The sequence below is a fragment of the Vidua macroura genome, chromosome 9 (assembly GCF_024509145.1).
Source record: "Vidua macroura isolate BioBank_ID:100142 chromosome 9, ASM2450914v1, whole genome shotgun sequence".
NCBI classification, from domain to species: domain Eukaryota; kingdom Metazoa; phylum Chordata; class Aves; order Passeriformes; family Viduidae; genus Vidua; species Vidua macroura.
The window spans coordinates 30852431-30993978 of record NC_071579.1 but is presented as its reverse complement, the minus strand read 5'-3'; the positions used below and the strand labels follow the sequence as shown (position 1 = coordinate 30993978).

At 45.4% G+C, this 141548-nt stretch overlaps 6 protein-coding genes and 1 long non-coding RNA gene across 14 annotated transcripts in view; 2 read left to right on the top strand and 5 right to left on the bottom strand.

Annotated features, from left to right (window-relative positions):
- ROR1 (receptor tyrosine kinase like orphan receptor 1) overlaps positions 1 to 33762 on the bottom strand; it is a 158787-nt gene extending 125025 nt beyond the window's left edge. The window contains exon 1 of the mRNA XM_053985499.1: positions 33601 to 33762. Within this exon, the coding sequence (XP_053841474.1) occupies positions 33601 to 33703 (103 nt within the window). The 5' untranslated portion in view covers positions 33704 to 33762. The remainder of the gene's footprint in view (positions 1 to 33600) is intronic.
- A 185-nt stretch (positions 33763 to 33947) lies between these two features.
- Positions 33948 to 38292, top strand: LOC128811733 (uncharacterized). 4 transcript variants are annotated; one of them, XR_008438447.1, is made up of 3 exons: positions 33948 to 34133; positions 35870 to 36095; positions 37006 to 38081. It is a non-coding gene; the product is annotated as an uncharacterized LOC128811733 (long non-coding RNA). The 4 variants fall into 4 exon arrangements; XR_008438445.1 differs by having other exon boundaries at positions 35670 to 36095; XR_008438448.1 differs by lacking the exon at positions 33948 to 34133 and adding an exon at positions 34223 to 34247.
- A 10199-nt stretch (positions 38293 to 48491) lies between these two features.
- PGM1 (phosphoglucomutase 1) lies at positions 48492 to 72539 on the bottom strand. Its single transcript, XM_053984987.1, has 11 exons — positions 72249 to 72539; positions 59924 to 60086; positions 59011 to 59157; positions 57926 to 58051; positions 57234 to 57424; positions 56744 to 56898; positions 55569 to 55684; positions 52257 to 52392; positions 50606 to 50789; positions 49725 to 49859; positions 48492 to 48740 (listed from the first exon to the last, which is right to left on the bottom strand). The coding sequence occupies exons 1-11, from the start codon at positions 72492 to 72494 to the stop codon at positions 48651 to 48653; spliced, it is 1689 nt and encodes a 562-aa protein (XP_053840962.1). The 5' UTR covers positions 72495 to 72539; the 3' UTR covers positions 48492 to 48650.
- A 730-nt stretch (positions 72540 to 73269) lies between these two features.
- EFCAB7 (EF-hand calcium binding domain 7) lies at positions 73270 to 93803 on the bottom strand. 3 transcript variants are annotated; one of them, XM_053984986.1, is made up of 15 exons: positions 93300 to 93803; positions 90159 to 90328; positions 87332 to 87543; positions 86879 to 86965; positions 86241 to 86430; positions 85393 to 85520; positions 82254 to 82395; positions 81619 to 81728; positions 80926 to 81083; positions 80599 to 80732; positions 79032 to 79180; positions 77102 to 77311; positions 75725 to 75832; positions 73965 to 74014; positions 73270 to 73341 (listed from the first exon to the last, which is right to left on the bottom strand). In XM_053984986.1, exons 2-14 carry the CDS (start codon positions 90325 to 90327, stop codon positions 74006 to 74008), a joined length of 1806 nt encoding a protein of 601 aa, XP_053840961.1. In that variant the 5' UTR covers position 90328; positions 93300 to 93803; the 3' UTR covers positions 73270 to 73341; positions 73965 to 74005. The 3 variants fall into 3 exon arrangements, with proteins under 3 accessions (XP_053840961.1, XP_053840960.1, XP_053840959.1); XM_053984985.1 differs by lacking the exon at positions 73270 to 73341 and having other exon boundaries at positions 73789 to 74014; XM_053984984.1 differs by lacking the exons at positions 73270 to 73341; positions 73965 to 74014 and adding an exon at positions 74021 to 74697.
- ITGB3BP (integrin subunit beta 3 binding protein) lies at positions 93470 to 112665 on the top strand. Of its 3 annotated transcripts, none has more exons than XR_008438327.1 (9): positions 93470 to 93550; positions 97462 to 97504; positions 100226 to 100364; positions 102639 to 102711; positions 103457 to 103535; positions 104227 to 104320; positions 104406 to 104517; positions 105418 to 105477; positions 111490 to 111506. XR_008438327.1 is itself a non-coding variant. In XM_053984989.1 (9 exons), the coding sequence occupies exons 1-8, from the start codon at positions 93546 to 93548 to the stop codon at positions 111600 to 111602; spliced, it is 606 nt and encodes a 201-aa protein (XP_053840964.1). In that variant the 5' UTR covers positions 93470 to 93545; the 3' UTR covers positions 111603 to 111613; positions 112038 to 112665. The 3 variants fall into 3 exon arrangements, 2 of the variants coding, with proteins under 2 accessions (XP_053840964.1, XP_053840965.1); XM_053984989.1 differs by lacking the exon at positions 104406 to 104517 and adding an exon at positions 112038 to 112665 and having other exon boundaries at positions 111490 to 111613; XM_053984990.1 differs by lacking the exon at positions 104406 to 104517 and adding an exon at positions 112038 to 112665 and having other exon boundaries at positions 93471 to 93550; positions 102642 to 102711; positions 111490 to 111613.
- Positions 112666 to 114763: 2098 nt separating this feature from the next.
- ALG6 (ALG6 alpha-1,3-glucosyltransferase) lies at positions 114764 to 132893 on the bottom strand. The gene is made up of 15 exons (XM_053985661.1): positions 132855 to 132893; positions 130355 to 130456; positions 127411 to 127495; positions 125569 to 125658; positions 124830 to 124918; positions 123081 to 123163; positions 122336 to 122400; positions 120254 to 120439; positions 119972 to 120065; positions 117921 to 118006; positions 117467 to 117551; positions 116345 to 116415; positions 115997 to 116065; positions 115392 to 115590; positions 114764 to 115228 (listed from the first exon to the last, which is right to left on the bottom strand). The coding sequence occupies exons 2-15, from the start codon at positions 130434 to 130436 to the stop codon at positions 115034 to 115036; spliced, it is 1479 nt and encodes a 492-aa protein (XP_053841636.1). The 5' UTR covers positions 130437 to 130456; positions 132855 to 132893; the 3' UTR covers positions 114764 to 115033.
- Positions 132894 to 140497: 7604 nt separating this feature from the next.
- Positions 140498 to 141548, bottom strand: part of FOXD3 (forkhead box D3) — a 1721-nt gene continuing 670 nt past the window's right edge. The window contains exon 1 of the mRNA XM_053985019.1: positions 140498 to 141548. This exon is cut by the window's right edge and continues 670 nt beyond it. Coding sequence (XP_053840994.1) covers positions 140988 to 141548 — 561 coding nt within the window. The 3' untranslated portion in view covers positions 140498 to 140987.

Sequence of the window (141548 nt, the reverse complement as noted above, 5' to 3'; positions counted from 1 at the left end):
CCAGCTGTGCACTGGGAGTCACGTAAGGTTATAAACTCTAGTTTTAAACCCAGAAATATTTGAGAGACAATGAAAAAAAAAAAAAATCCAACAACAAAATGCAGAAATATTTTTTTTTAAAAATCCTCCACGACCTCCAAATTTTTCTCTCCTGTACCTTAAAGAAATTCTGCCAAGTTGATGACTGTGAGAATCCTGGCTGTGAGAGCAGGATCAGGGCAGGAAGCGATCACCCAGCTCAAGACAATGAACATCATCACTATTTCAAAACAGCAGAGAGAAGGAAAAAGACATTTTTAGACAGAAACTTCCAACTGAGCTGGAATGTCTCCTGCCTGGCAAAGACAAGCACACAAGTAACACAACATTTAGGTTTATCCTCTTTACACCTCTAAATGACATTAATGGAAACCATGACCTTGACATTTCCATTGCAGTGCTCTTTTAAAAGGCAACACAAAAGCAGTTATTCATCTAGTTTATTTTTAGGAAAACACTTCTTTGCCACCAGTAATAAGATCTCGCCACTGTCTGACCTCTAATGAAACCAAAACAATTATTTCTGCACCATTGTGCAAATGATAAAAAAATCCAGTAGCATTCCTTCCCATCGTGCCTTATTTTCCAATAAGGAGGTACTTTCCTGGCATCAAAAAACCCTCAGTATTTAACACTCCCTTTAAAATATCTCCAGCAAGTCACTCAACCTGAACATAAAAGCTGGGCATTAACCAACTTTAGCCACTTTCCTTTCTCTGTAAATAAATGAAAAGAAACAGCCTCTGAGTGAGGAAAACCCCATGAAGCTGAATTACAAATTCAGATTTTGGGACTGCTGGCTCACACAAAGCTGTGTGTGTTACACAGCCCTTATCTGTATTTAATATCAGCTCTGGATTGGGTTATGCTTATTGACACAAACAGCCTCCAAGCAAACCAGAGGTAATGGTTAATAATTAAATACAAACATCTGGAACCACAAATTGATAGAACAAGATCACATCATTTTACATTGAAAACTCAATTGGAATAATGCAAGGAAAAATCCTCTGTCTGAAAGCATCAAATTAATTTATGCTGAGAAAGAGAGGCATGTCCAAGTCATTCTGTAGATTTCATCATTCTTAAATTTATGAAATTGAAAAAAAAATTAGGAAAAGCACAAGTAGTAACTGTACTACCAACTTCAGTACTATTTGTAGCAACATTAGGGTAAAAGGTTCTAAACAATGTTATTCCTTTAATCAGAAGTATAATTTTAAAATGCTGTCTGTAAAAACTTTCAGATTATTTTTTACCATTGACACAACATCAGCAAAGGCCACAGCGTGTGACATTTAATATCATTTAATTTAATGTCATTTATCTACAAATTCATATAGACATGCAGGGAACTACAGCTTTTCTGTCCCTTAGAAATATCCAGTTCAAGTCCTTTGGAAAAAGCACTGGGAGAATCCCTGAAGAGGCCACATGGTTTGATTTTTATGGAAAGCCATTTGAGTTCCATGTGCTTAGGAGTTCCTTCCACAGCTCTGTGCTCCTGATGGAACAGATCAGCTCAAGGAGGGAATGAATGGAGTTATGAACCAAGTAACAAACAACCACTGTCCCAGTAGCTTCACAGATCTTATCACTGGGAAATAATGCTTGGAATGTGGCTTGCTGGTTTTCAGCCTCCTTCTTCCACCTCTGTGGAGGTCGGGATTGCAGGCACTGCATGGTTCACCTTCAGACTCAGGTGTTTATTATTTCTTACCTATGTTGCAGTCTCTCTGCAGTTCTTCACTCACAAGGCACAAAATGGCCAACTATCTCTTGTTACAAGGTCTTTTAAGGCTAAACTAGCCAATGGAGAAATGACACCTAAATTATTTTCACTTTTAACCCAATAACTGATCGCTCAAAGTCCGTGGTGCAGACTTTTCTGCCCAGTTACAAAATATCACCCAAACCCACAGAAGGAAGAAGAATAACCTGCCACCACCCTAAAACCTCCATGTTGCCCCAGAGGGATTGTAATATCCTACAAGCCCAAACTCTAAGTTTGAACCCAGAACTCCAGCAGTGGCTCATCCCAGTGGATGAGCCCCTGGCTCCCTGCAGAGCTGCCCAGGCAAGCAGGGCTTTGGCCCGGGCACTCACTTGGATAAAATCAGATTTATCCTCAGCAATTACTGGAGCTACTTGCAGCTTTCAGGCAGCAAATAAAGGAAAGCAAATCCATAGGCTGCTGGGGTGAGACTAATGATGATCTATGCCCGACACTGGAAGTGCCAAAACTGGGCTGGTTGGGAAATCGTGCCCTGTGCCTGAGTCTGGGCACTGCCCCTGCAGCCAGGAGCCTCCAGTTGCTGCAGCTGCTGCTCACAATAATTTCTTTTGTTGCCCAGATTTTGTCGTTTGGCCAAGTCCTTGCTCAGCTTCTGCTGTGAAGAGAAGAGGCCAATACTCAGCCACCATTCAGAGGTTGCGTGGGCTTCAATTTCTGTTTGCAACAGGCTTCAAAAACTGCAAGCTCATCAGACAAGCCCTTGGATTTATTGCTCTGACACCAGCACTGCAGTCAGGCAATGAAATGAGCAGAAGAAAAGAACAGATTCCAGGGCTATGACATTTTGCCCAACTTCCCTGACACAAGCACAGCAAAGGAAAAAAATCTCAGTGCTGATGTTCATGTTCTTGTTGGGTGACTATCCACTGCTTTCTTCTGGAAAATAAACAGCAGAGGAAAAAGCTGTGGTGAGCAGACACTACGACACAAACTCTGCTGCACAATTCAGAGGATCACTTCAGTGAGCAGGCAGAGAAATGAGTCTGCAAGCTGAGTGATTTCCCACTCCAAAGAGTGGGAAAAGCCACAGTTATCCTGCAGATATGGTCTCCGACAGCAGATCCAACAAAAAATGAGCAGGACAAACATGGAGAAGAGAATCCTTATCTTTTTGCTGCCTACCTGAATCAAATCACTTGTGTTTTTCTTGATCAAAATGCAATTATTTAAAATATTTAATTTAATTTAAGAACTCAGCACTGAGCAATTGACCCAGCAGATCTTGGGAGAGGAAGTGTGAAATCTCAGAGCTGCTGGATACCTGGGTGCTGTGCACATTCAGTGGCATCCAGATCTCCCCTCCCATGGGCTTACAGCTGTGCAGTGTGTGGATACCAGTCCAGATTCCACATGTTTCAAACAGATTTAGAAGGTAAAATGCCATGTAAGCCAGCAAAAAGAATACAGCTTCTTATTTGCTCTTTTTAACAGTAACTCGAAGGAATTGCATTTTTTACCAAAAGCAGCTGTGGGGAAACAGAACAAAGTGCAGATTTTCTCAGAAAAAAACCCCAAAGGCTTCCACCATGAGGGCTTTCAGTGAGGTGTCTTATCAGAGAACAGGCTGAGCTGGAAGGGACCCATCAGGATCAGAGTCCAGCCCCTGTCCCTGCCCTGGACACCCCAAGAATCCCACCCTGAGCCCATCCATCCCCTGAGCAGAGAACACACCAAATAACAGCACAGAGGAATCACAACTAGAAATCACAAGTCTGCATTAAAGCATTTTCCAAATTAAACATGTATAATTTAAAAAAAAAAAAAAAAAAAAAGGAGGAAAGAGAGTAAGCCCAGAGGCCTGAGCCAATCCACTCTGCAGAGGCCACTGGGATCTGTGCTCCAGTCCCTGAGGTGAGAAGGTGACCTGGCCACTGGGACACCAGTACAAGGAGCAGTCACTCACACAGTGCCAGACTCAAGGAGGCTGCTGGATTTTTGTTTTTATTGTTCCTTTTCAAGCATAACCCAGAGAGCTGGGCACAAAAGCTGCCAGGTCCAACCCATTCCCTGTTCCTGCATTCTCCCTTCCCCATTCACCCCTAACACGTGAAGGGAGAGTGACCTCAGCAGCATCCCATGGCCTTCACTGATCAGCAGCAGCCAGGGGCAGAGCTGCAGCTCCAACTGTTCTAATTACAAGACAAAAAGCCCACCAGCAGCAGAACCACCACGGTACAGCCACACTCTGCTCCCTCCCGGAGCAGCCCCAACAATGGTCCCATTGTTCTGCAGCCTCATCTCTGCCCAGGGCCACCCACATCTTCCCCACTCCAGGGAGAAGTCAGAATCTTCCAGCTCAATACACAGCCAGGGAGAGGAGAAAGCATCTTTACAAGGCTTGTTCATTTTTCTTGGATAAGAGCAGAGCTCAGCCTTTGCCTCCAAGCCAAAGCCCTGAAAGGAAGAGAATGAGTTTGAAGTTTTGAGGATGGACAAGCCTCCGACACTCAGAAATTCTGTATCACACAAGATTGATTTCCTCCAAGTACAAGAGGCCTCGGGTGAAAACGATCCTTCACAACCCCGTGGCCCGGAGCCAGCAGGAGGCTGAAACACAAAGGAGGCATCGTGCTTGCCTCGAGATGTCAGGAGCTTTTGATAAATTCAGATTCATTCTGGTAAATGAAAAATTCCTGGGATCTTTCCTTCATGTTAACATGTGCAGTCATATTTCAAATTTATATAAATTACACTAAAAACAGTTTTAAAAAATGAATCAGTCCTTCCCTCTTCTTTTTTTCTTTTTTTTTTTAAGTTTCAAATGTTCTATTTCTTTTTACCAGGCCTGCTATAAAAAAGGAAAACTAAATGCAACCAGCCCTAAAAATGCTGGAGAGGAAAACAATAGAAATAATGTGTCGTGCCAGATAAAGTCCAAACAAGCTCTGTCCAAAATCTAAGTACACAGCACCAAATATCTGCTGTGAGCAGGGGAGCAGAGCAGATCCGAGGAGGTTTTAAGCCTTTTCAGGGCTCACCTGCAGACCAAAAGAGGTTGTGGAAATAAGATTTGCCAGATGTCCCAGTATAAATCAGGATTTTTAATATTCCTCCTGACGTCCCATTAACCTCACCAAGATTTCCTCACATGCCATGTGGCAAAGTTGTCATAAAACTCAGGCACATGTGGGCAGAGGAGGACAAGGGAGAAGCTGAATTCAGCTCCTTCAGTTTTCCGTGCCTGAAAAGAGGCAGGAGAACAAGGAGCCAAGGAAAACCAGGCTGGATGTAAAATGAAGACAGAAAGAGTGAATGCAGCCCAGATGGGTGAGGCAGCACAGATCCTGCAGGTTGCTCCAGGAGAAAAGCTCAGGACTCTGAGCTTGTCTAGAGGGCAAGGGGATAAAAAGAATATTTTTTTTTTTTTTTAATCATGCTCACTTCAAGATAAACTTTCTGTAGCCTAAAATAAGCCCTCCTGTTGCAGTGCATTCAAATCAATGTTCTGAGAGTGTCATGTGGAAGGGACACAGGCTTGTCCTGGATGTAAGGTCACTGCTATCCAACAAATTAACTTCTCCTTACACTAAAAACAACATCCCCCACTCTCTAATCAGTAAGCACCCGGCCCTCAGAAGAAAGCTGTTTCTTTTATTTCTTTTTTTTCTTTTTAAATGAGAATATTTACAACAGGTAATAAGGAAACTTAATCAGCCCTTGGAAAGCATTTAGGGATAAAGAGGTGCACAGAGTCAGTGCTCTCCCCATTCCCCAGCAGAAATGGGATATTTCTGCAGAGCTGAAAGGGATAGAGTTTATCATGTCCACTGAACACCTGCCTCCACTTAACCCTTTGGGGACTTTCTGCTTCAGCTGCTTTTTTCAATGGGGTGAGTAGCTCAACAAGGCTCTAAATTCTTCAGAAACTGTCTTCCCCCTGCCTCTTTTCAACAATATCTTACCAGACAGTCTTTCAACACAGGGTCTCCATCCTTATGGTTTTCCAAAAGACTCCAGCTGAGGGATCACAGAAAGTCAGGACAAGGCAGTTTTGTTCCTGCCAAGTATTTGAGCTCAGATCCCCCTTGTTCATTGTGTCAATCACTTGTCTGGGCTGGGTCAGGAGTTATTCCCAGGTCCAGATGCAATCCAGGTTTTTGCAGTCTCTGTCTCCTTGTCCATGCTCCACACACTGCTCTGTGTCCAGGCACAAATGTGCAAAATTCTTGCAATATAGAAAGTTATGCAAGTGTATTACCAATATTCATATAATTCGTCCTCATCTCTGCGTGTATGTAAAATTTACAGCAGATTTCTTTGGGTACTTTTGTTTTTAAAAAGTGTTCAAAAGCAATGAGTTTACTGAGAAAAAACAAACAACCAAACAAAAAAAAAAAAAGCAGGAGAAACAGCACAAAAGCAAATGAGCATGTGGGTCCATTAATATGAAAGTCAAATATTTTGTGTTTTATTGGGAGGTTCATGTAAAATACTTGAAGTAAGTGAACAGCAGCAGCGAGAAGCTGACAGCAGAAATCAGGTCCTCTGCCTTTGCTGTTTGCACAGAGCACCACAATACCAGAGGTGCTTTAAAGAGAGATAAAAATGACATTCACCCCAATCAAAACCTCCCTTCCAGAGAAAAGTCGAGATAAGATTATCTCAGCACACAAGTGTTAAGTGTGCCCTATTTATTTACACACTTTATTCTGAAACATATTGAATGCTCTTAGCTGCAAGCAGCAAAGCTCCTTTCCCCCCGCCTTGTTTAAATAATACTGGTATTGTTACAGATTATTTTAATTTTTTAAGCCTAAATGCAGGATAGTTGGAATTGGAAGGATATTTGTCTTTTGGAGCCCAGCGCTACAGCAATCTGCCATCACAAGTACAATAGAAAACAGAGTTTGGTGGGAAGTTCAGCTGCTTCACTACCCTGCTCTGAATAGAGCAGAAAACTTCCATTAATTCCCTGCTGTTCCAGCCAGGGCAGGTCAATTCCCCCAGCACCAGCCTGGAGACTCTTCCAGCAGGGCTGGGATTAACCCTGTTCATGCTGCTCAAAGTCTCCCAGCAGCACTGCCAGCAAGCAACGTGGCTTTCCAAAACTCAGTTCCAAACTCTGCAATATGGACAGGCCAATTATTTGAAAATCTGGGCTAATCTGCAGCTTCTCAGGCCTGAAATCTGGCCACTATCGGTGCAGTTACAGGGACAAAGTGTGGGAGTTTTGTCATAAAAACACAACCTGGATTTCCACTCTGTGCTGGCAGAGTGGGAGCAGCTGAAAACTCCTTGGAAAAATTCATTGCAGAACAAGGCATGTAAAGCACAAGGTGCTCAAAGCAGGGAGAGTTAACCCAAAATACATGAAAAAAAACTGCTTTAAGCACACCCCATGGAAAATTATTTGATAAACACTGAACTCAGGTCTAACATATCATTTCTTGCCATGTCAGATTTAAAAGCTGAATCACAGACCTGGTACTTTAACAACACTCAGGGCAGGTACCTGCTGAAAATACTGCAAAAAATACTGTTGCTGTAAATTCTAGATATGCAACTAAAATCAGATTCTTTATGGAAAAAAAAAAAGGTAATAACTAAGGAAGTGAATGAGAATTTCCTAACAAGAGTTTGAAGCCACCCTGGAAGGCTTGGAAGGGAGTGGGGTCGAGCTCCTTGTGCCTTGCAGAGTTTGGAGGAAGGAGAGAGCAGGAGGAAGAAGTTTCAGCAGGAGGTAAAACCATTCCTTCATCCTCCTGCCCTGCATCCAGCACTCCCCAGGCTGGAAAACCTCTGCTCATTGCTGAGTTCAAGGTGTCATTTCACCTGTCCAGGGATCCATTTCCCAGCTGTGCAAGGGCAATAGCGCTTTTTGCCTGCCTAAGGAAGAATATAACAAGGAAAATGATGTCAATGATCATAAGGTTTTGGGGTATTTACAGTGATGAGAACTGTGAGGACCAGAAAATAGGAGAAAATGGTGGTTTAGCTAAAAATCAATATGGAAACCACTCCACAGTGCTTTGAAGTTCAGCTCAGCAGCAATATTGAATAAAATGGGTGGATACTAAACCAACTTCATCCCTCCTTGTGGTGTCAGCAGCCAAATACCTGCAGAGAGAGACCTGCCCCTGAGCAATGCTCCCCTTCTGGGCTGAAAGTCTGAACAACCCCTCATTTGGCTCATTTGAGTAAAATTATGGCAGCCCAGGGCTCAGAGGTGCAGAGCTTTTGGCTTCCCAAGTGCCAGCCAGGGGGATGCACACAGAACCTCAGGAAAATCTGAAATGAGTCTGCTGTGCCCAGCTAAAATCCTTTCTCCTCAGTGAAGATGACACTCCAAGCACATGTTTAATATCCAAATATGTCTTTCCAATGGAAAAAAAAAAAAAAAAAAAAAAAAAAGACATTTATAAATGCTTAACTGGCTGTGGGAAAGAATTCATGTTCAGGAGAGGATCCAAAAGGGTGGCCACAAATGTGCCCTGTAGATTTTGGGCAAGGCAGAAAGAAGAAGGGTCCAGGCTGTCTCCTTTTCTGTGCAGCTGCCCCTTGCTGTGCAAGGACTGAAAAATCTCTTCCCACTTACCACAGAAAGAAGTAGGAGAGTGTCAACGGTGCCAAAGCTCAGAGGATGACAAAGAAACCAACAAAACCAAAATTAAAAAAAATCAGTTGCTATTTTCCCCAAACAATTCTAGGAACACAAATATGGTTTTATAGATTTAAGTAATTTTTTCTTAATGGAAAAAAAAAAAAAAAAAAAAAAGAGAGAGCTGTAATACCAAAAAGTTATATAAGCTCCAACAAAAGCTGGTTATTAAAAGGAAAGCTTTAACTACCCAAGGACCAGAATTCTATGCCAAGAAGCCAAGTGGCAGGCGGCTGCCACATGCCAGCAGGAGGAATTCATGGATCCAGGAGGAACTTGCTCCATTGTTTAAGCAACTGATTTGCTAAGATCTGGGCACTGGAAAAGCCAAAGGGCCTAAAACTTCCCTCCAGTGCGGTGGCTGCATCCAGGCACAGGCATCCCACCCACTCTTACTCGATTAACTACAGATGGCAGGGAAATGAGAGAGGAAAAACACAATGTGCCACAGCTCTTTCCCACAGAGACTCAGCAATATCAGGGGATGGCACTGCGTTATTTAAATCTGCGAGACTAAAAATACAGCTCTTTATTGCTCTGGAATGTGAAGCCTAAGAGCAGTCCCACAATCTGAGGGGTCTCAAGCTAAGGATGTCCCACAGTTCCTCCCCGTGCCCTGGATTTGGTGTGCATTATGTCACTGCAGACCTTTTCCCCTTAGTAAAACAAACAAACAAACAGGCAAGCACATGCTACTAATTTTATTTACATTACACATTATCGACTAAATCTATATTTGGGGTTCTTCCCAGACCACCAAGGCTCTCGTTACAAGGACTTGCACTATGCAGAGAAACAAAAAAAAAACCCAGAAACATCTTGTAATTTCAGATTAATGAAATAGATGCAGGTTAAGAATATGTTTATGAAAACCTGGGGAGGGGGGGAAGACACATTCCCACCTCCAAAGGGGAATGCCTATTATGCATATATTTAAAAATACCAATGCAGCAGACTCAGGTCATTATACAGTGACAGCAAATTTGGTCCTATCACTCATCCCCTCCTCCAGCTGAGGAAACCTGGAAATCTGCAGTGACATTTAAAGCTGACAGGGATCCCAGAAACAGCAGAGACATCTTCAGTCAGCAAAGGCTGGTCCAGGGCGAGCTCAAAGCCTCCCATTGACTTCCCAAGGGCTGGACCAACCTGTGCACCCAGCCCAGAGCCAGGCAGGACTTGCTGCCAGGAATATAATCCCCCTAGCTCTGCCCTGTCCAATTTAAACATCTCCAGCACTGCAGCTTCAATAACCTCCCTTGCAGGATTATTCACTCCCAGAGATTTTACTCGTAGGAAACTCTGGAATTTAGCTGAGGTTTCCTTGTCTGCATTGGCTCCCTCTATTCACAGTCATGCCTTGCTGTAAATGACACCCCTGTCCCTGCTGGTAGCACAAAGATGTGCAAAAAACATCATCCCCTTCACTGCAACAGGGCTTCATTTCCCCAAAATAAAAACACAGAATTGATTTTGAACTTTTTCCTCCAGGGCTTCAGCCCAGTTTGTTGAAATCTTTTCTAGGATCTTAGAGGTGTGCTCCCAGGACGGTGCAGTGCCAGCCCCTGACCTTGCTGCTCCTGTGTCCCTTCATCTTCACGTTCCTTTCAGCAGAAATCAGGTTTGTGGGATGTTTTTAGGAACAAATATCTATTTATTGCTGCCTAAATCCCTTTTCCTTCCTTTGTGACAGAACCATAGAGAAGGGAAAACAGGCAGAGGTTGGATTGCAAGGCAGAGGTTGGAATAGGTGACCCCAAGTTCCCTGGGGCAGCATTACAAGGATTCCACAATTTATAAAATTCAGGCATTCTGCATCCTGGAAAACAGCAGGATTCTGGCACGACTGACTGACACCATTACACAGGACACAAACCTCCTTACCTAAAGTCTGATTAATAAATATCAAAAGGCTGAGTTTGATCTTTCCAGAACAGCAGCAGACTTCATAAACAGGGTGATGTCAGACAGAGATTACTGGGGCAAAAAAAAAAAAAAAAACCTGCAATGGAAGGAGGAAAAGCTAAACACAGCCTCAGACCCCTGAGATTACAGGTCAGCCCATTTGAATAAAAAATTGAGTATTAAAAAAGGGGTGGGCTGTATGTGTCTCCGTGTATTTTGGGGGGAAGGAGGAAGGAGGAAGGGGAAAGCAATACTCGTTATTTGAGCAGGGCATGCCTTTTTTTCTTGGCAATCTCTGCCTTCTCTTTTCAACAGACACATCCTTTGGGGCCCGAATTGTGAGTTAGACACATGTCCAGAGAGAAACGGGCCTCTGTTTTCTGTAGAACAACAGACTACTTATTTTTCAGTACAGACAACCCCTCCTATCTGGTATTTAACTTAGATGTAAACTAGTCCCAGCAGAGCTACCCCTCTTAATGGCTCACACAACCCTGGAAAACAGATTTTTTCTGCTCTTGGACTGGACTCATCACTGATGCATTAACTCAAAACGACAGTGAACCCAAGTCTATTCAGTTTTGTGGGCTGGTGTCGAGTGAAGAGGCTTCTTGGCAGACTCCAACTACTTGGGAAGGCAGAAGTGAATCAAAGACTATTACACAGATACAGCAAAAACATGAGAGAGATTCTGACATGCTCAACCCTTCCAGAATGTTTGATGTTCTGCTGCTCTCGAGTGACTCATGTGATTAATAAAGTAGATATATTTGTCATCTCCTTGGACAGAACTAGAAATGTACTTTGCTAGGAGCAAAAACAAATAGGCTTTGAGAGAAACACCACAGGTGAGTGAATACCACCCACAGGAGCAGGGATGTGCACTGCAGGAGCTCCCTTTTTTATGGGAATTCCCAGGAGCAAGGACAGAAGAAGGTTTCAGGATCATGGAACACAGTTTAGGTCTCAATCGTGTTGGTTGTCTGTGAGTGCTCATATCAAAAAGAATTTTATACTTCGTCAGGTCTGACAGGAGAAAACTTAGCTATGATACCATGATTGCTTTAATTAAGGAGTATATTTGTAAAGGTCTCAATAAAAAGGTGAGGGAAATATTGACAAAGACTGAATGGAAGCTTTGGTTTCTCTGGGATCTCTTTAGAGTCACCAAGATATCCAGGGTAAAAGAGATGGGGCAGAGTCCTCTGGCCATGCCCCTCCCAAACTGTCCTTACAGATGTAAATCTAATTTCTTGTTAAAACACAGCCCTCACAGCCTCCCGAGCCTATGAAAGGCTTTATTCTCCTCACCCTGGCAAGTTTTCTCTCTCATATCTAAATCAAGCCTATTCTGCTTTAAATTAAGTCAAATATCTTTTGTCTTAGCAATCACTGCCATTGGGAATAAGCTGTTCTCTTCTTCCTTGGAACAGCTAATGTAGTTACAACTCACATTATATCCTGGTTTTACCCTCTTTCCTCTTTTTTGGTGATGCAATCAATATCCTTTTTTTTTTTTCCTTTTTCCTCATTTTTGGTAATGCAATCAATATCTTATTTTTTCTCTCCTTTTTCCTCCTATTTGATGATGCAATTATCCTTTTTCTTCCTTTTTCCTCCTTTTTGGTGATACAATCAATATCCTTTTTTTTTTTCCTTTTCCCTCCTTCTTGGTGATGCAATCAATGTCCTTTTTTTTTCCCTTTTCCCTCCTTTTTGGTGATGCAAACAATATATTTTTTTTTTTTTTTCCCCTTTTCTCCTTTTTGGTGATACAATCAATATCCTTTTTTTTCCCTTTTCCCTCCTTTTTGGTGATGCAATCAATATCCTTTTTCCTCCTTTTTGGTGATACAATCAATATCCTTTTTTTTCCCTTTTCCCTCCTTTTTGGTGATGCAATCAATATCCTTTTTCCTCCTTTTTGGTGATACAATCAATATCCTTTTTTTTTTCCTTTTCCCTCCTTTTTGGTGATACAATCAATATCCTTTTTTTTTCCCTTTTCCCTCCTTTTTGGTGATGCAATCAATATCCTTTTTCCTCCTTTTTGGTGATACAATCAATATCCATTTTTTTTCCCTTTTCCCTCCTTTTTTGTGATGCAATCAATATATTTTTTTTTTTTCCCTTTTCTCCTTTTTGGTGATACAATCAATATCCTTTTTTTTCCCTTTTCCCTCCTTTTTGGTGATGCAATCAATATCCTTTTTCCTCCTTTTTGGTGATACAATCAATATCCTTTTTTTTTTCCTTTTCCCTCCTTCTTGGTGATGCAATCAATATCCTTTTTTTTTTTTCCTTTTCCCTCCTTCTTGGTGATGCAATCAATATCCTTTTTCCTCCTTTTTGGTGATACAATCAATATCCTTTTTTTTCCCCTTTTCCCTCCTTTTTGGTGATGCACTCAAAGCTCCTCCATCCTTATCAGCGAGGTTCCCGGTTCTCCCTGGCCGCTCTCCAGCTGCTCCCTGCCTTTCTCCAGATGCACTTCCCAGGTTTTCCTGCTGCTGAGCTCTGTCCCATGCTGGGCAGAGGGACAGAGACTTCTTGTGCTGCTGCCTGCCCAGCCAAACACAACGTTTGCCTGCTCTGCTGCCTTGGCTCCCTTCCCCTTCCACCACAGCTCCCAAATCCCTTCCCAAGAGCTGCAACCCAATCCTGGGCTGTCATTTACACAGGTGGCTTCTCCTTCAGGAGTTTTACACGTTGCACTTAGTCCACCATCATATTTCTTCTATTTCTCCAGTTTAGCAGTGTTATAGATACACATTATAATACTGGCTTGTCGCAAATATTAGAATGGATTTTATATGTGCGGTGTTAAAGTAACTTTGCTATAAAGATACAGTTTTTATTTCTGTTGCTAATTAAGCTTAGTGGAATAGCTGATATTGGCGTGCTTGTGTTACAATGCCTGCTAGGATGGGATAAAATCCAGTGAACAGGATGAGGACACCTGTGCAGATGTGCCAGCTATCAGCACTCACCATCTGAAGGCAGCGTGGACCAGGGCCCAAACTGGAAGTGATAAGGAGAAGGAGCCAAAACCACAGCCAAAATACACACATGCCCTAAAAAGGCAGACCCGAGGCCATGTAAAATAGCTCCTGGAAAATGTAAACTAATTTATGGACAGCATAAGGGGCTATGAATATGCAACAGGCTGATGTAATTAAAAGGTATTTAAGGGGTACCCCCGAAGATAACAGGTGCCTAGATGCACCCAGCTGTAATCTTTGCTTTACTGCCTTTGTCTCCCACTGTCCTCTCTATTAAACTGTATAAATTTTCACAGGAGTGTGACCCTGTTTCTCAGAGCAAGATCATTTTGAGTTTGAGTCCTCCAGCACAACTGCTGCTCCCATTCCCAGTCTGCTCCCAGAAGAACCAAGCCAGGCCCGAGGCTTTCCAGATCTGTAGAGGTTCTCTGTTTTCCCTGCATGGGAACCACTCCAGTGCTCCACTCACCCCCATGTCTGTCCCTGCCATCACAAGCTTACACCAGCTCCAGACACGTCACCGTGTCCCCCACAGGGCCCGACAAGCTGCTCTCAGGGGAAAGGAGGTTGGTGTGACAGGATTTGGCACTGACAAAACCATTTTAGCTCGCTATTTATCTCCTTGTTATCTCCCAGCTGCGTGCAAATACTTTATCTGCTGTTAAGCAGATTGATGTCGAAATCCTCACACTCATTTTTTGCTTCCTTCCCAATTTTTTAGGGTCTCTCACTCCTCAGCCTGACCCGGGCTGAGCAACTTCCTCAGAGCTTGAAGAGCTGACAGGAGAAATGCTAAAACATCTAATTTATCCCAGCATTCCCTAACAGTTTTCTCTCATTCTAGACTGAGATTGCAGCGCTGATGTCTTTGCATTCCTGGTGTCTGCTGGGTTTTTCAGGGCAGGGTCAAAAGCAGTGCAAAAAAAGAGCATTAAGGATTTCAGCCTTTGGTTTCACTCTCCAGAACATTTCCTGTGCACTGAGTCACAAGTCAGCATTTTCTCCTGGCTTTCTCTTCTCCTGCTCCCCTCATTATCACTTGGAGCTTCAATCCCCTTCTGTGCCTCAGCTTTTCTGACTTTGTTGCTGTGTTTATCCTAAACTTTTGTGCTGATCTCTCTTTAAAATACTTTCCTTTCCTATCCGGGGCCTCTCTCTGTCTTTTATTCACACCCAGCATTCCCAAATCAAAAGTATAATAATGTTCTCCATAAGTAACTGTAGATCCCCTTAAATACTTTGTCTCTTCAGATTTGCTTCCCATAAGATATGAACTTTAGACTAACAAATCACATATTTATCATGTTATCATATTAGGGATGATATAAAAATACCATATTAGCACATGATCATTTTATATCATCCCTATTTCCTAAAAAAATTGAACCCCATCATTCAAAATTGTTCATTAAAATACTTCCCAAAGTCACAATAGCAAATTTATGAGCACTTTGTCATTTTATAATTGAGAAAAGAGTATTTCAACCCCACACTGGGCAATTTCAAGAAATGCCACAAAATGCATTTATTTTATGAAGGTGACAGGTTTTGAAATAATTACCACCTCCAAAAGCAAACTGATAATGATTTCTTCTTATCAACATCCCACTCCCCTCCCCAAATCCACCAAGCTGGGAATGGCAGGATTGGAAAGGACATGGATAGGAGGCAATGGTTGAGAATTTGGGCTCAGGAATAAGGATTCCTGTATGTGAGATGGTTCCATATGTCACATCTAGATAGGTCCCACACTACTTTCAAATAAAGAAATAAATAAAAATGTATTCCCAGACCTGCTATGGGGTTTGTGGTTTTTTTTTTTTTTTTTTTTTTTGGGAGCTCACACAAGATTTAGCTTGTACTCCTCTACAAAAGGAAAAAAAAAAATACATAACCCACAGCAAGCCACAGTAAAAAATTCAAAATTGTTGGTAAACAGTTCTGAGCATCCTTGATCAAAACTACTGTTAAAAAAATCAGTAACTTCTGGATACTATCACCAGAGAAATAAAAACTGAGCGCTCAGTATTTCTTTTTGATGGAACATTGAGAAGATTTGCTTTTTTCTGATGCCTGCCAAGCTGCAATAAGAACCATATTTTCTGCATGAAATTCAACACCCAGAAGAAACTGTAAAGGACCAGAGGGTCTCCTGTCCCTCTACACTTCTTACTGCTGTGAGCTCCATGAGCATATGGCAAGAACACTCTCTGGGTTGCCTGGAGATGATGTAAATACAGATAAGTGCATTCATCTGTTTAAAAATGAGTAAAAAGAAAAGAAAAGCTCCAGATCTTATTAAATAAGTTATCACAAAAATATGAAAGTACATCTTTGCAGTGCATCAGTCCAGGCACATCATTTTTTACATGTTTTATATGTTTTGGGTTTATGTGCCTTTTCCTTTAGCTGCACTTCATGTTTCTCAGGACTCAGGGAAAAGAAAAAAACCAACCTAATATTTCTGACACACAAAATTTATCTTCTTACTTCCCAATGGTACTTCCCATTCTGATTCAACACATACCAATGGCCTAAGCTACACATCAGCCTCGAGAATATCATTCAAGAAACAACACCAAAGCATGACAGGTGATCAAAACCTGCTTTTTATCCTTTTTCTGCTTTCCATCATCCAGCTCTTCCCACTCCAACTCCCCCTAATCCAGGCAAAGTGAGTGCAAATATTGACTCTAATATAGGAATTGTGCTTGTTTCTCCACGAGCAGCTCCTCTTCCATCCCCAGATCCCTGAGAAAAAGCAGCTGCTGCAGCCCAGAGCAGGGGAAATCCAAACAGATTACACTCAAGTACTGCTTTATGGGAGATTTAGGAGAGACCACAATAATCCTAAATCTGATCCCCTGCATGACACATGCCACAATTCCCTGTATCCAGTGGTTCTGCACACATCCCACTGCGCCTGTGAGCACATTGTTCCCCAAGTCAGCCCTGATTTAAAGCCTCCCGAGTGATGAAGAGCCTCCCACATCATTGGACCATTTGTTTTCCACAAATAGCTCCTTTCAAAGTGGAAAACTCACAGAAGAAAATGAAGTTGGCTCCCTTGAGTTCAAGCTGGAGATTTAAGAGTTGGTCCCCGCTGCAAACCGCAGTGAAATGGAGAATTCCAGGAGCAAAGCTGGGAAGCAGGAATGGACCACCAGAAGGTCCACGTGGGGAAAGGGCCTCGCCTGAAGCATCATCAGGTACAGAGAGCCTGTGCCAGACACCCAAAATAAATGATGTGTCTTCACAGCAAACCAGTCTGATTCATTCCTGCTGACTTAAGTCGGGGTATTTAAAACAAACTCTGAACAAAAATGCTTTTTTTGTTTACAAGACTTTGGTTGTGTCTGAAAATGGCATTTTCCAGCCAGCTCAGGCCTCTGAATGCTGAGGGATCCTTTGGGAATGCACCTTCAGGAATTACAGTCGTGTCACTGTCACTATCAGAGCCCCAACCCTGGGCACCCATCCTTCCACAGGGGCTGTGCCATGGATCCCAAGGAAGGTAGCTGCACAGGGAATGGGTTTGTATCCAAAGAGCCAACTCCAGGATTAGCTCTCAGCCTTCATTCTGAGCTGCTTTAGAGGAAAACTACACAGCAAGATTAAATCTGCAGCAAAACCAGGATTAGTCCAGCCCAAGAGTAGGTAAGGAAGGACAAGAGCTGTTCTCATCCCAGAGAACATCCTGTCAGCCCCTTTCCCCTGATCTCCCTGCCTGCCTTTATGAAGTTCAGTCAAAAATTATATTTTGTTATAGCCCAATCTTAACAGTTTGGATGAAACCAAAAGAAATCTCCACTGGGCTGTAGCCTGTTAATGATACCGTGCTCTCCTCTGGCTCCCTGCCAGAGAGTGAACAGTGCCAACATTTGCAGACTTCCAACAGGAAATTAAATAACTGCCCTGTTGGAAATATAAACCCATTTACAGTGGTCAGGCTTGCATTTTCCAAAACAACGATACAGTTTGTGCACGTAAAGCTCGAGGAAAATTTGTCAGAAGATTCAGCCAAGCGAATATGAAACAAAGCCTTATGGAAAGGTGTTTTACACAGGTCTCCAAATTAGAGCTTTGTCAGGTGTATTTCCTGCCCTGAGGCTTCTGTAGGAACAATTCTGGGCCCTTCAGTGAGTGCTGCACGCACACATCCCCCGTGGCTGAAGAGTAACAGAGCTCCTGCTTATTTCATCATTTTCTATATTCTTTCATTTACTTCTCAAGAATTGTTTTGGGGTGCATATATAAAGTGCTGCTGCAGGCTTGGGAGAGCCTGGACTTTATTTTTAACCTGTTTGGTGACTTTTGGTCAAATCTCTGCTCCAGGCTACCCTTCCTCCTCTCTCACATCATCACACAGAATCATAGAATCGTGGAAGAGTTTGGGTTGGGAGGAACCTTAAAGCTCATCCTGTTTCAACCCTGACACCTTCCACTATCCCAGGCTGCCTCAAGCCCCAGTGTCCAGCCTGGCCTTGGACACTCCCAGGGATCCAGGGGCAGCCACAGCTCCTCTGGGCACCCTGTGCCAGGGCCTGCCCACCCTCCCAGCCAAGAATCTATTTCTAATATCCAACCCAAACCTCCTGTCTTTCAGTTTGAAGCCATTCCCCCTTGCTCTGTCACTAAATGTCCTTGTAAAAAGCTCCTCACCATCTTTCTTGAATGTATATTGAAGGGAGGGGCAAACTCCTATTTTAGTCACTGGAGTTTCACCACTGCCATCACGACCCCTGAGATCTGCACTGTGGAAGTTCCAGGGAAAGGAGCTTCCAGTTCCTTCCCAGCAGTTTGAACAGCCTGGACAGTGCCATAAACCTTGTCCAGGCCCCACAGGTACAACACACAATAAATATTATATTCTGGAAGCATTATTGATTAGCAAATTTGACTCTTATCTTCACTCCTCTTCATCATGCAGCTGTTGAAACCTTTTTCCTCTGCTACCTCCCCTTCATCTCCCTGCTGCTGACATTTAGTCAGAAATCACACGGACACACAGTCCAGGAGAGGAAGAGGCAGACAGAATATTTAACATATATATTCAATAACAGGAATATTCAGCAAGAACAGCAGGAGTAGAATTTCCACACTTCAAGGATTAGAAAACCATCCTTCACATTTTTGCCAATACTAAGATAGTGACAACTGTAGTGTTGTTCTCTAATATTATTTCTTTGTCGTTCTTTAACTTTATTTCTTTGCACCCCACATGAGTGCAAACCAGCTACACCTTTTCCTTAGTGAAACCTCCCCTACATTCACTGTAAATAGTCTAAAGTTGCAGGTACAGAATGCCCCCCTCCCCCCAATAGTGCTACCTTGTATTTTTGCACAGTAAGGCCTTTCATTCAAGGATTTGAACTTGCATTACACAGGTGGGTAAACATTATTATCCAGCTCCAGTTGGATTGTTGCAAGCCCATGGCAAATCTGCAGCAGAGTCATTCCCTGAAGGGCAGATTTCCCTGGAGCCAGCACTCAGCCCTCTGGAGTAAAGACAACTTGCAAAAGAAAGGGTTTGTGGGATCAACCCACTAAGGAAGTTCCTCCCACTAATCAAAGTCATATGGAAAGAATTGCTTGAAAAAAATCCCATTTCCTTAAGAAACTCTTCTAAAATGGATGGAAGAGTCACCAAAAGAGATTATCTATGTTTGTATTTTCAAGCCTCACCTCGAGTTTTGTGTGAATGTACATAAAACTGAGAGCTGTGCACGTATTTAACGCCAGTGAAGGAGAAAGACACCTCTATATCACTGCTTTTTTTGCTCCTTCCCTTTCTGCTCTTCCACCTCTCAAGCTGGGTTGAGGCCCTTGGAAAACATGACCAGTGACAGCACTGCCCTGGCATGCAGCGAGTGATTTGCATCTTTCAGATTCCCATTCCGCAGAAGTCATTGGGCTTGGGAGCAGGAAAACAGGAGAGGAAAAAGCAGCACATTTGCAAGCGTCAGGAAAAGCAGCAGCAGCAGGGGCAGAGCCCAAAAAAGCCTCAGTGAGCTCTTGGATGCCCCAGGACACCACTAAGCAGCAGTCAGGTCTCACTTTGAAGCCTCACTCCTGTAAATGAGAAACAACTCCAAGTCTCAGTCTCGCTTAGGCGCTGCTCCAGGAAGGCGCTCGGGCGGGATCTAACGCTAAACACAGAGCTGGGCCCGCTTAAATCAGCTGCACTGTTTACAGTCCCAGCCCATGGCTAAGTGCTCGGCTGGACTGGGGCCTCGAGCAGTGATTGTTGTTGAACACTTTCTTTAAGTTATCCTGCCGGTTCCTGGTGCCTCAGCAAACTTCATCGCTTTCCCATCCGCTGCATCCCCTGTTGCTCCTTGAACAAACACAGATGTGCCCAGTTTGAGCACTGAGATTCTGCCACCACAGCCATCTAGGAACCAGCAGATATTACATGCAAAGGGGATTTTCTAATTTCAAAGATTTTCCTGAGACGAGAATAAATTAGCAGCATTCACTGGCAACAGAAGAAAAAAGGCACAGTGGGGCAAAGGGAGGTGATAAGAAAGGGGAAATCAACAAAACAACAGCCTCCATCCCTTCACAGTACAAAAGCTCATCACAGTGTAAGAGAGAGACGTGCTGTCCCAGTGGGGAGTGAAGATAGAAATAAGTTTTTGATAAAAACCACAACACCTACAGCTCTAGAGTTACCATAGAAAACCAAATCAACCTATTTCAATAAATAATAACCTCTTAAACAAAAAAAAATTAAATAATCTTTAAAAATTAGTAAGTAAACAACTAGAGAGGAGGTAACAGCTGGAGGTGTTTTCCCTCCCCACAGCCACTGCCTGGGGAAGAAGATCAGCTGGAGGAGTTCTCACTTCTTGCTGGGGCTGATAAAACACCAGACCCTGCCACAGGATTTGCCTGCTGGGAAGCACCAGAGACATCTGCAGCAGTGCCCTTTTCCAGCTTTTCCAGCACCAGTTTGCCCAGAACGGCCTCCCAGCAGCCTCTCCTTGCCAAGACTCATTGCCACAGCCCCCAGGCTCGGTGACAGCCCAGGGATGCCAAGGACACCCCAGCTGGATGAGGCATCACCACAGCAGATGGACAGAGAAGCACCACAGCTCTTTGGCCTCTTCCCCATCTCTGCACCACAAAGACACCAGCAGACAGCAGAGGAATGATTTCAGGAATCAAAGGGAACAACTTCTTTGAAAGCAGAGCCGAAGAAACTGCTTAAACAGACCTCGGAATAGTCAGCAGGGGATCCCTTTGGAAAAACAAGACTCCCAAGGACCGTGAAGAAGAAAAACCACACTGGAGAGCAGAGATTAGAAAAGAGGAAAGAAACAGCATGAAGAGGAAGGAGTATCATGTGCTCTGCCAACTGCACCTCTTAATTAAAAGAACACAAGTGTGGCTTAGTGAAACAATGTCCCTGCACATCCCTGCTACAACGCACATTTTTTAAAGGGATATATTCCTGTTCTTCCCAGTGCTGAAGGGTTTCCATTCATCTGGCTGCAGCATGTTACAGAACTGCATTACAGCAAGTTAATCTCTAGAAAGCCTGGGCTGTTATTCATATATTGAAACATAAGTAAGATATTATTGGTTTGGAAGCTGTCAAGACATTCTCTGTGTGCTGCAACAGGAGTCAGAACCAGATATTATTCAGCCCCTACCCAAGGCTTCCATTGGACACTGGAAAAATCAAAGACCAGAAATGCTTTGGGGTGTTGACATTATTTCCTAAACAAAATCATCACCAGCGTAGTTCCCCTTCACATAAAACTAATTTTATTTGAGATATAAAGCTTCTAATATAAACAAAGTTTCTGAAAGTAAAAACAGGTCAATCATTGCAGCTGCCATGGCAAATAATATTGCAGATTTTTCATTTTTTAATACCCCTACAAGGTCTGGGCATGTGAACATCTGTAATCCTGCTCCCCAGTCCCTTCTCCCCCGAAAATTAAAGTGGTACAGATGATTTTTTTTTTTTAATAACCCTAGTCAGTAAAAAATGGAAAATAAGAAGAAAGCATTAAAATCTGCATTGTTATTGGTGTGCCTGTGTTGTATTAGCCCAGACATGTCTGTGCTTGGAAACAAATTGATTGCATCTCTTGGTAAATCAGCCCCTCTGTGGAGAATGCACCAATCTCTCCCTAGATTAAAGAAGAAGCATCTGCTTATAAACACAAACCAACTGAGGAGCTGGCACTGCTGCAGGAGTTCATGGCTTGTGTTTCTCTGCTGTTCATCATGTGCATGTAAGGGCTGAGCTACAGCACATCTCTAACACCACACCAGGGGCTTCAGGTAAACCTCTAACTGCTCCAGCTGTACAAAAAAAAAAAGCATTTAAACAGATTTCTTTAAAAATAAAATGCATGCAAAGTATGTGATGGAGCATTTATCATGGACTCTCTAACAATTCATTACCAGCACTGGGTACAGGATGCATTTATTCTAAATTTACTCGAGTGTAAGGAAGGAGGAACAGGTTTAGTCAAAATATCCTCCTGTGGCTTTAAACACCCAATTAAGCAAAGCACGTTCCCAGAATGAAAGAGATGTTAATAGAAAACGTGGAAGCAGTTGTTGGCTGACACAAGAATCCACTGAAACCCAAACAACCCCCAGGACCTTGAATTGCCAATAGAATTGATCCATCAGAGCAGCTCAAAGGCACAGTCCCCAGTGGGCTCTGCTCCTCCCAAGGAATGTGAGTGAAAAAGCAGCTGCACTGTGGGGTGGTGCCTTCAAAGCTCCCAGCATTTCTGAACCAGCCTCTTACCAAAGACACAGCAAATCCCAAAGTTCAGTGCATGATGTTTCCCCTCCAAAGCTCCACCAGCTCCGTCCCACACAGGGCAACTTTGTCATTAAAACGCAAGAAAATAAAAAATAACCAAAAAATCCACCCTGGCAAGCAGGCACTAAAAGTGAATTTTGAAATATTTAGTGCTTGTGCTGTCCAGAGGTGATCCTCCTGCATCTTCAGACATTCAAGTATCCAGAAATGAGCTGGAAACCCCAGAAATAACTTGGATTAAAACTGACCCCAGGCAGAAAGTGTTGGTGCAGGACAGGAAAGGGCTGCCAGACCCTCCCCTGCCAGGTGCACCCCTTTTCCAGCACATTTTCACTTGGGCTGATGGCCAAAATAAACCACCGAAGTCCCAAATCCCAAACATCAAAGATGAATGAGCACAAAGTATCTAAAATGTTTCCTAGTTTGGCTCAAACTGGGAAATTCTGCAGAACTCGGAGAGGATTAAGCTCTGTGCAACAGGAAAGAGACACTTGAAGCTGCCTCCCCTTTCACTTCATCTGAACAAATGTTTGATAAATTCAGGCAAAATGGAAAAATCCTGAAGATTATAAAATCCTTTCTCTACGTATACAAAAATCACTCATTTCAGAACTCTATGCAGTGGTGAGAAAAGTAATAAAAGCCAAAAAAGCCACGTAATAGAGTGAAACAGGAGTTGCTTCCCAGTCAAAATTTTAAAACGCAGCATTAAACATTTCCATTTTTATCTTTATATTCCTCCAAAATGTGAAAAGCTCTTGCTCAGAGAACTATTGCTCTCCTTGAACTGCACAAGAAATTTTTAAATATAGGTTCCAAGAACAAATACTGTCTCAAGTTGCAGCAGCTTTCACCAAGTACTGCAAATGTTTTCCTTACACACAAATGGAGTCAAAATTTGGAAATTATTTCAAGTCCCACATTCAGTCTGAGAAATATTCCTCACAGAAACGGTGTATTTTCATTAGAATGTAACTGAATTCTGTATTATTTATTAGTAGCCAAATGAGATGTCTTTTGTGCACATTTTTGGAGGAAAAATTGGGATATTATCATCAGGGTTGCTAGAGAGCCTGAGAACATATATGGAACAAAAAGTGCAACCATTTGCATTTGGCTGCCCATCTGAACCCCACGAATATTTTTGGATAATATTTTGTTTGGAGAAATCCAATCCCCCCCTGAGCAGCTTTTTTCCTGTCTGCAAAGCCTTGGTTTGTCCTGCCCTGGGCCAGGCCTGGAAGAGCAGCCCCTGTGTGCTCCCAGAGCCAGGGCTGGAAGTGACACTCGTCTTTCAGCCCTGCAAGCTGAGCCAGCCCCACATCACACCCAGATCAAAACCATCCCTGCTCCCGTGGCATTTGGTGCAGGAAGCAAAGGGAGCACTGCATCCTGCCTCCAGCCTAAATCCCAAGGATTCAAGTTTCACACCTTCTGCAGAGGGCATTTCCCAGCTCTGGGAAAGGGGCAAAGCACAACCCACAGGACAAAAACCATCCCAGTGCTACCAGTGCCCATTTGGATGCCAGAGATGTTGGGAAACACTCAGGAGTTGTAGCAGGGTAATGGAGCAGAACGAAACATTTCTCCCCTTTCTTTAAGCACCACGTGTAGTTTGAGTCCAGCAAAGTCCATGAGAGGAACTGCACTTCCCTGTTTTTCAGGATAAAATATTCCAGGACACTCTACATTTGAAGTGTGTCTGGAAACAAAGCAGCAAAAGCATTTTCTAGGGGGTAAAAAAAAGAGTGTATTTCAGTCTAAAAATAAGGAAAATATATCAAAATTAATTTTCAGTGTACTTTGTTTGTGTACTGGTAACAAGTACCATCATTAGCAGGACTGAGTTCATTTTTGGAGTTCTTTTAAAGCAATAATATCCCACACCAGGGGATGTGAGCACATCATGACTTTCACGTGGAAAGTCTGTCTTCCTTAACACAGGAAATATTTCAGCTGGCTGAAAGCAACTGCCCACTAAAGTTACTAAAAGATTCATTACATGCATCCTCTAAAGGATTCTGGCAGAAAATCTGTCAGGCTCTGCTGCTCAGATTGACTGTCTTAATCAGCACTGCTGAGTGACTCAGCCATAACCATGGTCTTTAGGATCTTGTAGGATCTTTAAGACAAAGATCAAGTAGAGATCAAAAACTATTTCCCTGCTGCACCTCAGTCATCTTCAGTGTAATCCCCAACATCTCTGGTGTCAGTAATTCCCAGTAAGAACAGAGCAACAAACAGCAGGATAAAATCAAGCCTTGATACCTGATGAAATGAAAGCTAAATTAGCACAATAATCCTTCAAGAACATAAGTGCCTTCTCAAGGAGCCTGACACCAGCTTATACAGGAAGGGCAGAAAAAAGCCTATAAAATTCACTTCAGTGGGATAATGCAACAAAGGCTGAAGAAAGTTGAGCCTCCTATCACCACACATCCATCCCTTGCAACATTTCAAACGATTTTACAGTTCTCCTGACAGATCTGTACATAGACACCTCTCAGCAAATTACATGGAATATACACACACCTAATCCCTCCTTGCACTGCTGAGACAGAATTCTTGCCCTCAGGCCTTGTCAGTTATTACAATTAGTCCAGGTGAAGTTACCCTTGATAATCTCAGGCGATAATAACTGGCAGCAGGAATAGGATAACAGAACATCCGACAATTACAGGGTTTGGGTAGGGGATTTCTGTAGAGCTGACAACAAAATAAACAACACCTGATGTACAGACCTGTGCAGGAGCCTGACCTCTGATTTTCCCCAAAGCAGAGGCAGTGCCAGCACTGCTGTCCCTGCTGTGACCCTGCTGGATGGGCTGTGGTGCCTGAGGCCACAGCTTCACTCATTTACTGACAGAGAAAACTCCAGTTAAGACTTTGCTGCTGCATTCTGTCAAAACTTCCTGAAAAGGGGGATTGCTCTTAGAGCTAACCATGGATTTTTAAAGTTGGATGTACCAGAGGTACTCCCCAATAAATATAAGATACCAAAAAATTCACCCAGTGCTTCAGAGCTCCAAGCCCAGAGCTTTCAGAATGACCTTGGATGAGAGAACTGAACAGAACTGAGTCTTCTCTCTTGGATGAGGGAACCAAACACAGCTCATAAACTCAACAGAGCAACCTTAAATGTTCAGATTCCCAAAAATCCTTGTAAAGGTGCCCTGCTTACAGCAGTCACTTCCACCACGAGATATTGTTACCCTAGCAAAGGCCTCGTGGCAAGGAAAAGCTGTCAGTTTGCAGGTGGTCTCTCCTTCTTTATTGCATGAATTCCCTGAAAATTCACTGTACCTGCTATAGACACCGAGACCACCTTTTTCTCTTTCCCCCAGTACCAACCTTAAACTTTGGAAGTTTTCGAGATTGATCAAAGAACTTCCCCAGAACCATTAGGACCTACAGAAATGTGGAAAGCAGAGTGATCAGTGTGATCAGTGCCAAATGTGGCTCCCCAGTGAAACCAGTTCAGGAAGGGAGGAATGGCCCAGTTCACTCAATGCCCAACCTAATTTGTCTCACCCTGAACAGCTCAACCAACAAACTATTGATATTGACATTCCCTGGAGGTTTTCAGCCTCAAATGAGAGGGGTTGGTCACACAGCTCCTCATATCAGGACCATATTTGTTGCTGGGAAAAGTAGGAGACAACAGATTTTAAGAGAAAATTGTCTAAGTGCTGCACATAAAATACTCTCAACTTTGTGAACATTTTACTGCTGCTCAGGGGTCAGAAATACTCATTAGGATTTAAAAAAAGATCAATCACAAACAGAATGCAAGAACATAAATCACATCGTACAAAAAGGCTCTCAAAAGGAAAAGGGCAAATCAGATACCATCTCTCCCTATAGAACACAAAAAAATCAGGTCAGTATTTTCTTTTAATCCCCTGATGAAATATAATTTTGCTAATAAGATTCCCCTCCAGTGAGAGGATGCCTTTACAGCTTCTTCCCTTGCCTGGGCCTCTTTTTGGAGAATTTGTGTAGCAGAGGGGAATGAAAGGAGCAAAAACCCTTTCAGGGTTTTTACCAGGGTGTCCCAAGGCCTTCCTAAAGCTCTTTGCTGTACTAAGAATGCAGTTTATACACAGGTAAAATCCTACTGTTCTTAATATATTGAAGAACACATATTTTTTTCAACACAGAGCAACAAATCCTGCACAGAAAAGATAATGACAACGTCCAGCTTATGGGAAAGACCCAAAACTCAGGAGAAAAGGGGTCTGTAGCTCCAATGGTGCTCCACTGCTGCATCAACTAGAATGCATTCTGTTACCCCACAGCAGGTTTCAATTATTCATCTCTTAATCAACTTCAGATTGACTTATTTAAAAGGATGCAATTTTAACAATAAATCTCATGGACAGTGTTAATTAAAAGCTAAATCTTGCCCTGAGCTGGACGCCCAAGGTCTATGAGAATGTTCACAGCCCATTTATTTACTCCAGCATTGTGTCAGTTATTGAATTACAGTAAATTAAAAACACAGTGACAGAGCAATAGCTGAAATAAGTGAGGCTTGTTGCATCTCACTTACAAAGGTTGCCAGACTTGGGCTCTGTCAGGCTGCCAAGAAAAGTGAATGTAAAAGTCAGGGGCCCTCAGTTCAGAAACATCCTCTGGTGAGCATGAAGTGTTTCAGCCTCAGAGATGCCAGCAGGCAGAAGCAAAGGTCCACCACAAGCTCTTCCTCGGCCTCCTGAAAGCATTTAATGATATAAATCCATCTTCCTGACAATCAGCTGGGAATTAAATGACCTCTTGTCACTGTAGGTGAAACTCACTGAAAGCAGAGCTCAACGTGGTGCTCTCTCCACTCAGCACGTTCTGGAGAAAAAGAGATGTCTCCATCGTGCTACAGATTCTCATTAAATTCAAAGAGATAATGTGTTTTATAAAGAAAAATCCAAACATATGGAATGAATAATTAACATATACAAAAAAGAATTTCAAATGAAAACGCGCAGAATGCTTGTTACTTATACAGCACATCAAGTACTTCAGAGTAAACAAAACAATTATAAAGACACTTCCTTTCATTGGAAGCCAAGTTAATTTTGGAGAAGAGATGCTCACCCATGATAACTGGCCCCTTACAGGAAAAACTGGGAGAGGCAAGAGCTGTTGAAAATACAGTGCAGACTGCACAGGGCTCAGATGTCCATTAACTCCACAAGGGTGCCACACGTGAGATATTTGCTGTACAGCAAGGAGGATTCCCCTCCATGAGCAGAAAGGGTGACAGAAATTTGCAAAGAGGACCTCACTTGAGGAGAACCAGGTCTAATCTTAGTTCTAACATTGATTTAATTTTCTTATTGTCTGCCCAAGCTTCTGTCTTCTAGAGACCTCTGTGTGTTCACAGTCACGCTTACCTTTGAGGACAGAATGCCTGAAGCTGAATTTAGAGAGAGAACAAATCCCCTCTACACCTCAAATGTTCCACAGGAACGGATGTCAACACAGTAAGAGCTAAAGGCCCTCAAGAAATTTGAAATCAAGGCCACCCAGATCCCAATCCCTCCTTGTCCAGCACATGTTCCTGCTCTGCAGGAGCAGCCATGGTGTTCTACATGGACCAGCCACAGCACGGACCGCCTCAGGCAGCTCATTACATTTCCACCCTCCATCCTTTAAAGCTCAGCTTAGCATCTTCAGGGGGGATTGGGCCACCAGAGCAGCTTTGCAGAGGGGTGTTCACACTGTGGCTGTGGAAGTGCACATCCTTCCAGAGCCAGCCTCAAGTTCCCAGGGTAGGAAAAGCATCCCCTGCTCCATTCCCAGTCTCTGGAGGGAATGTGTGAGGAGGTTACAAAGCATTTTTCCCTGGCTTATCTCTGATCTCTCCATTTCCCATGGCCTGCTGCTGCTCCAGCTCCCAGCTCCACTGTTCCAGCTCCTTCCTGGATCCGCCTGGAGCAGATGTTCAGGGCTGTGCTGCAGACAGACAGAGCATCTGGGAACGGGACAGGGGGACAGCCCTGGGAGGGAAGGAGCAGAAGGTCACAGGAAGCCCTTGTGCCGTATCAGTTTCAGCATATGACCTGAGCAGCTTGAAAAAAAAGCTTTTAATAAAATGCAGGCTTCCCCCAGAGCCTGCATGAACTTTTCTCAAGAACTCACCCAGTTATGAAACTTTCCCAGTGCGTATTGGGATGGCAAAGTCCTAACTTAAAGCTGGTCCCAAATATCTGAGAGTGAGTGAAAGTACTTCTCTGCACAGCCCAGAGCATCAGCGGGGCTTACAGAGACCATGGAACATCTGCACAAAGTTCCCAGCACTTCTGCTCCAGCTCTTGGGGACAGTGGCTGCCTGTACACACAGGGACTTGCCTTATTTGTTATTTTTTTTAGCTTTCCCTGACACAAAAAAACAGACAGATTTTTTTTTTTTTCCTTCAACATTCCCAGGGCATGATAAACAAACCCAGGATTCCTGTCTCCAATGTGACATCATAGAATCACAGAATCCTGAGCTGGAAGGGACCCCAAAGGATCATTCAGTCCTGCACAGACACCCCAGCAACCCCACCCTGTCCAAACACTCCTGAAGCTCTGGCAGCCTCGGGGCTGTGCCCATTCCCTGAGGAGCCTGTGTAGTGCCTAAATACCCTCTGGGGGAAGAACCTTTTTCCTGATACCCAGCCTAAACCTCCCCTGACTCAGCCTCAGCCATTTCCTAGAGCCATTGGTAACAAGAGCAAAGAGATCAGAAAATCTCAGCAGGGCCCAGGAGGGTGTAGCCAGGCCTGGACCAGCACCCCCAAATTGGCACATTCCAGCCAACAGGAACGCAGCAGCCAGCCCCCACCAACACCATGACCCAGGACATGTCCTGCAGGACCATTCTGTGCTGTCCTTTACCCTCTCTGATCAACCAGACCCCGCACAGCTCTCCAGAGGGGTTTGTCAGAACAGGATACCAAGCCCAAAAAGCCCACGGAACTCGGTGAAGCAGCAAGGCAGCCTCGAGCTTTGTCCTGCTCCTGCCCCGGGCAGAAACTCCACAGAGTGACTTGTTGGGAACCAGCAGAGAAAGGGCAACTCTGCACACACAGCCCACTTATCCCTGTCAGTCCCTCCTCCATGGCACTGCTGTGCCTTCTGCTCCTCTTGCTGACCACTCTGCACCATTTTTTCAGGAATCCTACCTGACAATCATCCTCCAAATCTGTGTCCATCCCACCAACACAAACCATGGGATTCTTCCCACAAGCACTTCCTTTCATCTACTGCCCTGCAGATTTACTTGGAAACAGTGGCACTCCAGTGTCTCCACTTCAGGAGGAGATCCTGGAAAGCAATCTTCCTCACGCCGGGATGCTGGCATGGAAGCAGCCTGAGGTTATTGCTTTCCTCACTAAAGGGTTCCTTTCTCAAGCTACTCCTTTTCCCCAAGCTGCCTGACTTTGGCAGAGCACCATTTTCAATATTGCATTGCATTAGAGTCCAAATATAGGCAAGTTCTTTTATTTTACATTATATTCCCTGGTGCACTTCAAAGACCTTTACTATTAAATAATGGTAATATTTAGAGCTTTATCATCACATCACGTACTAGTGATACATATTTAAGCTGAAATTATTCATTTTTTCCACCTTGGCAAACTTCACAGTGTAGCACCCCCGGCTATCCTGTCGTTCCAGCCCAATTAAATGACATTAAACATGTCCAAGCCTCTCACATGCCACACTCCTGGCAAGGACAGCAGTGACTCTGCTTGTAAACAGAAAAAAAAAATTGTAACTTCCTCTGTAGCACCTGACCAAAAGAAACTTTACACCAAATGTAGAATTTCAGGAATTCTAAAGCACTTAATCATAAAGGATGTAAAACTGCAATCACCACCCCCACAGAAGCATCCTTCAGCTAACACCAGTATTTTATTGTTATTTACAGAGAATCATTGACAACTGCCCTCATTTATTCATCTCTGAATTTCTGTTCCTGAACAGCAGGAACATTCACTGCTGTTCCATTTATAAATGCGCAGATCCATTGACTTTCAATATCTTCTTGATTACAATGAAAAAGAAACAAGAAAAGCCCTACAAAGTCACTTCATTATTCAACTGTTTGGGGCTGGGGCAAACCCAGAATTTCTTTGAGCTCAGCTTTAGGGAGCTGATTTCAAGACACTGCACGGGGTTTGCTAATTTTTAAAAGCAGGAGCCTGGATCAAAGAGAGCATCTTAACCGTAAAATAACTGGATTCGGTACTGGTTTAGATACCTCGATACGGAGGAGTGTGTCAAAACGCAGGCGGGGTGATGAGTGCCACAGCTCCACCCCTGCCCGGCCGGTGTGAGACTCTCCAGCTGTGCCAGCTGTGCCATTTCCCCTGGGCAGCAGCAGCGCCCATCACCGGGATACCCACCCGAGGTGAGAGCACCTCAGACAAGCAGCTCCTGACAGCTGGTTCTTGAGACACAGCATTTCACACAACAACAGCGAATTTGCAGTTGAGGATGACTGAGGGGTTTTGTTTTTCGGGGCCCGGGGAAGGAAAGGTTTACACTTTTTCTTTTGTCCGAGTTAACTTTCTACATGTTTCTGGCTTGCAAGGCAATCGCTGTGTGTAATGCAGCTGCGTTTAGTTAGAGATTTTTTAAAAGAGTTTTCAGCTCTGAGGTGCTCTTTGGAGTCCCAGAAGACTGCTGGATTTCTACATCTGTTTCTAAAGAGCAGGATCCAGTGTCACACCTCAGGGAAACTCTTTTTTCCCCCCTCTCTTTGCCTACTTAAATCCATACACAAGCTTTAAAATACTCCCCTGCCTAACTCTCATTTGCAACACTTTAAATCCCTGTGAGGACGTAATTAACACAGCAGTTTCAGTAGAAGTTAATTATGGAAACAAAGAAACGATGTCCTGAAGATAATTTGCTGCTACTTCGAGCCACTTTTGTCAAGAAATACAAGGCTACAACCTCAAACAGTGACATCTACCCTCATCCTCTTAGAGGCTTAAGGCGACAAAAGCATTTTGTTTGTTTTTAAACTCATTCCTGGATAGTGGCTGAAGCAGCAGCCTGTGACCCAGGGATGAAACAATTAACCACAGGGACTAATCAAGAGCTGTGGAACTTTATCTCACAACTTTCAAGGAAATCAGCAGCACCCCTACAATCTAAAACACAATCTCGAGATCTGTGGGTTTACTCCAAGCTTTTAAAATATTTTTCTATTACTCACACTTCTTTCATTGTGACTCCTCACAAAGTTGCATGGATCTGGAAGAACAATAATCGAGCTGAACTGGGAATATCCAGAGCCACATGCTGCAGAAAATATCCAAGCTGGAGAGCTGCTGTTCCTTAAATTGACATTACCTTTGTGCTTTTACTTGGAACGCTCGGGCCAGCCCGTGAGCACCCTAAAGGCAGTAAATGGACAAAGATTTTGGGGTTGTTTTGCTCCCTACAAGGAAAGGTCATGGACTAAAAGGCAGCAGCAGGAGACAGTGGTCCACATTCTCTTTCTGAACATGTCAGGGTTAAAGGGTAGGGACTGAAGATTCCATCTGGGCTGGGTTTCTGACAGAGCAAATTCTATTTACCCAACCACTACAGTCGCCTTAAAGAAATCTGTAAAACTTTTTAGAACAGGCTTTTTCTTTGTTTGGTTTTTCTAATTGGTGTTGGAAGTTCAGGTTCCCTTATTCTTCCACAAAGCCCAGTTTGGGGGAAGACTTAGCATGTGGTTGAACATGTGATACATGTCTACCTATGAAAAATAAATAAATCACTTGATCTGCCCATGAATCCACACTATAAGCATTTGCCAAAGATATTATTTAAAATACAGGAAGTACTTCACTGTGGAAAGTAACTGTACATAATCACAGATCACAATCCAGGCTGGAAGGGAGCTGGAAGGATCACCTGGTCCAGCCTTTTGTGGGAAAGGGAGGCTGGCTGAGATTATCCAGTCTCATCTTGGAAACCTCCAGCCATGAGGATTCCACTACATCCCTGGGGTGGTAATTCCAGTGAGTTATTGTTCTCACTATTTAAAAAAAATGCTTTCTTATATTGAGCTGAAACCCCTCTTGATGTGACTTATACTACATGACCTGTACTGTAATGACTACATTAACATATAATGACTAATAATGACAATATTAATATATTCACATAAAGGTGAATTCATTCTCTGATAGGTACTTCCCAGCAGAATGCACAGAAAATAAGAAATGGTCCGTTTCAGACCCAGTGTGATCAGTTGCTTTATGTTAATGGGGTTTTATTTTTCCCTTCCAGGCTCTTTGAAACATGAAAAAAAAAAAAATCTTGAATTGCCCTAAAGCTTTGAAACTATCTGAAAAAAACAGGAGGGAAATAGCCTTTTTTGCCCCTTTAAAAAAAATACAGCTATTTGTTAAGCATACACAGCACTCCCTGGAGACACTAGAAAACAACTTTTGAAAATTTTCCCATTGAGATGTCATGAAGAATTCCGAGCCCAAGCTAGAACGCATCCAGCCATTGAATCTGCACCACGAGACTCCTGGGACGTGGGGAAGTCATTCCAAGAGATGCAGTCCCTCGCACACAGTCCCGGGAACAGCATCCTTAGGGACAGCGGCAGAAACCCAGGCTCAGGGATGTGACAAAAATGTTAGCCACAGGCACATGTTTAAAGGCAGTTATCCTACAGTATTTACAATTTGGGTTGAATTTTAGCTTTTCCCATCAACTGTCTCTCTTTAGCGTTCACTTTTTTTTCACTTCTTTCAGTATTAAACACAGGCATGTTATCAAGCAGCACTTCTCAGAGGTGGGTTGTGATTGAAGTACCCACCACAAACCGCTTCGGAGGAGCCGGAGCTCACGTACATCCAGATCTCAGTGAAATTCTCATGCAGGCGTCCAAAAACACTGCTCACTTTTTACTGACTTGGCCTGAAGGAATCAGTCTTTTTCCAATTCCAGCTATCCCAACTCCGCGGTCCCTTTATGCCTGGGCTGCGCTATGTTTTACACAAAAATCCCTCGCAAAAAGGCTGGAGTCAGAACCGTGATAAAGCAGAAGGACCGCGGGATAAATATCACTCGCTAAAAGCAAAACGGAGACGCTTTCTTTTGGTTGAAAATAAATAAACGGATAAACAAATAAACATTTTCGAGGGATACAAGGGGGGGTGAGATGGCGAAACACGCACTGAGAGCCGGATCTACGGGACAAGTCCCCGGTGCGGTAACACACCTCGGGCACCATCAATCCCGGACCGCAAAGCGGGACCGCCGGGCAGTGGTTACGCCGGGAACGCTCACCGGCCCCAACACTTGGAAAGAGCTTTTTTTTTTTTTCACGAAGCAATTAAACACAGACCGAGCATAAAACCCCGAGCTGGTTAACGGGAGGCGGCGCGGGGGCAGCCGGGCTCCCCTCGGTGCCGGCCCGGCTGCTCTCATCCCGGCCGGGACCGCCCGCCCTGTCCCCCTTTACCTTGCGTGGCGTCGCCGGGCTCGGCGCGGCTCCCCGCTCGCAGCAGCAGCAGCAGCGGGAGCAGCAGCGGGAGGCTCCCGTCCGCGCCGCCCGGCTGCTGCATTCCTGAGCCGGCGCTGCTCCCGCATCCACCGCGGGGCCGCCGCTCCTCCGTCCCGCGCTGTGCCGGCGGGCGGGCGGGCGGGGAAGGCGGCGCGGGCGGGGAGGGAGCGGGGCCGGGCCCGCCGCCCTCAGCCCGGCCCGCCGCCCTCAGCCCTGCCCGCTGTCAGCGCTGCCCGGCCCCGCGGCGCCCCCGCGCGGCCGCCCGCGCCGCCCGCCGCCGCCATTTTGTCCCCGCGCGGAGGAGCCGCCCGCCCTCAGAGCCGCCCCTCAGAGCTCTGAGGGCGGCGGAGCGGCGGGGTCGCGTTCCCTTCCTCAGGGTCGATCCCTGCGGGGGTGTCTCGTTCCCTTCCCGAGGGATACTCCCTGTGGGATTGTCGCGTTCCCTTCTCGAGGGACAGGCGCTGTGGGATTGTCGCGTTCCCTTCCCCAAGGTCGGTCCCTGCGGGATTGTCGCTTTCCCTTCCCGAGGGATAGTCCCTGAGGGATTGTCGCGTTCCCTTCCTCAGGGTCCATCCCTGCGGGATTGTCGCGTTCCCTTCCCCAAGGTCGGTCCCTGTGGGATTGTCGCGTTCCCTTCCCCAGGGTCGATCCCTGTGGGATTGTCGCGTTCCCTTCCCCAGGGTTGCTCCCTGCGGGATTGTCGCGTTCCCTTCCCCAGGGTCGATCCCTGCGGGATTGTCGCGTTCCCTTCCCGAGGGATAGTCCCTGAGGGATTGTCGCGTTCCCTTCCCCATGGTCGGTCCCTGAGGGATTGTCGCGTTCCCTTCCCCAGGGTTGCTCCCTGCGGGATTGTCGCGTTCCCTTCCCCAGGGTCGATCCCTGCGGGATTGTCGCGTTCCCTTCCCGAGGGATAGTCCCTGAGGGATTGTCGCGTTCCCTTCCCCATGGTCGGTCCCTGAGGGATTGTCGCGTTCCCTTCCCCAGGGTTGCTCCCTGCGGGATTGTCGCGTTCCCTTCCCCAGGGTCGATCCCTGCGGGATTGTCGCGTTCCCTTCCCGAGGGATAGTCCCTGACGGATTGTCGCGTTCCCTTCCCCATGGTCGCTCCCTGCGGGATTGTCGCGTTCCCTTCCCCAGGGTCGGTCCCTGCGGGATTGTCGCCCTTGCGGGGGTAACGCTTCCCACAGAATCGCCTGCGGGATTATCGAGTCCAGCCTGCGAGCGGACACAATCCCAGAATTGAGTTGGAAGGGAGCACTGCGGGTGTTCTGGTCCAGCCTGCCTTCTCCAGCACCCCGGAGCACATGGCATGGGATTGTGTCCAGAGGGTTCTGGAATATCTCTAGTGGGGGAGACTCCACACTCTTCTCCGGACAGTGTGTTCCAGTGCACGGTCATCCACACTGGAAAGGTTTCTGTCCCTTCCCAAGTGTCTGTCCAGCATCCCGTAACCGCAGTCTGTGGGATTGCTGCACTCAGAGGGGCACGCTTTTCACAGAATCACACAGGTGTTGAGGTTGGAAAAGACCTCCAATACCAAGTCCAACCTGTGATCAATCCCCAACTTGTCAACCAGCCCAGACCACAAATATGCTTTTCTCTCTCTCTGGTGATTGGAACTGAGATTTTGGGCAGGAGGGTTGAGTTCCCTCCTGCCAACGATGGATAACATTTTTGCTGGAGTCGGAGGACGCTGCCCAAGCTGGTTGAAGCTACGAGGAGTGATAACTACTTTCCATCCAGGAGAATGATCACATTTCTGGGATGCTTAGATTAGGTTTAGGATTTCAAAAGTCAGCAACTGTTTAATAAAAAGCTCATAAGCAGAGTGGAAACAAGGACAAGATTAAAGGAATTTCCTCCTCACTTCCTGCTAGATCAGATCCCTTAGGCTTTTCTTCTGCCATATGAATCTTGTATTTCTTGTCAGACACTAACAGGGTTTCAAGAGGAGGAAGAAACACAGATAAACATCTGGCAGTGTGTTAGGGAAGGAGATTGAGGTCTAAAACCACCTTCTCCTCACAGATACAGACATGCACAGGTACCTCCTCTCACCAGCCAGGAAAAGGACAAGAGATTATCCACTTTCTTGGGAAAACTGGCCAATAAACAAGCATGGATGAGATGGACGAGGCGAGCCAAGCTTGATGTGTTTTAGGATCTGGTGTGACACATGGAAGGGACTGTCAGCTGCTGGCACCTGAGTGGAGTTTCTGCTACTTTAGGTCCTTGAAGCACCACCCTTAATCCAGGTGAACAAGGCAGGCCCAGCTCCAGCCAAGACCATCAGGCGAGTTCATGGTAGCAGGTCTGAGATCAGGCTGAGAATCAACAACAGCTCCGGGGCTGTTCCTCAGGGCCATTCCTCAGGGGCCATTCCAGCAACACAGGACATTCTGAGCACTGGGACACGGTGCAGGGACTGCCAGCAGGTCCACAGGGGTGAGACAGGTCTGAGGTGAAGCTGGGAATGTGACAGGTCTGAGGTGGAACAGGGAATGTGACAGGTCTGAGGTGGAACAGGGAATGTGACAGGTCTGAGGTGGAACAGGGAATGAGACAGGTCTGAGGTAAAGCAGGGAATGCGACAGGTCTGAGGTGGAACAGGGAATGTGACAGGTCTGAGGTGGAACAGGGAATGTGACAGGTCTGAGGTGAAGCTGGGAATGCGACAGGTCTGAGGTGGAACAGGGAATGCGACAGGTCTGAGGTGGAACAGGGAATGCGACAGGTCTGAGGTGGAACAGGGAATGAGACGGGTCTGAGGTGGAACAGGGAATGAGACGGGTCTGAGGTGGAACAGGGAATGTGACAGGTCTGAGGTGGAACAGGGAATGAGACGGGTCTGAGGTGGAACAGGGAATGAGACGGGTCTGAGGTGGAACAGGGAATGAGACGGGTCTGAGGTGGGACAGGGAATGAGACGGGTCTGAGGTGGAACAGGGAATGTGACAGGTCTGAGGTGGAACAGGGAATGAGACGGGTCTGAGGTGGAACAGGGAATGAGACGGGTCTGAGGTCAGTCCGTGCATCAGGAGGGTCCATAGCCCAGCACAGGGATGCTACAGGGACAGACTCCAAGGGGGCCAGGGCTGAGCTTAAAGAGAGCCCCAGGCAAGGTGGGGTGGGGGACTCATTAGGAGCTCTGAGTGCCCTCAGGGGCCTGACACTTGTCCTGGAGACAGGGAATACCGGGAATACTGGAGCTGTGCCTGCAGGAAGGTCAGGCCATGCAGCTGGGATTGCAGTGCTGCCGCACCAGCCCAGGCTTGCCTGCCCTGACCCTCTGAGGTGACATTTCAGGTTACTTCTGACTGATCTAACAAGAAAACCCCTGGTGTGTTTCCTTGTGTTCCCCCAGGCCAGTCCATTCAGTGAACCCTCTGGCAAGAGGGAATGGGAGCGATGTTCCCCCGGATCAGCAGCTCCCTGTGCCATTCCCCACAGCTGCCGGAGTGCTGGATCCAGCAAAGGTGAGGGGGACCCTTCTCCAGGGTCTCCACTGAACCGCTGCTTTTGGCAGCAACTGCTGCTACACCTCTTCAGCTGCAACACAGGAGTGTTTCCTTCATCTCTCTGAAGGAAGATGTCCATGAGATCCAGATTCCTCTGAGCTGGGCACATGGATAACCCAGTAGATACAAAAAAAAAATCCGTGGCAGATGCAGAAACTAAATGCAGATTCTCCAAGTTCTCTTTTCGCTTCGAAGTTTTAGCTCCATGCAGCGTGAGAGGATAAATCATTTATAATTAAAAAACAAACCACTTATTTTTAGCTGCAAATCTACCAAAGTGCATGCAATTAGCAGATATAAATCACTTCCTGGCTCGCAGGCTGCTCAGCACAGCACATAAATGAAAGTTAAAACATACGTTTGGGGAATACGTGGTACATCTGCTCTCAATCTGCAGCATTTGGAAATCAATACAAATATTCTCCCTGCTTTAACATGCTGCAGGCTGTCATCCCACAGTGGAAGGGCTAAAAATATATTAAACAAAGGAACTGGAGTGGACACGGCCCTAAAGACCCCAAAATGGATAGCAGGGAGTGACCACAGTGATCTGATGGCAAAAAGAATTCCAGGTAGGGATAAGCACGGGCTTGGGAGGACAAATTGGAGTTTCTCCTCTGTGGTCTCAGGATGCTTGGGAGATGAAGTGCACACATAAAGCTTCATAAGGTGACTCTGGGGAGAAGAATCAACCATTTGATACATGGCCACATATTTTAAAACAGCGACAGGCTTGTAGTCAATATCTTTGTGGAATTAGCTCCCGCAGGGAAAATGTATTATCCACAAAACTTTCTTATTCTTTTTTTTTTTTAATGAAAAGATAGCAAAGGAGCTGTCTGGGAGTGATTTGTAAGTACAATAAACCTCACAAGAGGATGATAAGCAAAGCATTGTAAGAGAATCGTGTCAGAAGTACAGCAAAATAGAAGAGAAACATTACACATTTGTAGTTACTGACAATGTGTGTTCTTAAGTATCATGTCACATTAGAAAAGAATCCTTGTTTTCCTTTCCAGCTTTCACTAATATTCCTATTAATCTATAACAGATTTTTTGATTCCACCATTTGAGGCCATATCAATCATCCTTTTCCCCCTTGAAGTTCAACTGGAATTACACCAGCGTGTTCAGGCTTCCAGAGTGGAAGCTGGAAGTGAGGGTAGAACTTCCCTGCATTCCCAGAATCTGTGCATCATGGAAAGACCCCGTGTAAATCTGATTGCACCATGGACTTTTAAATTATAAGGTGGAAAACAAGAATTGCTGTTACATTTAAAGGTGGAAGATTTAGACATAACTTACGCTGAGTTCTGTAGGAAAGCAATTCTGTCTAACTCAGGTGAAAACATTTTCCACTTGGTGCCAGCTTTATTTTCCAGTAGAGTTTCAGGAGCAAGTACAGCATAAATAACATGTTTCTTTAAAAGGGATGGGAGATATGAGAAGAAATAGTTTTAGTCTATTTTTTCTTTCTGTTCTTCTGTCCTGAAGGCAGCAGGTCAGGCCAATGAGGAGGAGGTGCATTTGTGCCAGTCTTTGCAGCAGCTCTGTCTGCTCAGGTGGGATTTTTCCTTTGCTGTGAGAGGAAAGCAAAGGCTCAGCAGCCACGGGGAACCTGGCAGGGAGCACTGTGGGGTCAGGGGACAGGGGTGGCCCTGGGGAGTGGCACAGGGAGCATCAGGAGCTGCAGTCAGCCCTGTTCAGATCATTCTGTTCAGTTGTGGTCTGGGAGCACTTTGAGAATTGGCAGAAAACTATGGAAAAGATGAAAGGAAAAGCCTTGAAATAGACCACAATTCTTTCATGTGTGGATTACAATGGAATTTTATAGATATAAATAAATATACATATATTTATATCTCAGGAGGACTCTGTTCTTTACATCCCTGAATTCCATACCTCCATAACATGAAGTGTCACCCTTCTGGGAAAAGGAGGGTGACAATGGGGCACAAACACCAGCAACTATTTAACAACATATGCAAATATTGGCACGCTCATTACACATTAGTTTTGTTGTTGTTGTGACTTTATTTTTTGAACTGGCACCCCAGCCTTTCATGACAGTTGACATCCATTGTGCTGGGCACTTTGGAATTGTTAATTTAAGGACACGGTGCAGTCAGTGGGAGAAGTTTGTGACAGCAACAATTCCAAACACTCAGCCAGGCTGGGCATTCACACCTCAGGTGCTGAGCTTTGTAATTAGCTTTAAAGGAAACGATAATTATTTTATGCCATTCTCATTAGCTCCAGAAGGGAGCCAGGAAAAGAAGGACATGGATTTACAGCTCAGTTTGGACATGACCAAGCTGTCCTTTTGCAAAACATCTCAGGTAGTTTCAGGTGAAATTGCTCCATAACTTCCAAGTTCCTCATGCAGAGTTTGTTTGCTTCTTCCAAAAGGAATCAACCAACCCAGCCCTCAAAAAATCTGATTCAGAGAGAAGGTTATTAGGGCAGTAGTTTGGAAAACTGAACCAATATTACACCCAACATTCATAATCCATCACTTCCCACCACTTGCAGGGAGTCCCAGCCCTTCCTGCCAGGAAGGACCACGGCATCTTCAGGACGAGCGAGGAGATTTCAGCACCTTCCTAAACATCCTCATCTTTGTGGCCAGGCACATAAGGCAGTAAAGCACCTCAATCGTAAGAGGAAGGAGAACACCACAATTTTTGCAGGAGAAAAAGGGATTCCAGGGCTGGTGGTTTGACAGGTTAATAAGAAGGCCCCTAGTCAGCCTTTACAATTTATTTACTTGCAAGTCTACGCAGGGATTTGGCATCTTAAACAGGCTTTTACTCCAACAACACTTCAATTCACCTTTAAGATTTCCAATTAAGACAAACACTGGGGATCCAGGGGTGGAATTTGTGTGGAAGTTAGCAGGGGGTTGGCAAAGCCCTGATAGCAGGGTTTAGGTATCAGCTTTATAGACTTGTATTGTCCTATCTAACATCTCGTATTTTCCACTCATTTTGCATGTAAGACTTTTATTGCTACCAGCATGAGTTTAGCACAGCACTAACCCAGAGATGTGCCCCAACATGAGCTGAGGTACCCCATTCACTTAGAACATTTTGGCTGCACTAAATCTTTGTGGTGAATGTTTGGTTTAGTTCCCCCATAAACCTCGTCCGCCGGATTTATATATTTTGGCTCCTTTTATTTTGACTCTGGTGGCTGAATTTGTGATGGGTTTAAGTGACTGCGGTCCCCCTGGCAGCAGCAGCAGAGCTGCAGCACAGTGGGGATTTCTCCTTGTGTAAATGCAGAGTTTTGTCTGGCAGGATGCTGAGGGCACCGACCTGGTGGGGTTTCAGTGAGATCCCGGAGGGCTCAGCACCTCCAGGGAGAAATTCCAGCCCCAAGAGTGTCTGTGGTCCCTCTCTATGGCCCTTTGTCCCAGCACACAATGCAGCTGCTTATCTCCTTGTGAATCACAAACACTAAAATGCTTATTTTCCTGTGCTATGAAAGCTCACTTCTATCTGCAACAAAGAATTGTGTCAATGATGAGGATGATGAAGACATCTTCTCCCTCTAAAGCTCTGTGAAATTTAGCTTTCTCTCACATGGGTGTGAGGGTTTTAAATAAAATAGTATTTCAATACTGGCTTCAGTGGGATTCTTTAATTCCTTTCCTCTATTCAGAGTTGATTATTTTTTTAAATCCATTTCAATTCCAGTGAAAATGGCTCTGATCTGATAAAGGAGATGAAGTCACTGCTCAGGCTTACTATTTTATTTCCATAAGGTTTGAAAATTTTGTTCCCTGCAGTGTTTTGGAGCCCAGGAGTATTCATCTGTTTTGTAAGAGGAAAGTTCTACGGAACAACATTTGGTCACTGTTGTCTGAATTTCATTATTCTGTTCTCCAGACTAGCAGAGGGGAAAAGTGCAAGTTAGCTGGGTCACAGTCTGAAATGTGAGAGCAGTCAACTTTTTCTGAAGTTTATGGGAATGAAAGGAAATTTAATACTGTTCAAAAGAAAGATTTAAAGTTGCATCATGTGAAAACAATTGGAGAAGTTTAATCCCGAGGTCTTGGGTTATTTGGTAACTTACATGACCATTTGTCAGCCTGCAAAAGATGAAGTTGGCTTTGCCTCTGTTAACAGTTGGCCTCTGTTTTGGAGTGGTTTTGCAGTGCCAAAGGAACAAACAGGAGTTACAGTGGGTTTACAGAGCACTGCTCGTTCCATTCTTCTGCAGCCTTTCAGCTCCTGCCATTCTGCGCGGCTCCTCGGGCTCTCCCACTGCTCGGGGAGCACGTGCTGACAAGCCTTTCATGGGAGAGGGGCTGCAGGGCCTGACAGCTTCTCAGGCTGCTCAAAAGCTGAATACATATCCATAATTTAACCTTCACCTCTCAGCCTGCTCCAGGCCTCATGCATGTCATTGTATGTGCAATAAAAGCCATGGGACCCTGGGCTGTAACTGAATACTCCATGTTTTGTGATGCTTCCAGTGTATCATTTATGCTAAAAGATGTTGATTGAAACATTCTTTACATTTAGATCAGTTTCTGTGAAGCAAATTGAAGTGAAAAATCTACAGAGCTTTGAATGCATAAAAATTAAAGAACGTTTTTGAAGTGAAAAATCTACAGAGCTTTGAATGCATAAAAATTAAAGAACGTTTTTGAAGTGAAAAATCTACAGAGCTTTGAATGCATAAAAATTAAAGAACGTTTTTGAAGTGAAAAATCTACAGAGCTTTGAATGCATAAAAATTAGAGAACTTTTTCCAGAGTGGGTCAGCACCAATTCCATCAAATAACTCTTGGCAAAGTCTCTTGCTGTTAAGAAAATTCTCAGGAAATGCAGCTTGAGCCTCCCTGTATCATCTCCATCCTCCCTGGATTTGGCATCACTGCCTTCTGTGTTTGGCCACCACTCTCTAGAGACTTAAAATAATAGGAATCATTACTAAAGGGGAAAAAATGGTGTCAAAACAAAGACAACTTGGTTTTGAAGGACATTTGAAATATTGTTTTGAGGGAGTTGAGTCCCACAGGAGTAACTTTTCGGAAGATCTTTGGTGTGTGCACAGGGTCATGGGCATGCCTTGCAACTGGACAAGATGAGGTTTAATCATTAAACTCAGGATGGAGCCTCTTTCCCTGTATTTCTCAATGCAATTAATTTATAAGTTGCCTTCACCAGCTCTGAAAAGAGGGGTTGATGTGGTTTCTTTTTCACCTGATCGTTCAGTAACCCCTCAGACATCCATGCTGGAGCTTGTGAAGTTTTGCATTCCCACACAGAACTGCAGAAAAGAAATGAAATCTAGAGGGAAAAAATACTGTGTATGCAGAGATGGTAGTGTGGAAAAAGGTGAAGGAGGCCAAAAAGGAGGAAAAGCTGGAAACAAAGAAGGGAAAAGGGAGAGGAGAAGAATCTTGTGAATGTGAGATGAAAATCCAGTGTGCGAGCACTGAGCTACAAACCACAGTGCACAATTGTGAGGAATTAGTGATCAGTGACAGGAATCTGTTGCACTTTCCTGGATGTAAAGGCCCATTCCTGGGAAACCCCAGAGGCATTTGCTGTTTACATCAGCCCAGTTGGCATGGCAGAAGAAATCAGGAGGAGCTGAGGTGTGTTCTGTACGTCCTTCTACACATTATAAACTTCACAGACATACGTGAGAACATTCAGTTACGTGGTGGCTTTTCAGCCCCTCTATCTAAAATTGAGAAATGCAGCTCAGCTGCTTTTTATAAGACATGTCTAGCAGTCACTTCAAAGCAGAACATACAAGAGCTGCTTAAAAATTGCCTTGGATTCCCTTGATAGAGAGCTCACCAGTGCAGCCAGGGAGCTGAAACCACAAATGTCTAATTTTGCTTTTGCTGCTGTTTAATTTGAATTGATCTATCCTATATCCCTTTTTTTTTTTTTTTTTTTAATTTGAGAAAGCAGCAAAATAAAATATCTTACCTTGCTCATTCTGCCATAACTATTATCAACAGTGAATGCCTGAAATGATGCCAGGAGCTGCCCTGTCTCACCTGCTGCTGGGAGTGAGACACTAATTAACAGCCCTGCACATGCTGCACATTTTTGCTTGGTAATAAACTAAAAAATAAATTGCTTCGTTTTACATTCAGTTTCTCTACTCTCCATTCAACCTAAACATTCAACTTTCACAACAGCAGCAATTTAATCAGGGGGACACTGAAAGCTAAAAACCAGTAAATGTGGGAGAAGCTCTGACCTCTTGAAACTGAAGGGAGCTCAGGTACTCCTGAAAAAGGCACTGAACTGGGCCAAATGCATTTTAGCATTCCAATAAAGTCCCATTTAGCTATTTAAATAACACCTACGTACTAATTAACTTCTCCAGCCTAAGCTGCACATTACTGTCGTTTTGCTTTGGAAAAGGCTGTGCTTCACCCTGAAAGCTGTAGGTATCTGAAACTAGGCAGGACCATAATTTAAATTCATATTTATGTATTTTTTTTTCTCTGTCACCCAAGTGGTCAAACTCTCAAACAGCTGGAATGCCTTGCAAAGGGAAAAACACCTCTGAACTGCTGCTGAGTTAAATTAAACCCCAGCACTGTTTAAAAATCCCATTTCCTTGTGTAGGAGCCGAGCAGCTGATTAATGCCCTCATAAAGCGTCTTCTTTGAGGCTGACTGTAATTACAGAGTACTACAACACTTTTATCTTCGGGCTGCACTGGCACACGATGGATTTGTAGTGTCTGGCTCTGGTTTTTTACCCCCTTTGCAGACAGGTGACCCCGGAGGAGAAGGCAGAGCCCACTGTGCTGCTGCCAGGAGCAACCATCCAGTGCTCCCTGCTGGAGCTGCTGATTCCTGAGGGTCTCCCAGCCCCACCACGGCATGGACACACAGGACTGGGAATTCTGTGCCAGGAACAACACAAGCACTCTGCCTGTGGGCTTCCTCAGTGCTCTGCTTCCCTGCAGCTCCCCTCCTCTCCCAGGAGCGTGGCTAAACACGGCTCAGATGATTCAAAGCTTTGCACACTCACAGGGCTTGCTTGGCCTATCATTCCTTCCAAAACTCACCTTTTTTCCCCTTCCTTTGTGCTCTGGATGCGAGGAGGGACAGGAAATAGCAGAGGAGGGACTGTGGGGATTCCCCAACATCGGGAACTGCATCTGAGAGTCACCCTGGGGCACCCAAACAGGCACCTGGAGGGAGCAGGGCATGGAAGATCCTTCCAGGTGGCTTTCACAGGGCAGGGGAGGGAGCTGAATCAATCAAAGTCTTTCTAAGCCATGTCATGATATCAAATATAGCCATGAAGTGCAGCCAGACTCCTCCAGCGTTCAGCTCATCCTGGCTGCTTCTAGAAAGGTCAAAATTATGACAAATTAAATGTGCCACAGGCAGGATTTTTCACCAGCCTTTGCCTTGTGTGATAAAAAGGATCTTAAAGCTCATCCAGTTCCATGGGCAGGGGCACCTTCCACTATCCCAGGCTGCTCCAAACCCCATCCAGCCTGGCCTTGGGCACTGCCAGGGATCCAGGGGCAGCCACAGCTGCTCTGGGCACCTGTGCCAGGGCCTGCCCACCCTGCCAGGGAACAATTCCCAATGTCCCATCCATCCCTGCCCTCTGGCACTGGGAGCCATTCCCTGTGTCCTATCCCTCCCTGCCTTGTCCCCAGTCCCTCTGCAGCTCTCCTGGAGCCCCTTCAGGCCCTGCAAGGGGCTCTGAGCTCTCCCTGGATCCTTCTCCTCTCCAGGTGAGCACCCCCAGCTCTCTCAGAGCAGCCCTGGGAGCATCTGATCCCCATCATCGCTCAGATCCACCCCGACAGCTGCGGCCTTGGCTGCTCTCACACGCTGTCACACGAGGAGCCTGGATGCATTTCAGGCCTGGACTGCTGCTCCTCACCAGGATTCCTCATCCTAATTAAAACTTCATTTGTTCCCTGCAATCAAGCTGTACGTGTGGAGCTGAGCGTCGGGCCCAGAGGAGAGTGGGAGTTCACAGAGCTGAGGTGCAGGTGGGGTGCTGGGAGCAGCAGGGTCAGCACTGACCTGTGAAGCCTTTTCCCAGGATGGGGAATAGGGCTCTTATCCCTGTGGATTCTGGCTCATAATCACAGCCTGTGAAAACAAAGGCAGTAAAACCAAATCCTTCTCTGTTTTGGAGCTTTTATCCCTTCTACTCTCCACATATTCCACCCCACTGATCCCACCTCCGCCTCAGCACCACATCCTGATCCTGTCCCATTCTCACCACTCCTCCCTGACCTGGTCCTTCACCTGCACTCTTTGACCCCACCCTGGCCCTGCTTTTTTCTGGTCCCAGTTCAGCATTTCTGGGATCTTCCCAGAGCCTCCCACAGCTGGGAATGGGAGGGAATACCGAGGGAAGGGATGAGACAAGCTCTTCTGGTCCCACATCCCTGGTCAGTGTCTGAAAACTGAGGGAACAAATGGGATTTGATTTCATTTAAGAATTGTTTTAGTTCATCTGCTGCCACTTTCCCCACCTGAGCCTGGGCACAGCTGTCAGTGCTGTGATGGGAACATGACAAAGAACACATTCTTTTCAGTAGTAAATTTTGCCCAAAACTCTTATGTGCTGAAGATCTGGGGATGAGATTTTGGATTTTATCACATGGAACTACCCCATCAATAAAAGCATTTGCAGCATTTTCCTGAACTGTTTTAGGTAGTGTCAAACCTGTGTTTATGCCAATATTTCTGCATGGGAGCCCATCCTCAGGGACCAGCTGGGCAGCCTGTGCACTCATCAAGGCTTCAGAAACACAGGAATTGGGACTGAATCCCAGGATTATGGATGAAGTCACAACAGAGTGAGGTGTGGCAAGACCCTGCCTCGGCTGGAGGTGGCCCAGAGACTCTTTACCAATGCTGCCATCTAGAGAGAGATACTCCATCTCCAGAGTGGAAAATCCTCCAGAAAACCAGGATTTCAGAGCTTTTGTGCCTCAAGAACAGGGGTTCAACCAACTCCCTTGTGCTGGGAGTCACCCTGGACACTGGGGATCACCCTGGACACTGGTTCCTGCCAGCTCAACTCCTGGCCATGGCAACTCTGCTTGAGCAGCCAGGCTGGGACAGGGAATTCCTGAGCACAGTTTGGGGCTGGGCTGAGCTCTGCTCTTCCCAGGAAGTTCTTGGGATGTGTTTCCATCTCTGTGCAGTGCAAACTGCGCCCAGAAATGAGATCCTGCCTTACGTAAAGGTTACAGCTGAGACATCTGGATCTCATCGGGCTCCTCTGGGACAGGAGTCCTGAGCTCTGGCCTGGAGAGAGGCAGAGAAAGAGCAGGAGTCATTTTTCATGCAAATCTCCATCTGCAGAGGGGCTGAGTCTCTGCAAACCCCTCTGTGGCCACAGCTTTGGCAAAGGCAGCCATCAATGCTGCAGAGACTGACCGTGCTCCCCTGTTCCTGCTCTGTGCCTCACCTGGAAGGGATCCACCAGGATCCAGCTCAGGGCTAAAAGTGGATTTCCCGAGAAAATCAGGACTAACTGAACCTCAGGAGTCTCCCATACCTGGAGCTGCACCAGCTATGCTGAACCACAGCCACTTTCCCTGCACGTGCTGCGCACTCAGGGGCGTGCTGGCACTGGGGCAGCTGCCAAGAGCTGCATCCTGCTCAGTGACCCAGCAGGCAAATCCACCCAGGCTTCCCCAGAGGGATCTCTGGCCAGCAGCCACAGAACCACACAATCTTTTAGGCTGGAAAAGCCCTCTCAGACCATCAAGTCCAGCTATTCCCCAGCACTGCAAATCCCACCACTAAACCACGTCCCCAAGTGCCACACCCTCGTGGCTTTGAAACCCCTCCAGGGACAGGGACTCACCACTGCCCTGGGCAGCTGTTTTGGGGGAAGAAATTTTCCCAAATATCCAGCTTAAACTTCCCATGGTGCAGCTTCCTCTTGCTGAGTGGCCGGTATCAGAGAGGAGCCCAATCCCCACCTGGTTCCAGTGTCCTGGCAGGGAGCTGTAGGAACATTTCCCCATGGCACAAAGCTCCAAATCCCATCAGCCGGAGAGGCAAGGGCAGCACAGGCACAAATTGTCACAGGGGGAACACTTTGGGCTCTACTTTGCAGCTCCTGTGGTGGTGGGAAGGAGCAGCTGGAGGAACTGAGCCCAGATAAAGCCATGAGAGCACAGGAAACTTTGCCTCCTATTCTGAAGGTGCTGAAAGAAGCTGGGAGCCCCAGGAGAGGAGAGCTGTGTGTCACCAGCAAGCTGTTAGCACCAGTCAGCACCAGGATGGGCAGAGAGCAGCTTTTAGCACAGTTTGACTGGAAAACACTCAGTTCCATTAGGAGGGACCCAGGACTGACCTGCTTTAACAAGAGGCCAACCATAAACTCCAGGGTCACTTGTTCACACAATGCTTGAAAGGCAAATTAGAGCAGCCAAATTGTTTCTCCCCCACTAATCCCAGCTTCCTGGTTTAGTGCTCTGCAGCCAGCCAGGAGGGAAACCTCTGGAACAATCCTGCCAAGGGAAGCACTGGGCAGGCACAGGAGCACAGCGTGGAAAACACAGCTCTCCCAGCCTCAGCACAGCCTCTTCCTGGGCCCTACCTCAGTTTTTAGACTTATTTGCATCTGGTTTTTGAGGGTTTTTATCCACCCCACAGCAGAGCAGCTCCCCCAGCAGAACTGTCAGTGCAGGTGGAGCAGCAGAGACCCCTCACCTGTGCACAGGTGAGATAAAAGGCCTTTTGTCAGCACATGCAGGCTCCCTTGGAAGTGGTGCTGGCAGGCTGGGGTGTTCCACATTCCTGGGTAATAGAGCTGCTCCCCCAGGCCTGCCCAGGGACCCAGCCTAAGTTTCAGCCCTGGGCAGAAGGTGAGATGGGACACGGGGATTGCAGGATTTGGGTGGCAAAGGCAAGCAAACCAAGGGGGGACAGGACCTGAACTCATCCCACTTAAGTGAATACTTCCAGGAAAAGGGCAGGAAAGTGCAGCTGCACAGCCCTAACATCAAACCAAGCTACAGCTGTCTCCAAAGTGACCCTCTCTGTGCCCTTGGATAAGATATTGCACATTAATGCCTGCAAATCTGATTATTCCAAGGCTCTTACTGTCCCCATTCAACCAAACAAGCTCATCCAAACTGGGATAAAGTATTTGTGCTTCTTTCCCACGAAAGTTTCCAAGGTAGTAAAGAAAGCCTGTGAATTATTGAAGAATTTAGTGTCCCTGTTATTCCTAGAGCCTTTTGCTTAAGGAAAAGCCAGGAGTCCACGAGCTGCCCCAAAAGTTGTGTAAGGAGCACCACACCCAACCTCCAGCAGTGCTGGGGACAAAGAGAGGCAGCAAAAGGGACAAGGGGTGCTGAGGGCTGGGGTTTATTGGCTATCCTTAGCAGCAAAACAGTGTTCTTAAATACAGGGATAAAATCAGTATTCCTCTTTTAGTGACAGTTTGCCAGGGGAAGGGGCTGGGCTGACTGCCTGCCCCGGTGCTCTCTCCAGCACAGGGTGGCTCTATGTGATGACGGTGGGCCCGGAGCGGCCGGTCCTTTCGTGGAGCTGGGAAAGTTTCAGTGCAATGGAAATGAGAGGTGCCAGCATCACCTGCAGGGAGGAAAGAGAGGGCTCAGAACTGCAGAGCTGCACATGCAGCCTTCCCACGCCGCGTCCCTCGGCATCCAGGTCAGGCTGGGACACCCAAAGCTCAGCTCTCCTGACCAGAGGCTGCTTTGGGCTCACAACCTGAGCTCTGGGACCAGGGACAGGGATGCAGTGCTCAGAGAAAATCCCAAGCTCCAGTGGTGCTGCTGCCACTCTCCCTGTGCTGTATCCCAAACTCCACATCTGCACAGGACAGGTAAATCCTAAGTTCCCCCCCCACCCTCAGAATGGGGGATGTTCAGTCTTTTTTTTGTCAATTATGGCACAGTAAGTTAGGCACGAAGAGCCCACAGAGTGTTTGCTGGGCAATACAGAATCAGAATATCCTGAGTTGGAAGGATCCCCAAGGATCATGGAGTCCAACTGCTGGCCCTGCACAGACACCCCAACAATCCCACCCTGTCCCTGGGAGCGTTGTCCAAACACTCCTGGAGCTCTGGCAGCCTCGGGGCTGTGCCCATTCCCTGGGGAGCCTCTTCAGTATCCAACCATCTTCTGAGTGAAAAACCCTTTCCTGATATCCAGGCTAAACCTGAATACAAGAGGAGGATTGTACTCCTCCAGTGCCTACAAGAGCTCAGCAGCATTTGTAGATGATGATGCAAAACATTTACTGAACTCAGTACAAAACAGGGCAGTTTCACCTTAGGCACAGCTGCATCCTTTGATCCACTGATTTTTTTTTAAAGCAGGCACAGGGGTAACACAGGAAAACCATGCTGTGGCAGAGGCAGCTGTGAGGGATTCCCAGGATACTTCCTTCACACTGAGCTTTTTTTTTAATAATCCTATTTATACTGGCGTGAAAGATACAAACCTCTGGCTCCCAAAATTCCTGGCACCTCCACACAGCTCCAAGCAAAACAGGGCTAAGAAAGGGCAGAGCTCTGGCAGCCAGCAGTGGCAGGAGTGAGGTGCAGCACCCACCTGGGGGTCTTGGTTGATCTTCTGAGCATCCTTCTCGTAGCTGTCGATGTAGAGGCGCACGGTGGCCCCGGCGCTGCCGGTGCCGCTCAGCCGGAAGATGACGCGGGAGCCGTCGGAGAAGATGAGCCGCAAGCCCTGCTCGGGAGGGAGGGAAGCTCTCAGCTCTGGGTAGCCAAGGGGTTTTCCATGATCCCCATGATGCCTCAGGTTTTGGCTTTTATCTTTTTCAGAGTCTGAGCTGCTTTAGTGTGCAATTCTGAGATTCATATTGGGGGATGCTGAGCTCCCCTCACAGAGTAGGGAGGCAAAACAATTCCTGCTCCAGCTGGGCACCAAGGACAAATGACCCAAATCTCAGGCCCAAGAGCACAAACAACAGCAAAATCAAGAGAGAAAAACAAGGATGGGACTTTATAAACTAAAGCTGGAATGGGACAATGAACTGCAAGGTGCAAATGGAGCAGAGCTGATCCCAGTGAGAGCCCCCGGGAGCGCTCGTGCATTTTGGGACCATTTTGGTTCCTCTTGGCTGCAGCCCTGGCTGGGCTCTGGTGCTGCCCAAGGTGGATTCATGGAGGAGATCCTTTTCATAAATCCCTGCTTTATTCTAACTCTGTCTAGTTTCTTTTTGAGGCCAGCCTTCACAAGCATCACCCAGCATGGCTGTGCCTGACCTGCACCATCCCTGCTCTTCAGGGAACCACAGAAGGATCTTGTGTTCCCCTCTCCCCACTCCCAGAGGGATTAATTCCCATCCTAACCCACACTGGAGAGCCTGAAACAAGAGCCAGGGACCGCCTGCCAGACACAGCATTCCCAACCCACTGCAATACATGGAAAAGGAAAATGGAGAAAACAGTCCCAGGCCAGGCTGTGCCCACCTGGTTCCTGGAGACGCTGCCATCCACGGGGTCGTTGTACTCGAAGTTGTCGGCTTTCTCCACCGTGTAGACTTTGTCCCCACTCGACAGCTGCTTCCCCACGAAGGAGCGGTCGAACATCACCGTCTCCAAATCCTTCATCATTTTGTTGGCAGCATCTGCATCCACCTCCTCGTAGTCATACCTGCAGCCAGCAGCACACACAAGGGATTAGGGAGGGAGGATGCAATGAGTTGTGGTGGTTTGGGATGCCCTTCTCGAGCTCTGTGGGTGTTCTCTGCTCCTGGAGGGGAGGACTGGCAGAAAAGGCACATCAAAGCACCAGAACACATTGCCCAGAGAAGCTGTCCCTGGATCCCTGGAAGCATCCAGGGCCAGGTTGGACTGGGCTTGGAGCAACCTGGGACAGTGGAAGGTGTCCCTGGCTATGGCAGGGGGTGGCTTTAAGGTCTCTCCCAACCCAGCCCAGTGTGGGATTCTATGAAAAGAGAGGAGGATCCGTGTGCAGCACTACACCACATCCACACAGATCCCTGGGATACAGCACAGCATATCACAGGTGTTTGGTGCCAGGCAATGAAAGCACAAAGTGCTGTCTCACACCAAGCATCACAGACCGAGGGCCGGGGCCAAGATCCAACTGACTGCCAAGAATTTCCTGCAGTTGTGCCCACAGCAGCCCACCAGCTCCCTCGTGGTTACTGTGAACACCCTCAGTGCATCCCCCCAGCAAACTGCAGCTGTGACTGCAGCAGGAAAACATCCAATGCCAGCTTTGATGTCCCTACCCGGGTAGGAGAGGCAGCAGAGAGTGGCTGGAGCCCACTCCAGGATCCCAAGCTCCGCGTTCCCACTGCCAGCGGGATTTGTGCCGCTCTCTTTGCCGCCTGACCCGCCTACCCCTGTGCTCAGCCTGCTCTGCACACATACCTCAAGTGCTAAAAGGCTGCCTTTTCATCCTAGACTTTGGCATTTTCCCCCAGGTTTCCATGCCTCAGATGTGTGCTGGCTTTTAGGTGAGTTGTGGGGGGGAAAGAAAGAAAAGAAACAAAGGAAAGGCAAATTCTTTCACTCGGCAATTTGAGATGGAATTTTCATGTAGATCTTCCAAGCTGAAAGATTTCTGCCTAATGCTTTCAAAGTGTTCCCACCTCTGCTTGTGTGCAGGCTGGTTCTCATTCCTTCCCTTGCCATCTTCCATGTCTACTGCAGCTTAAATTTGAATATTTGGGGACTGGACAGGAACTCAGCCAGGTAAATAACAGCCCTAGGGCTGGGCATCCATTCTGTGAGATGCTGCTGTCACTGAAGATATCACAAATTAACTTGTGATATAGGGTCTCAAGAATATTGATCCCATGCCAAAAATTACTCTTGAAGGAAAAAAATCTCAATTAAAAGGAAAAAAAGGTGCTTTGCACTTATAAAAATATCCAGACTTTGGTACCAGATTTACATCTGGAGTAACAACCCAAAGCTGGACACCACAAAGGGTTATGGTGAGCCCCCATTTCATGGCACCCAGGAATGCTGCCAAGTGTTTGGGGAGTGGAATGACACAGGAGCAGCCTGATGGTGACGCAGCGGTGCCGTCAGGGCTCTGCTCTGCCACAGGACAGAGAATGGGAGGTGTCAGGAGCACTTTCCCCACCTGGTGAAGAAGTTCCTGCCGTACTTCTGCCAGTGGTCCTTCATGATGTCCTCCACGCTCTGCTTGCGAGCGGCCAGGATGGAGAGCCAGGCCAGCACTGCCCACAGCCCGTCCTTCTCTCGGATGTGGTCGGAGCCTGTGGGGAGCCACAGCACAGACACAATTCCCACTCCTCACACCACAGTCCCCACCTGGTCTCCTCTCCCCCATTCCCCTGCACAGCTCACAAATGGGAAGCATTTCCAGAGTTCCATCCCTGCTGTGTCATTAAAATGGGTCAGGATCTCATCTGCTCCAGCTCCGGCCCAAATAAAACACTCAGCGTCTTTTAACACACACACACTCATTGTTCACACATCCTTAACTCTGTTCCCAAGGAAGTAAACAGTGAAAAAGGCATCAAATAAAAAAACAAAAGGCAAATGCAAAGGAGCAGCTTGGGAAGGAGAGCATCAACAAGGAGAACATCAAATCTTTAGCAGCTGTTGTGTCCTGTCTGCCAAGGAGCACCCTGGGATCATCTCCTGGCCCAGCACCAAGGGGAACATCAGCCCTCCTGAGGAACCAAACCCCAACAACCCCAAAATCACCCCAGAACAGGGAGAGGAGTGGCAGGGCAGGGAGAACCAGCCATGGGGCTGGCAGCAGCAGGGCAGGGAGAGGCTCCATCCACCTGCAGAGGCCAGGAGAGCCTCCAGCCTGCTCTCACTGGGGGCTGGAAAAGCCTCCCTCTTGGCTAAAGGAGGATTCACAGAATCCCAAAATGGGTCAGGTTGGAAGGGACCACAGTGGGGCATCTGGTCCAACCTCCCTGCTCAAGCAGGGCCATCCCTGAGCCCAGGATTGCACCCAGATTTTTGATGTCTCCAGCAAGAGAGACTCCACACCTCTCTGGGCAATCTGTCCCAGCAGTAAGGAAATTCTTCCTCGTGTTCAGGTGGAATTTCCCAGGCCTTAGTTTGTGCCTGTTGCCCCTCCTTGTGGATTTCCCTAAAGCTGGCACTGCAAGGAGAGCAGGAAGCAGCCAGAGGCAGCCCAGCCTTGCCCTGGAGGCACAGTGGGATCACACAGCACTGATCCCTTGGGAAACCCGAGAGGTGCTGGACCTTACACAGCCCCCAGGTGAAATGGGATCAGATGGCCCAGAGCACACCCAGCCCTCACTCGGTGCCTCTGGCACGCCGGTTCCACTCTGTGACCCCACAGGTGCAAAGTTTTCTCCTTCCCACTCTGGAAAATCTCCAAACAGGTATTAAAAAAAAAATGCCAGGAGCACTCCAGAGCTGCCATGCCACCCTCTGAAGGAGTGCCAGAGTGGGAATCCTCTGGGAAAGGGCTGGGGGCAGGGCAGGGGTTACGTGGTGCTTTGCACAAATCCCACTGTTGTGGATGTGGCCATAAATTATCCCCATGGTCCCTCAGGGTGGAGAGAGCTGGGCAGAGGTGATGGAGAGGAATGGTAAATAAACACCAGTCCCATGTGATGTATCAACTTATTGCTGGAATAAAATACCCAAGGAAGCAAGCAGGAATTCTGTCATGTCACATTACTCTAATTGCTGCTGCACTCCAGTCCCACTGCCTCACAGTTTGTTTCAATTTTTACTGGGTCTTTTGGCTGCTCCTTCACCTCTCTCCCTTTCAACACTCCCATTCTGTCCAGCTGCAAACAACTCCTCATTAACTTCCTATCAGCCAACCCTCCTCACCCCTCTTCATTCCTTTCTCCTTCCTAAGTGCATTTGCCACATGGACAAACCCCTTTGCATTTTAGGGCAGTTCCAACTCTCCTGGGCCCTTTCCCAATCTGTTCCCCCAAACTGCTTCAGCTCCCACCACTTGGATGTGCTGCTGCCTGGCCAAAATCCCAAAGCTCTCTCTCAGACTGGAATGACTTTGATTTGGGAAGCAGTCCCTTAGGGATGGAGAGGAACTTTTTGCTCATACAAAGGTGGAAACAGTTTTGGGGAGCTGCTCATTTGAGATCATCTCCCATCAGCAGCTCCAGAAATTTGGTTTTATTTATCTCCTGAAGCACCAGTGCCTTCTTAATAGCCAAGGCCCAGGATATAAACTCAGCAGATGCTGAAATCACTCAGGGCAAAACTCCAGAATCTTTCCTTACTCATTATTTACCTCAAGATTTCCTTACAGAGATACCAAGTCCTCTGAAATTCACCTTTTCTTCCAACCCACAGCCAAATCCCAGTCAGATATCAGAGTAATATCTGACTGCAAAAATATTGCCCCTGAAGGCTGCTCAGCCCCACAGCAGCCTGCTGGCCCCCAGAGCTGTGATCCCATTTCCTCAGTCCCAGGAAAGCTGGGGGAATCCTTTCCTGTCAAGCTCTGCATCCCAGCTCCACAAAGCACTTCACCCCAGGTATTTGGGGGTTTAAGGCACCCACACACAAGCTAAAAGGTTCCTCTGGGGTGGTGGTATGAAAACACACAAGGTTTGAGTGAGAAATTCCCTCAGGACCTTGTGTCTTGCATATCCCACCAGAGAGCCTTAGAGAACAGGAAAAACAACAACTCAGGGAGAATTCAGACCAGATAAAACTCAGCCTTTGTGCAGCAATCAGGTGCTGAGTCAGGGCCCTGCCTGCAGGGAAGGTCCCATTTCCACAGGCAGGACACAAAACCACAGGGGAGATGCCAGGGAGAGCTCAGGGAGTGCAGAGACCTCCTGGGAATCCTGACTGTCCTGAGCATCCTGCTCTGACCTGGAGCAAATCCTGCTCCCATCAACTTCCCTGCACACCCCCAGTAAATTCCTTGTGATGTTCACTTTGTTTCTCAGTAACTCAATAACTCACTTAGACTGTTCAAAGGCAAGTGTTAATTTAAACTTTATAAATCATACCTTGTTTTCAGAACAGGAAAATGAGGGCCCTATTAAGCTCGGAGATTTAATAGTGACCTGAAACCTTCCCTAATAAAACTCTGTGCTCCAAACTGTATTTCTTTCCAGAAATGAAAACATTGAGAAGGTTTTCCTGGCCACCAAGAGTTGAAAAATACATTTAGCATTGCATTTAATCCCCACAGACTCAGTGATCGGGCTACTAAAGAGGCCCCCAAACTTCCATCTCCACGTGCCTTCCTGGAGAACTGGAGGAGAAGGAGCTCCTACCTCACAAAACCTTTAGCATTGTGTTCATTTCCACACCAATTCCTCCAAGCCTTTTTTATATTTTAATATTTTACAAGTATTAACAACTGCAGATGAAAGATAAATCCCAAACTCGAAAGAATAAACTAAGAGGAGGAACAACACCATCACAGGTGAAACTGGGAATGCTGACTTACCAGTCCCAAAACTTTCCTCTCCACACAGAGACAGCTTGTTTGCATCCATCAAGTTTCCAAAGAACTTCCAGCCTGTTGGAGTCTCATACAAAGCAATCTTTGTGGCCTGGGCCACCCTGCCAAGGTAAGAAGGCCAAGTCACATCCCTGGATTCTCAGTGCTCCCAGGGGAAATGGGATCAGCAGCTCTCCTGGGGTGCCACTGAGGGCAAGGAATGCCACTGCTTTAGAACAATCCCTCTATTTCATCATTCAGTGTGATATCTGGGACATGGGTGGGACGTGCATGTACAGAACTGATACAAACACACAGCTCTCCAAAGTGATTTTAGGCTGCAGATCTCAAAGCATTTCACCAAGAAAGCGTCACTATCAAACTGAAGGAAAAGAAGGGTTGGTGGAGTCATTTGTTTGGGCTTTTGTGTAGTGAAGAGCCATGAGCTCAGCCCAGCTCTGCCACGTCCCCAGGCAGGGTTTAACCCATCAAACCTCGCTGCTGCCCTGGCACTGCCACGCTCCTCACCGGAGCAAACGCACGGGTGGGTGGGGGTGAAACTGAGGAAAGGGGCACGCCGAGCCCTGGCAGGGCTCCCTGACCTGTACCTGCCCATGGGGGGATTGTTACCTGCCCATGGGGGGATTGTTACCTGCCCACAGGGGGGGATTGTTACCTGCCCACAGCGGGGATTGTTACCTGCCCACAGGGGGGGATTGTTGCCTGCCCACAGAGGGGATTGTTACCTGCCCACAGGGGGGGATTGTTACCTGCCCATGGGGGGATTGTTACCTGCCCACAGGGGGGGATTGTTACCTGCCCACAGGGGGGGGATTGTTACCTGCCCACAGGGGGGGGATTGTTACCTGCCCACAGGGGGGGGATTGTTACCTGCCCACAGGGGGGGGGATTGTTACCTGCCCACAGGGGGGGATTGTTACCTGCCCACAGGGGGGGGATTGTTACCTGCCCACAGGGGGGGATTGTTACCTGCCCACAGGGGGGATTGTTACCTGCCCAGGGCCCCGCTGGTGGGCATGCTGCGGGCCAGACCAGAGTGAAACCCCAGGAAAGGGGCACGCTGAGCCCTGGCAGGGCTCCCTGCCCCCTGCCTGCCCACAGGGGGGATTGTTGCCTGCCCACAGGGGGGATTGTTGCCTGCCCACAGGGGGGATTGTTACCTGTCCAGGGCCCCGCTGGTGGGCATGCTGCGGGCCAGGCCGCGCACCCCGGTCTGCTGGAAGTACGGGATGCTGAAGATGTTGGCGGCGATGACGGCCACTGAGTCGGAGGGGTTGACGAAGAAGCCGTGCTTGCCCAAAATCATGTTCCGGTCCTGGGGGAGACAGCACAGGCACAGCTCAGCTCCCTGCCCAGCCCATGAACACAACAGTTCCCAGAGGTTTTCTGAAATAAACACAGAGCTTTGAAGAAGTTACACAGCGGCGTCTCCATAGCGTTTCGCCTTCCTGCTGATTTTTCACAGCTTTAAAGTTACTTAAACACAGTTTGGGATTATTGACAGAGTATCCAGCTATGTCTGTGGTGGCAAACTGCAGCGAGTGGTTCACTTCACTCGTGATTACAGAGGAGAGAGGGAGGGAAAAGGTGCACCTCAGTCCCCAGAGCTGGTTAGAGGGAAAGAAGGGGAATTCTGAGCAGCTCTTTTACCCCATCTCCATCAAAGGCAGCTCCAAAGTCGTACTCTCCTGTCTTCATGGTCTGCACCAGGTCAGCAGCGTAGGTCAGGTTGGGGTCAGGGTGGTGGCCCCCAAAGTCCTCCAGGGGGGTGCAGTTCACAGCTGAATTTGCTGGGGCTCCCAGCTCCTCACACAGGATCTTCTTCACGTAAGGGCCCACAACTGTGTCAGCAAAACAGAGAGGAAGGGGTTGGCTCAGCCCTCAGGCAGCTCTGCACCAGCCACAGTGCCACCCACCTCAGGCTGCTCGTTTTGGGTCCCTTCAAAACCCACCCCACCTCTGCAGGTGTCCCAGGCCAGGCTGAACAGGGTCTGGGGCAACCTGGGCTAGTGGAAGGTGTCCCTGCCCATGGCAGGGGTGGAACTGGGTGAGCTTTAAAATCCCTCCCAGCCCAAACCATTTCAGGGTTATATGAAACATTTCACAGAATCCTAGAATGGTTTGGGTTGGAAGGGACCTAAAAGACCAGCTCATTCCAACCCCCAAAACACAGCACCTGACAAAAGAAAATAACACAAGACATAAAAGTTTGCTCCCGAAAAGAAAAATCCAGCGTGCTACAAACCAACCCCCAAACTTGCAATATGAATTCCTGTCTGAAGTAGGTGCCAAATCCCCAAGGACCCCTGACCCCACAGTGCCCCAAGCCCAGCCCTTTTTACCCCCGTGCATGGCATCGATGCGAATCTTGAGCTGGTTCTTCCCCGAGAGCAGCTCCTTCAAGGCACTGAAGTCAAAGATGTTCCTCAGCATGCTGGCATAGGCTTCCACAGAATCCACAATTTCCACTGGAAGAGAGAAGGAGCCAGGGATCAACCCCCACAGCCTGGAACTGTGATAACCAAGTCCTGCTGCTGTGCTGAGGGGCCTCTGAGTGAAGGGCTCAGCACAAAGCCCTTGAACATCCCGGAGAATCAGAATAGGGACAGGAATAATGGGGCTAAATTAGGGATTTAATTACAGGCTCTCACTGCTAATCAGGTCACAAGTGGACCAAAAAAAAATATCAAACTCGGTTCCCAGTTAAGGCTCCCTGGACTTCCTTCAAGAGGGCTCAATCCTACTTCACTTAAATTTAAAAATTTGTATATAAAATCAGATCTTTAATTTCCATCAAAGTCAATGGGAAGCATGAACTTAATAGTTCAAAAAGTTGCACCTTTGCAGCCAACATAAAAACAAAATACAGCATAAAAATCCCACTACAAAGAAATAGAGACTGAGAGAAATACCAGCTTTTATCATCTTTTAACTTATTTCTTTGTTAGTTACAAGCACCAGGAGATGGTAAAAAAAAAATTATTGCAGTATTTTTAAAAAGTCTTTTTCTAATTTATTTTCATATTTCATTGCTAACTGACAAAAGTCACATGTGAAATGTAACAGCTTTCCCACTCACAGCAACAACTTTTACATGTGAAACCATGGAAAAAAGTCAGTTGAAAGATTAAACTCAGCAATTTTTAATTAGGCAAATGCACTGTAACTGCATTTTTCTGTTTTCAAGCACATGTTTTCCTCACAGAAAAGACAGCCTTTGGTTTTAGGGAAGTTTGATGGATCAAGGTTTTGCTACTAAAGTAGGAACTTCTGTAGGACAGAAAATGATATCAATCAAAATCAACAAATAAATAAATGCCAGGAGCAATGTCCTCACTGGGATTATGCAACAGATGAGGAGAGGTCAGAATGGCCACAGAAACACCATGATTCCTCACCCTGGCCAAGAGGAGGAACATTTGTGTACCTGTAAATGGCTTAAATTTGTTCTCCAAGTCAAACTGCTGCTTCCCAATGGTGCCCAAGTCCACCTGGAGATCTGGGCAGATTGCATATTCCTCAATTTTCTTGCTGATTTGGAAAATTTTATCCGTGATGGCTTCAGGAGCAGGACCTGCAAAATGAAATGGGCAAGGGGAAGATGGTAAAGAATCCAACTGCAAGAGGAGTGAACTTCAGGAATACAGCAAAGACCTGGGCTGGGAATGGAAGAGGAACCTCAGGGAATGAGGGGACCAGAGCATCACTTGCTCCATTAGGGAAATCACTGCTCAGGGCTCTGATTCCTGGGATATGAACAGAAAATGGGATTCTCAGGTGGTGTGGGAAATGGATTTGTAGGGAATTCACATAGGGATTTGTAGGGATGGATTTGTAGGGAATGCACACTGTACATGTGCATCTGTATGCAAACCTTGAGACAAGAAATGCTGGCTTAGAAATGCCATGGAATGGGACAGACATTGCTGAGAGAGAAATGGAGCTAGAAACAAGTTTCAGAGGATGGCCCTGCAAATGAGACTGGATACTCTGGAGAAACAGAACTGTGAAAGGTGCATTGCAGTAGGACCCACGAGGGGTAATTTTAGAGGATTGGCTTTAAGGCATTTTCAGCATGGTGTGACTAAAGCTGATAGGCCAAGAAACACTTACAGTGTATTGTAATTAGGAAAGAGTTGGCTTCTGATTGTAACAGAGTGAATTACAACGTCTGGATTGTCTCACCCTTCTCATGAGACTGAAAATAGAACAAAAGTTTTTAAAACACCTCTCAGTTACCCCATCTCTGGGTCAGCAAAGGGCTTAATCCGACAGGGTGGACACAAGAAATGAAGAGCAATAAATAAAATAAAGAGGAATGCAGCAGGAAGTGGCCTGACCTCCGTTGGCAATGTTGAACTTGATGCCGAAGTCACCGCTGGGCCCGCCGGGGTTGTGGCTGGCCGTCAGGATGATGCCCCCGATGGCTTTGATCTTGCGGATGATGCAGGACACGGCCGGCGTGGACAGGATCCCGTTCTGCCCGATCACCAGGCGCCCGATCTGGGAGGGGAGGAGCACAGCAAAGCTCTCTGAGGGCAAACCCCAAAGCCAGGCTGTGCTGGTGTGGCAGCAGCTCTCCGGCCACAGAGAGAAACAGACTTTCCCAGGCATCGTTCTGGGAAAGGCTGTGAGAGATCACAGAAATTAATGAGAAACCATTCTCATCTTAACTTGCTGCACCTGGTATTGTGAACATGTGTGGAATGGGTTATGGAGATTTGTTTACCAAAGAGGGGTTTCTTAATTAACCAATGGTGATGGTGTTTTAATTAAAGGACTAATCAAGTCCAAGTGTAGCGAACTAGGGTATAAAAAAACAATGGGTTTCATAAATGAAGAAGATTAATCATCCTTCTGTAAATGCATGGAGCTCATGTATCTTATTGCCTGGTCCTGGCCCATTGCACTGACAGTATTGGAGGTTTGCACAAATGTTCCTTGGGCTTTATAGTGGCACCAGCCTCATCACATGGTTGAGACAGTTGAAAGATGGCAACAGCTCACGTCCTGTCAGCAGCAGCCAAAGATTTCTTTGTTACAGAGCATTTTAAAAACTTTCTAGCCAATAGCATATTGCTAAAGCTTACAGATAATTGTTCTAGCCAGTCACTGAATGCACACCTACCCCTGCTTCACACTATGTTTGCTTGTATGCTTTCTATTAACAATACGCAATTATGAAGTTTAAAACCTTCTACTATCTTGCTAAGCATATTTTTCTGCAGTCTTAAGGTCTGTCTTGGCCAAGCCTAAAACTCAAACTATTGTTTCATGTCCTTGCTTGCTGTACTTCTGTAACTTTTCTATTTTCAGCTAGCTCTAACTTCTCTGCTCTTTCTGTTTCTGAGGCCTGTTTTCACACCTTTCTGAAAGTGTTCTTACCTTTACTTCTTACCTTTAGCCCAAGCCCCAAACTCTGCCAACAGGTAAAGCACAGCCCTGTTCCTGCCAAAGCTCCCCACAGTGCATCCAACCCTGCTCTGTTGGAGCATTTTCCTCCATGAATGCTGCACTTGGATGTACCAAAGGGCATTAAACACCACAAAAACCAGCATTCCCTCTGGCTGTGGTATCAAAATTTCCCTTCAAAACACGCAATGGGGCAGAGAGAAGCCAAAAGAACACAAAACTTGAACATTCTGGGAGCAGCTGCAGGCTCTTCCTCTCAGTGGGCAGCACACCTCCTTCCCATTAATCCAGGGGGAGCTCTGAGATTGGATCCAGAGCAATGTGCTGAGCAATACACCAGCTCCAGAACGCAGGCAATAAACCAGGAGGTGGAGAATTCCCTGGAGGAACACACTCCTTCCCACAGCCCCAGATGAGGTGACAGGATTTAAAGCCACACCAGACTCCTCTGCACCAGCAAAGGGGGTCAGATCCAGAACAGACTGGGAAAAGATGGATTTCATTCAATCACAAGAGGAGCATTCCCGAGCTGTGGTGGGTGCTGAGCCAAGGGCACGGGATGGCTGTGATTCCTGTCCCCTGGCACTGCCAGGTGCTAAGCCCCAGCCTCGCTGCCCATGAGTTACTGCACAGTCCAGCTGTCACAGCCCAGCTGCTGGCAGAGCTGCACCTCTAGCAAATAACAGCAGAAATGTGAAAAAGCACTTTACAAACCCAAAGTGAGGGCCCTGCCTCCAGCTGCCCACAGCAGCTCATCCTGGAGCCCTGACTGTGCCCACACTCTGATCACTCATTTATTGCACCCCACGTTTCCTTTGAAGCAGGGTTTGCTTTGCCCCCTTCTCAGACACCTCTTGTCCTGTGCTTTATTCCAGCCTCCAAACCTTGCTCCTTCAGTTTCCCTGAGAATTCACGGATCCTCCAGGAAGCTCCTCTCCAAAACTTCCCCTCCTGCTCCCCAATTTCCCTCTGAGGGTGACATTCTGCAGCACCCCTGGGCATCAGTGCTCCAGGAATGCTGCAGAGGAAGGGAAAAGAAGGGATTTTCCCTGCCAAAGCATGCAGCAGCTGCAGGGGAGCTGGATGAACACACCAAATCTCCTGTCCTTGCCCTCCCTGCACACCTGAACTGCTGTTTTTCCCCCCAGCAAGGAAGGAAAGGAAGAAACACTGGTCTCCATGTGAGCTGCTCTGTGATTTGGGTCCTCCTTGGCTTCCCAAGGTTTTCATCTGCCATTCCCTACCCATCCAATGCTGAATCCTTTGTGGTAACCACTGGGGAAGGTTAACAGTGTAGCCATGTGCTGAATGATTTACACATGATCCTTTTTGAGTCTGTGGAATTTCTTATGAGGAAAACCTCAGGCTGCAATGATGGACAAACACCTTTCATGGATTTCTCAAAACAGACCCACTTTCTGCAGCAAGTTTGGGTTACAGCACTTCATCCAGGCAATAACTCCACCCTGGTTTTACTGAAAGCCCCTTAAGGATGTACACAAGGACCTCCTGCAGCCCCTCCTACCCCCAGGAACTTTGGGAACAGCTTTTCCAGCCCATGGAAGTTGGTGGCTGCAGCTCCATGGTGTCCCCAGCCCACCCTTGCAGCCCCTTCTGTGCAGGAGATGCAGCCCAAGCCGCCAACCCCACACCCTGGGCACAACACTGACAGGCACCAGCCAGACTGAGAAAAATCCATGGAAAATACCCAAACCACCCTCTAAATTCCATTTAGGCAGACCTGAGCCCAGGAAAAGCTCTCTTTGCTGGAGAGCAAAGTCTGAGCTGGTGAAGGTGAGCCTGATCTCCCCTCACCAGCAGGTCTGTCCTGGTGTCAGGCACTCCAAGCCTGGCTCTGTGCACATTTTCCAGCTCTTCTGCTCAGCCCATACACTGATTTCAAAGGAAGACATTAATCTGCAATGCCTGAAGATTTTTTCCCCCCACAAGATGGAAAATAGATGGATTTTAAAAATAAATTAATAAAATTCTCTCATCCTATTTTCCCATTCACTATTGATTACACTGTCCTAGTCAGGTTTTTTGTCAAACAAATTCCTAAAATCCAGGTCCCTTTGCACAAAGTTTGCTCTGCACTGAGAGATCCAGGATAGGCAGCATTTTTCTTCTTAAAAAGCAGAAGGAAACAAAGACAAAAGCCCATTGCATGAACCACGATCTACCACAAACACACAAGCCTCTTGCTCTGCTTCCAAAACACAGAATTCCAGCACAACTGAGCTCCCTATAAAGGCTGTCACTCACTTGCTGACTCTGATATCAATTTTCAAAGGCTCCCTAAGCATTTATCCCACAGCCACAACTTACACCTGGTGAGAAAGGCAAAACATGGTTGTTTCTTCTCCTTTGCCACTCTGGTGGCTCTCCCTGGTAGTTCATTTCTGAACAGTGTCAGGGGTTTATATTCTCATGGAAAGACTGAAAAATCCACAGGTGCCAAAAGTTTGGGGCACATCAAAGCACAAAACAGGAACACACAAACCCCAGGCAGAATTTATTTTCCTTTCTCCACGTGTATTCGCTGCCCAACTGCAACACTTAGAATGAAAAACCAGTAATTTCTGCACTCCCCAATTGATCTGCCATTAAAAACATCACTATTAACAGTTGGATAAAGCCTTTGGGGAAATTAAATCTCACAGTGCCTAATTTCTGATGGATTTCTGCATTTCTCAGCCACACCCCACAGGAACTCAGCCCTTTAACATTTACCAACCCCGTTGGCAGCAGCCATTTGGACAATCAGTTCCACTGCAGACTTATTGAGGTACCTCCCATCACCTCCAACCACCAGAGAGGCTCCTTGGCGATCCCTTAGGTCTATGGAAAAAAATATACTCTGGATAAAATTCTGCAAATAGTTCAGCTTGGATTCAAAGTAGAAGGTCTTCCTCCTCAAGCCGCTGGTTCCCGGTTTCTGGTCGCTGTAGGGAGCTGTTGGCACCGTCACCAGAGGCAGGGGAGCGTCTTCCATGTCCCTTTTTCACACAGAGGCATTTAAAAAGTCAAATATGGCAAAATTAACCCCCAACCTTGGCACAGCAATGGCCCACCTAGGAGACAGGAGTTCGGGGGAGCTGTTGAACACCCAAAAATAACTCCTTGCACCTTCTGTAACCGAAGCCGCGTCCTCGCGCTTGTGGCAGGGGATCAATGTCGGGGAGAACGCGCAATTCCGCGCTGCTGTCCCTCGCTGTAAAGGATTCCTGTCTTCTCTGTCACCTCCTGGTTGTCACAGGCACTGCTCCCAGCCATCCCATGGAGCCCAGCAGCGTCAATCCGTGTGGATCCCCCTCGGGCAGGGAGGTGGGAGCAGCCCAGCCCCGCTGGGATGTGTTTTCCCAGATCCACAGGGCAGGGCCAGGCCCGGGCTGGGGCACACTGGGGCTCCGGAGGCAAACCTCCAGCAGGATCCTGCTGGAGCTATTTTGCAAAGTCTGGTGAGTTAAAGGTCACTCTTAAAATGGAAGGGAACACATCTGTTACCTCCTGTTCGCTCATGCGACTCCTGCCCTGACAACCTGACTTCCCACGGCTCCCTGAAACACAGGGAGAACTTCCAGCAGGAACAGCTGGTCAGCCTTTGGCTGGAAAGCCTCATGAGCCTCAGCTGAACACCCCCAGCAAGTCTCATCCGGATTAAAACCACAAAAAAAAACTATCAAATGCTTGGGAAAACTGCATCCCATAATGCTGTTCATTGTGGGGCAGCCTAAACACAAACAGGAGAGACTCAGATCCCAAGAAACTGCTGTGAAGCCTCATCTTCCCAAGCATGGGGAAGGTAAATGAAGGAAGGGAAGGTTGTGGACTCCCCATCCCTGGAAGTGTCCAAGGCCAGGTTGGATGGGGCTTGGAGCAACCTGGGATAGTGGAAGGTGTCCCTGCCCAGGGCAGGGGGAATAGGATGAGTTTTAGGGTCCCTTCCCACCCAAACCATTCCATGATTCTAAAATCAGCCTTTCCTCCAAGCCTCTTTAACAACACTCAGAGCCCTCTGCCTGAGCTGCTGGAAACAATTTATAGATATTACTGGAGCAATTAAAGAACAGACACTTGGTAATGACTCTGTTTGTCCCACCATTAAAGGCAGGAAAAAGGAGATGTGTGCACACAGCTGAATTGTGACAGGTCTGAAGGTGCTCAGGGACTCTTTCCTGTGGTGCTGGTTCTGTCATCGCTCCAATAATTGACATCTTTTCTCCCAAAGAAGATCACAGAACCATAAAGTTTGGAAAAGCCCTCTGAGATAATCCAGATAATCCTAACCCTGCCAAGGCCACCACTGACCATGTCCCCAGGATCCTGATTTATCCATCAGCACATTGAAATGGAGTTGGATAATTTGTGTGACCCAACACACCTTTTACCCCAGCAGTGAGACTGGGATACACAGCAAAACTGGTTTGTGTTTCATCCACCCTCACTATTCCAGCATCTTGCAGCTCTCTTTATTCCCATGCAAAGGCCCAGGTTTCCCTCTAGCGGCACAGAACCCAAAATCCAGCTCCCAAAATTACACCTGGCAGGAAAAGGCCTAAGCAAGCTCTTTCCCTTCTTGCTGCCCTGGGAAATGCCATGGCATTAAGTGACAGGAGGAGGGCACAGGACACCCAGCAGCTCCTGTGGCTGCACACGGGATGTGCTGGGATTTACTGCCAGGGAAAAGCCTGTGGAGGGTGGGAATTTGTGTGTAATTCAGTGCACATGGAGTAGACAGGGGAATCAAACTAAATTAAGCCGGGGAGGAGGGTCATTCATGCAATGTTTATGTACATAAAGTGAAGCACATTCTATTAAATGAAATATAAAATAATATTATAATAATATAATAATTATATATTAGTATATAATGTATAATATATTATTATGATGTAATATTATAATTTTTATCATATACATGAATATAAATAAATATAATAATTGTTAAAAATAATATAAAATAATGCACAAAAGGCACAGGGACAAGGACAGCCACATTCTTGGGGTGCTCTCTGGCTCCCAGGACTTTCCTGTAACATCTGTTTGGGACAAACTCCATCACCAGTAACTGCTTAACCAGGACTGCTCAGGGGTTGGGGATCACACAGCTGCCAGAGGACTCAGAGGTGCCAAATGTCACCAAAGGTGGGTGCTGAGCACCTTGGCACTGGGGCAGGGACTGGGGAAAGGTCCTTTGATCTGTGATCTGGGAGGCTTGGCTGGGGTGACTGCTCATCACAAATCACTCAGGTCATCTGCTCCCTCCCCAGAGCTGCACCAACGACACCCAGCTCTCCTCCTGGAAGCTGATCTAACTTGTTCTTGGAACCTTTTTTTCCAGGTAAGCCCTGCCAGTGCTTAGCTAGCCTTGCAGCTGGAAGTGTTTCCCTACAATCTGCTGGTATCTCCCTTGCTGGCACAGCAAACAAAGAAATCATAATCCTCTTCCTGGCAGCTCCTCACTAAAAAGTCCTCTGGCATTAGTCTCTGAGTGTCTTCTCTGCTACAGCAAACAGCCCCAATGCTCTGAGCTTTTCCCTGTGGTCCTGTTTCCTGGATCTCTTATTCCCCATGGCAGGTGGAGCTGCTGAGGAAATCTCCCTCTCTCAACAGCCAGCCTGGCACAGACAGGGATATTTCCTAACCCAGGTCTCCTTTTACTGTCCTGCACTTCACACACACAAGAACAGAGTTTAAACTATTATTTAACTGTTGACTTTAATGCTAGAAAGACAAACAACACTGTTCTGAGAGGACTTCAACTCATTAAACATTGCAGAGCCAAAGCTCCCCCCCTTGGCTTAGTTCCATGGTCCCTACCCATCCCCTCTCCCTGAGAGAGCTTTTTTGGGACATGGAGCCTTCTTCACCTGGAGTCTTCCCCAAGCCTGGGACCAGGGGTAGGGTTAGAGCCAGACTCTCCCAGCTCCTCACTCTGACACAAACCCAGCCTTCCTCCGAGCTACAATTTTATATTTAGGCATTCAAGCAAGAAAAAGAATTGTGAGGGGAACCCACCACGGAAAGGTCAAACTGAACAGTAATTCCCTGTTCTCATCCCCTGCTACACCCTTGGGTTAGGCTTCTCCAAGGTCCGGGGTGCCCTCTCCTCCTCTTCTCCTTCCTTCCCCATTCCTCCCCCAGGTCTCTGTCCCCATTCAGAGGGCAGATAAAGCCAATGTCCCCTCTGAGGGGCTGTGTTTAGCTGCAAGCTTCCTTTTCCAGCTTTGCAGGAATTGTTGACAGCAAGCAGCTGGTGACAGGCATCTCCTTCTGCTCCTTTTCTGTGCTCAGTCAAGAAGACACTTAGCCTGAAATCCTGGGCAACAAATGGAGTAAAACCATTTACACTTCATCTGTGCCTCCCCTTTAAGGCAGAATCCCACTCCCTTAACTCCTGCCCTCAGGAAAGCTCCAGTGCCCCTGCACATCGGCCATAAGAGGGTGCCAAGAGCCCTGGAAAACCTCCCTGAGCAGCTGCCAAAATCTGGCACTTTCTGCCGAGGATGACTCTGGTGCAGGCAGCCACTGCTGGGAGTGGCATTTGGTAATGCCAGGACAAGGAGCCCAAGAAAAAGATTGCAAGTGTGTTATTGGTCATACAAGGAGTGCTGCTCCCACTGCAAAACGTTTTGTTTCTATTAAGAATTAATTAAAAATCCGAGTTTGGAAGTTGCTGTAGAGATTCCAGAGGGCAAAAAAAAAAGATAATGGGCACCATGTCAACAGCACAAGTGCACTCACACATGAATCACTCCAGAAGGAAGAGATTGTTCTGTTCCTACAACAGCTGAAAAGAAAAGTTGGGTGGCAGAGACAGGGGCTGGCAGGGCTGGGAATGAATCCCCATCTCCAGGTTTGTCCCACTTGCAGGGGTTGGGCTTTCCTTTCCAGGGAAGCACACACCAGCCACCAGGATTGTGAAACCTTCTGTTCAATGGTCAGCCCCTCAAAGCATGCCCAAATCTGCATTTTATCTCTGCTGTCCAGCCCCTGCACCAGGGAAAAGGGGAGGGATTCCAGCAGGATTCCCTCAGTGCTCCAGGATTTCTGGCCCCAGCCTGCTGAGATAGAGCCCCTAGCCCTGAGTGCTCTTGGAAATCTGCACCTGGACCCAAAAAACACCTTCCACTACCCCAGGTGGCTCCAAGCTCTGTCCAACCTGGCCTTGGACACTCTCAGGGATCCAGGGGCAGCCACAACTTCCATGGAAAACCTGTGCCAGGGCCTCAGCACCCTCACAGGGAGGAATTTCTTCCCTACAGAATGCCCTCAGCCAGTCCTGCTGGAATCTCCCACACCCAGACCAGATCCTCTCTGAGGGCTGGTGCCCCAGCTCAGGACTTGTGCTCCTGGTGAGGCTTTATTTCCTGATTTTCACTTAAAACAAACTTATTTTAAAATCAAGAAGCGATGTTTTTCTGGATGACTGGATGCTCCTGACAACTGTGTTTGTCCTCTACCCATCACATCTGCTGTTTATTTTGTTACTCTGCAACTTGTACTATGAATATGTACTATAAGTGTACATGTTACACTTTTATTACTTCAGAATTCTTTGTTCTTACTGATATCTAAGCTATCTCTGTTTATTTCTAAAATACATTTCATCCCCTTATATGAAGAATTAATCAATATTTTGGCCAGCTCAGGGTCATGACAGGATGCATTTCTCAATCCTGGTGAGCTCAAATTTGGAATAACACTGGACAGCAGCTCTCCAGCCCAGCTCCCTATCCCAAACTTTGCCCTGACAAGGGGAAGGCATTTCTGCCCAGCCAGCCCAGCCCCAGCTGAGGTGTCTGCCCATGCACAGCCATTGTCCCAGGAGATTACAGCTAAATCCTGGTAGGATGAATTTCAACTCTGCCTGCTGGATTTGCTGAGATTAACTGCAAAGCACCTTAGCTCTTGCTCTGAGCTGGAGTTTCATGAGTGCAGAGTTTAAAATTCCAAAAGGGCACTGAAACTGGACAACCTGACCACTTAATCACCTTCCACTGTAAACTGACATGAGCCAATTAACTTTACAGGCAAAAAGAGTCTAGGCTGGTGTAAAAAGAGGCTGTGAGAGCTGCTGCAGCTGCTGTCTTCTAAAATCCACATCATCTGCAGCCAGGAAATATCTACAAGTGGTATTTATTTCCTCACTTTAGATATCACATCCACTTTAGATATCACATCTCAATTTCCCCTTCTGCCTCTGAGAAAAACAGTAACACAAGAAAGTCAGAAATTGAGGTTTTTCCTACTGGCCTGGAGGATCCAGCATCACCACATCTAACCCTGGCTGCTTTTTGGAAGAACTTTCTTTATAAGCACTTTATTTTGATGATTTGAATCCCAGGAGCTTTTACTCAAAGGGAAGATCTCAGTGGGAACTGGTCTGGGAGCTGTGGCAGAACAGCACAAAGGAAAAGGGAGCTACTAAAGGAGAGCAGTGATAAATAAATGCAACAGGTTTGAGCACTTGGTTTCTCTGGGTAACTGAGGGGAGAGAAAGGTTAAAGCAGCCAAGGCAGGAACCCAAACTTCCTGGGGGAGAGAGCAGCATTTCTAATAAAAACCCTGTTTGTCCTGCAGCTATAAAACAAAAGCAGGCACTATTTAACATGCAAGGCACAGCCTGGCACTCCAAACACCTTCACTTAGGAAGGAACCAAGGGCACAGTAAATTTGGGGAGCAGCAGGCAACAATGTCACTGCATCAGCCCGGTGCTGGTTCTATCATCACACCTGGATTTACAGTTTCTGTCCTTTTTGACATAAAATTATTGTACAGCCACAATTCTGCTGATTAGTGATGCTCCAACAGGACCTGTGAAGATCTGATTTGTGGAATTAAAGAGTCAGACTCACCATGTGGGAATAATATTGAGGAAAGCTGGCACACAGGCCAAAACAATGCTGGTAGACTACACTGGATGCCAACCAAGAATGGCAAACAATTTCAGTTTACTTACAGAAATGCAAACTTTAAAATAAGATAAACACCCCTTAATCTCAGAACTACAAACTGAGTAGTTGCTACTTAAAAATACTTAGTTTCATATTAACCATTCAGGTGGAGACAAAATTCAGGCTAAATTTAGCATCCTTTCCATTTATGTTGTAAAACTAAAGATCACTGGTTGTGGTCCTCAGGTCTGTCCTGTGCCTGGAGAGCACCACTCAACCAGATCTTAACACCACATGATTTTAAAGCATTCATCAACCACCTCTTCATCCTCAGGACCAGAAATGCACTTTTCCAGCAGTTTTCTTAGTATTACTCAGCTTTTCTCAACATGAGGTTACTGAATTTTCCCCCCAGACCTGGCTCCTGGAATCAGGAGATGTTTGGGTCCCAGCACCTGGACAAACCCACAGTTTCAGGAACAAGTTCCCATGTGCTGGTCCTTGTGTTCTGCAGGGCACTTCCTTACCATGAATGAAGTTGTCCATCCTTCTCTTTGAAGGGCAGGGAACTTCCAGTCACTTCATATTTACTATGAGGAAAGAGGATTTTAAGAGACTTACTTAACTACACTGTGGTAACCACTAGGGAACTGATATTTGCAATTACAGAGAAACCCCACAAACCAAGCATCCCTCAAGCATTCCAAAACACATCAAAATTTATTTAAAACCAGTGCTTTGCATTTGCTAAGGAAACCCTCTGGTTTTAGTCATCTCATTTCTTGGGACCAGAGCGTTTTGCTACTCTTGATTTTGGCAGTTCCTGCACTGCCTTCTTTAGGCCAGAGCTGCTAAAATGTAGCAAATATCTGTAATCAAGTTTCCAGTGCCCTCTGTACTTCTGGTTACTTAGCCAGGCTTTACCCGATGCTCATTTATCAACCCACATATTCTTCCACATGTTTCCTTCCTCCACCTCCCGTTTTTCCTGCCTTTCTGAAATATTTTCTGACTTTAGAGCCAATTCTGTCCCAGCACTTGGAATTCACGTGGATAAAATGCTCCAAGGCAAATTCCTGCCGGCAAGGGCAGCCCTTGGGACCTGCTGCAGCTCTGGCAGCGAGCTCGGCTCTGCTCCTACGTGAGTGACTGCACGGTCCAGGGGAAGATCCGAGACATTCCCGGCCCTCCACGCTTCCCAAAACACCTCATCAGCCCCCAGCACGGCTCTAGCCCAGGCCTCTGCTTCTGGGATGGAGCTGAAGTGTAAATGATGGAGAAGTCGGTGCCTGGAATGCTGCCACATCCCACCAGGCCCCCGGTGCACATCCAAAACGCTGCACAAACTCACACTTCATCCCAGGGAACGAGTTCCCCACTCTGCTTATTCACAGTGATCCACAGGGATCCTGTCTGTGTGTGCAGGAATGCTGCATATTCCAGCTCCCACCCCCTCCCAAAACAAATAAATAAAGCAGTGCCTGCTGCTTTTCCATCAGGGAAGGCTGCTCTATCCATCACTTCCAGAGGTGCACGCAGCACCCAGAGATGCTGGGCTATGGAATCAGAGTTGAGCAACTGCCACACATCACAAAAGACAAATTTCTACATGGCTTAAAAAGAATCCAAACCAGTTATTTGCTTCTTTATGCCCTAAGCAGGTGGCAATCACAAATTATTGGGGTTTTTTTCCTAAGAAGTCAGGTATTTGCAGTCATTGGGGCACCTGGGAATTTGAAATAGATACCTCTGAGATTCTACCCTAGGCACCAGCACCCTCAGCCCCTCTCTCCTTTGTGGTCCATAAGGTTTGCTGCTGGTGCTGGTGTCCCAGGAGAAGGGAGAGTTTTCCTTTGGAAAAGGGTAAATATAGGGGAAAGCCTCCCTTTGCAAACTTGACTTCAGCACATCTCTCACCACCAACACCACATTCCCTGCTGGGATTCCCTTGGGCTGGACTAACCCACGGAGGAATCCCCCAGCAGCGAGATGCATTCCAGGGCTGTGGAAGGGAACGCTGCCCCCTCCCAACACCTCGCCGCTGGTTTGTGTTTTAGCTAGAAAACCCAAGCACAGAAGAAGAATGAATTGGAGCAACGTCGTGTTTGCTTCCATACCTCCGCCCTGGCCAACGTCCACTCGCTCCCGCAGGCAGGCAGAGGCTGCCGGGGGGGGTTTTCCTGCCTGGACCGCGAGCTGTCCCCCGCCAGCCCCGTCAGCTCATCTGTCACTCACCGCGTTACTTCCACGCCGCGGACGCGCCGAGCGCCAGCGATTTCCGCCGGCGCTGCGCGGCCGCGCTGCCGGCGGGCGGGGAGCGCGCCCCGGAGCCCCGGAGCGCTCGGTGCTTACCCCGTTGGCGGCGGCGATGCGGACGATGAGCTGGATGGCGTCTCTCATGTAGAAGCGGCCGTCGCCCCCCACCACGAGCGTGGCGTCCTGGCGCTCCGCGGGCGGCACGGTGGCCAGAATGCTCTGGATGAAGTTCTCGGTGTAGTTGGCATTGCTCTGGAACACCGTCACCCGCTTGCGCAGCCCGCTGGTGCCCGGCTTCTGGTCGCCGTAGGGCTTGGTCTGCACGGTCACGATCCGCACCATGGCCGGCGCCGGGAGAGTTCCGGGAGCCGGGGGGGGACCGCGGCCGCCCCGGCCCCGCCGCCGCCGCCGCCCCGCGACCGCCCCTTAAAGGCACCGCCCGCGCTCCCCGCCCGGCGCGCACCAGCCCCAGGGGACAGACAGCATCTGTGTCCTCCCCTGTCCTGTCCTCCCCTGCCCTGTCACAGCCCCGAGCACCTCCGTGTCCTGGTGCTCTGCTCCACCCGAGCCAGTGCCACGGAATTATGGAATGGTTCAGGTTTAGGAAAGAGCTTTAAGATTTTCAAGTCCAGCCGTTCCCCAGCAGCGCCAAGGCCACCACTTAACCCACGTGGGTTTTAAATCCATGCAGGGATGGGGACTCCACCACTGCCCTGGGCAGCTGTGCCAAGACTGGATTACTTTCCATCAAGAACTTTTCCCTGAGATCCAATCTAAACCTTCCCTGGCACAACTTGAGGATTTTTTTCTCCTAAATGTCTCCCCTCAAAGAAAATAAGCTGGTACCTGTGTTCAACCTTAAAAAGAGAAGCTGGAATTTTTCTGAATTGGTGGTACCTGGATTTGGAACAAACTGAAAAAGACTCTGCAGATACAACCAAGATCTCTAATCTCACCTCCTCCAGGGCAGAAAAGGCAGAACCTGCCATGGAGACTTTGCATATGTCCTCACTTAAAAAATTGGATAATGAAACCCTTCCTGGCAGCAGGAGGATCACAAAATAAATGAGGTTCCCTGTGCAGTGCTGTGCCATGGGGCACAGCATTTTTTACCTGCAGCAAACCCAACTCCTTCCACGTGCAGTGATTTCTCAGCTAAGCCCTTCTTTCAGCTTTAACCATTCCTTTCCTAAAATGCAGAGAGAGTTGCATATGAATTCCTGCCACATCTAAAAAGGCTGATTTTACAAACAAAAGAAATGTAAATAATGGACTGCTCACTTTGTAGTGTCTATTCCACACATATTTGTAGTGTCTCATTATTTCCCAACTCCTTTTTAGACAAGGGGCTGGGAATTTCTGCTTCACCCACATTTTGCCTGAGGCAGCATTTGAAGAACTCAGTCAGAGCTAAAAATCACCAAATATTTTCGGGGCCTCAACTTCTTCTAGACAGTTCTGAAAATGGAAATGATAGCTGTGGTACTTGCTAAGGGAAAGCCATGGAAAACACAAAGCTCACCAGGAATCCTGCCCGAGTGTGTAAATCAGAGCCCAGCTCTCATTTTGTCACTGACATTTACTTGCCCAGTGTAAGATTACAGCAGAGTCACAGCAGAGAGCAGGACTTGGGGCAGATAAAAATAACTTTGCAACACTACTTGCTGCCCTCACACATGAGGTCACATACATTTAATGGCTATTTTAAACTCAAACACTTTTTAAGCATCCAATGGTCAGGGTCTTCATTTTTTTCCACATTAAATATTTAGAGGAACCAGGAAAATATAATAAGCTGCATGCTTTTAGTACCTCAAAGATGGCTTTCATTGCTGTTGCACAGTCTTCTTATTTCAGCTGCCCTGGGAATAATTAATTGCTGTTAACAGTCCAAGAGCCCAAAACAAACCTTCATTTTTCTCAAATGATGTTATTTCCTTACTGCATATGGAAAGGCAGACTTTATTTTACATAAAAGAGTACAAAATCAGGCAGAAATTACAGAACAAGGGTAAGATAAGGATTATCAGCAAATGACAAAAAAAAAAAAAAAAAAAAAAAAAAAGGGAAATAAACAAATCTTTATCAAGTGACAAAATACAATGAGCCTCATCCCTTTATACTTCTCACATCAAAACCACAGGAATGTTTAATTAGGAACCCATTCCACAAAGTTATTTTTCCTCAGTGAAGCAGTTCTAGCCATGAGGGAAATTACAATCCATGGCATGGAAAACAAGAGCAGATTTAGAGAAATGATCCTTTATAAAGCACAATTATATTACAACTGGCAGCTGGATTACTGAACAGCACTAATTTTTATTGTGCCTCAGTGTTTTCATGCCAAAATCATCAAGAAATATAAGTGTATGCCAGCTTTTTGAGAAGGACAGGACTATAAATTGTCTAAAAGCTGCCCAAAGCTAATCCTGGTTGAGTGTGGCTGCTCCCAGCCCTGGCACTGGGAGGTTTAACATACAAGGGAGTGCACACAGCTGTAAATCCACTCTTCCTGCTCATTCAGGGCCATCACGTGCTGAGAGACCTGGCACAAGAGAAAGCAGAGGTGAAAGAGAATTCTCTTTACTGGAAAACTGTCACCCAATGTGCTGTGGAAGCAAAATGTTCAGTACTTGTGTCACTAAATGATGAATATTCATCATCTACACTGACAGATATTCAAAAATTGCTCTTGAATGTAACAGCAGAATATCCATAAGGGGTAAGCTTATAGTTTATACTGAATGAAGCCTACATTCAAATTTAAAATTTGAATTACAGGATGAGGCAATAGATATTCAAAGTGTCAGCAGCAAATTAAATAGGCCCCAGCCTTGGCTGTGTCATGGGGCTGGTCTTTTTACTACAGGCTTGAATTAATCCACCCTGGAAAGCTGGGAAATATAAAACAGCTTGGATGCCTCTGCTTTTAAAAGAGAGTGCACTTTCAGAAAAAGAAAACCGGGGGGTTATTCATAAATAAATGAAGAAAAACATCATCTGCATTTGTAATGGATTTTTCATCACATTCCATCCCTCAGGACCCTCATTTGGAATTGTCACTAAAGCCTGCCCAGCTCTGCAGCAGGGCTCAGCAATCAAGTTGTCTCATGGTTAACATGATCCCCAAATCAACTTTAGCAAAAGTTAACCACCAGCAAAGCACAGTGTGCATAAGGACTGCAATATATTTATTTTTCATTCTGATTAGTGCATGCTTGGTCTGTTCTCACAGGCATCAATACATGGGATTAAAAATTGCTAAGTGGAAAAAAAATAAAATACAGCTTCAGAAAAAGAGTATTAAAAATATTACTGAACGGTGCATGTACAGAATGGACAAGTGAAGCAGGCCCATGTATGAAAAAGTGGATTATGGATTTTTATGGCAAACAGCACAGGAAAACAGGGATACCTTAAATACATTATCAGCTTTGAAATATCAAAAAATGCATCTAATCAGAAGATGCCACTGTCCACATGCTCATTATCATGATAAAAGCCCTACAAAAAGAAAATCTAAAATGTCACCTGATTTTCTCTGAAGTTGGCTAAGCAATAAAAAGCCTTACCATCATGGATTTTGGAGCCACTTCCACAGCAAAAACTGTCAGTCCCCTGTTGTTCAGGCAGTTCTTACTCTGCTCATTGTTGACATGAATTATCACTTTATTTTCAGACTGCAGGTGAAAAAACATGAAGGAACCATTAGACATTCCTGGTTAAGTGTCTGTTCTTTGTGTAACAACTGCACACTCCTTGGACTTCCTGTGACCTTGCTGTTTTTCAGGGATGGAAATGCTTCATGGATACTCTGAAGAGTAACAGATACTCTTTGAAGAATAACAACTACTCTTTGAAGAGTAACAGCTACTCTTTGAAGAGTAACAGTTTCAAATGCACCTCAGCACCACAGTCATGGTCAAAAGTAATTTAAGATTCATTGAAACAACACAAGCACTTGTGAAGATACAACCTGGCCTTGTTGTATCTCCCCAGCCTGTCGAGATTCCCCCCAGTGGAGCTTCCCCAGCATTCCCACCCAGCCTGGTGAGACCTGGAAACCAAACCCAAGTGGTATAAACAGAGTGGGCAGAGATCTGGGGCAGAGAGCATCCAGTTGTCTCAGTGCAGCCCTGATCTCCTTCTCTGACATATCCCCAAACATAAAAATAACTCTGGAATATCCACCCTAAAGGGCGAAGTGCAAAGCCAAATCCAGAGTTCCAGGAGCCTCAGCATCCAGTCCTAATATTAGCCCCCCAAGCCACCCCCTTTTGAATGTCTGGACATTTAAAAATACACTTCTTGCTGTGATCTTTTCAGATTTAAAGCATCTGAAGTTTAACATCTTACTGTGCTGTGTTTATTTACTCACAGTTCCTGGTATAAAGGAAACTGAGAACATTCATTGTGATCTATGGAAAAAAGTTTAAAATCTCACCAACCACTTTTACTTGGATTTACAACTTTCAGCTTGAATTACTAATAAAGCACACTTGGAAGAATAATCAGGTGAAAACTCATCCATAACACACTCCTAAAAAATCACTGCTCTTTGACTTTCTTATGGACACTGAAAATATTCAGCAGTGTAAATGCTGTGATCTCTGCTCTTGCTCTAATTGCATTTCCTGCTGTTAGTGTTTGTTTCCTCATATGATGATGACACTGTGACAAAATATTGAAAAACTGGGATGTGAACACAAAAAATACTCAGTTTCTATATGGTAGTTAGAACTGCTTGCCTCATTATAACAATCTGCCCCTTCCAGGAGCACTGGCTCTTCTGAAGTCACAAGGAGCACATCAGGCAGTGTTTTTTTTTTAATGAAGCAGACACCAAAACCTGCTTTCAGGAACAGCAATTCTCAAATATGACCCAAGGAAGGAGGAGGAACAGTAACAGACATGAACACAAAGTACAATATGGAAGTTTCGGGCCAGACCTTATTTTCAATCACAGAGGTGATTCTGCTGCCTGATCTGTAGGTGTAGATGAAGATGTTCTCAGAGCCATCCAGCACTTTGGCCTCTCCTTGATGAACCACAGACCTGCAGACAGCCCTGCTGAGCTGGGAGCCCCCTGCCTCCAGGGAAATGGCTTTAATTCTGGGTTTGCACCTCTCTGCACAGATGTCAATGACAAAGGGGCAGGCCTGCAGTGAACAAGATGAGTTTTAGCATCACTCCAGCGGTAGTTTTTCCCCTCAGATTTTCACCCACAGCTCCTAAGTATTTTCACATTTGAACTAGAATGACCCAGGTATAAATATTTGCCTGAATATTTCATGTTATAAACTGTGAGCTGTGGCAATCTTTTACACCAAATGAAAGCCCAGGACAAGTGGCTTTTCCATGCCATTCCCAGTACACCCAATGTAGTTCAACACAGCAAACCCTTCCTTGGACAGCAAAATGTCCAGGAATTAAGATGAAACCTGAATGTATTCCAGTGTCTGAAACAAACCTGCCACACTGTTGTTGTCTGTGCCACCCCACAGAGATTTAACACCTCTGCACTGTTGCATTGAGCACTCTGGGAGTATCTTGGCTACATTTTACTCCTGGTGTAACAACCAGGGGTTTGTATTTTCTCAGACTCAGTCCCAGCACCTCAATTCCCTTCCAAAGGCTGCTGGAATCCACCAGGATTTCTCAAGCTCTGTCTCAGTGCTCCCAAAACATCAATCTGAAATTATTTGAAATCAAGGAATTAAAGAGTTCAGTGAGAGAGACGAGTTAACAGTTGGAGATTTTTAGATTAATTACGGAACCATTTGAGAGCTGTGCTGGCCTTTGGAAAGCAAAGGCTGGAGCCAGAAACCACAGCTGGAACAAGGCACAAAACACCTTCCTGAAATTCCTAACTGGAGAAGAACCTCCCCAAAATGCTCTTTTTTGGAGGAGGGCTCTCTCTTGTGGTTGAAATGCAGAAAAACAGCCTTGCACGGGCTCTGCCAACCACAAGTCAGAGGAAAAGGGCTCGTCCTTAAATCCTTCAGCATCATCCCAAAATTTTCACTGAGAGGCAATTGATATATCTCATACTGACTATTTTTAGGTCTTGATATATTTTATATACTGACTACATTGACCTATTTAACAAAATTAAATAATATTATCACGCTGTGATCCTAAAAAATCTGTTTTTCCTGGGAATTCAATGATTTAATTATCTGTATATTTAATGCTTTAATTTTTTCTCTTCATAAAAGAGATCCTCTTTCTTTAGAAAGAATTACTGACATCAGAAATACGTAATATGTATTTCAGAATATAAAAACAGATAAATAATTTTAAAAATCTGTAAGTGCCCAGAAACAGAGAAATAATCCCTTGTCCTGCAATGTAAACAATGTGTGACCCAAACCCTAAAATTTTAATGAAGCATTAAAATTTTGTGTTGAACCTCTTCAGACACTGTTGTGAAAGGCAACAATAGCAGAAATAGTTATGTCTGGAAACTAGGAATTCTGAATCACGTGGGAAAAAATTATCTTTACCTACTTCTATTGTGGTTTGGGCCACAAAATTGACTTTTTAAAGGAGAAAAAGTCCTGTTTTTTTCTAAATTTGCTGACAGGTCACAGTTTACCACCTTTATCTTCCTATCACTCTCAACCAACAGAGTGCATGGATTCTTTTAACAGATATAATCCAAAATTCCTTCCTCTTTAACCCCATAACATCCTGGTTTTCTCTAAAGGAAAGAAAATTTCTTTTTTTGAAGATCCAAGTGCTATTCTAAGAATCAGGACAGTGACAGCCCTGGATGGTGGCAGTGGGTCCCTGCCCTCCTGCAATCAGTTTGGGGCAGGCACAAAGATTGCAGCAGTTAAATGTACAGGGATTTTTGCTCTTTTCTGCCTCTCCTACCTCTGTCATTTCCAAGGCTTTGTTGTAGCCCAGGGACAACAAGGTGACCCAAAGGTCCCAAGGATCCCCATCCCGGTCGTTGGCTTCCATGAGATTCAAATCCAGAAATCCTTGTCTTGTTAGTTCATTCTTCTTCATCTCAAAATTTTCTGTTTCAAAGGAATAAAAACAGCACTTAAAAATCTGTTCTCTCTGCAAACACCTTTATCCTTCCAAAGGCAAAATCCCCCTCCTGTTAACAAGGTTGAAAAGATGGAGCCAACTTAGAGCCTCAGGATCTCCAAGATTATTTGGGAAAGAATGTCCTTGACCAGGCATGTGCTGTTTGCAGAGCTCCCCTGTGGATTTGGGACAATGCCTACAAACATTGGATAACCCCAAAGAAGGGGGATTTCAAAACAAAAAGAATTCATATTGATTTTTTTTTCCCCTAAAAGTTTGTGGTTGAGCTTTGCAGAATGGGGTATTTTAGGAATGGGAAATGAAATCCAGCTGGAGCCAGCACCTTGAAATGCTTCAGGTCCTTGATACAGAAATGATTTACTTAGTTCCTAAAAAGCAATAAAATTCCAGTAATCCTAACACCCCTCTCTAGAGAGAATATCATAGATCCACCACTCTAATGTCAGCAAACACATAATTGAAATGTCCTCATGTCAGGGATTTTTAAAAATGGTTTTCTCATCTTCATAACAATGCTAAATCTTTACTATATATTATTAAAAAGGGATTACCAATTTAATAAATCTATCCAAGGGTACAGATGCTGTAATAAATGGCTTGAACTTTGGTGTCAAGATTGATGATATTCGTGTGAACCCTTCCTCTGATTGATGACCTGGTGAAACATTCCCCAGCTTCTCCTCCTTCCTCTCTTATTTATTCCCACATTTCCACCCCTCCTGCTTGTATCACCCTGACAAAGTCATCAAGTGTGGAAAAGCACATCCAGGCATCAGACAGAGGAGAAATTCAGTTCTAGAAATGTATTTTTGTCAGAGTTTTCCATTAGTTAGGAAAAAATCTGATACCTCAGAGTGTTTTGGGAAAAGATAATTAATAGGGCTTGCCAGATTTAAAGTATTTTGGCCAATGTGCCACAGCTTCCAAAGGAATTATGTCAAACATGACATGGAATTATAAAAGGAGACACTGGCAACCCACAAAAACTCTGGATGCCAATTTGTAGCATCACAGCCACACTAATTAAATGTCCCTCTCCACATTCTGTGAGATAAAAAAAGCAGCACCAGCCCAAACTGCACCAAGGAGATGGATTAAACAAATACCTGTGACAGTTTCCTTCCCCACATGATCCAGGATTACAAACCCTGCAGGCTTTGGCAGCTACAAAACAATTAGGAAGGGGAAGAATTTTCTCAGCAGAAGGTCAGTGGCACACACAGCAGAATGAAGCAAAGCAAAGGACAGGAGACTGGAAAAAAAGAAAAAGAAAGAAGGAAGAGAAAAAGATCTACACATGTTCTTGGAATAGGTACAGAATACCCAGTTCTATCTGGCTTGGAAGTTAATTGATAGCCTTAATTAGCCACAGTAATGAACTTACCCTTACACACAGCCCAGGCTTCCTGGTCACACTTCTCCCCACTAGTCCTCAGCTCAAAGAAGTTGTACTCCTCCAGACTCAGGAGGCCATTCCCATCCAAATCAATTGTTTCAAATATATCCAGCAAAGCAGCTCTGAGGGATGAAAAAGGCCAAACTATTTCCAAAGGCTTCCATTTCCTTTTACTGTCTCATACCATTGCCAAGAACTGTTCAGTCTGTTTGAAATTATTCTGTACAAACAGTACTTCAGGAAAATCCAGATTTAAAAAGCCACATTTTAGCTGGAAAAGAGATTTTTACTCCCATATGTGAGAACAAAACTCACCGGAATTCGTTGGTGAGAGCCAGTTCTCCATCTTCATCCCTCCACACCAGTTTGGCTTCTCCAGTAATTTGGGTTTTTTCCTTTCTCAGCCTGCAGCCAGTTGTGAAAGGGAGCAGCCAGTAAACGCCAGATCCAAGCTCCCCTCTCCAGCCAAACATCTGCTCTTAAAGGAAGACAGAAAAGTTTGTAAGAACTTCTCAAATGTTGCCTTTCTCTGTTGCCAGTAATATTCATACAAAAGTGATTCATTACTTGAAAACACTGGGGATGCTGGGTTCTCTCCTTAAAAAAAAAATGGCTGTGTGATGTCACTTCAAAGATTAAAAAACAGTGAATTTCTTAGAATAAAAGTTAGAAAAACGGACAGGAGAGAGATGAAGAAAGAGGGGGGAATTAAGTTCATGCTCTCTTATTTCTGCCTCAGGAAAAGAATATCCTGTGCACTATGAAGTTCAAATGGCAAGGAGAAAGAAAATTCAAGGAAATTTAAACAAATTTTGCCTTGGAAATGTTGTGTTTGAAGGTGCAGAAACACAACTGAGTTTTTACAGAGTAGCTGTAAACATACCCAGCAACTCAGCAGTTCTGGGTACAGCTGGAATTCCTTCCAAACCCACGGAATTCACACCTCCAGCATTAACACACACACTACAAAATAACAATTAAAATAGGAATACACCAGAAATCTCTAACCTCTTTGTTCTGGAGTTCAGTAAAGCTCACAAGCTGTAAATTCTCTTGGCTTTCATTTTCCTTCAGGATAAACAAAGCTGTATCCACTGACAACCAGTGACAAGATTTTCCTAAAAAGAAAAATATCCCCCCAAAAATGCTGAATAATAATAATAATAATAATAATAATAATAATAATAATAATAATAATGGCCCATAATTGTTTTTCTTTGCATCTCAAAATAGATATTCCCATGCTATTTATTGATCCTTGGTGATGAAAAATGGGACAAAAACCTATTCTATGCTATTGGGATTTTCTTCCTGTTTAGGCCAAGCAGATAAATTGTTCCAAGCCTTGTCTTACAGATAATTATTAATTTTATCATTAAGAATTATTGATAAAATAGTTCTATTATTAAGGGTCAAGAATATTAAGGAATAGTTACACACCACACAAATTTGTTTAGAAAGCCAGCCTAGGTGACTTTAAAAGAATTTTGGGGTTAAAAGGCTCCTGTTTTATGGGATTAAAAAGGGAATATTCTACTTGGGAGAAAAAAATAATTCCAATGTAGCAACTGGATGAAGCCCCATGGTAAATCTCCAAGCCACCAGCTCTTTTTAAGAAGAAAATGAAATACAAACCCACTCACCTCCTGCCTGGGGGATACTGAAAGGTTTGATGGTGATACAAAGTGCAGATCTTTGGGGTAAGTGCAGCCTGTACTTGTGACTGATGATTTCCCCATTTTCCTCCAGGTAGAAGCAGCCTTTGGATTGTGCACATTGCCATTCCTGGAAACCAAGCAAGTATTAAGGGCTTTCTTCATTTTGGATGAGGATATTTTCCTCTGAAATGTTAATTAATTTGATTATTGAATAAACCCTGCATAAAACACATCATGAGATACAGCATCACTATATTTTTATTAAAAAAAAAATCCCAAATAGTCCTTTTTGTAGACAAATTTTGCAAAGTAACATTGCTTCACTTGTGAAAATGCCTGAAAAGCACAGAGATTACCCCAATGCTCCTATAGCTGAAAATTAATTTGGAATTGCCACTAAGATTCTGCAAATATCTGACAGCATGGAATAGTTTAAATACAAATAATATACAATTTGCAACTCCCTTTCTGCTGTTCTTTGGAGGTGTGGAATTTTTTTTTAAAAATTAAGATTTTGCTCAAGAAGTTCTAAAAGACTTTCAAAGTAAATTGGCTGTGAAAAGACAAAGATTAATCAAAAATAAAGTGTGATGTCCAATCCCTGGCAGGCACTGCTATCCAAGTCCCTCCCCTCCTGTAATTTCCCATAATCTTTTCATTGTGGGCACAACCTGCTGGAGAAGTTGTTAGGGATAATCTTTAAATGCAGCTATTTCTGGACCATGGAGCCAGAGATCAGCCCCTGGCCAACTTTTATGGAGCAGAATAAACCTAATTAACAAATCCATCCAATCATTTTACACTCCTCTTTATCCATGAAACCGGGTTTGTAGTGACAGGACAAGGAAAAAGGGGACCAATCATAAAAAATAATTAGGAAAAAAAAGTGGTCAGAGACAAAATATTCCTGGGGTTTAATGGTGAGGGTTGAATATGGAGCAACAGCTGGGGTTGTGTCAGTCAAAAGTGGATAATGGGAGCTGGGATTAACATGAGTCAGTGACAGAATTCCGACATGGAGCTCAGCCTCTTGGATCATTTCCACTGCTAGTCCTAAACTGGTTATTCCAACACTTCATGACTCCTGACTTCATTTAAAAGGAAACTTTAAAAATGGATTTTTTTTTTTTTTCTTCAAACTTGACACAACTGAAGTAACTGGTTGTTTGTTCCAAGCTTGATACCTGCCAAAACTGTTGGACAAAAACTTTATCCTTATCCTTTCCTTTCTGGAAGTCAAACCCTGTTACTCTGGCAGAGAGCATAAGGTGGTGTTAGAAGCCCTAAATTATCAAATTCGAAACAGGTATGTAAAATTGGGAAGCTAAAAGAGGATTTTCTGATTGGATTTCCCTCTGTCACTTCAAAACAGAGAAGTTGTTAATTAATAGCTAAAGTGGGAAACGTTTGTGTTAGAAATTTTAATTGGAAAGAAATGTTAGGCACTACCTGCTGCTGGTCACTGCTACTGACATTAAAGTTAATATTGAAAATATCCACACATTGATGCATAATTCCTAATAAAAAGCAATGATTGAGAGGGATTTTCTAAGGGTTTTTAGTTTTAGACATTTCACCATGTTCTGACTTTCACTCTTTTCCTCTGTCAGAAATGTAAAGTTGGTGTTGCTCCTGAGGGCAATATTTTCTTCCTTAAACAAAAAGACAGGTGAACAGCAAAAATATAGAATAAAATTCTTGGATATAAGACAAATAAAAATAATTTTGGGGTGGTGGATTCTGATTCACACCACAAATAAATCCCTGGGTATTTAGTCATTGATTCTGGCAGAGCTTTCATTGTGCAAAATGAAGTTAAAATAATGAATAGCTTATTAACAGGAAATATTTAATTTATAATATATTGATTTTATATAATATTATATATTAATAGCAATATAATAAATCTATAATTATCTTTTCTTAATAGGGGATATTTAATTAATAGGAAATAAACCTTTCTATGTTCATGGATTGATTTCAGGTTTTGGATGATGCCAAGCAATAATAATCAATATGGGGTTTTTTTCCAGTCAGTTTTTACTGGCTGGTAGAAAGAAGAAAGAATCCAATCTTGGGGAAGTGTGTGCTGGTTTTATACACCCCACATCATGTTTGAACAAGGTGAGATTGCAGGTTAAATTGCATGGAGGTCCAGCTACCTAAACAGCCTGCACAGAACCCCTGGGAGATGATGTTTGGAAATTTTAATATAGAACAAAATGTCACTGTATAGCAATGGGGAAGATAAAAAGGACTTCAGAGTTCAATAACAAATCCAGAGTTGTTATTTGAAACAAAAATGCAGCTCCTGGGGACAATCAGTTCAGTTTTCCAGCAGCAGTTACACTGTGTGGTCAGAACCATTTTTTCCCTTTCATACAGGAGTCTCCAGGTGAACATTTTTAATGTATCCCAGCAGTTCCCAGTTAATGTTTTCTATTTCTACAGCTATTATTTTCTGTTGAAAGAAAACTAGTAAAGGTTCAGTCAAGAAAGGGAAAACAAAGGGAAAAAGATCAATATTAACACTCTACAAATATTGACTTAGCAAAGTGACTTTGTTGTCTCTCTCCCCCAGGAATTTGTATTGAATGAGTGATTTATTTAAAAGAAAATACTGATAGAACATATTAGTCTAAATAAAAATCAATATTTTCAGGTTATAGCATCTATTTACCAAGCAATGCCCACGAAACTGAATATGCTCACAGATCTGTTATTTATTTCTAATTACCTTTCATGCAAAAGTTTATGATACACAGTCTTTCAGACTACTTAAGCATTTAAAGTTCTCACCAACCTAATAAATTATTCAATTTTAAATTTCTCAAGAAGTCATTAACTGTTTTCTCCAACAGTGGTTTCATTTATAAAAAACATATTTTGTTCTATTAAACCTTCACACCTGAAAAATTATTTCCAATAACTTGTTGTCAGCAAAACCAACAGTATATAAAAATATTAATAATAATACGTATCAAGAAAGCTTTCAGTAGTTTATAGCTGCCCTTGACAAACTGTTAATAAAACATAAGACACCATTTTTCTCTGATTTTTTAGCTTCTTTAAAATGCAGTGACACAGGTGCCTAGAGGAAAACACCATCATTTCAGTGTGATACCTTCATTGTGTCAGGCTCAATAATTGGCTTTGTGCTCCTGCTGCTGCTGGCACCCACAGAGACAGTGGTGGAGGTGGAAGCTTTGCTGCTTTGAGCTGATGAAGGTCTTGAAGGAGCTCTGCTGTCACCTATAAACAGAGATATTTAATTACAGTTACATTATTTCAACCCTCTCCTAGTGCTATTTACCATAAACCTTGCATTTAGAAGCACAAAGAAAACTGGATAACAGGAATTCCATCAGAGAATTTCCCTTCATCACTGTTCTCATTTTTGCACCTCTTTGATTTGAAGCAATTTGGAACAGCACAAACTACATCCCAAAATTTCATGCTTGGTGCTTCTGCAGACCATTCCCTGTGGAGTTTTTGCAGTTTGGGATGGTTTTGAAGTGTCTTTGTAACTTCAGGAAGGACATTAAACTGTCCACAACTTATTAATTGTGCTTGAAAAGCAGCCTTAATAATTGAAACAAACAGCTTACTGAGAAATGTTTAGGGTTTCATCTCTGATCTAGGAAGGAAATAAATAATTTGCCTATTGCAAACCTGAGCAACATTATATAATAATTTGCCAATTGCAACACCTGAGCATTCATTTTCTCTCTTCCCTCTGGACTGTGTCACATGAAAATCAACAGAATCCACCCTTGGGAATCTGAGATTTCACAGATGCAGCCATTTGAACATATTTTACTGACACATTGATTTGATTGCTGCAGTAGAAATTATATTCATCAATAAAATCTTCAGTAATCTGAGAAAAACTAAACAAAAACTCAACTGCTCCTTGAGCCAGAGCTTCATCTCCACCAGAAAGAAAACACAAAATGTAAGAAATTTAAATACCTTTAGCCAGTTTGTGATCAGTTTTCCTGGAGACCCTCGGGGATGGTTTTGGCACTGGCAGTGTGACCCCTTCAGGGAAATTTTCAGTTTGATTCCCAAAGTGCTGCTGCCTCAGTCGAGGGTCAGTTTCCAGCCTGTTCCTTGCAGCTCTGCAGCATTGCTCACTGGTGCTCAGGTACAGCTCACAGAACTGGAGAGAATAAAAGAATATTTCACTTACCAAGTCACATTTCTCAAAAGGTTTTAAGGAGCAAAATGTAGCATTAGCAAGGAAAGCACAGCTCAGCAAATGGAATGCACTTCCTCTTCAAGCCCAATATAATTTTAATTTTCATTAATCAGGACAACCACTCAAGTATCACAGTAAAATGCAGCCATGATTCAACAAGGAGGTCCAAATATTGACCTCCTTCAAAAGTCACACTAAAAACTAAGTGTGACTTTCAACTCCTCCTTTCTAGATATTGGAGGACTGATTTTTAACAGGATTCTTACCAGCTTTCCTCCTATGAAACCATATTTTTGTACAAGTCTTTGTGGGCAGTTTGTTCAGTGGAAAATTTACAATCCTGGGGCAAGGGCATCACTAATGCTTGTATTGTCAATAACACAAGAACAAACATCACTCTTGGCCATACCTTGTTGTAGTCAAGTTTGCCATTGCAGTTAAAATCAGCTTGTTTAGTGATGCTGGTCACTTCCTCCCAGGTCATTTTATCACCTCTCTGCAAGATAAAAACAGCTCAGCTTGGGTTCCTAATCAAGAATCCCGTTCACCTACAGCACAAATTCCATAAACAAAGGAAAAATAATTTTATGTTCTGTCAGAGAATCTTATCTTGCAATAGATTTCAACAGATTTTTATTTGAATCATGAAAACAGAGGTCAAAACCATTAAAGATTTTGTCTTTACAATGCTACTAAATATCAAAGAGATCAACTGTATCAGTTTATGTAATTCTGTGATGCCTTCTGGAAACCCATGATGAAAATCTTCCATAAAATGGGGAATCCCAGCTCCCAGTACTATCTAATTTCCAAAATCTCTACTAATTAAAGATGGATTAATTAAGTTTCTAGTGATACTTACTGTTGTAAGAATTTTACAAAGTTCATCATGTGAAATATATCCAGCCTTATCTGTGTCTATTTTACCAAATGCTTCAAGCAGTTCATTTTTTGTAGCTGGCTTTTCTTTTTTTAAAATAGCACAAAAATCATCAAAATTCAGTGAAGTTGTTTGTGAAGTCCAGTATTTGTTAATGGTCTTCTGAGAAGGATTTCTTCCAGCCAGCTGAAGTACTGAATAATAAAACACAATATTAAATATATCTTCCAACTGTTACAAAAGGAGTTTTCTCCAAACATCCTTGAGTCGCTTTCCATGTTCAGATTTTTTTAAAGCCAAATCACTCCAAGAGAAAAGTGGGTCTGAAGGACAGTTTTGTTTATGATCTTAATCAAAATAACCATAAACTCAAACACAGTCTCAGGTGTAAAATTCAGCCTATATCCAGTGTCTTAATATCAAAAATATATTATTTTTAAGTCTGCACATTATTAGATCCTATTTCTACTAAGACCAACATCATCTTTGCACTTCCTTTGCCAAGAACTGAGATTTAGAGTAGAATTTATCTGAGACAATATTTTATGTCATCCCTGTATATTTGAACATATCAATTCAAATTATACATGAATTTTAAGGGGAAAATGATACCACCAGGCAGCCAATGTCACACATGCAGCCAGTGCCATGGGTGTTACACCTGGCATTCTCCAAAATGAATTTGCTGGATCTATCTGCCTCTTCAAGGTCTTTACTGAAAACATCCTTTCTGTTTTCAGTGTGATGAAGGTATTACGTTAAATGGAAATTAAATTCAAATGCACAGTCTATCTGAAATGAGAGAAATGCTTTCATATCTTCCCAAATAATCTTTAAGGGAAGCACAGGAGATCCTCCATCTCCACCTGGGCTGGCATTTGATTTTGAGCCAGCTGAGCAGTGCCCAAGCCTGTGCTGGGAACTGCTGAGGAGCATCTGTGAAATGAGGCAGTGGCATCGTGACAATGCTCAGTGGGACCCAGCAAACCAAACAAACAAACCAACAAACCAACCAGGCATGGCTGCTGTCAATCCCTGCCTCAGTGCCAAGCACTAAATAAAGATCTGTGCCCTGCCACCTCTGCTGGAGGAGCCAGAACAGAGCAGGGATCACATCTTTATCCGAGCCACGCCGGGCACGGAGCAACGGTTTGGGGATTTCAGTGTCAAGGGCAGCCAGGGAAGGAAGGGCAGTGACTCTGGGGGTTTGTTCCCATGGATAGGAGAGTTCCCTGCAATGTCAGTGCAGCACATTATTGTATTTGACAGATATCCTTCAAATATACAATCCTTAATTTTATATCTCCAGGGAGACCAGCACTTGCCATTCCCTCCATGCCTCCCAGTTTGTGTTTGTGAAAGCTCAATCAGACTGCACCTTTCATTTATATTTCTTTATGGTCTGGTTCTGCTAAATCTCTCCAGACAGGAAATTAAGCTACCATTTGGGGATAAGAAAAACTCCTACAAATAAAATTTCCCAGGGCCAATCTCTCAGTGAGCACTTTAGTTTGGAATATCAGCCAAACTTCATGAAGCAAGAGATGCTTAAACACTGGCACCACTCGTTTGAGAAATGCCAAAATTGGCTTAAGATGAAATATAAGTCTTTAACTCTCAGTGCTAACAAATTCTAAAATAAATTCTTAAATACCTCTGGAAGGATTGAGAGTCTAAACAACTAACTGCCCTCTCTAAGCTGACCTTGAAAGCAAAATGCCCAAACACTTGCTGTGCAGCCAAGTGGCATATGGATAGAGCTGAAAGCCAAAGCATTTATTAGAGAGATGACATTTGTTCACACCACCCCTCTGTTAAAATCCAGATTATCCCAAACTATCATTAGGATGTCATAAAGGCCCTTTTATTGCAGCTGGGAAAGCCTGGAGAGCACCAAGTCACAAGCTGTAGGAATAAGCTTGTTAATGGGGGAAATTTCATGTTCTGCTGTAGGGAAAGAAGCTACAATCAGTGCATTCAGCTTTTAAAGTGGTGGTTTCCATGAGAAACCTTTTTAAAAAGAACAGAATTCTCTAAGAAAAAAAAAAAAATCACCACCCAAAGAGAGCACACAATCCTACAGCTCCCTACAGTGCAAAGTTGGAATTGTATTTGCTTGAAGAATTTTTTCTGCCACAGTGAAACCTCCTTCAAAACTGAGGTTATTTATTACTCAGTCTTACTTTACTTTTTCCTTATCTTACCTGGTCACTAAGATACATTATTAAGAAACCAATTTCCATTTTTCAGGTAAATTTCTCTCACTTCTCTTTGGAATTCCTGAGGTTTTCAAACCAAAGCCCCACAGCTTTCAGTTTCTGCCAACAACCTTATTTAGTGCAGCCGAAGCAGTCAAACATTTGTCTTTTCTGCTGTACTGCTGGCACCAGCACCACCACTTATACACAAAGAAAGTCTGGACAAAAAAAAAAAAAAAAAAAAAAAAAGAGAACTTTATATTCCAGTCTGTGGGAGTGTAATTCAGGAGGAGTTGAGATAAGGAGTAAGAATTCTTATGGAACACCAGTTGTGGTGGTTTTCTGTGCCCATCTGTCCACTCTAAACTGAATTGAGACCTTTCCTACTGGTGATTTACAAGTAAAAATCTATAAATCTATTTTATTATCTATAAATCTATCTAAATCGACCTAAAATCTATTTCATTATCTATAATAAAATAATCTACAATAAAATACCTCTGTCTGGCATTCCCACTTCCAGCAGGCATCCAAAAATACTCTCAATTCCTTAAACCAGTTACTGAGTTTATGCACAGTAAGAGTTAGAGGGGAAAAGATCCAATCATTACCTAAACTGAGTTGTTCTTTTGATTTAATATTTTCTAAGCTGCTTTTTAAGACAGTCAGATAAGCTGCTCTGCAGTTCATGTAAAAAATGGCTTCTTCTGCATGCTGGGACTTCTTCCCTTGGGAATTTTCCAAGTGTGTGGCTTTCTGATTCCCAGGAGTGCTGGCCATCCTGGGAGGGATGAAATTCCAGTTAGAATTTGTAATTGTCTTAATAATGCCTCTGTTTGTCCCCTGAAACACAGACTAGCCCAAATTATCCGAACATCCAGGTCGTATCCTTTCTTTTCTCTAAATCTGGGATGGGAATAATTATCTACACTTGTGGGTAAGCACCATGAGATCCACAAGCACAAAGGGTTTGTCACAGTTTATCCTTCACTGGCAGTAAAAAGATTCATTTCACTGTATTTTATATAGTTGCAGATATTTGATATTACAAGTACTATATAAACATTATATAGTCTTGATTTTTGAAAGCACAAAAACACATTTTCATGTTATCTGTGAAACAAGGCTTTGCCATCCATATTTTCTCTTTTTACTCTAATAACTCAACAAAACATATGGATAATAATAAAATTGGTCCAAATTGGAACCCTTAATCTCAAAAAATGCCAGGTTAAGCACAGAATTCTATTTCTTAGAGTTACCTAAATATAAATAATAGAAATAATTGTGCATAAAACTTTAAACATAAGTGTTCATAAAACTTTGAGCAACTCAGGCCTTTTAAATCCAAGGCCCATACAGTTATAAATGAATGGGAAAAAACCAGAAACACATTTTTTTCTCAATTATTAAAACAACTCAAGGCTGTTTGCTCAGCAATGGTCAGCAAACTCTGACAGCAGCTTTCTGCTTCCACCAGGGGTGATTAAGGTTTTTACAAGGCCATCACAGAGGGACACTAAATCCTGTTGTGCTGTTGCTTTAACAGCTTCTTGTATTATTTTACCCAATGTTGACTTCAGGAAATATATTCCAGTATAATAAATGGAATATCTCAAGTTCAGCAACAAGACAACAGCATCCCAGGGTCCCCTTCAGGACTCATTGGGTTTTTACTCAGGAGGCCTCAATCACTGGCACCTTGTTGAGTTGTACAGATCTTTTACACTTGGGAAAGGCAGATAATAATTGCTTATCAAGGATGAAGTACCCAATTTGTAACTCCCTGACACTTTAATATTACACAGGCACCAGAAGGGCCCTGCAGGGACCCCCTGGCACGGCCTGGCTCCTGCAAAGGGGTGTCACTATAATGAAGCACCAGTGTTACACACACGGAATGAACTGGGGGGAAAGGCAAGGAGGAGAAGAAGAAGAAGAAATGTTAATTTTCCAGTGACCAGTTTAGAAAATGTGAACTCTTGTTTGTACTCCTCGGACTTCCCATTACTGAGCTATTTCTTATGAGGGCCAGGAAGTGCTGCCAATCCACGGCTGGAAAATCCAGTGAGCAATGGCTTAGTGACAGCAGCACTGCCAGCAGCCCCGTGGCTTAGGCTGGGACATTTGTACTGCATAAATGACACTTCAGAAAAATAGACAGAGGGGAGCAATCCAGCCCAGGCTTCCAAACAAGGGGAGAGCAGGTTTTGATTAGGCACTGGGAAGAAATTCCTCCCTGTGAGGGTGGGGAGGCCCTGGAAGCTGTGGCTGCCCCTGGATCCCTGGTGTGAAAAATGCACATTTTATGATTGGCTTTTCGCAAATGTTACAATGAATATTATATGTGTAATGTTGGAAAGTTATGCTGTATTAATTCTCTCAAGTAGTGTGTTAAATGTATTTTTTAGGTTATAACACAATGTTAAAATAGAAACTATGCTATGTAAGATACTTTTTAACTAGCTCGAGAAAGAGATGAGATAATCAAGAAACTCTTTGCACAGAGATAACAGCGACAGGGCACATAAAGAGTTACAGCCTCCTTATCAGAAAATACATTCTTCCACCTTCTCTCTGTCTTTATGGAACCACCAGGATTAAGAAGTTGACAAAAACCAGAAAAGCTCTTAATTTGCAAGGAATTTATGCATCATGTATGGATGTATGAATATGCAACAGGCTGTTGCTATTAAGGTGATTCCTTTGTTCACAAGGCATGCTTATTGGGCTTAAGGGCCCGAGAGCATCCGGACATCCATAATTCTTTGCTTTTTATTGCCTTGTAATTGTCCTAACTCTAAATTTTTATTACTCTAATTGTATTGCTACTTTTATAACCATTTTATTATTATTAAACTTTAATTTTTTTTTTTTTAAACCAAGTGATTGGCGTTTTTCACACTGAAGTGTCCAAGGCCAGGTTTGGATGGGTGTTTCAGCAGCCTGGGATAGTGGAAGGAGTCCTTGCCCATGGGTGGAACTGGATGAGCCTTAAGTTCTCTTGGTTTTTAAAATTTTTAAAGTTTAATAATAATAAAATAGCTATAAAAATAGCAATACAATTAGAGTAATAAAAATTTAGAGTTAGGACGATTACAAGACAATAAAAAGCAAAGAATTACGGACGTCCGGATGCTCTCGGGCACTTAAGCCACAACAAGCATGCTTTGTGAACAAAGGAATCACCTTAAAAGCAATAGTCTGTTGCATATACAAAACACTTCACGACTATGCATATATTTTATTTAAAACAAGAAATTCGTCTGGTCCTTGTTAAAAAGTTTCTGTTAATCCCCAGGTGCCTTCGAGTCTAAGTCAGGCTTGAAGAAGTTCGTTTCTGTTGATAAGGAAAGCCATAAATTCCTCTCCTCTGGAAAATTTAGGGGTTTCTGTAATTGTAATCTTTGTGCGAAGAATTCCTTGATTATCTCATCTCTTTCTTGACCTAGTTAAAAAGTATCTTACATAGTATCGTTTCTATTTTAACATTGTGTTATAACCTAAAAACACATTCAGCGCACTACTTGAGAGAATTAATACAGCGTAACTTTCCAACATTACACATATAACATTCATTGTAACATTTGCGAAAAGCCAATCCTAAAACGTGCATTTTTCACAATTACAATCCCCTTCGCCCAGCCCTGAGGGGAATCAGCCCTCCCGCTCTCTCTCCCTCAGCCCAGCTCGGCCATCCCTGAGGCGCGTTTGGCCGCCCCGAACATCACCGGCCCCGGCCCGGCTCCTACCGCGCACAGCGGGACCCGACGAGCCCACACGGACACCGACACCGGTCCCGGTCTCGGTCCCGGTCCCGGTCCCGGTCCCGGTCTCGGTCTCGGTCCCGGTCTCGGCTTCGGTCTGGGCCCCGCAGCCCCGCCGGGCTCCTCGACCCCGCCCCGGCCCGGCCCGCCCTCAGCGCCGTTTCCAGCCGGCGGCGTTTGGCGGGCACACGGCGGGAGCTCCGAAGGGGAGGCGGCGGGAGCGGCTCCGGGATGTCGTAGGTGTCTGGGGAGCGGGGCAGCGCTGCTCGCCCTCTCCGTCCGCCCTCTCTCCCCTTCCTCCTCTCCCTTGCCGTGTTCTCTTCCCTCTCTCTGTGCTCTCTCCTCTCGCACCGTCCCCTCACGGCAGCGGCTCGGTTCCCGCGGACTCTGCCGTGAGGGGGGCGCTTCTCCCGGCGGGCCGCGGCTCCCGAGCGCGGTCCGTGAGGGGAGAAGCGCGCTCGGAGCGGGCCCGGGGCGGAAGGAGCGGCTGACGAGGGGGGCGGGATTTGTTTCCAGATGGAAACAGACCGGGAAATGCGGGCAGTGGTTCCTGGGGCAGCGCTGCGGGCGGGGCTGGCTGGGCGGCGCTGCCGCTGTGGGTGATCCTCTCCGGATTCTGCATTTCCGAAGGGTCGGGCGCGGCTCTGCCCAGCGACGTGACAAGGAGCAATGGCTGTAAACTAAAACACAGCGAGTTCCACCTCAACATCAAGGAGAAGTGCTGTACGCTGAGGGTGGCAGAGCTCTGGAGCAGCTGCCCAGGAGGGCGTGGAGTGTCCCCCTGTGGGGACATTCAAAGCCTGCGTCGCCTGCTCCGGGTGACCCTGCCTTGGCAAGGGGGTTTGGACTGGATGATCTCCAGAGATCCCTTCCAGTCCCAGCTGTTCTAATTCTATATCTCTCTACACAGCATGGATAACGCCCGTGGGGCTCTGTGGGAGAGGGGCAAGAAGAAGGATCACGAGATGGTTCAGCTTGGAAAGGACCCACAGTGGGTCCATCCAGTCCAGCATTGAAGCAGGGTCATCCCCTGCACATGGCACAGGCTGGCATCCAGGCAGGTCTGGAATATCTCCAGTGAGGGAGACTCCACACCTTCTCTGCCCTGTTCCAGTGCTCAGTCACTGCACAGGAAAGAAGTTCTTCCTCACATCCAGGTGGAACCTCCTGGGCATCATTTTCTGCCCATTGCCTCTTGTCCCATTGCTGGGCAAAGCCTGGTCCATCCTCTGACCCCTCCCTTGGCCACCACGGAAGGGATTGGCAAAAAAAAAAAAAAAAAAAAAAAAAAAAAAAAAAAAAAAAAAGCAGGTTTTGATATGAATTTGTGAAAGTGTGGCTTCAACAGTTTGATGGCAAGGTTCACGCTATTGCTCACTACACAGATGGAGCAGAGACAGGAAAATGGGATTAGAATCAATTTAGAATGATTTACATGGAGACCAGGGATGCAAAAGGGTCACGGGGACAAGGATATGGATACAAAAGATACAGGTGCAAAAGAGTTTAGCAACAGTTAATCACTGACTGATTTAATATTTATAAAGTGATTCAAAAGGATTTACTACAATTACAGCAGTGACTAAATTACAGATTCACACACTCAGGTGCAGAGAGGTGGGAAGGAATTGCAGGCCTGTGGAGATCATGGCATGACACCCCCCATGCCCATTTTCCATCAGGCTGTATCTCTTCATTTTGTCTCCAAAGGGAATAAATCCTGCTCATTTTTCTCCTATATTTTGCAATTTATCAAGCAGCAAGTAATTAATCAAGTCATGTAAGTGTGGTGCTGCTCTTGTGTGTCTCTGCTCATCGTGGGCTTCTGGAGATCAATAAAGAAAGTTCTTTAACCTGATAAATATTAGGCACAAAATAATCACTGCAGGTTGTACAGCTGGCTGGAAACATGTGCCATCATACTCTGCATGGTTAAGAAAATAAATTAAGTCTTGTCAGGCTAATTCAGGAGCAGGAAACTCAGGTTAAATTTTCTCACCACAAGTGCCTCATCTTTTTGTCTCCTTTTCTCGTTCCACTCTGACATTTGGTTCTACACCACAGGCAAAGTGAGCTATGTAAAAAAAAAAAAATAAACCATACTAAAAGTGGTGCTCTTCATGTTGTTTCCTAAAATACTTTTCTTTACACATATTGTTTTTTCACCACATTCTTCTTTTGGAAGATCTGAGAGACGACAATTTGGCCAACAGGGTTTTCATGTGAGGTATCAGGATAAATTTGGTTTCAGGGGCCCAAGCCAGGCTCTGTGTGTAGACTTACAGCATAAATTTTTAATAATTCTGATTTAACTTCTCATATAATGGCATTGAAAAGACAATCAGTAAAAACAACCCCCAGGCAAGCCAGGCTGTTGGGTGGCACAAGGCAAGGTTGACCTCCTAAAGCTAAAATTCTATTTTCCTGTACAATATTCCAGCTCTTTCCAACGTTGAAGAGCTTGGAATGAGGCTCCATCTCTGCCCCCATAGTTCAGGGTGCTTGCAGAGAGAAATCTGGGCTGTGTGCTGCTCTGTTGCTCTACACAATATTTGACAGACTTCAAAGAGCATGGCTTTGATCAGTGCTCAGCTTTCCCCCTAAGAAATGTTCTCAGTGTTTATAACTTAGTGGGATTTTCATGTAGTTTCTCATTTATTTCATCCTACAGCTGTGATCCTGCTCCTGATTTCCTCTGGCTTTCGGCTCCTGTTGACACCTGCCATAAAAACTTCCATCAGAACATGCCTTAGTGTAACATGCAAATGCATTGGCCCCCAGAGCATCCTTGCAGTGTGGATGCATTAATAAATGGAATATTTCTCCGCTGCCACGAGCTGGAAGCTGTAATGGAGTCGGGATTCCTTGAGCTATATGGGGTTCTCTTTAAAAAAGAAATACATTGTAAAGAATTCCATCAAACTGTTGCAGCTTTGGCTGCCCTTTGGCCAGAATTTCAGAGGCCTTTTTAATTTAAATGTTACCTGTTTACTTGGCTTTTTTAAGACAGGGTATTTCTTTTCCCCTTTTTGTAATAGAGATAGCTGTAAAACAGTTTTCCTATAAGACCCTTGCCTTACATATCAGAGATGTGTTTCCATTCTATTTTCCCAATCCTTTAATTTACAGTTTTGGAATAGCAGCATAAATTTGAAAAGGATATGTTTGGAATGAGGTCATCTAAATTCCTTACAAGGCAAAACATTCTTTTTCCAAGACGAAAACCGAACTAACTTCTTGAAATATGATGTATATTCCAAACCTTGTTTAATTCAATGTAATATATATGTTTCTTGGGGACTGTTCTTACAAAGATTTTTTTTTTCTCATCGTTTTACATCATGTTTTAAACTATTGTTAAGATTTAGGAACGTGCTTAAAAAGTTTCAGTTGTCTCTGGGAAAAATAGTCTTAATTTATGTTGACCTTTCTTTCCTTGGAGCATTTCGCCTGCATTCAATAAAATTTTGATGACTGCTCTTTAGCAGACAGCTGTACCATATAAAGTATTATAAATATTCAGCTTTCCTCTTCCAGTGTTGCCATTAACAGCTGGGCATCCAGTTCAGAGGAGCAGATTTTGCAGAGAGAGCTTGGCATGTTCCTGAATCAGGAGAGGGAGGAAGGGAAGCAAACAGTTTCTTATGGTTTGGGGACCTGTAAAGACATAGAGCATCTGTTCCCCAGTTAAGTCATAGGCTGGTAGCACTGAATCATGTTAAGAGCTAAAATGATGGGAAAAACTACTTATTTCACCTTGCCTCTACCTGTGTCTTAAATGTCTTAAACATTATTTCGACTAATGGCAAAATAATTGCAAGCCTTGCTCAGAAGGTATGTAAATGGAAATGCTTTTGGGGGAGGGGGTTGTTGTTTATAGCCTTGGAGAAAAGATAAATACTCAGCATGATTTCACTTCAGAGCCTTGATTTTATCTCTGGTATGAAATGGAGAATCAGATTTACTTAGGCAAACACTTTATCCTTCTAAACAAGCAACATTCAGGGAATGGATTTGCTTTGGATGCCATCAGAAAATGTGAAACCAGAAAAGGAGACTGTCTTTAACATTATCAATTATAGACCTTACTAACAGAAATCTTTGTGTCTACATGACCATAAAACCTGTCCATGTTTTTCTCTTGCAGGGCTAAGAGAGCATTAAATTTGGATGCTGTTAAAAAAGATAATGTAAGTATTTTTTTTGGTGTCTGGAGCCATCTGGGCTGTATAAATATATATGTATATATATCTGTGTGCAAAAATAAATGTGGATATAAACAATCCATTTCATTTTAGCTGCCTTTATTTTGTTACAGATTGGATGTTGTCTGGGCAAATCTTAAAGCACAAAATTACTGCTGCAAATATTAGTATAAAATTGATTGTATTTCATTTGTCACAGAACTGCCTGGCGTTAAGTAATGTACATCTGCATGAATCACTTGAAAAATGTGCATATTGTTATTGCCACCACTATTTACCCAAGAGCTGAATGAGTTAAGATCCTTGGTGAAATCATTTATTAGAAATTAGCTCCATTATCCTGGGAAGCAAACGTTCTGCCATGTAATTGTACATGTGACAATATGGAATTATGATAATGCTGTAATCTGCATATTAGAAACTGCAAAATTGAAATGAAAACATTAAAGGCATTTTCATGTCAGGGCTGTAATTACCTCCCTCAGCTAATCTGGCATAATGAAACTATAAACTCCTAACGCTGCCATCAATTTCACCGCAGTTATCACAACCAAAATAAAATTGCACTGGTGCTGTTATTTGTTCTAAAAGCAGCTCCAGCATCCTCCCAGCCACCAGCAGGTCGTGACATATGTCAGTTTATTAACTCCCACTGTGGCTCTTGTGCAACCAGCAGGGCACAGGAGCTGGGGAGGATGGCAGGGTGCAAGGGAAGGAGAATTTTGGAGAAGTACAGAGAGAAAGAGCTGGTCAACAAACGAGCTCCTAATAAATCTCCAAGCCTGGGTCATTTTGAAGAGGTTTTTGTAAATGCAGCACATCTTTGGAGGCCTCAGTGGTATTGAGCAAGGCAGAAATTGGGCATTTAAAATTTTTCTAGACACTTATTTTTTGAAAATTTCAACAGAGGTGGCAAAATACCACAGTGGCACCAAAAAAAAAAAAAAATCATTAACAGTTTAATTAGCAGCTTAGTGTACCATTACCCAACTTGTTCTGCTCAGAATGCAGCTGTGACTGTAATTTTGCATCTGTTTCTTGGGCTGCAGTAACAGTTTTGTAGACGAGTGGTCCAACTGAAATTCCATGGAATGCTTTTCCTGCCCTAAAGCCATCCCCTCCCATGAGATAAAAAGACTCACTCCATGCTTACCTGCAGTCAGGTTCTTGTGCAGCAAAAAGCTGAGGAAAAGCCCACCTGAATGACAGAAACTTTTAGTGGAGGCTCAGTGATGTGGCTTTACACTGATTTTTGGTTCACACGATGTCTCTAATAGATGCATGTCAAAGATTTAAATTAAATAACTTTATAGAAGGAAAGAAGGAACAGAAAGTAGTGAACTCATGGTTTGGGTGAAATATATGACTGATTTTTGCTGTTTCTGTCATTCCTTCCCTGTTTTTATCAAGAATTCCTCATTCCATGGATCAAAATATTCATGAATTAACCAGATCAGGAATGAGTATTTTTAGATTTTTGGAATCTTAGTGTGGTATCATTAAGCAATTTCATAGACTGGAGTAAAATTCTTCTTCCTGGAGGAGAAAACCTTACTGACAAATAAAAACTGTTTTTGTAAGTGCTGCAGGAATTTTGTTTAAAATAGCCTTATCCATATCCAGAAATGGGTGAGGTGACTGCTGTTCAAGCAGGAAAAATTGTCTGAAATGTTTGGAGATTATCCCTGTTGAAAAGGAGATTTGATGACATCTTAATCCCTAAATTGGCATTGATAAATATTTCATTTAAAGACTATTGGAAGCATTTCTTTACCTGCCTGAATGTGGCAAGACAGAGTGAGGATTTCCATCAGGTGTAGTTTAAATGCTGCTAGACTGGAACAAGAATATAAATGAGAGGTGTGAAATTATTTAAGGTATTTGAAACTAAAACAAGGCAGAGACAAGTGGGCAGCAAATTAAATCTTTTAAAATCTGCTGTAAGTCCCACTACTGATGACCAGCGGCAGCACTTGGGGGTTGTAAAGTAAAGGTTTGGGTTGGTTTCTTTTATTTCTGTACATGAAATGTGCTGAAAATCCCAGTTTCTCATCCTGGCAATTCAGCATCCATGCTGGAGCCTGTCCCAGATAATCTCAGTTTGTCTTCCAGCACTGCAGATTTGTTCTTCTGAAAACTTCTCTGCACAAATCCTTTAACATCATTAAACAATTCCTCTTACATCATCAGATATATTGAAACCCTGAACCACAGACAAAACTTTGGATTTAAGGGACTCACTTTGGATTTTTTCAAACACTTGTTTAAAAAAAAAATATTAGAAATAACTTTTGATAAAATTAAAATCTAAAAGTATTTATGTCTTAAATTCTCATTACTGGGAAAAAAAAAAAAAAACAACCAAACTTGGTTTGGCTGATTTAAAAAAACCCCAGACATTGAGGTGATCATGCCAGAATACCTAAATCCCTGGAAAACATATTTTTTCTTTGTGGAATCTGGGAGACAATTTATTTGAAAGGATTTTTTTTTTATCAAATGAGTTTTATTGAGAAGAGGGAGTGATAGAGAAGCTTGATGAGCACAAAATCACCCCACCACAACATTTAACATGGGCTTTCCATAATGGAACTACATAAAGCCAGGAATTACTTAGGAAAACGTTAGGTAGTAAAAGTTCAGAGAAGTTTTGTCAGTACTCATCTGGATTTTTTTTATTTTTGGGTGTATTTTTCTCCATTTCAGGCACCTGATGCAACCCCCCTGAAGGCCAAAAGGAGCAACCTGAACTTCTACTCCCCGACCACAGGCACGCGCCAGCTGAGCCCCTGCTTCTCTCCCACCAGTGACAGGGCACAGAATCCCAGCAGTGCCCCAGCAGAGGGTGAGCTGAGCATTCCCTCTCCCTTACTGCAACATTTTCCTGCTTTCTCCTGCATTTAGGGACTTCTCTCCCATCTGCTATGTTTGATTTCTTTATCCTCTCAAAAAATCTCTTCTGGAAAAGCCAAGGTTGTGACTTAAAGCTTGAATTTTTTTTCAGTGTGAATCTTGGGGGTGTTTATAAAACAACTGAGTGAGACAACTTTTAATTAACATAACACTGGATGTCATCAGCTCTCAGAAAACACGCCTTTGTAAGATTATAATGATATTATTTCCAGTTCACTTTAGGATAAATGTTCACTTAGTTACACAGTCACAGCTTTTGGCTCTGACTGCTCAAGAAGCAGATTTTCAGTAGACTGAGCTGCTTTTATATTTTATGGCTGTATAAAAAATATTGTGGTTGTGGCCTCTTTGAGTGTTGAGGAACCCTCAGGTCACTTGGTGTAACTTTTTTATTTTAAAATGATACAGAGGGACTTTTTGTCATCTTTCCCTATAGAGCTTTAATTTCCTTGCAGTACAGCTCTAGAAAAGATGGTTAAGTCTCAACAACAACAACAACAACAACAACAACAACAACAATAGTAATAATAATAATAATAATAATAATAATAATAATAATAATAATAATAATAATAGTAGTAGTAGTAGTAGTAGTAGTAGTAGTGCATCACGTCCATTGTTAGCAAATTCCTTGTTCAGTTATTTTAGTTATTAAGAAAGAATCCCCTGTCTGATTTTGAATTTGTCTGGCTTTAATTTTCAGCCACTGGTTCTTGTTGGGTTACAGAATTTTTTATGCCCCAGAGGTTTTGGAATTTATGTACAGTAATTGAGGCCTCACCAACATTTATGAATTATGATGAGTAAAAATATTCTGAGCAAGGTGGAACAGCCACTGTTTGACATTTACCTGGATGTTTGCAGATTTTAGCTGTTGCACCATGTCCTCTCCTGATGGATCTGCAGAAGTGGAGCTTCCCTCCAGGATTTTATATTTTATCCTAATTCTTTATCCTGCTGCCACTCTTTTTTTTTTTTTTTTTTTCCTGTGTTCATATAGCTACAAGATGGTGGTGTATAATTATTAAATCCCAGGTTTCAGGTTGTCCATTTAAACCCACAATTTCTGCTCTCCTTCTAAAAATCCACAGTGCTGGTCTAAAAGTATGACCTGTTTGATAATTGATGACTGATTTAAGTCCCAGTTCTATTGACTACTTAGATTTAAAATGAAATCTTTGAGGGTCTTAACTTTTAGCTACTGTATTAAAGCTTAAACTTTTATAGCACTTTGTCATCCTGAAGTGTTTCTAAATGTTTTACAAAATATTAAAATTAAAAGTTAATTTATCCTTGAGTGCTGAGACTTGGATGTAATAATTTAGATCTAACAAGAAGAAATCGAAGTGTTTAATGCTGAGTGTGGTCTCTTTTTTTTTTTAGTCTGATGGCAGGAAGGAGATTTATTACAGTGAAATGTGGAAAGCTCCTCATTCCACGGGATCTGTACATTTGTTAAGCCCATGGTAAATTCCAAATCTTTCACTTGAAGGTGAATTTACAAAATCCCCACGTTTTTGTGATGTCTTCAACTTAAGCCACAATTAAATCATTTCTGATAGTCAGATGTGACTTTTTTTATTACTGGAACAAGTATTGATAGACAAGCTAAAATTTTTATCTGGTTTTGTTCTGATCTGATCCCTGTGGGAATTGGATAAATCATGTAAATTCAGAAAGTCTTGTGGTCAGAGGTCACATTTATCCTGCCCCATCCATCACTTGCCAAACTGGAATATTATATTGTCAGTAGAGCACATTTGGAGCCTTTGGAAGCAATTCCCAGCATCTTTGTGGTTGTTTAGGAAATGGACTTGGGGCCAGGCAGTTTTCATAAAGGGAAATGGGGATTTCATAGCTCAGTCATTCCAGCATTTTCAGGATAATGCTCGATGGTAGTCTGCAGTTAATAGGATAAAAAGCTCCTGGAAGAGCACAGTAAATACCTGCCAGGATGATTCTAACTTCCAGATATTAATGCTGTAATCCCAAGGTTTCCAGAAACTGAGGAGAGGTCAAATTCCAAAAGTCTAAATTATAAATAATTTAGCGTGGTTCATTCCAAGTCCTGCTTTCCAAGTGAGCTTTGAGGTTTTTCCTCTTCTCAAAAGATCATTCAGCACTCAAAGTTCACACCAACTCCTTCTTCAGGTGCTTCAAATACTCCACATCTGATTTTTATCTTTATTGTGTCTCTTTTTCTGAGGAGATGGGAATGAGCAGAGCAATTCCAAGAGCGGATTATCCAGGAGAGGGCAGCCTCAAACAGAGGACGAGGTGTAAGTGCATTCAGTTTGAAGTTTGCTATGGGTACAGGGCTGTGATTGCATCTCTTTTTTCACCACCAGACAATAACTGTGACATTTATTCACCTAAATATTATGTTTGAAGTTGGAGCTCTTCCTTTTCATTATTGTAATTGAACTCCCAATTTGTTTCCTGGGGTTTTTGCCTCTGCTGGATGTTTTCCCACATCATTAGATTGAAATTCCTTCAGTGTAGGACAGTGTCTTCCAAGTGATGGAGCTGGACAGATTGTTTGGATGACATTTGAAGAGTAGAAAAGAAAATATCAACATGATACCGGTGTAAAACTGTAAATTGATTAATTGGGGGAGGGGTTTTTGTGATTCAGTGAATCCCTTGGTCAACACATCCAGCCTCATTTCTTAGTGACAGGAACCCAGAATTACAGAACAATTGGAGTAATTAGAGGCCTCATTGATATGGAAATGTTTGCATTCAATAATTCAGAATGTTTTTTAAAGGTTTGCAGGAGACCAGCAGTGACATTCAAATAAAAACATGTCTAAACCAACACCTACACTTCATATTCATGTGAACATCCATACACTTAATTTTACAGATGGAAAATACATTGCCCAGTAGACTGATATAAATCCTCAGAGCTGAGCTGGATCCATCCCCATTCCAACGAGAAAAAACTCTGGGAAACATTGCAAACCTGGATTTTCAGTGAGTGGGGATGTGGATAACTGGAATTGTTTTACCTTTTTTACACAGGTTCCTGCAACTGCAGTCCCAAGTGAGAAATTCCTTGCCCAGAATTCTGAAACTAAGAGCAAATCTGACAAGCCTGAAGGTCTGGTTTACACTGATTTGTCTTTTAAACTACTTCTAATACCGGATTTGAAAGCAAAAGTAGGATTTTATATGCAACATTTGAGTTTAAAGGGGTAGGGAAACAAATAAAAGGCTTGAAACCAGGCAAGCTGGACTTGGAAATTCAGAAAATGCAAAAAACCTCAAAACTTATTGGATTTTTTCCATGTCCTCAGTTTTTAATTTGTACACAAATAAAACCAATATGAAGTAGTTCTCAATTATTATTTAGAACTCGAAATATGAATTAACTGCATAGATTTTTATGTCTTTGAAGATTAAAGATCCTTTTGTGTTGAAGTGATTGTACCATTTAATTTAGCACTAAAGTATCATTATTTAATAGTCCAATACATGTTAAAATGCAAATCACTGCTCTTTTTTTTCCCCATTTTGTTTCCTGACTAAATTTAGCACAAGGTTCATTGCTGTACATCAATAGCTGAGAAATAAAAAACACAGAGGACTGTGTTGATTTATTTCATGTGGACAAGGTTTTATTTAAAAAATAAAACCCAAACGATGCTAATTGGAAATATTTTAATTGCAATGTTTATTTAGAAAATGAGGAATTTAGGGCTTACGAACAATTTCCAAATTGGTTTTGGTATGTTGTAGATACGGAGTAGATATTGGGAATGGGACTTAACGATGATTTTGTTATTTTCCAGGCTTTGGAGGGCAGTAGAGAGCTGGAAAATATCCTCAGAGTCTCACACTCGTCCTGTGTCCTGAGTGCTGAGCTGCAGAAAACCCAAGCGCTGGGTGAGGAGGGGGTTCCGTACATTTATTTATCCCTTTGGAACATTTACCAGGGATCACTCCAGTTGTTTCCTTTGGTACTCCCCAGGACTCAGGAAAAATGCACTTCGAGTGTCCCCCGTGCATCCAGCAGGGACATAAAAGCCAGGCACACTGGGGAGGGAAAACCTGGAAAAGCAACACCTTTTCTTATGGAAATGGTCAGTAAATAGTTAGATACTTAGTGGGTACTTAGGTGGGGATTAGGCTCAACGTTTGCACTTGGATTGCTTGGCCTTTCTTCTCCCCTTCCGAGGAAGTTGGTTTGTTTGTTTGTTTGCTGTCAGCAGGATTAGGCTGAATATAAATTTCCAGGCTTTAAAAATCACTATTCATGTGTCTTGAGATGATGGACATTCCAGATGCTTGTTGTGTTGGGATAAGGGCACTTCACAGCTGCCACAGCTGGAATGCTTTTCCAAAGGAGCCCAGAAAGCAAACCTGGAGTGCCTGGGCTGCTGCTTTTGCAGTTGGGAACAGGTGGACAGTAAAGCCACAGGTACCAAAGAAATTTTCTTCCCAAACAGTGGAATTGATGCCGGTGTTTCAATTACCATTTCTTCCCTGCCTTGATGTCCAAAGCTCGTTCCATTTTCCTCCTGCGTGGGCATGCACTGCTCTGTTCCCACTGTAGTGCCAGATCCTTTCTGAGCCAGGATGGAGTTACCTGGGAACAGTCTGGGTTTCCATCGGGGTGGGACAGACAGACAGACAGACAGCCCAAAGGACAGCTCAGACCTCTTATTGCCACTCCTTTGTCCACTCTTTCCTTCAGCTCCTTGGGAAAGAAGCATCCTTCCCCCATCTCTGAATTAGGAACCATGGCAGCACTAGAAGAAAAAAAAAAAAATGGAACAAAATGTGGGATGAGGCTTGGAAGCAAAACTTGTCAGAATTGTCTGTATTTTGAAAATTCTTGTTAATTTTTTTGAGCACAGTTACATAGGCAAGAGGGTTTTTTTCCTTGAAATGCTTTGGAAGTGAAGGAGGCAGCAGAGGTATTATTTTCTTTGAAAGCTCTGGGGCAACATTTGTTGATTTTGGATTTATTTCTTCACTAGTGAGTCAAGTAGAAAAACTGCAGCTGTTGAAAGCAAACCATGGAAAAGTCCCTGCCCGAGGTAAGAAACTCTTCATGACTCCTGTGTAACAGATGTTTTGATTCCTTTTGCTTGATTTCTTTTCAGTCCCTTTCATTTGAAATAAGTTGGGCAACCTTTAGGAGATGAAAACTATGATAATCAAATGTGTTTCTTCTGAATGGTCTGCAAATGTAAATTGAATATTTGCTGCTATTTTCATTGTATTGGGTATTTCCCCATGAGACTGTGCAGGGACAAGGAATCATTCATGGCCTTGCACTTGTGGCATGGTCCAGAAGATATTCCATACTTTTTGTATATCCCAGTTATCCTTGTTCTTCCTCATCCACCTCCCTCCCACTGTGTTTTCAGTGTCACAATCTTGCAGCAAAACCTTTTTCACTTTGTGTATTTTATGGGGTATTTCACCCACTCCAGGGGGCTGTGAAATCTCAGCTCTGAGGTTTCTTCAAAATCAGTGCTGTGAAAATATTTGAAGCTGGTGCTGTTTCATCCCCAACTGCTTTAGTGCCTTGGCAGGAAGGCAGGGGACACACACAGGACAGTTTCATTCCCTCACACTCAGTAAAATCAACAACCATCCCCCAGGGATATTCTGATATTTCTGTTATCTTCACACCTTCTATCTGAAAACAGAGCAACCCAAGACCAGGAGCAGTGGTGGCATCTCTGCAGTGGGGAATTCTCTTAAAGGACAGAAAATTGATCAAGCTTAGATTTGCTGGGCTGCAGCAGATTAGCTGCAAATGAAAAGGAGTGACAGCACTTGGGAAGGAATTGGGCTGATTTGTGCAGTGTGCAGGTGGTGATTTACAGCTCCCTGTGTCCTCCTGCTGCAGCTCCTGCCTGGCAGGGCTGGGAATGCTGGGAGCAGTCCCTGCTTCCTTTGTGCTCTGCTCACCACACACACACTGAGAGCTCCATCTCTGCTCCAGAAAGCAGCCCCTAGCCCCAGACACAGCCAGGCTGCTTAGATGAGAGATGCTTTGTAAAGGTAGGGAGGAAACGAGAATTCCGAGTTTAAGCTGAATGATTTTGATGAAGTTCCAATGTCAGTTTTGCTTTCACAAAGAATAAATTCAATTTTGTAATCTTGAAAATGCAGTAGTGGGAGAGAGAGGCAGAGGAGTTTGTGATCAAAGAGAAGCATCTGGAGATGTTTTTCTTTGCCTTTTAGTTTCAGATCTGGGTTTTTCATAATTATTTTTAATTAGTTATGGCAAGGCTTAAAACTTATGACTGTTCTGTGGCTTGGTCCAGATGGAATGTCACATTATCATCACATGGTGAGGCATGAAATTTATTTACATAAACGACCTCCTCTTAAAACAACTTCATACAAAACATTCCTGGCTCAATGGGCAGCCTTGTGCAGAGCTCAGTTTATCATTTTGGGTGACCAGCATGGAAAAAAGGCATCATTGTTTGCCCATGACTTGAATTTACAGTAAACAAAATGTTTTTGAATAGAAAGTAAGCAAACTGTAAAACAACTGCCAAGAGATGAATCGAGTTGGTGTCTGGGAGTCCGAAATGTGCTGAGAATGGATGTGCAGGTTGGGATGTGCACATTTGGAAGGAAAATGTCATAGGTTTGGAGATTCCAGGAGTGAAGGTTCTAAAAGGGGAAGCTGCTCCAGCTGGCTGTTACTAAGGACAGGGACACTTTGCTCCCCCAAAACCCTGACACAAACCATGGCTGCTGCCCACGAGAGTGTTCCAGAGATCAAATACTTGCAGTGGTGTGGAAAACTCTGTCCAGGCTGTGGTGAAATAAAAAACACTTCCTTTTTTGTGGGGCTGCTCATCCTGATGAGCCCAGGGGCAAATCTGATCCTCTCTGAGTTCTGAACATTCCCAGCTTTCATGGTGGGGTGAATACAAGGGGCTGAGGTTTGTGCTCTTGAGACAGTAGTGGTGGCTTTCCAAGAGACTGCATCAGGGCTAACTGCATGGATTTTATTCCATGCCACTTGAAATCACTGAAGAAAGCAAAGCTGAGAAATCAGGGACCAAAACTGATGAGTTCCCACCTGCCAGTCCAGTTTTGAAAGCTGCGTTTATTTTAAAACATAAATCCCATTTCACAACTACTGCAAAATATAAACACAACCTTAATAATCAGGGCTCCTCCTTGAACCAGGTAAAAAGGTAAAAATACAGGATTCTACCATTTATCCCATTTTGTGTCAGTTTGAGTTCAGAATTTGGGTGTCCTAAGACTAAACCACTGGGCTCTGGTGGTTGCTGGGGGTTTATTTTCACCTTTAGATGTACTTGGGTGTCTGCCCCACCTTCCCTTCCTCCTCCTTGGAGATCTTCTGAGGAAAAGGGGAATACAGCAGTGGATTTTTCCAACTGTAAAACCCTAACCTAAAACCCACATCTATTTTCCTCAGCCCAACTTTGTACTTACTTACAGGGAAGAAATGCCATTATCCCTTTGCTGGGAAAAGTGAGTCTGGGAACTGGCTGAGCAAAAACACTGGAGGGATCTGGCCTTGTTCCTCTGCCCTTCCCTGTGGAAGAACATCCCTGTTTGTGCTCCTGGGGCTTTCCTACCATCCCATCTGGGGCAGGGCTGATCTCAGCCCCTCACTCAGTGGGGATTGCCCCAGGGGAGTGTGGTTTGCCCAGTTTGTGTCTTGGGCATGAAAAGCTGGTTTTGCTCAGGCTAAATTTGAATTCACGTCTCCTCATTCTGTGGGTTTGAGTTTGTGCCCGTGGGAGTCCCTGCCAGTGGAGGAGAGGGAACAGATCCCACTCAGCCCAGTGCCCCCCAGGCTGCATTTCCCAGCACAGGTGAGGAATCCTGCCCACTGCCAGCCCCAGGAGCTGGGGGAGCTCCCCACTGCTCCTTGCCAGCAGGATTTGGGGCTGTGGGGTTGTACCCACACCTGAATTTTCCAAACAGCCTGAGACTGGAGGAGTCTGGGGTCTGGGCCCAGCAGCACGAGGAGTTTTGGGATGGAAGGAAGGAGAGGGGGCAGCTCCAAGGCTCTGCAGTGATGGAACACCCTGGGCTATGCAGATGAAATATTAAGCCATTAACTGCAGTGGCAGATACAGAAATGCACATGAGACATATGACTGGAGGCCCAGACAAGTACACAGAGAACTGTCAACCTGCATTTTAGATTTAGGTGTCAGCCCCATTTATTCACAGATTTCACCCTTGTTTTTACACTCTATTTTCCTACGTGCCTTTTTAGAGATGCAACAGCTATGAATTTTTAATTCTGGTGGATCTAGTTTAGAGTATTAAGCTTAATGAAAAATTCAAAAGAATTGTAGTTCTTCCAACGTGTAGCAACTCCTACATGAGAATAAATCCTGCCTTCTCCCATGAATATAATTATTTTAAATAAAAAAGAAAAGAAACATTAGTTTGGACTCACTTAGTAGCAATTATATGTTTAAGAGGTGTAAATAACTTGCTATCCAGACATTACAAATATCCAGGTGCTCTGTATGTGCTGATGACAACAAAATTGAAAAGAAAGACTGTAATAATTCTGACTGGTTTTCTCTGCAGAAGATATTGATTATTTGTGTGTGGTGAGAGATTTGGAAAATTCAATTAAAGGAGTTGTGCAAAGGTTTCATAAATTTCCCCAGTACAGCGTGTACACAGACATTGCTGTGTATTAAATCAATGCAGCACTTCACAATATATTTTCTTTGAAACATAAAAATAAATAACATTTAAACAGTTCTGCTTACTACAGAAACAAATTTTATTTTCTGTGAAGCATTTAGTCATGTGCTATCACTGACTCATACACATTTGCCAGCTGTAACAAATTTTATAGACGTTTTCTCCAGAGACATAGCTCATATACTATGAATTTTTAAATGAGCAAATGGTGAAGAAGGGATGTCAGCAATATAAAAATTGATCAGTTAAAAGATAAAAGCATAAGTAAAGAGATTTGTATGGTAGTCTTAATAGGTTTTATTAAATAAAAATACTATAAAAAGACAGTAATGAATAGACTGAAGGTTTTAACTGTGGTTGAGGTGGAGAAAAATTATTCTGGCACATTTAGTAGAAGATTGGTTTTATATCACCCGACAGGTGAACATTTTTTTTCTCTCTGCTTTTTAGATCTGTAAATGTTTTAGAGCAGCCAAAGTTGGGAGAGCATGGTGGGAGAACTTGGAGGGGAAAGGAAACTGGGGAAGATTTGAGCCCTTTTAGTGCCTGTGTGGTCCGAGGGCAGGGATGGCTCTGCCAACGCTCTGGAGCAGATCTGGGGGACTCCAGCCACTGCTGACCCTGGGAACCCTAAAATTGGAGCTGAGGAGAGGATCAGGCTGGGCCTGCAGCAGCCTCCCCTTCTGCCACAGCCCTTCTGGCACCTTCTGGTCCCCTCCCCTGAGCCCTTTTCCAGCTGCTCTGTTCGCTGCCATCCTCAGCCAGGAGTTCCTGAATCTTCTCTTTGGTTTGAGGGGGCTGACCTTACTCAGGAGCTCTGCACGGGAAAATCCTGAGGCAGAAGGCTTGTTGGGGCTTTTAAGAACAGCTCACTCAGAGGTGAGGCAGGGCTGGATGGGATATTGGGAATTAGGAATTGTTCCCTGGCAGGGTGGGCAGGCCCTGGCACAGGGTGCCCAGAGCAGCTGTGGCTGCCCCTGGATCCTGGCAGTGCCCAGGGTGGACAGGGCTTGGAGCAGCCTGGGAGAGTGGAAGGTGTCCCTGCCATGGCAGGGGTGGCACTGGGTGGGCTCTACAGTCCCTTCCAACTCAAACCATTCCATGATTCTTTGTTTGGAAAACAAAGCTGAGTCTGTGGTATTTTTTGTGAATCTGGGCAGCTTCTGTTTCTCAGGAGAGCTCAGCACAGTGGTCTTGGCACGTTTGGGTTCTTTACTCACCACACAGTGCAATATTGCAACCCGTGGTTAAAGGGAAGTCAGTCCTTTCCTGTATGGAATTGCATTTAGCACAAGTAAACCAGCTTGTAGCTGAACCTTCTCCCTGTTACTTGCCATACAAGATTGGACAGTTTCCTCTTGGGAGCAGTTGTGGGGTTTTTGGTTGATCATTTGTGTAAACAAACGAAGTTTGTTAGGAATAAAGCTAGAACGTGGTACCTGAGGCCAAGTTGGATTGGATTCCTTTTTCTGGAGTAACCTTGTGAGTCCTGGCTTAGGACAGAGCCTGGGTTGGTCTGGCTCAGCTCCAGGTAACGCTGCCCAGCCCAGGGGCAGGTGCTGCTGTGGAGTCACTCCCTGGCAGTGGGAGATCCATGGAATCACAGTGTGCCAGCTGGGGAGAGCTGAGGAGGCCCTGCCCCAGCAGCCCCGTGGCCATGGGGTTTGGTGCCCTCCCCAGCTGGGTTTTTGTGCAGCTGAGAGGCTCAAGCTGCTGGAAATCCCTTTTTGTGTGGTCAGTATCATGCTGAATTCTCCCTTCACCCCTGTGTGGTGGGGGAATCAAACACCCCCAAGCCAGCAGCCCTCAGGGTGCTCCAGCAGAGCTGCTCATCTGCTGCAGGGACTTTTGGCAGCCCTGGCACTCCCAAGCACCTGCTCCCAGAGCCTTCCCCACGTGTTCTCATTCCCTGAGTTCCTTTCTGCCCTTGCACACTTTTGCTGTGCTTGTCCCAGCCACCTGCTCACCCTCACCCGGCCCCGCCCGGCTGCGGCCTCAGGTGTGGGTGATCCAGGGATGGCTCTGGGTCATCCAGGGAGTTCCTCTGCTGCAATCCCTGACTGAGCTCTGCTGGCACAGCCCTTGGGGATTCTCATTTATTCTTTTATTATTGATAGCAAAAGGCAGCACCAGCTTCTCATCCTGGTAGCACATTCTGTTCTGGTTTGCCAATGATAGAACACAGGTGCAGCCACTCAGCAGGACAAGCTCTGAAATCCTGAGACACCATGTGTGAAGGAAAAGGGGTGCTGATTCTTTAACCACCACAGCAACTTATTTAACTCATGTGTGAGGCAGGATTTGCACAAATTCTGTCATCACACCACTGTTGTCCATCACATACCACATTGCTGTGTTTTCCTTGTTCACAGATCCCATCCAGGCTGCCGGGAGTGCTGCATTCCTGACCTCATTCCTGGACAGAAGGAAGGAGCCCCTGGGCCTGCTCCCAGCCTTGCCCAGCACCGAGGCACAGCCAGAGTGACCAGGACCAAGGTACTTCTTCTAAACCATGTGCAGAGAGCTCTGGGATGTCCTGCAGGCTGCCCTGAGGGGAATCACTTGTTCTCTGCCCATGGGATTTGTTCCTGGTTTGTTGAGCACTGTGACAAAGAATCTCTAGGAGCTCTGCTCCCCCACTGAAACATCCTGTGCTGTTTCTCCTCAACTTGTTGCTGCTTTGGCTGCTTGTCCTTGTTGCAGCATTTCTCCTCACCAGTTTGTTCCTCCTTTATCCTTGTTCCTTAAAACATCCCAAGATGTTCCTGCAGCTCCGGGCAGTGGGGCTGGTGCCCTGCCTTGCCTTAGGCTCCGTGTGTGTTTTACTGGACATCACATCCATAACTCCACACAGGTCCCATGACCGATGATGCTGCTGTCTAATTGCTATTTATTTTAGTCATTCCTCATCTCTCCACAGGCATTATGTGAAAAATGCATTCCACATCAACCCAAACTTCTCCATCTGCTGGACTGGACTTAAAAGGAGCGAAGAGCCGAGTGTAAACCAATCTCCGCAGCAAATCCCAGCTGGGGAGCGCTCGCTGCGCCGGGCAGGTGCACGTCCAGATAACATTTCTGGCATCTATTTCGACTTAACAATGTGCACAAGCAGATCATCTCAATGTAAATAATCCACCCTGGGTGCTGTGCAGCCCTGTGCCCGTGGGCTTGGTGCTGTGTGGAAGTAAACTGTGGGCTCTGGAGGGCTTCTCCAGCACTGCCTGGGCTCTGAGGCTGGAGGAAGCTCTGCAGTGCCAGCAGTTAATTTTTCCCACCCTGGATGTGTTTTAGTTCTTTGCAAACACTTTCCCTGGTGGTGCTGCCATGGCTGGGGACAGATCTGTCATCCACATGAGGGTTCCTCTAAAGTCAACCCCAGCCCCAGGGTAAAAAGGCCTCAGCCTCCAACCCAGCATTAACACACAGGGCTCTGGTAACATTTGCTTTTAGGTCAACATTTGAATTTAGTTTTGGCATTTAATGCTGTAGGAGCTGAGCTGTTTTATATAATCCAACTTTTTTAATAAACCAGCTGCTTTTCTCTTTCCTTCTCTTCAGCCTCACCCCTCCAGCCGAGTGAATCCCCTGCCTTTTCAATCTTTGCAATTAGGCTGAAAAAGTGCAGTAAAACTATTTATTCTTATCAAAGTCCAGCATAAAAACAAACACTTGAATGTCCTTTCTACCACTGCGAAGTCCCATCCTCAAATAAACTGAATTTTACAACTAAAATTCTGAGCACCAGCATGATCAAGGTGTTCAGGGTGTGGCTGAGCCCACACATGCTCAAGCTTTGGGAGTTTTCAATTAATAAAAATGGTTTTGCACTTCACTGCCTGTGCAGTCTGACCGGGAAGAAGGTTAGGAAGTGTTTGAGGGAATTGTGTCCGTTCTCATTTCCCTTTGGTCTGCCAGGCTTCCAGCTGGGGTGGTTGTGTGTGTGAGGTGCCCCAGCCCTGGCTCTGTGGGCTGAGGGTTCCTGAGCCAGCCAGAGTTTCTATAGCCTCTGGAGCTGGAAATTAAATAATTATTGATCTCAGAAGAGTCTGGAACCAACTGTGCTGGTCTAAATCGAGCTGTTCTGGGCAGTCCTGGAAGAACAGCATCAAACTTGTTCAGGAACCAGCAGCAAAGGTGATGATGGCCAGCAGTGAGGCACAGCAGAACTCCCCCATGGCAGTTACTGAACCGGGCATTTTTAGGGAGGTGGGAGTTGCACAGCGAGCTCCTGCTGCTCGGCCCCCCATGCACACCGCAGCCTTTGGGCGCTCTCCGTGTCTCTGACCTCCTGCTGTACCAGGCTTTTGCCTCTGAAGCAGCTGGGGCTGTTAGGAACCATTTCCAGTTCCACACAAGGTGGATCGGGTGACTCGCACTTTATCACCCCCCGAGGCCACCTCAAGGACAAAGGAAAGGGATACACCCAAAACTAATGTTTGGGTACGGGGAAGGATGGGCCTGGGCTCTGCTGGACACGGGGCTAACGAGACCCTGGAGGGGCTAATGAGACCCTGGAGGGGCTAATGAGACCCTGGGCTCCCTCTGCTTCCATCCACCTTCATTCTCCTGTCACACGGTACAGCCCTTCCTCAGGCTGGCACGGATCAGGCAGGCGTTCCTTGGGGGAAACACGGTGGGTTTGGGATTTCACAGCCTCTGGAGACAAGGATTCCCATTTTGTGTCCCAATACCCCTCAGTGCCACTCAGCCCACACTTGCAGAAAGGCCGTGCTGTGGGCAGAGCTCTTGCATGCCAGTTAAGAGTCAGACCCTCAGAAAATCCTAAATCCTTGTGAAAAGATGGAAGTTTTGTTGTTTCATAAGGAACTGTTAGGGGAAACTGAACTGTGCTCACCCCCAATATCCTTCTAGTTCCTACTCCAGAGCTCCCCTTCCATTCTCTCTGAGCTGCCAGGGGGGCAGTGTTGCCTGGGGGTATTTTTTCCACAACAAATAAGCCTGGAAAAAAAGTGCACAAATACACTGAGCTTGTGGGACTCCAGTGCCAGGGCTCAGAACTGGCCCAGCTGGAAGTTCCCAGAACAGCTGATTCACACACTGAGGCCGAGGGCAGTGACAGCCTGGAATGTGACAGGGGAAGCCTTTAAACAAGGGGGGGGCTTCTTTTATATTTATATATAGATACAGAAAAAAAGGGTAGGCTGACTCCTAATTAAACTATACGACCCTAAATTGCTTTATGATCTATTTTCTTCCTCCATGCTTTGTTATGTTTATAATTACTCTATCAATTTGTATTTTCTGAATTATTGGCTTTGGAGGCTGAGCTGTGCCCAGGGAGAAATTGCAGAGTTGAGTTCAGTTTACATCTGCAAATTGCTGTGCAATTTAATAATGGTTTTGGGTATTTTCAAACTGCACTGCAGCACCTCAGCTTTTAGTGCAGTAGAACCAAAAGTTTTGGCTTTTCAGTCCTGTTAAAGAGATTTGCAGCAGTTTTAGAGCCACACCAGAGCTGCTGACCCCCTGCAAAGGGGGACAGTGACTGACAGCCACAAACCAGGTTTGTCTCATAAAGCAATTCAGCACCACAACTTCAGTGCTGCCAGGCACGAGTTTAAACTTTACCTGCACTAACTCCTTGTGCTTTTTATCCTGGGAAAGGAGAAAACTTCATGCTGCTTTAGCATTAATTCAAAATTTGGTCCTTTATTAGGCATTTTAGGTTTACAAATGGTAACAAAAGTATGACCCTTCCAAAGAAAACAAATCAAATCCCATTCCCAATGCTCTTCAAAATACTTCTTCTTCAAAACAGTCTTTGATTGTTTTGTGTTTAAATAAGCAAAAGGTTTTTCCTGGCTTTCCTTGAGTTGTGTCCATCACACACAGGCTCTTCTGCAGTGCTGGCACCTCTCACTGCGCACTCCCAGTCCTGCAGCTTCAGCTTCATTAACTGATTTTCTTCTGCCCTCTATTCTTGGAGTCCCAGAGTATCACAACATTAAAATACACCAGGAAGAGCAGGAAGTGCAGGCAGGAAACCACGGCCACGGCCAGGGGGAACAAATCCGGCAGGCGCTGGGGAGGAGGCACCGCAGCACCGAGCACTGACAGGACTCCCATCAGCGACAGGGACAGCAGGAACTGCAACACAGCAATGATGGAGCACCTCAGACACAGCTGCCACTCACTGCTGGCTGCTCTGCACTCTTCCACATGGCACACAAAAGTGACAGCCCCCCCTCCACTGATGCTTCAGTGCTGGGAAAAGCCCCAAGGAAGAGGTAAAGGAATAAAATTTGCTTACCAGGCTCTTGACAATCCTGGGAAAGGACTTAAACCAGGACACGTAGCCCTTGAGGGAAAGGGAAAAGGCCTTGAGCTGTAGGTCCTCGGCCGAGGTCTTCTCCAGGATGGAGAAGGAGGCCAGGCACACGGCCAGGAAGGCGGGCGTGGTGACGGCGTAGGGCAGCAGCAGCTCGTCCTTCAGCAGCAGGGGCAGCAGGCTGTGGTGGGCAGGGCCAGCAGCGTGCCAGGGGAGCCACAGCATGCAGGGAGGAGAGGGAAAACCAGTAAATATATTTATCCTTGCCAGAACTGGGGCAGAACAGGGTTTTCGTGGAATCACAGATGGATTTGGGTTGGAAGAGACCTTAAAGCTCATCCCGTTTCAACCCCGACACCTTCCACTGCCCCAGGGTGCTCCAGCCTGGCCTTGGACACTTCAGGGATCCAGGGGCAGCCCCAGCTGCTCTGGGCACCCTGTGCCAGGGGCTGCCCACCCTCCTAGGGAACAATTCCTGCCCAATATCCCATCCAGCCCTGCCCTCTGGAAGCCATTCCCTGTGTCCTGTCCCTCCATGCCGTGTCCCCAGTCCCTCCCCAGCTCTGTTAACAGTTTTTCCAGCTCACCTGAAAGTTGACACAAGTAGAAACCATGTGGCCATGAAGGGGATTTCATTTATGATTAAGCAGACTGGGCTAGAATGGGAGGAAGAAAAAGAGCTATCAACTATTCCCTAATCCAACAGCACCCCAGTCCATGCAGGATATCCCCAGGAACAGCAGTGCTGGTGACTGTCCCCACAGCCACCACTGGAAGGACAGACCAGCCTGGCTGTACTTGCACACCTTCATTCACAAGTGATTTAGAAAAGCAAATGCAAAGAGTTGTTAAAATCTATTTGTAAGTGAAAGCAGCATGCAATAAGAAAATGAGGAAAAGATCAAATTTGATCCACAGAAAAATTATTTACTTACACTGACACAAGAAGAATAGACTTTTCATGGACTTGAAAGGAGAACAGGAAAAATGACAAGGCACAGCTGACCTGAGGAGAGAGAGCAGAGGTGTGTCAGCCTGTGACTGCAAAGCACAGCTCTGCTCTGGTGTCTGCAGGTGCAGGCCCTGCGTGGGGGCAGCAGCTAAACGAGCTGAGCTTTCTCATTAACTGCTGCATTTCCTGCAGTGCAAACCCCAGGCACCCAGAGCAGCTCCTGTACCACCCTCACGTACCAAAACCACCTTGTCTGGAAGTTCATCCAGAATTGGTCACAAAGTCCTTCAGGCAGAGCCTCACTCTTGCTCAGCCTCCCTGGCAAGAGCAAGGAATCACAATATTCCCACACACAGGCACTGGCAAATCCCATTCCTGGTTAAGAATTACCCCCATTTTGACACAAAATTTTGCTCCTCATCATGACTAGCCAACAGATAAAGTAAGCAAATTGTCTTTTTATTCCCCCACCAAATAAAAATGTGTAAAACCAATCAGTTCTTGGGAATAAACATTAGTTTTAGGTAATGTGATAAAATTAAAAAGCAAAATTATCTTGTAACTCTGAAACTTGGACCCAGCTCCAGCTAATTTTGATTTCAAGGAGAACTCAGTTTCTGCACAGGAGTCACAGCAATGTGCTTCAATTCAGTGATGTGACTAAGAGAAGGCAAACATTTTGGAAAATGGGATGATTTTATTTTCAAACCACTCATGAGCTCACAATGTCCATTTGGGGAATTTTTAATGGAATTTTGCAGCCAGTGAAGGAAGAAAAACTGGCACTTTGGAAGCCAAACAAAAGAGGAGAAATCCCAATTCTATATGAGGTTTAAACGTGTGAAGAATCTTCCAAAGCCTCTTCAGAGGAAGATAATAAAAATACAGAGTTAAATAAAGAAAACTGAGCTTAAGGAACAAGTCTGGGTTTAAAGGCCAGGTCAGAGCCCTGGATTTGAGGAAGTAAAACACTTTTTAACCAAATCCTTCAGCATTTGATGGCTCCCACCCTCTGTGCCCTGCACACGTGCTGCTGGCACTGCTGGTTGCCCTCCAGTGCTTGTGGTGGATACAAAACAAGGAGCAGTGAACAGCAAACACTCACCAAGGCAAATTTAAACCCTCGCAGGGAAGGCTGGACAGTGAGCTTGATACAGGCAGGGAGCAGGCTCAGGAATGTTACAGCAAAACTAAAGGATTGGGGAAGAAAAACAGTTTTAACACATGAGGGACTTACAGTCATTAACACTTCACTCTGCAGAGCCACACCTGAATTCCTCACTGAGTCAAGGAGAACTGGGAGCTCTGACTTTTAAGAGCATTGAAAGATATTTGAATTCTTTGAATTTGCAAATTTTAACTCAGTTTTAACCAAGCAGCTTAAATCACTATACTGACAAGCAGGGAATTTTTCAGTCATAAATATTCCCAGTATTTCTCCATCATGACTTGGCAGAGAAATATAGTATAGGAAAGAATACAGTCTGAGAAAATTTACTCCTCTTGCAAAAAAAAAATTGCAGATACAAACTACCTAAGGCACTCCAGTTATGTCTTACCTGAGTTTTAGCTGAGTTCGAGGGGATATTACATTCTTTATCTTTATAAGGACACTTAGACTGCACCAAATATTGGCTACTTTATCCTGGAAGGAAATAAAAAGGTAATCAGTGATAATTATATATAATTACACTCACGTTTGTGGGAACAATGGGGCTTGGGAGGTGGGGATTGTCTGGTTTCTACCATGAGAGTGCAAATAACACTGGCAGGAGTACATCACATTCTCAGCTGTACTGGGGATGATTGTGCTCCTCAAAAATGGAAATTTTCAAGAGACCCAATTAAAACAAGCTCTAAAATAAGTGAGAAAAAGTTCTTCAGCACAAGAGACCACAGCTTAACCCACGAGAGCAGACGTTTTGTGGAGCTAAGGCTGTGAAACTGTCCCTGAGTAAACCCTGGCCCATTTCCTCCCGTACCTGCCCGTGCTCGCTGCCCGCTAGCACTCACAGAGTTAACCCCCAATAAATCAAGAAGTCTAAAGACATTAGCACTTGTGCTAGGATCACTTTCAAAATTAAATTTGTAACTGCAGCTCTCCTGCTGGTGAAACTCATCCCCAGACAGCTGCTGGAGGCACAGCTGTGTAGACACAACTCCCAGCAGCAACTGAGCCCCCTCGGTCCCCGCTGCCAGCGCCCGGAATCTGCCGGGGATTCCGGGGAACACAGCCCTGGCAGCACCAGCAACCTCCTCCTCACAGCCAGGCTGAATTTCCAGCCACCAGCAAGTGTTCCCGGGCTGCAAATGGGAACTGGCACACCCTGGCTGCAAATGGGAGCTGCACAGAACCTGTCACACCCCAGGCCAAGTTACTGAGCGCTGCTTACGTGGACAAATTCTCATTTTATCTCCATCAGCATCCAGCAAGTCACTGCCCTGAGCAGCTCAGAAAATATTTGGGCTAATATTAGACTAAAATCCTCCAGCTCTTTCAGACTCATTGGTTATTGTCATTTAAAGATTTTATTTTTAAACTTGGTACTCAATAAAAGGTGTGGTGAGCAAAATTATATTCCTTTATAAATTCCAAATAATTGTCAAGGAAAAGGGTCATTGGGTTTTTTTTTTGGGAGTGTCTTTTTTGGAGAGGTTGTTTGGTGTTTGCTGGAGTTTTTAAAATAAGCTAGCAGAGAATACATTAAGAACACCTCCACTGCCTTTGGTACATCAACACTAACTTTTGGGGGGGGAAAAAGTGCCAGTTGAGATATTATTTACATCTGAAAAACATTAAAAGAATAATTAAGATTAATCAAACTACGTGAGAATTTGCTTTAACCCTTGCTGTAACCTGGAAATTCAAAGCTTCATTTTCTGGGTTAAGCCTGAAATTGAGAATCTGCTGTAAAAAGTGTAATATTGACTCGTGGCCCAGTTAAAACAGCAGCAACTCCCTGTGACCTCGGACATGGGAACCCTTCCTTTTCTCCCAAATTCCTGTGGCATTGCCATTCCAGAAATGAGGAATGGAGTGACTGGATTAAGGCTCAGCACCTTCAGCATGGGCATGCTCACACCATGAGCAAAACCAAAAGCAGAAGTGGCCTAAAAATTTTGGAAAATATTGTGGAAACTGCAGAAGGTGAGTCAAAAAGAAAGTTCTAGGCTGTATCTAAAACATAATTTAAAAAAAATATTAATCCCATTGAAAAGAGGGGAGCAGAACCCAAGAGGCCAAAGCCATTGACTTTCAAGGTTACATCTTCTAACACTGTCAATTACTATGGAATCTACTTCAATGGAAAAATGTATGGATTGAAGTATGGGTTTGATGATGGGATAAGTGTTGTCTCCTGGTATAATATCCTGGAAGATGCCAGCTGAGCTGGGGTTAAACACTGGATTAAATAACTGGCAAGAAACGACTGCTGAAGAAGCCGTCTCGAGTTACTCGCCCTGCGCTGTGTCTCCCCCATGAAATCCTAAAGGTCAGCCTGAAGGTTTCTCCAGGGATCTAAGAATACAGGACAGGGCAGTGGGTGGGAGAAGAAAACATGCATGCCTCAAACAAGCCTCTGTCAATGGGAAAGAGTCTTCTGAGTACTTGCATGATTTGTTCCACGTCGGTGCCGAACGGGAGCCAGCAGGCAGCGAAGGACACCAGCACTGTCCCTGCCAGTTTAGCCAACAGCACCAACCTGCAACAGGACAGCACATCAGCACAGCACCAGCAGTGCTGGCACAAATCCTGCCAGGCTCATCCTGCAGGACAGGAACACATCACACAGGTGCCTCCCACAGGAATGCCCATGTGCAAACAAGGACAACCCCATTCCCCGTGCCAGGCTGATTCCTGAGGAAGACAGAACACTTTAAACACACTTACCCCTTTCCTTTCAGCCCCTTCTTGAAGCACTTTCCAAGTAAATAGCAAAAAAAGGGCAGGGAATGGTAGAGCTCCATTTGCTTGTAATTTAAGGCCAAGCAAAATGCCACAGAGCCCAGAAGGTCCCAGTCATGGGACAAACAAAGGACAGCCCACAGGGCCAAGCCAAGGCTCACTGAGTTGTATATGGTTTTTTATGTCAAGGACAAGACACACATCTCACTTCTGGAAGGCAGCAATTAATGCCCTGAGGGAAAGCAGAAATAGCTTGTAAAATGAGTTTTGCCAAGTTAGTTTTAAGAACACATTGCCAGTTTTGACTATGTTGCCCCCAAAGATAATAAAATCACTTCCATTGTAAGTGTAATTTTAATATTTCCAAAGTTTGATTCAGAGCTTGCCCAGGCAAATCTGAGGGCAAATTCTGTTTGTGTTAATTACACATGTAATTACACATGCATTCAGCCAACCCAGATTTTGGTGGCACTGACAGTTCTCTGCAGCAAGCAACATCTTCTTCTTGGTATTTACATGAGTAATGATAAAGCTCTCACAAGCTTTCCCTTCCAGCTCCCACAAGATACGTGCAGAATATTCAAATATGTCAGTGTTTAAATTATGTATAATTTCCTTCAAGGACTTCTGAAGGGTTTGTGATTCTGTCACACACACAAGGCACCCTCATCCATGACCAGTTCCCTGACTGCTAATCCTGCTCAAACAAGGAGTAACAGTTGCTAAAAACAATGTTACTGCCTTGTGACTTTGAAAGAGCTTCCCAGGCTCAGGAGATCTTGAAGAGCCTAAGCTACACTTACTATTAAACTGCAACAAAGTTTTGTAATTTTTGTAAACTGTAACAGAAGCTTTGGTTTTTACTTGTTTTTTGAAAAGCTTAGTAAAACCAGCAAACACCAGAATCCCAGACTGATCTGATGTGGAAGGGACCTTAGAGCTCCATCCAGTGCCACCCCCTGCCATGGCAGGGACACCTTCCACTGTCCCAGGCTGCTCCAACTTGGCCTTGGGCACTTCCAGGGATGCAGGGGCAGCCACAGCTGCTCTGGGCACCCTGTGCCAGGGCCTGCCCACCCTCCCTGGGAGGAATTTCTCCCTAATATCCAATCCAAACCCACCCTCTGGCAGAGGGAAGCCATTCCCTCCTGTCCTGTCACTCCACCCCTTGTAAACAGTCCCTTGTATTTCTTGTATTGTCAGAAATGTCACAATATTTTGTTTTCCCTCTGTCAACCTAAGCAGCTGTGACAACACATCCAGCTTGCCCACGGAGCTCTCAGCCCACTCACATTTCCCACTCCACATCACCAGGTGTATTTGACACCTCATTGATTTCACATCAGCAAACTCACAGCGAGAGGCCCTGATCGTGCAGAGGTGCAGCAGCTCAGAGACACCAATCTCTGCCTTGCTGGAGCTGCTCAGAGGGTGGCATTGGTCACATCAGAGTGGCAGGGCTGGCACAGAAATCTGCAGGAAATCCCTGCCTCAGCAGCAGCTGCTGCACCTCCAGCACGGGCTGAGCTGACAGCATTGGGCTGCTCCTGTACAAAGCCAGTAGAAAAGCAGGATTGTTATTAATAAAGAGCCCCTGTGAAGGTGTCACCAGCCAGCCCTGAACTCACCTCCCTGAGCTGCGCAGCCAAGGCAGAAGGGGAGGTTTTACAGAGCTGAACATTTCACACAGCTCCACCTGCCACTGCTCTGCCATCCTAGGAAGATCTAAGGGGATTCCCTCTGCACACACAAATCACAGGAGCACAACCCATCACTCTCCTCCCTGTCACAACCCCACTGATGCTGCCTGCAGTGAAGTGACTGACAGGGAGATGAGCTGGAGGCATGGGAAGAATGATATTCATGCTGGGATTGATTTGTGCCAATATCAATAATTTTTATCTCCAATATGTTTCAGACTTGCAGCTTCCTTTGATATCTCTGTTTGAGGTGGGCAGAACCCCACAGATGACTTTGTACACCAAAGTCACCCCGTGCTCAGCTAACAAGTGCTAAGGAGCAGTAATTCCATAAACAGAAATTCATTTCCATGCAGAACAAGGATACTGGAAGTGCCCATGGTCGATAAGGATGAGGCCTGGGTAAAGCAGGATGCAGAGAGCACTGGAAACCTGGCAAGAAGGATCAAAAAAGAGGGGGAAAATAATTAGTCCAAAATTAGGCATTAGAGGAACTTCTGCTCCAGTACAAAAATGTGTCCCTCCATGATGCATCCTATGTGTAGGAATCTTATTCTCTACAAGTAATCATCTGTCAGAAATATTTTGGGGAATAAACAAGGATAAAGGTTTGCCATAAATTAGAAAATATTGAACATTGCCTGCCCTTTAAAACAGCTCAAAGACCAGCTACACCTATCTTAAACCACTCCAAGAATCAGGAAACTTGTTATTCCAAAATCTACTGTAAGGAGTGTTCACGACAAAGCAGTTCCCAAATCCCCCCCTGCCACACCACAAATTTTTTTTTTGTTGTTTTCTTTTTTTTGGTGGTTTTTTTTTTGTTGTTTGTTTGTTTGGTTTTTTTTTTTTGTTTGCTTTTGTTTTTCTAATCAAGTAATAACTTCATGGAAAATCTTGTTATTAAAAGCATTAAAATAATTGCTGTAAGATACAATAAAGACTTTTTTAATGTTTTAAAGTGAAAAGCCTATAACATGAGCTATAGTGGTTGCCATCAGTTTTACATGGAAGCCATCAGGGTGTTCTAGGTGTTAATTAACTCAGCATTACACTTCTGCTCTGTACTAACAGTGTTTTCTTTGTTTAATTTACACACACCAGGTACTTGCCTTTTTTTTAGCAGATGTTTCTTTCAAGGAAAAACAATATAAAATAACTGCAGGGATATAAACCAGCAAATCAGCAACAAACACTGCAAAATAAAGATTAACTTTCCATTAGAATCCTCCCACAAGGAGGAGGCAAGGAAAATACACAGGCAAATAAACATCAAAATATCAGAAATAAACTGGGCAGATCCACTTCAAAGGACAAAAAGAACCAGGTCTACAGAATTTGATCTTGTTAATGTTTCTAAGGCTCATTTCTGATGTCCCAAAGCTGCTGCTTCCACGTGTTCAGCTGTCCTGGCTCCTGGCACAGCCTCAGTCACTCTCTAGTTCCTCACATGCCACAAGCAGGAAAGGCATTCGGGAATGCCCCAAAGAAATCAGCCCTGCCTGGACCCAGGTTGTGGGACGGGACAGAGAGGCTGGGGCACAGTGAAGAAACTCCAGATTATCCCAGTCTCTGTGTGAATTACCAGTGATGGGGATAAAGAGACTGAAAGCAGGGATTTGGCTTTGATCACCTGCCTACAGCAAGGATTTGTGAGAAGGGACAAGAAAAGAGAGACAGCAGGTTCCCCTGCTGTATGTCCAGCAGGTGAATTCTTCTTGAGTTATCTTAAAAACTCAAGAAAAACCTCAGATTATTTCTACAAACCACTTTCAGCAAATGTGCAGTGGCTCCAAGAAGGAATGGAGATGTTTAAATATTTCAGTTATCCAGGGATGAATGGTTTTGCCAGCTTAAGCCACAACTAAACAAATATAACCAAGGTGTTAGCAAAACAAATACACTGATGCTTAAAATAAAGCTGCCATTGACCACCCTGAATTATTTTAATGCACTCTTCTAATGGCCCCTGTTAAAAAGTGTTTATCAGCTCTCCAGATCCATCAGTGTTGTGTCAAGAGAGTTGATTTCAAAATTAATAAAGACCATTTCAAGGGTAATTAAATACTAGTGATTTTTATTTTTTTTCAATTCAATCAATTACCAGAGAGCAGACTGAGAGGTTTGTGAAGTACAGAAAAGCTATTGATGAACAACAAATTCTGCTGTTGCAATCAGAAAGCATTTTGTGTTAGAAAAAGCAAAAGACATTTCAAATGAAAGAAAATAGTAACAAGGAACAAGAGTTCATTGGCCACATTGTTTGCTGTCCTACTGCTGCAGCCACTAAATTATGGTACAAATCTTCTTCTGTATTTGTTTGCAGTTCAAAATAATCAAATGGTGGAAGACAAATTTAGAATACAAGCAGTAAAATAAATTTTTACTTTTATTCCTCACAGTAAAAATACTAAATATTTCTGCCTCTGAGATCAGCTCCTAAAGAAGATCTCTGATACCTCCAGAGATTAAGTCAGGAAAAGCCAGGCTACGTGTAAAATAATTTTACAATAAAAACCAAGATATGCTAAAAAGAAAAGACTATCAGAATAGAAGGGAAAACAAAAATAGTTTTCAAAATTAAAAAGTGGGTCTATGCTACAAAGAGCAGTTGTGTTTTAGTGGTTTTAATCAATTAATTGGGTTAAAAGCTTGTTTCTATATTTTATATTTATAGCTTCACAAATGATGGCAGAGAAGGAAATAATGCACGGATTTGGCTCAGAAATTGACCTACAAAACCACCCAGTTAAAAACCTGAGAATAAACCAGTAAAGACAGAGAAGCTGCATATTAAACATGCTGAATTAGTAAGCAAGACAAATGTGCAGGATGATCCCAAGGAAATATAATCTTCCTACCTGTTGTACGCATAAATAACTTATGGGGCTGGCTCTCATAGCCCCGAGATGTGTGCAGAGCAACCCAATCAGGATTTATTAACTTTGCACTGTAAAACAAAGTACAGACACATCAAAATGCAGACAGTTCTCATTTCCCTTTACACTCCTTGCAGCAATAAAGATGACACAGACAGGAGCAGATTCCAAGAATTAAGATGAATGAGAAGAAATATTTCAGAGAGCAATAGTGATCAATGAAAGCTTTTCCTCACCACTAGATCAGTTTACACTATAGACTGCTTCACAATTAAAAAAAATAACCTTTGGAAACAGTAAAAATGGAATACAATATTTATTAGGACAAGATAACCACCTCCAGTCTGGTTCCTGGACTTTAAAAAAAAACAATTGTAAATACCTTTCATGCTTAAGTATTAAATATAAACCATTTACAGTTCACATAGATGCCCCACATAGCTGTGCCTGTGCACTTTAACCTACATTCTTATTCCATAAGTCTCATTCCAACAGCAGCAAAGCCCTTGTGGAAAAAGTATTCCAATAACAGAATTCTATTTACATGATATCCACTCATCAAATGTCACTTGGGCTCTGCACACACGAGAGCTTTCCCAGGCAATGCCCCCTGTTCCTACAGCACTTTCCCCTGGCCATCCCAGATCCAGCAGTGGCTTGTAGGGAAAGCTGAATATCCAGAAAGAAAAATGTAACACAGGATTTCAAGCACTGAACTTACATGTAAGCACACACAAAACTGTGATAGGCAGTGAGAGGTGGGTAATCGAGGCCCCAGTACTGCAGGTTGTTGTCACTTGTATTGAAGTACCTAAAAAAAATAAAATTCGATTTAAAGACTACATTTCCAGCTTGGTTTTGACCCAAGGAAAAGACTGAACAGTAAATGCATTCCAAACCCAAAATAGAAGGTGGCAGCATCTATACCTGCATAATTTTACTTCACATTAAATAAGTCTCAAGCAACAAAGTAACAGCAACAGTGATGCAGAGTTCACATATTTGTGGTTGAAAAAAAGGCTGCTAAAGCTCACTTCAGTGGAAATAAAAGCTCCTGGTTCTACCTCCAAACCCAGGCAGACCATGTGAAAGGAAGGAAAAGGATTTTCCCATTTGGGATTATGTGGTGCCAGGATTTCTATGGCAGCAGTCAAAATGAAGTCACCACTTCCAAGTGAGATCAGAGGGGTTTGTGCAAGGAGAAGTTCCAGCAATGAGGAGCAGCCCCTTCCCACCTCCCAGTGAAACACTGCCTGGCTGCTCCCAGTGCCACGGGGCAGGCTCTTGGCTCTTCCACTTCCTCTCTTCAAATGCAGCCAATTTTTGACAGTTATAATAGTAAATGATATTTCTTGAATTCTTTATGAGCTGCCTGAAGTGTCTTCTGAACAGATGATAAATCACATTTCTTTGAGTTGCATCCTTGCCTCTTATCCTACAATTCAAGATTGCTCCTGCCAAGGCAGTGCAGATTCTTTATGCAGAATGTCACAGTTTGCAACTTTCATGGAATTTGCCAGTTTTGGGGGTTTATTTTTTCATTTTACCTTCCATAAAGTTTTCAATAAAAAAAGAAAAACAACCTTTATATACCCAGTAATATTTAGTAAGGAAGCTTTCAGAGTTTTAATGAGCAGTAGGAAAAAAAAAAAAAAAAAGAAGTTCCTAAAGGACTTTACAGAATAATATAAACCAGAAATATTTAAATTCTAGAATGCAATCCCTTGCACATCAGCCAAGATGTGCTGTTCCAAACACCCACTTTGCTGTATTAGAGATTCAATTCCCACAGCAGACCCAACCCAAAAAAACCCTTCCATTATAAATATAAAATTACATCAATTACAAAACCAGAGAGCAAATACAAGCCCAAGGTGCTCACCTGGCAGCCCCTCAGCTAAACCCAGCCTGCAGCAGTGTCTGAGCTGGCCCCTGGGAATGCCTGGGAATATTGGCTGCTATAACTCCTAATTTTAAGGAGATACAGTTCAGTGTAACAGAGTGGATCAAAGCTGCCAACTCCATTATTATGTAACACCTCTTATCCCAACTCTGGCACAGTCAGGGTTTGGATATCAGGAAAGAAAAAGGACAAAAATGAGAATATAGGAACAACAAGATGATCTGAGGTCACTGCACAGACTCACCTGCAGAGTTCACATGTATTTACAGAATACAAGCGAATTAATTTTCTATTTTGTCAAATTAGTCTGTTCCCCAACAGACAGCCAGGGAAAAATTACACCATACACCCAAAACACCCCTGTCCTTGCTGGAAGATTAACTGGAATTCCAGTATATTCCAATTTGAGTTGTAGCACACATAGGGACTAAATTTTTACTCTAAAGAATATTAGCAATAATGCAAAAATAAATAAAATATTTAGAATAATTCTCCTCCTGTTTTATATGATCTGTACAAAGGAAGTTCACTACACTTAAATCTAGAATCCAGAATTCCCACATTTAAAAATCTCATGGATCATGGAAGCAGACAATGAACTCAGAGGTGTAAAATACAAGCAGGATTTCCTCCCATTCTCCCTTTGTAAGCACCACCTACCACTGCCTGATGGGTAAGTTGTAGGTGATTTCTTGCCAGTGCCTCTGAGCCTCGTAGTCTCCGTACATGGGTGGTTTTCCTGCCCCTAAGAAGAGAGGACACAGCATTCAGGACATTATTTGGTTTATAGATTGCTTTCCCCCAGTTATGTATTGCATATTAATGACTAATTTTATTCTCCATTCCTCTATATTGAGAGCAAATAGAGATCTCATCATGCGGTCTAACAGAGAGAAAAAAAAAAAAAGTTATGTGTTCTTTTGGCTTTCTGGAGATTTCTGCAATGAGCATTTATCAAGATACTCTGCTGTGAAGAACTGCTTCCTCATCTGACAAAAAAAATCATTTCCAAGTGCAGATGAAAAATGTGGTACTTTCCCTGAACTAGGAAAATGCACATAAAGGACACGTTACAGTGATTCTGTGGGAACTGCTGCATCCCTTGGCGTGTGATAATTGTCAATATTCTCACTTGTTTCAGCCACGTCATGGTGCCTCACTATTAATATCATTATAACACTAATATTTGCCATTTTCATGGAAAAGAAAGCTTTCTCAATGCAAATACTTCAGATGTCAAATACTCCCCTCGATGGAAGCCTAAGTGTGATAATGGCAGAGTGCAAAGCATCTTCCCAGAGTTTATTTACTTCTATTAACCTGATCATTGAGAACAGAAACTGGACTGATTGTGCTCCCAGTGAAATATTGACATGAGCCAGACAGAGATTTAAGAGGTTCTTTAAAATATAGGAAAGCCATCTCTGGTTTTACCCATGATCTATGTTTGTGGGAATCCCACGAGCTCAGCAATGTGCAATTCATTCCCAGAAAGTGCAAAGGACCTCTTATCTCTGCTCATTTCTTCCTGAGGGGTGGAGAGAGCAGAGTAGCTCCACTCTCACACATTCAAATTAAAGTTTCCCAAATAAGTGAGGTCACTGGAGTTTCAACAGTCAATTCTGTAGCTGTAAGTCCAGTGGAACAAGGAATCTGCCACTGGATTTTTGAAATACAAAATAGATATTACCCAAATTTAGAGTGTTTGAGTGTGCATCAATTTCTCAATCTCAAGGGAAAAAAAAAGGATGAAAAAATTAATTGGCTTCAGAATGATCAAAAGTTCCTAATCCAAAGGTCTGATTATTAAAAGCCAATTACTGATCTGTTAGTTTGACAATGCACATTTAGCTTCCATCTACAGAAAGCACCAAGTACACAGACAAGCTAAGTTAAAAAATTAATAAAACTGGAATATTTTATTTTAAAAGGCTCACAAATACCTTAAAAGTAGTGATCTTATTCAGTTTTATTGTTAACCTGGGAACAGATTTTTTTTAATGGGTTTGAAGCTGCCTCTCAATACCTGTATTTAGCAGGAGTTGCATTAAAAAATCATGCATTAACCTATGAAACCAAATTTTTCCTCAGTAATTCTCCAAGACCCGGTCATCACTAATGGTAACTTTTCAAAACCAGGTATTAGTTTCTGCTTTTTCACTGAATTCCAGAGACAGATCCAAAGGCAAGCTGATGGCAAGGAACAGGGCAGGAATGAGACAGAGATCCAAGGGTGCACAGTAAATGAGGGTGGAATTAAAAGTTTATCACATCTGCAGGAAGTCAAAGAGAAAAAAAAAAAAAAATCCCAGTGGATTTATGTGTTTGACAGCTCTGACACTGGGGTTTGTCTTTTTACAGCCAGCCAATGCTCAAAGTTAAGCTTTAATAATTTGCTGGACTGGATCAGATTCAGCTTTTCCTATTCCAAAAGCAGTTATATCAGCTGGGGAGGAAATAAGATTTTAAAATTGTTATTTTAGCTCAGGCTTTATTTTAGACTCTCTTCCACAATCTTGATTGGTTTGAAATTAAATCAACTTCAAAAATCTAGTTAGCAACGGAATTCTAAATAAATCCTCTGCACTGCAAGAGAAATTCAGTGTATGCCTGAAGACAGGGTGTTTGCTGCCTAGAAATGGGTAAAAACCTCAGTTACCTACAGATCTCTCAGAAATGGCATTTTGAGAAAGCAAACTCAAACCAAAACAACTGGAAATGCAGTTCAGCTTCAAGCAAATTCTTCAAGTAAATGAAACCCAGAACTACCAGTTTAAAATCACCAGAATGCTCCTGAGCAGCTCCAGCTACTGAAGGGATGAGGCTCCCCTTTGCCTCAAAAAAAAACAGAGTAGAATTTAACTTGTGATTCTTTGGGCTGATGAGGATTAAGAGTATTGGTTCATTTTTTATCTTTTTTTTAAGTTTGCAGAGAGCAAGCCTTGTGCAAGCTTATTCCAAGTGTGGGAATGGAACTGGGAGGCTTGGAAAGGAGCTTGCTAATTCTTTGCAAGCCTTCTGACACGAGGAGGAGAAAAACTCATCCATTACCAGAATGTAGCTCTGGCTCCTGCTATAAACAAGCTTAAGGAGGTACAGCTACAAGGCAGAGTCATTGTTCACTCCATGTCACCTCTGCACTGTCTTCATTAGCACCAGGATTAGCCAAATATAAGCTAAATAAAAATATAAATAATAAGGTTGTATGTGCTACAGGATTTTAAAGACAATATGAGGCAAATGTACAAGTGGACTGCAATATTCTGCAAATAAAGGCACAGGGGAAAACAGGCAGATATTGATCCTAAAACATTAATGATCATCAGCACCACCCATAAAAAAGTAATGGTCGTTTTTTTCCAGTGCTCTGCTCCAAACTGTGATGTTAATCATGGCACACTTCAAAAAATAAGAAAAAAGAATTCTCAGGGAAATCAAGAGGAACTAAAATATAACAACAGCTGAAATAACACATTGCTTCCTATGTATGATTTTCTATAAACACCAATAAAATAAATAAGCAATAAATACCACCCATTTGCATTTCTCCCAAGCCCCATATCCCCTCTCCCAGGGGCTGCTGCAGCCTGTGCAGGTGCCTTACCTGAGTAGGAGCCCAGGGACACAGCCCAGCGCACGGTGAGTGCCAGCAGCACCGTCAGAGTCATCAGGCTCCACTTCTCCATGGCTGGGGCACTGCAGGCACCTGGGGACACAGCAGGAGCACTGCTACAGCACCAGCCAGCCTTCTGTGCTCAGCCACCACTGCTAAACAACCCCTACACCAACAGCTCACTGCGTTATTAACAAGCACAGGGTTTAAAAAGCGAGTCAGTGTCCCAGGGTTAAGTTAACGCCACTTCTTTCCTCAGTTAAGAGCGCCACAGCCAGATCGTGCAAAGTGCACATCTGGTCCAGGCACCACTGCTGGTTCAAACAAAATAAAAGTTATTTCAAAGTTAATTGGTGTCAGGAGACATTATTCTCCATCCTTCCACCCCCACAAAGCAACAGGGCTGATGTCCCAGCAAGCTTATTGCACCACTCTAAGGATCCAGTAAAAGGAAGAAATATTGCCCGGTCTGACAAATTGAAGGCTGTGTGCATGAAACTCAGAAAGCAAGAAACAGGAAAATTATTATGTTGCCCTGAAAAAATAATATTTATAATATGCAAAAAAAAAAATCTAAAAAAGTTAACAAACAACTAACTATAGAATATGCATGCTTCAACCCAGAGAATCTGAAAAATTTTAGTCTGAACTAGGAAAAAAGTGGGGAAGAAACTACTCCAGTCTTGAAGGGTACAACTGCCACAGACTTTCCTTGCAGAAAAGGCATCATTTGATTTAATCATTTGTTGCTACTGAACAAAACCAAAAATCCCATACAGCAGAAGCACTGAGCTGCTGTTTTAGTTACAGACAAGCAACATCTAAGGCATATTTAGTTTATTCTTCTCCAACTCCACCCATATTTATTTACTATTCACAGAAAGGTGTGAACCAGCACCACCACCAAGGGGAAAAAAGAAGTTAATTAATAACATAAATCTGTGGCAGCAGATCTCCATCTATAGGTAGGAAGGTGAACACTGATATTTGCATGTTTGCACCTGTGCCTAAGCCACAGGGGAGGCACTTTAATCTAAATAAAAGATACATCTGTCCTTCTTTTCTATCTCGCCACAACGTTAGTTAATTATACCTTCTTAATTATTACCTATCACCAGCCTCACCTACAGACTCCCTCATCTCTGTTTCACTCATTTACTTTTGCCATTCCCTACATTTGGAATAACAATTGTTTTCTGGGATATTGAGTTTCTTTCTCTGCTCTCAAAAGCGGCCCTTAAAATATTCATTCCTCCTTATTTTTCACCTTTAATAACTATCCCATACTACCTATAACAAAAAGCCATGCTTTTATTAAATTCTAAAGCATAGAACTCTTAATTCTTGGTATCCTGTGGGTAACAATGTTAGGAATAATTTTCAGGGGATGATAATGCCAGTTTGGTCAATCCCAAACTTTTCACCTTCCCCTGGATGTGCAACACCTGAGCAGGTGATCTCAGGATCCCACCTGTAAGCATGAGGTGAAAATCAGAGCTAAAAAAAAAACCAAAAAAAACCACTATCCTTCCACATGCCACACGATGAAGATTCAGGTAAATAACACCAGTACAAACCACCCAGCCCTGGCCCAAGGAAGCTGACAGAACTCAGCCACAGATGCGCGGCCCTGAATAGAACTTCTTTTAAAACACTTCATTTCAGCAGCTGAAAAACGCACGCACCGAATGAAGAATTTCATTCGCTGCAGCAATACCTGTCTACAACCCTGCTGTTTCCCTAATCCTTGTCAGGAGACGCCTTTATCCCTCACCTCACCCCTCGCCCTGCCCGGGCCTCCTCAGAGCCCCAGGGCGGGCTGGCGCTGCGGGGCTCGCACCGGGGCCGAGCTGCGAGCCCACCCGAGCTGCCCCCGGCCACCAGCGGGCCCCGCTGCCCCTCAGCCCCCTAAGAATCATCGACCGGCTCTCCCTTACCTTCCTCAGCCTTTCAGCCCGCTAAGAATCCTCGACACGCTCTGCCTCGGCCCCCTCAGCCTTTCAGCCCCCTCAGCCTTTCAGCCCCCTCAGCTTCCTTGACCCGCTCTCCCTCAGCCCCCTCAGCCTTTCAGCCTCCTTGACCCGCTCTCCCTCAGCCCCCTCAGCCTCCTCAGCCTTTCAGCCTCCTTGACCCGCTCTCCCTCAGCCCCCTCAGCCTCCTCAGCCTTTCAGCCTCCTTGACCCGCTCTCCCTCAGCCCCCTCAGCCTCCTCAGCCTTTCAGCCTCCTTGACCCGCTCTCCCTCAGCCCCCTCAGCCTCCTTGACCCGCTCTCCCTCACCCCCCTCAGCCTTTCAGCCCCCTCAGCCCCCTCAGCCTTTCAGCGCCCTTAGCCGGCTCACCCCACAGCCCCCTGACCGCCCTCACCCTCGTCACCGCACAGCCCCCTCACCTCCCCGAGCCGCTCAGCCCCCGCAGCCGCTCTCAGCCCCCGCTCGCCCCTGGCTCCCCTCAGCTCGGCTCCCCTCAGCCCGTCCCGCCCGCGGGCTCTCACCGGGCTCGGGCCGGCGCGCGCGCTTCCGCCTGCGCGGCGCCTTCCGGGCGGGCTCTGCGCGTGCGCGGGGCGGGAAGCGGGAGCGCCTCAGGGACGCTCCGCCATGGATGGGGCCGGGCTGGGAGGGCTGCGGCCGGCTCCGGCTGGAGGGGACGCTCCAGGGGGACCTCAGAGCCCTGTCCAGTGTCTGACGGGGCTCCGGGAGAGCTGGAGGGACTCTGGACAAGTGACAGGGGAAGGGTTCCCACTGCCAGAGGGCAGGGGTAGATGGGATGTTGGGGAGGAATTGCTGGCTGTGAGGGCGGGCAGGCCCTGGCGCGCAGAGGAGCTGCGGCTGTCTCTGGATCCCTGGAAGTGTCCGAGGCCAGGTTGGATGGGGCTTGGAGCACCTGGGACTGTGGAAGGTGTCCCTGCCCATGGCAGGGGTGGCACTGGATGGACTTTAAAAGGTCCCTTCCAACCTAAACCAGTCTGGGATTCATGTTTTTCTACCATGCCAGCTAGCTGGGGAGCAGCCCTTACAGCTTGGAGACAATATCTGGGAACAAAGCACAGGATCCCAGGCTGGGTCAGGCTGGAAGGGACCACAGTGGAGTCATCTGGTGCCACCTCCCTGCTCCGGCAGGGCCATCCCTGAGCACGGTTGTGTCCAGACAGCCTTGAGTATCTCCAGCGAGGAAGACTCTGGAATGTGATGCACCATAGGCCTCGCTTTTAAACCTTTCAGTCTCGCCTCTTTTAATTCTCTTGGAGGTCTTGACGAAGTCTAGAGCATAACAAAAATCATAGAACCACAGGATGGGTTGAAAGAGACCTCAAAGATCATCTCATTCCTGGGCAGGGACACGTTCCACTGTCCCAGCTTGCTCCAAACCCCATCCAACCTGGTCTTTTCTTCTGGTTGTGTGTCAGACTGAGGTCAGGGCATGAAACTGAATAGAAAACTGATTGTTCTTTAAACTAACACCATGTAGTACTGAGGGTTTCCTGCCCACACCTGCCAGGTGAGCTGGCAGCAGTGCTGTCCTTGGACAGGAATCCCAGCGCTGAAAGTTGTGATGGATTTAAACATAGCTGCTACAAAAAGAAAATGTGGCCAAGAAATGTCTGATCACTTACAATAGAAACGTTAAATTAAACAGAGATTACTGCAAATCAAAGTGGTTTTTTTTTCAGATGTGCAGATCATTTTAAAAATATATAAGCACTATAAATATAATATTTCATAACACCAGAGATAGTTTTTCTTCTTTGATGTTTTTTCCAATGCAGGATGCTGATTTCCACTATCCCAACCATTTCTGAGTGCAAATTCTTTGGACATCCTGGTCCTTCTTACACCTGCCATAATTTCACCCACTTGTGCTGTTGCCTCATGGTGTGAAGAGACTGAAAGCTTTCTTAAACAGATAAAAGGTAAAAATCACACCTGTCTGCTGGCTCGCCAAGGTGTTTGGAGCCATAATCCTGTGGAAAATGGCAGATTATGCCCATCAAATTTTACACAGTTTGCCTAATCTGACACACTCAATAATTTATATTCCTGCTGGGTAAAGTGCGTCCACTTCAGGATTTTGACGGGATGTCTGGAAATGACAAGTCTGTAAAATAAGCATAATCCTACGAATTCATCAATTACGAACTAACTTAGAGTTACACCTCCTGAACCCACGGCGGCTGGAGCTGCTTGATGGCACTGAAACAAGTGAATTCCCAGCCTAAGCCCGGGGGAGAATCACCAGGGCAGATTCCTGTTTCAGTACATCTCTCCTCTCCTTCTACACTCCCCTCCAGGATTTTCCATGCCCGGAATTCCCCAAAGAGCAAGGCCGGGGAGCGCTGATAACTCAGCCACCCCCGAGTCCGGCTCGTTGCCTGTGGACTATTAAAAAAAAAAAAAAAAAAAAAAAAAATAAAAAGAGGAATTTTAGGATTTTTCCTTGGAGATTATTGCTAATTCTGTGCTGGAGCTGGGATGGGCGAGCAGGAGCCCACGGCCGCACATTCAAGTGCATTATTTCAATTAGCCGAGCGCTCTTTGTTGCAAGGTGAAATCATTCACTCCCCGGGAAAGCTTTTTTATTGAATGCTTTCTAAATACTCGCATCGGGCGCGTCGCCTGGAATTGAGTCTCTGTCACTTGTGTTTCTGCGGTGACTTTGACCAGATCAATGACTGGAAAAGGCATTCAGGACACATTGATGCGGCGGGGTAGGAGACGAGCGGGGTTTGGTGCTCAGGAGTACGGAGAAGCCGATAATGAGCAGATAAACGGCTTTTCTTAACCCTTGGCGTTCTCGGGAGGCTTCGGAGCTCCGCTGCCTCCTCTCCACCACCCCGGCTCTATGGCTTGATGGCAGCCGAGCGGTGGCAAGGCAACGATCCATAAATTTGGGATGAAATGCGGCCAGAATAATGAGAAAGTCTTTCCTAGGGCGGGCGGGGGTGAAGAGCCTGCGGCCATAAAAAGTTCCAGCTCAGCCAGAATTTCGTTTGTGAGCGGAGCCGTGGTGCCGGGGCGAGCGGGGGAACAAACTCTGGAGGCGTTTGCAATTGCAGATTCCCCATCTGCAGATTCCCAGATTATCCCGACCCCAGGACATGGCCCGGGATTTAGCCGCGCTGCGAGCCCCGCTCTGAGCCCTCAGCAGCCTCGGCTTTTTCGCATTCTCCTTTGCCGAGCAAAACCAGGAGTAAATGTGACAGAAACCACAACCTGAGCCCGCAAGGGAGATGGATTTATTTTTATTTTTCCCCGTTAAATATTGGCACTTAATAAAGTAATTACAAATTGCTGAGGGTTTGGGGTTTTCTCTTTCATTCCTGCCATTTTCTGGGCGCTGGGCGACACGGAGTTTCCCTCGTCCGACCCGGGGATCCCAGCCCTGGGGATGCTCCGAGTGCTCGGTAAAGCAGAGTGGGACATTCCATCCTTTCCTGGACGGGAGAGGTCGGGCGGTTTTCGTGTGTCCCGGCTTTTCCCATTTCGCTGAAGCTCAAGAAAACCGGGAATTTATCGCACCTGGAGTTCAAGGACGCTCCCTCTCACATTTTGCCGTCTTAATAAAGTCGCGCGGTTCCCGCTTCCTCACCTTGCTTACCAAATCCCGGATTAATAAAGTTTACTTAGTTATTTAAATAGATTAAATGTCACATTTTAAATGGAAGGGGAAGGTTCTACCTTCCTGACCTATTTTTCATTTCTGATTTAGAAAAAGGCAAGATTAGCATGGATATTGCATTTTCAAGGACCTCGCCACTATTAAATAGACTGTTAAGTGCATTTTATGGCTGAAGAGTCTGTTCCCAGTTCAGTCTGGAAGACGTGCTAAGTTCATCTCTACCTGCTACATTGAACATTCACTGACTAAAATACTTCCTGTGGATGTAATACCTATGCTCTGTATCTTTTAAGTACATAACGCTTAATGGTTTAGGTCTGGTAACACGTAATTCAATAAAAGCCCCCGGAATTGAAGTGTTGCCTCTCCAGAAAACTGTGTGGCGGGTGTTTGCCCGGTCGCGGCGATCCCCGGCTCGGGGAGGAGGCGCGGCGGTGGCGAGGGAGGCTGCGGGGATGGGTGACACGGATGCTCCCGGCTGCGGGCGGAGGTTGAAGCGCATCAGTCACCGCCCCGGGGGATGCCCGGCCTGTCCGCAGCCGCGGGGATGGGCAGCGTAACCTGCGCGCGGAGCTCGCTGCGATTCCTCAGTGGCTGCCTTTTAACGCCAATAAAATGCCCCCGGGAATGGCCAGGCTGTTTTTCCGCCTTCCCGGAGCAGGCGGGGACAGGCCCCGAGCGCACCTCGGACACGAAGGAGAGACCACGAAACTGCCTGAGGTGCCCCGAGAGGCGAAACCCATCGAACTCCCCCATCCCCCGGGAACTGCCCCCTGACCCGTACCCGTACGGGTGAGGGGAAATCCCCACTTCCCCTAAAGCAATCCTTGCTGTCTCTCTCCCGGAGTGGGACACCCCGCGCAAGATGAGGGGTGGCTCATCCCAAAGCGAAATGTCGGCGCTCCTTCCTTTGTGTCCGGCCCAGGACACGGACCCCGGGCCGGCTCGGGCAGCCCTGGAGGTGCGGCCGGGGCGGGTTAAATCCCCCGGTACCGAGCCCGTAACCCCCGAGGAAGCCGGAGCCGTCCTCAAACGCTGCCCGTGTCCCAAAGGGGGCTGATGTCACCGGTGGATGATTTCCTCCGGCCACCTCTCGGTGCGACAGACCGACAAGGAAAGGTCTCCGATGGATACCGCTCCCCGGCCGCCCGGAGCGCTCCCGGCGCTGTCCCCTGCGGTAGACCCGGCCTCAGTTCTGCCTTCCCGCAGCTCCGGAGCGGGGTCTCCGATCGTCGCCCCCCTCCGGGGACACTGCTGCGGCCAGGCGGGTCTGGGCTGGGGGTAGGCGGGGGGGATACCCCGACCGCTGGGGCTGCTTACTGAGATAAAAACACACGCCCGATAAATACACGTTTATAAATAACCGCAAAAGGTCTGCTCCTGCCTTTTCCAATGCTCGCCGCAGCCTTTCAACACCCATTAGCCCGAAACTTTCAGCCCCGCTCTGTGCCCGGGAGAGACCAGTGATGCTATAAATAGACGGCGTTGGGAGCCGGTAGCGCGGAGAGGGGGGAAAGGGGGGCGCAACTCCCGCGGCCGCGCAGCGAAAACGAGAGGGTTCCCCGGGAGCCCCGCATCAGCCGAGGAAATGGCCCTAATGAGCCCCATCTCGTCCCTTTTTCAACCAGCGTGATGGTTTAGAGGATTAGGGCCAGATCCTATCGCCAGATCCTGTTATAAATTCCTTCCCCCGGCGGAGGGAGCGGCGGGGCCGCAATTGGAATAAATAAGGAGCGGGGTCGGGGAGGGTGCAGGGGGTGGTGGTTCTGGGTAAACTCTCGGGGCTGCGGGAGGGTCATTTTCCCGGTGCTTCGGATCTGGTTACTTCCAACACACCCCAGGGACCGACGTGACACGACTTACACTAATGGGCATCTGTCACCGGCCGTGTCAAGTTTTGCCATATGCGGCGGACAAGTTTGTGGAAGGCAAAACAAGGGAAAGAGCAAGGGAAGGAGTTTCTGTTGTTTGGCTGTGGCCCGTGGCTGAGGGAACTTCGCCGGGATATGCTGCTCCCGGCTGTCCCCGGCCCGCCGCTCCCGGTCCGGCTGTGAGGACTGCGCCCACTCCGCTGGGAGCCGGGAAAGCCGCTCCCGTCCCGACTGCAAACCCTCCCCTCTTCGGGGACCGACTTTTGACACCCCCTGGACTCCCGATCCCCGCCGGTAGCTTTGCGGGACCCGCCGGGACGCCCCATCGTGCCGCCCGCTGCAAGAGCGCGCCCGCGTCGGTGCCGTCCCGGGCGGCTGCGGGCGCCGGGGGTGCTCCCGATCCCCCGAATTGCTCCCGGATTCCCCGATGACTCCCGGCCCCGGGGGTGTCCCCGGCTCCGAGGGTGCTCCCGGCCCCGGGAGTGTTCCTGGCCCCGGAGGTGCTCCCGACCCCGCGGGCCGTGAGGGCGATCCCGGTCCCCGCGGATGCTCCGAGGGTGTTCCCGGATCCGGGTGCTGCGAGGATGCTCCTGGTCCCGGGGGTGCTCCCGGCCCCGGGGGGGCGCGCCCGTTCCCCGCGGGTGCAGCGGGAGCTGCCGCGCCCCCCGCAGGCCCCGGTGCGCCACTGCAGCCCCGCCGCCACCGGGAGCCCCCACCTGCGGGCACGGCCCCGCTGCCGCTCACGGCCCCGCGGCTGCGGGCAGCCGGCGGCTCCCGCGGGGAGGCGGCGGCCGGATGGGGGGCTCATCGCGGGGTTCTTCCCGAGCCCCGCGCCTTCCCGGTGCCGCCCGGCCCCGGGAGCCGCCGCCGCCGCTTCCCCGGGAAAGGCTTCTCCTGCGGGCCGCTGTCCTCGGCGATGGAGGGGAAAGCGAGGGAGAGAAAGAGAGGCCGGAGGTTACGGAGGGAGAAGCGGTTCCCGGAGGGAGGCAGCGGGCAGGAAAGTTGCCGGTGCCGCTGCCGCCGGCGCGCAGATGCCGAGCCGAGGCATTGCTGCTATGTGGGGAAATATGAGCGAGTAATTTTATAAGTAACAAAGGCTGGGGAATGGAATGAGCCCCTGTTATCCGGTGTCCTCTGGAAGCCCTGGATCAGCAGCTTCTTGAGCCTCGCAGCGACTCCGGGCAGAGGCTCCTTTCTTTTTTCCCAGGGGATCGGCTAAATATAGAAACCCCCTCGATCGCACGAATCACCCACCATTTGCTGTTTGTGTAAAACCGATTAGCCAGACACAACTGTGAAACAACCCGTTCCTCTGACACCGCCGCGCACCGCCACATTCCGCTCCGCGGGGTTCCGCGGGGCCGTGGGTGCCCGCGGAGGGCCCCGCGTGTCCCCGCTCCCTCCAGGTTCTCCCTGTGCCCGGCAGATGATTAGCGAGTCCTTATTTATAAAGTTCAAACGATCTCATCACCGGGGCTGCTCGGTTTATTTTAGTCTATGTATGCGGAGGTATAAATATTTACTTAGGAAGAAATAATATTTACTGCTTACCAGGAAAGCAAGGACACTTTTATTTATATATTTATTTTAAATCCACGGCTGCCAGAGGGTTGTTGGAGGGGAAATTAGCGCCTGGTTCAGCTCCTCCCGCAGCCGAGCCTGCCGCATCCCGCATCCCGCCTGCATTTTACGCCGCCGATTTTCCTAACAAAGACAACGAATTATTTGAGCGGAAAAGCAAAATCCACGACGCTTTTCCAAGGTGACAAAAATTCAACTTTGTAAGAGGGAGATAATAAAGCACCAAACACTGTCAGTGCACAGGAGACACCGAGATTCACCAGGTTCAACCCCCCGAAGCGCTGCTTTAAATATTATAACGCTACATAATAATTCTTTTTTTTTTAATTTTGACTGTCTCTTTATTTTAGCCCCGAAAATACATATATATATATGTATGTATGTATGTATATTATTTTTAATTTTAGCAGCTGCTATTAAAGCTGAGTTATTGGGAATTAACCGGGAAAGGCCGATCCTTTCCCGGGGGAAGAACCGCTGCTTTAATCCTGATTATTTCCCTGATCTAAACGAAAGATCCGCGCTCAGACACCGCACGGCCACGGCCTGAATATATATTTTTTTTCCCCTCTAAAATAAATAGTAAACATTTATTAAATCGACCCAACGTGTTCTATTTAAAATAATTTCCCTTATAATTAGCCCCGGCCACAGACTCAAAGCGTACCTATTCCGGCCGGGAATGCCGCAGCGCCGGGGTGTAGTGTTGAAGTCAGGCCGAGAAAAATTAATATATTTAGGGAAACATCACGGCGCGCTCGCGGGAGTCTCGGATCTGCCGGGGAAGGTCGATTTGGAAGGAATCGGGGTGATGGCGGCCCCGCCGCGGCGGCCGCTCCGCGAACGAGCAGGGCCGGGCGCTGTCGCTGCGCGGCCGCGCACGGCGCATCCCGAACCGGCTGGGGGGAACCGTGGGAAACCCGCCCGCACCGCGACCGGCGGAACCCAAAGCTCCGCGGCACCGGAGAACCGGCTCTCCGCGCCCCGAGCGCCTCTCCAGCCTCCGCGGCCGCGCAGCCCGTCCTGCGGGCGGGGGTCACAAAGACACCGCTCACACAGAGACGGGCAGAGCATTTTAAAAATTTATTTACAAAGTTGTGTACAACACGAAGGGATAACATTTAGAATACATATATTCATTCATATATAAACAGACTTCTATAATAGAATGACAGCGTTTTTCCTCCTTTTCTTTTTTTCTCTCCAAAATTCTCTTTTTTTTTTTCTGTTCGTTCGTTTAATAATTAAAATTTCCCCCGCTTATTTCTTTTTTATACAATTTTTTTTCCTCGTTTGATCGTTTATTTCGGATAAAACCGCTCGGAGCGCCGGAACCTTCAAAAAAAGTGAAAGTTCGCAGCTCCTAATCGCGACCGTCATTTTCGCCTCTTTAGAAAAATAAAAACCCCGAAAGCAACGTCAGTGATTTTTGATACAAATATGTACAAGCGGCGGAGGCGGCGGCCGGTGCCCGCTGCTGCTTCGAGCCCGGGCGGCCGCGGAGCCCCGAGGGGGCGGCCGGAGCTCCCCGGGGCGCTGCCCGGGGCTACCGCCCGGGGCTACTGCGCCGGCCACTTGGCCTGCACGGCGGCGGCGGGGGCCGCGGGCTGCAGGAACTGCCCCGCGATGATGTTGGTAGGCACGCTGAGGATGGGGGCGATGGCCGCGGTGGTCCTGGCCAGCGCCAGCGGCTGGTGGGCCATGAGGGCCGACTGCACGGTGACCGGCGGCCGCAGGAAAGTCTGTGCGCTGGCGGCCGAGCTGGCGGCAGGGACGCCGATGATGTTCTCGATGCTGAAGGACGGGCGGCTGCTGGGCTCCGACTTGACGATGGAGCCGGCGGCGCCCAGGCTGTTGAGCTGCAGCTGCAGGCTGGGGCTGAGCTGGGAGTTGAAGGCTTTGCGGCTGAGCTCGCTGGACGGCAGCAGCGGCACGGCGGGCGGCAGCATGGGCCCCACCGGGGGGATGTAGGGGTACTGCAGCGCGGCCGCGGCCGCCGCGGGGTGCGTGTAGGCGCCGGGGTGCAGCCCGTAGGGGCGGCCGTAGGGTCCGGCCAGGCCGTAGGCGCCGAAACCCTGCATCATCAGCGCCGTCTGGTCCCGCAGGTGCTCCTGCTGGTG

Bases quoted from the DNA above. Each gene is read 5' to 3' on its own strand.
- PGM1 (XM_053984987.1), bottom strand. From the start codon at position 72,494: ATGGTGCGGATCGTGACCGTGCAGACCAAGCCCTACGGCGACCAGAAG. The intron at 56,899-57,233 runs GTAAAAGAGCTG...TGTCTCCCCCAG, and splicing joins CTGCCTTTGATGGAGATGGG to GACCGGAACATGATTTTGGG. The intron at 55,685-56,743 runs GTAACAATCCCC...TTACCTTGGCAG, and splicing joins ACCAGCGGGGCCCTGGACAG to GGTGGCCCAGGCCACAAAGA.
- EFCAB7 (XM_053984984.1), bottom strand. From the start codon at position 90,327: ATGGCCAGCACTCCTGGGAATCAGAAAGCCACACACTTGGAAAATTCC. The intron at 81,729-82,253 runs GTGAGTGGGTTT...TTTTCTTTTTAG, and splicing joins CAGTATCCCCCAGGCAGGAG to GAAAATCTTGTCACTGGTTG. The intron at 74,698-75,724 runs GTAAGGCTTTTT...CTCTTGTGCCAG, and splicing joins TGGCTCCAAAATCCATGATG to GTCTCTCAGCACGTGATGGC.
- ITGB3BP (XM_053984989.1), top strand. The intron at 97,505-100,225 runs GTAAGTATTTTT...TCTCCATTTCAG, and splicing joins ATGCTGTTAAAAAAGATAAT to GCACCTGATGCAACCCCCCT. The intron at 103,536-104,226 runs GTCTGGTTTACA...GTTATTTTCCAG, and splicing joins CAAATCTGACAAGCCTGAAG to GCTTTGGAGGGCAGTAGAGA.
- ALG6 (XM_053985661.1), bottom strand. From the start codon at position 130,436: ATGGAGAAGTGGAGCCTGATGACTCTGACGGTGCTGCTGGCACTCACC. The intron at 120,440-122,335 runs GTATCCTTGTTC...ATAAAAAACCAT, and splicing joins ATCGACCATGGGCACTTCCA to ATACAACTCAGTGAGCCTTG. The intron at 115,229-115,391 runs GTAAGCAAATTT...GCTGTGTTGCAG, and splicing joins CCAGGATTGTCAAGAGCCTG to TTCCTGCTGTCCCTGTCGCT.